Source organism: Capsicum annuum, chromosome 6, assembly GCF_002878395.1.
Source record: "Capsicum annuum cultivar UCD-10X-F1 chromosome 6, UCD10Xv1.1, whole genome shotgun sequence".
NCBI classification, from domain to species: Eukaryota; Viridiplantae; Streptophyta; class Magnoliopsida; order Solanales; family Solanaceae; genus Capsicum; species Capsicum annuum.
In genome coordinates this window covers 70,401,167-70,545,345 of record NC_061116.1, presented here as the reverse complement: position 1 = coordinate 70,545,345, position 144,179 = coordinate 70,401,167, and positions in this window count along the sequence as shown.

Sequence of the window (144,179 nt, the reverse complement as noted above, 5' to 3'; positions counted from 1 at the left end):
TATCTTCAAATAAATAAAAATGGTGTGATGAATTCTCTTTATCCTTAGTGATAGTGACCATTAGAGCGTGATTAACTAGGGTAACATTTACCCTTAGTTGTGCAAGCTCTCTAAATAACTTCCCCAACTCAGGAAGTTGTAGAATTTTCAACTTCTCATTCACCATATCATCAAAACCATTATACATCCATGTAAGTCCTGCATTAATTGATCAAGTGAAGCTCTTAATTTTGTCTTTAAAGCCTCAATAGAGTATGTTACCCATTATTCCAACTACTTTATAAGGTGGTCTAATTGCTTCTCTATGTGAGATGTCTACTACACTGCCAAATTGGAAAATCCTATGAAATGATAATCATAGTAGTGACAATAGAAACACAAAGAGTTATAGAAGTTGTAGATGATATGAGTTCCGAAGAGGGAGCTACCGTAGTATCAAACTAAATAACTAAGGTTTTAATGTTATAGTGACTCTACAATAACTCAATCAATCTACTCAGTTGGAGCAAGGGTATCAACCTACTCACTCTTCTTGAATCTCTTTGAATAAGGTAGATCTTAAATAACTCAAAGGTTGAGCCCCAAATTGTGCAACATAATTTTGTTCATCATAAATAAAACTAATATCTTGAATATGAGTTCATTAAATACTATCTACATTCAAAAAGTTGCAAACTCATGACTCTGCATAAGGCAAATACTAGAAATGGAAAAGGAATGTTGGTGTTGTCCCTCACTGCTTTATCCAAAATATTATTAGTAATATATCAAGGTAGCTTTAGGGCATACCTATATATAATACGAGCAACCAAGACCACTTTGTTGGGAGTGAGTATGTTGTAGATTCTAGTTGGACCCAATCTATGTTGAACAATAGACTGCCATAACTTTGGTGGCAAAATTCATGACGCCTTCATAATCTTATCCCTACTACTCAGCTATTTGATATTTTTCTTTTTTGGACAATGATGGAGGCAATCTACTTGAGCCATCTCACATTCTCCTTAAGGTCCAAATTTTTCATAACCTTTATTTCTTTTATCTGGTAATCATAAGCAAAAGCGTTAATTGGAACTTAAAACTTGGGGCCAAATAGGAAACACTGAATGGTTCACTTGCAGATCAACTTGCCTTTCTTAGTCTTGCACATTATCTTTTGTGGGATACTTCTTCACATTTTTCCACAAAGAGTCTAGCTTATCAATGCAGATTCATATGCAACATAAAACTCATGAACTATCTATAGCCTGTACTTGCCTAAATTATCACCCATCTAACAAAGTTGATACTAGTCAAATAATGATTTATTATTAGGTAGCTCATTAAAACCTATAGTGTAGATCCTTGTCTCCTTAGAGATACTCCACTTGAGATTTTCTTTGTTTGCAAGGGACAAGTCTCTATGATAAATTTCCCTTATTCCAGTAACTTTTTGCTTACATATTCTTATGCACTGATTTTTGCATGTCTCTTCATTTCAGAGAAGGTAGTCTGTGCCGTCAAAACTCAGCCTATTCACCACTGTCAGATTCTGATATCTCAAATTCAAACTCAATATTACTGGTTTTATTAGATGAGTCGTCTCCCTCTATAAACTAGTAGAGGTAATCTATGTTTAAGCCTCAACCATTTCTCTAGTCCATTGCCTCATCCTTAAGTGTAGACAACTGGTTAGCTACTTTATTACCTATGCACGTCCTTTCCTTGATTTCATAATCAAATTTTAGTAACAAAAGTACCCCTAATTGACCTTAGCATTGCAACTTCAATCACCCTAAGGTACCTTAAATCTACATGATCAGTATGCACAATGACTTTAATGTCAAGAAAGTAGGACATAAACTTCTCAAAAGAAAATACTATCGCTAGAAACTTTTAGAAAATAAAAGTGTAATATTTTTTAGATAGATTAAGTGCATTGCTAGCGTAGCAGATGAGCTGAAGAATCTTCTTACCCCTTTGTCCAGGACTGCTCGTAGCTCCAGTCCACTAGCATTATACATAGCCTTAAATGAAACGACCAATGTTGAGCAACAATAATAGGGAGTGAATTCAATTTGTCCCTAAGGAATTTAAATGCCTTCAAACAAGCATTATAAAAACAATTCACCTTATTCTCAAGCAACGTGCACAAAGGGTGTGCAATTTTAAAAAAATCCTTGATAAACCTATGATAGAAACTAGGATTCCCCAAAAAACTATAAATACCCATCATAGAAATCAATGGGGGAAATTTTAACATCACCACAATATTATTCCTATCAACTTCTATCCCTTTCTACAGAGATTTTGTGGCAAAGTACCATATCTTCCTTCACTATAAAATGACACTTTTACTTTATTTGATTCGGGATCCACTTATTCTTATGCCCCGTGATTAGAGTTATCTTAGGATTCTTTATACATGCCTTTACATGTATCTACTCCAGAAAGCTATCAATAGAGGAGCCTCCACAACTTGAACTCCAACCACTCCCTCCTCATCTTGGCTATATATTCTTGGGAGAAGACAATACCTTACATGTTATTGTTGCAAAGGAATTGTTAGTGTGACAAGTCGAGGCATTGAGATAAGCAATAAAGAGATTCATAATAGATCTTGGATAGACTATAGCCAACATTATTGGGATACCTCCCAGTATTTTTACTCATAAACCCACTAGGTATCACTTGCCTATTGAGTTAAATCATGAAACAAATACGATAAGATACAAGACAAAATATGCTAAGTCAAGGAAAAAGTAGAAAACCTAGGAATAAGCTCCGAAACTATTGTACATAAATGAATAAATTCATATGAAATAGTAATAGAAAGATCACCCAAATATAACTAGAATATTGGCCCCTATAAGACAATGAGCACGGAACAGTAAATAACCCAACGCAGCCCCCTATAAGCCTGGAGAGTACAATCAAGTAAACTAAGAAATTGAATAGCCATAGATTTACAAATGATCATGCCCTAACAATGAATCCACCTATACCGTGTTATATCAGACATAATTCCAGATGCCGGACTTGAATCGTAACTCAATACACTCATCCTCATTATCATTATTTGAAAAATTTGAACTGAAACTCATATATCAATATCATTATCAACTTCCAAACTCAAACACATCCTCAAATGTATAAACCATATCAATGAACCGTATAATTAAGACTTTGTGAGTGTCTTTATATCCTTGCGAGTGCGAAGGGGAAGGGTGTGTCCTGCACTAGGTGCTTCTGGAACTGAAAAAAACCCAAGTTCAAACAAACTCCAATTGGGTGCTCAAGATTTAATTAGAACCCGTGCACGTAAATGAACTATGATAACACACTAAATTAAATATTTTAGAGTCAATGGAACCATGGAAATTTCCTTCTAATGTCATTTTACAATTAAGGACTTAAATAGCAAAAATACAGTTATCAAGGTCTAACAAATAGATAGAAAATCAACAACTATCCCATGACTAAGTAATATCGGTACAAAACCTACTATAAATGAACTATAAGTAATGAATAGTCAAATACAATCCATCTTAAAGATGAAAGACTAGACATATATATAAATAGAAGGAAAAGGGGTAACACCGAATCCAAAAGGTCACTCACTCTCTGAAATCAATCATTACTATCGATGAATCAATGATGACAACTTAGATTATTTATGACTTATTGGAATAATTGTTTTACTTATCAGACAGATCATTTGGATTTTAGGCTCAATTCCTTATTTTATAGCTTTCATTGTTAAGGAGTTTGTCTCGAACTAAAGCTCTTAGTAAAGCCGAATGAGCTAAATCATAATATTAATATGATAAGATACAAAATAGAATAAGATATCAAGATAAAAGGAAAAAACCTTGATAATACTCTAACACCGCTATATATAAATACATAAATGCAAACGAGATAATATACAACGATCATGCATTTATAACTACAAGGTTCACCCCCATAAGCAATAAGTACGAAAAAGTAAATAACCTAACGCAGGTACCCCATAAGCCTGGAGGGTACGATCAAGAAAACTATGCAATTGAATTTCCATACATCACCAATTTATGATGCCATAACCAAGAATCCATCCAAACTGTACTATCTCATGCATAATTCCCAATGCCTAACTTCAATCAGAACTCAATACAATCATCATCATTAACACTATTTCCCAGCTTAAACCAAAACTAATATTTTCAAGATCATTATCAATTGTCGGACTTAACCTAAAACTCATATTTATAAACTATATCAACAAACTATATCACCAAGGCATACTGATAAATTAACCCAGTAGACTACTAATTCTGCATCTAATAAGTTATGTAAATAACCATGCCCATAGGCCATATCAATAGTCATGATCACAAGTTCTTTCAATAATCATATCTATAAGCCACAAATCATATCTTTAAGTCATCTATAAGCCAAATCATATCTATAAGCCATATCATATCCATAACCACATCACATCAACAAGCCATTAATCATATCTGCAGGCCAAATTATATCTATAAACCATATCATTAAACACGTCGATATCTGTATCATTAAGCGTGTCAATATACCATATCATTAATCACATCTGGAAGCCATACAAATAATCATATATAGATAAGTCATATTATCATCATATATGAAGAAATAATATCATTAGTCAAGCCCGGAAGCCATCTCAATAATCATATATATATAAGCCGTATCATTAATCAATATCCGTAATTGGTATCAATTTTTATTATACACTAACATACTTAATAAATATATCCAAACTACACAAGTGTTGGACCAACCATTAATAAGAGTATATCATACGTAAATAAGTCTAAAAGGCTATCCCAAGTCTTAGCCTAAGGTAGGCCAAAGGGGCCCACTTCTAAATCCCCAAAATCCATTATAGGCAGATTCTACCCTAGACTAGGCTAAGGTATATAAGTTCATTTATTGATGTCAAGTAAGCCATAACTATCCCTAAGATAGTAATCCTCCACTAACACGAACAAGGAAATCTATCTTAACCTAATTAATTGCAACTAAGGCAATCTCCATTAGCTAAAGTATATAAAATAAATTTTACCCTAAATATGAATGACTAACGTAATTTCACCTAGCTTTAGTAACTAACGAATTTCAATTCAAAACATATGCCACAAAGTCAAATTCATCTAACACGTGAATCACTACACTAATTACTCTAAGTTTACAGTTCAAGATGTCCTAAACGAGTAAACTAATCCAACTATTATCATTCATACTTCCAATACCTAAATCCTCCCCCCTCCGTATATCTAGCATAATATATAACCATACTACGAGTTGGCTCATTCTATGATGAAGGTAGACCTAGCATACCTTGATGCCCAACATAAGCCTAAAGAATCTACTTAATCACCAATTTCCTTTTCCAAGAAACTCTTGCAAGGTTCCCCGCTTACAAAATCACAATCTACTATTAAATACGAGAACAATGATACCCATATTGTACTCTTGTGCTTCAATTCTAAACTTACATAAAAACCCATATGGGGCCTATTTATGTAATCGCACTTTCAAAAAAAACACAACATCCCTCTATGCTTAAGGAATATTTACCCTAAAAAATATGTGAGTTCTGAGCTATAATGGTGCTAAAATTCATTCACCAAGATCTTAGGGATATTAGATAAGAATGGAGAATTTAGTCATAATATTAATGAAAACATACCACACATTCAATGAAGAATTGTGTAAATACACTTTGCCCAAGCTCCAATATCACCCCAGATATATTTCTTCAAAGTTTCCACACTTCTAGGGTTTTTATCTCTTAAGAATGGGAAAAGTAAGGTGAAAATTAGGCTAAATTAGGTAATTATGCCTTTCTCAGGTACGTGAGTACTACTAAAATAGACACTGAGTTGATTAAGCGGTCACTGCTAAAGCAGTAGGTACCTCTAAAGCAGTATCTGATCCCACAAGCTAGGCCGCTATAGCGGCCCAACAGCTAAATAGCCTAGGCGATGTTAAAACGGTACCTATTGGCTGACCAGGGCTGCTAAAGCGCTCGAAGGGTTACTAAAGCGCTCTAAAGCGTTGAAATAACTGCTATATTGGTCGCACCAGATACCAAGCATCAACTTGAGACTTGGAATATTTTTGAGTTTCTGTAAACCCCTCGGGATTCATCCACTCATATGACCAAGAGAACTATGCTACCCTATCAAATTTGACATTTTAGACTCAATGGAGCAGTCAAAATTTTGAATTAAGGTTGTTTCAAGGGTAAATCAGTCCCACACCTAGTTGTAATTTTTCAACTTCCAGCCAAGAGTCAAAAAATAGTTTGGGTTCCTTGGGATCAGAGCCAACGATCCACCAAACCTAAAATCAATGTTTTGGAGCTCCTGGAATAGTTAGAATTTACATATGAGGTTATTTGAATTAATTTTTCTCCTGGTAGCCAATTTGAACCAGCGAAGGATTCAAAATAAAGAATTGGCTCTAAAAAATACATGAACTACCTGTTAACTAAACTGTTAGTTCAAGAAAGTCATAAATGACTTGGGGAAGCTATAGGAAAGCTTTCAATGACAAAATTAGGCTGAAATACTAAAATTGACCTAGAGGGTCATTATAAATATCTATGCACATGATATGGGTCAGTAATGTATTGCCGCAACATAGAAACATAGAAAATCAGATGGATAACAACAAAATCTAGGGTTAAGGTTATCTCATAAGCCACCTCACCAACTATTCAAAAAAAATCAAAGGGTCAATCATATCTGAGGCAGAGCTTGCTTTTCCTCCCGAATCTCATCACACCCATCATAGGCGATAAAGTAGAGGAATACCCGATCACCAACTTTAAAATTCGAGGAATGATCCGTACAAGCCTTCTTCATACTTTGAGCTGCCCTCAACCTATCCTGAATCACCCAGACTCTATCCAATGACTTTTAAATAAAGTCATTACCACAGGATCTAATGTTGAAAGTCTCAAACAATCTAATTGTGGAACAATATTACCAAAAATAAAAATCCTAAAAAGGCACTATCTTAATTCTTAAATGGTAACTATGATCATATAAGAACTCTTCTAAGGTCAAGGGTTTCTCCCACTGACCTCCAATATAAAAAAACTAGCTCAGAGCATGTTCTTGAGAACCTAAATAATCCACTTCGACTGCCCCTCGGTCTGAGAATGGAAGGTTGTACTATGATGCACCTGAGTACCTAACTCCTCCTAAAATGCTCTCCAAAAGCTAGAAGTGAACACTGAACCCTGGTCTGAGATGATAGATATAGGCACATCATGACAAAAGACTATCTCACAAACATAGATATGGGCTAATCTCTTAGCACTCTAGGACATCTAAATATGAATGAAATGTGACAACTTGGTCAATCGATCTGCAATGACAAAAATACCATTAGAACTGCACGATTTACAAGGAAACCCACTAACAAAATCCATAATAATCTATTTCTATTTCCACTCACGATGGCAAATCTCTTAATTAAACCTCCAGGTTGTTGATGCTCGTCCTTCACTACCGGACAACATAGGAATTAAAAAACAAAGCTCACTATATCTCTCCTCATACTACTTTACTAATAGTGGTATCTTAACTCTTTATACATTTTAGTTGTACTCGGATGAATTGAATGCCTAGATCTGTGAGCCTCATGCAAAATCGACTGAATCAAGCCATCATCTTTTGGATAACAAAGGCAACTATAAAATCTCAACACCTACTCAAAATCATTGGTATCTCTTTTGGACTCACCACTTAACAGCTAATCACGGGTGAAGCAAAGTCTCTTACCCTCAAAATAGCAGTCTTGAATCTGCTTAAGTAGCGAGGACCTCATCTCATCATAAGTAAAAATCCTCCTAGGGTTTGAAATATCAAGTTGTACCATTAAGTTAGCTAAGGACTGAATGTCCCGTGCCAACGGCCTTAGAGAAGTTAAAATACAAGCCAAGCTACCCATACTCACCTCTTTGCTACTCAAGGCATCAGTTACCATATTCGCCTTGCCCAGATGATATATGATATAGATATTATAATGCTAAGGCAACTTTATCAATCTACGTTGTCTAGAAATTAACATCTTTCTAGGACATAACATGCTGAAGGCTATGATGATCTTCCTTAATCTCACAATGCACACTATAAAGATAATGCCTCTAAATCTTAAGCACAAAAATATAGTGTGCTCATGCACCTTCAGCTGCCTCAACATATAAGTAATAACATAACAATACTGCATCAATACGTAACCCAAACCAACACAAGAAGTATCAAAATACTTGGTGAATCCCTCACATTTCATAGAATGAGCTAAAATAGAAGTTGATTTAAGAAACAACTTGAGCTTTCCAAAGTTCAACTCATACTCCTTGGATTATCAGAAAGAAACCTCCTTTTGAATCAATTTGTCCTCGATGCTATAATAGTTGCAAAACTCTGAATAAATCATCTGAACTAAATTTCCAAACCAATAAAGGTATGAACCTCAGCCTGAGATGTGGGTTTGGCCTAATCATAAGGCCTCGGTCTTATTTGGGTCTACTATAATCCCATCCTTAGAAACCACATGACCAAGGAATGTCACCAACACATGACAAAACTCACACTTAGAAAACTTGGCAAGAAGAATTTGATCCCTCAAAGTATAGAGCACAATCCTCATATGTTGCATATACTTCTCCCTGCTCTTAAACACATAAGGATGTCATCAATGAACATAATAACAAACGAATCTAAATAAGGCTTGACACATGGTTCATCAAATCAAAAAATATGGTTGGGGCATTAGTAAACCCAAAAGATATCACTAGGAACTTATAATGACTATGACGGGTCTAAAAGCTTTCTTTGGGATATCTTCAGCCCATATACTCAACTAATTATAATCGAATCTCAAATCAATGTTAGAGAACACAACTTATCCCTAAACCTTTTCAAATAAATCATAAATACGTGTCATAGGATAACTGTTATTTATCGTCACCTTATTAAGCTTCCTATAATCAATATATATATGCATGGATCCATCGTCTTCTTCAGAAACAACATAAAAGCACACCAAGGAGACATACTCGAAAAAATAAATCCCTAACCAAGAAGATTTTGAAGCTGATAATTTAGCTCTTAAATCTTGGTAGAAGCCAAATAGTAAGGTGCCATAGAAATAAGTTGAGTGCTCAGCTTAAGATCAATAACAAACTCAATACTATGCTCAGGATGAAGGCCAAGTAGATTGGAAGGGAAAACATAAGAAACTCACAAACTACTGGAATAGGGCCAATTAGTGGACTCTCCACACTAACATCACAAATATAACCCAGATAAGACTCACCAACCCCTCAAAATAAGACTCCTAGCATAGATTAAAAAAATAATCCCTGTCACTCATAGCTAATAACTACTTGCCATTTAATCAGGGGTATAACAAGCATGGCTAAGGTAACGATCTTGGAGAAATAATCCAAGAGCGAATAATAGTAGGATAACTGGTCCAAGCCCAAAGTCATATCAAAATCCACTATGTCTAAAATAATAAGATAGACATTAATATCAAGCTCTCGAATAGTCACAAAACATGATCTAAAAACTCATTCCACTAATAAAGAATCACTTATAAGAGTAGATACATGTAATGGCATAGATAATGAATCCCAACATAACTCTGACTATGGAGCATAATAAGAAGACGCATAAGAATAAGTAGATAATATATCAAACAAAGCAATAATTAACTGAAGGCACACCAAAATTATACATATAATAATAGCATCCAAAGACATAGCCTCGAGTCTAGAAAGTATTGCATACAATTGACCATGCCGACCACCTAGCTAGGTTCCTTAGTGATCTCTTATGGTACCTGCCTGAGAACCTCTACAAGCACCCTAGTGTCCACCCTTATGGCTATGAATACCACCTCTAGATGGGGGATAAGCAACCCTGATGGATGGAACACTCTAAGCTAAAGGTATAATTGCTCCATGACTGGGTCGCTCACTCGATAAATGACGAAAAGATCCACAACCATCACATGCTCCAAGCACTAAACTGAAACCAAATGATCCAGAAAAAACCATAATAACTACCATGCTAGAAAAGCTAGCAAACAAACACCTCAAAGACCAACCACGACACTATCCAGGAAGGTCACTAGAGCCAAAATTCCCTCCATCAATAATATGAAGCATTGCCTGAATGGGTCTACTAGACTTACCCTGATGCTAAAGTGGCTGAGGAGGAGGTTACGTAGCTTAAGAATTATTTCCCCTTAATCAATATCTACTGTGGCTCTTACTGAACTTACCCTAATATGATGACCTCATGTTACAGCCCTATGGGCCCCAAGTTGAATCTCCTACATAAGCTGAGCATGATCAGAAACCTCAGTAATAAACCTACCCATAGCAACCAAATTCTGTGTAGACATGCAAAGAGAAAGTCTCAGTCCTAGAACAAAAAAATAAGCTCTCTCATACTTAGCAGTCAGAATCGAAGTAGTATTCATAACAAACTCATAAAATTATCATGACCCAAACCAGGGCCTAGCCGTAACGGGTATCTAAAGTTCATCGTGGAACAGAGACCACCACTTTTACCTAGTCAACAGAACACAATACACTAATAGTGGCTGAATTTGAACATATAACAAGATAGACAAAGATAAGTTCAAGAAGTCTAAGAAATATCAATAACCAATACCAGTCCACAGTAATCAGTAAAGCCTATAAGAAAATCTAATATACATCCTAGGTCGGGACATGCCCCCAACAAAATCCAAAAGAAACAATAGAATAGTCTAAGACATCATGAAAGAAAAATATAAAATGAGGTCATCCATAGTAAAGAAGCTCACCACTTTAATCTAACTCATGAGATACCCCACAATCACCTAGTCACTATGCCAGAAAAGGAGAAGTATCTATGGTTCATGCATCACATGAGGATATAGCATCTGTTGATGGTTAGCAGGTTGAGTGCTAGGATATAACTCAGGTAAGGAATAAAATAATTCTATGATCAATAATTAAAAAATAAATCATATCCAATGCACATAATCTAATGCATATACACACACACATATATATATCACATACTGAGGGAAAAAGGATTAGCATGAACTAAACCATTAATCTAGATTGTATAGCTTAACTATCATAAAATGGCAACTACAAAATATATGGGTTTAGTTTCCCCAGCTGAAAGAGCCAAGTGTTGTAGCCGAATAGATCGGAGAATAATCATATACACATATGCACTATGAAGGACTCAAACCACCCTGGCATATATTGTACCAAGGGTGACATGAACACCCCAATCACAAGATAGAGGACTCAAACCCCAGGAAATTTAAACCCCTGCGCCAACCTATGTGGGTTCCAATATTGGTCCTTCGAGACCTCCACCTTCATGATCTCAATACACAACCCCTTTAAGCCTGATTAATATATTTACACACATTCCCATCCATTAAGCTTGGAGTCATTAGTTTAGGCTAACCATAGGTATCGTCATCCCTTATGCTTGCAAGTTTGTCATTTCCCAAACTAAACAACTTAGCCATTGGGGACTCTAATCCTTCATCCCAAGGATGACATGACCCAAATCAGGGCCTGGCCATGACAGGTATCTCAAGTCCCATGTAGACCAGAGATTACCCTTGCACCTAACAAACGAAACACACCATACCCCATGATTGGAAAAATTCTAAAGTTATAGAAAAATGGCATATAATAGCCTAAGAAAGTCTTAAATGCATATTCATAATAAACCACTAACGACTGGCCAAACGATTGACTAACATCGCCCAATAGAAAAAGTAGCCAATGTAAAGCTTTCTAAATAATGATCCAAAATAGAATATCAATAAAATATTGGGACATACCCCAGCTAATGGACAAAAATAAGTCTAAGACATAAGAAGAACAAGACATGAAATGTAGACTTCTAATTTATGGAAGATCACCACTTTAATGTCAACTCATGAGCTAATCTCAAATCCTAATCACTTAGTAGTAGGAGTAGAATTATGGCCAATTCCTGCATCATGTGGGGATACAACATCTAAAGATGGTTAGTGGGGTAAACGCTAGCAAGTAACTCAAGGATAAGGATAACATAATGAGATAGTCAATAATTTTATATCATTCTAAAACCAATACACATAATAAAATGCATAAATGTATATATAACATATCGGGATAGGGGAAAAGTCTTAACATGCTCTTCAAAACTTTTTATCCTAGATTGTGTATCTTAACCATCATATAATAGTATCCACGGGCTACATAGGCCTCATTTCTCACCCTCTGGTCAGGCCCCAGTGGGTCTAGCCACACGAAATGAAGAATAATCGCATATATATAGACATAGGGGATTGAAACCTCACAACATATACCAAGTTGACTTAAGAACCCAATCATATAATGATTTACAGGGGACTCAAACCTACCTAGTCACTTTGACCACCGCATCAACAAATATGGTTTCCAGTATCGGTCACTCGGAACTCCACTTTCATGACTCAGCTACACAAGCCTTATTAAAGCCTAATTAAAACTAGTATCACACATTCCCATTTATTTAACCACATTCCACAATAAGGCATACATTGTTGGTATGGTCATACTAACCACACTTGTAAGGTAATAATAACATGCCCCAAAAATTGCCATTAACTTAGAGAAACAACTTTCTTTGTTCATTAATACAACGTGGGAGACACCGACTCCCTTTTGTTTATTAAATCACACCATTGTATTCAAAATACATCTTTATACCATTCAATAGTTCAAGACCATTTTAATTTTAAAAATTCCCATACTTCTCATAATTAAGACCAATTTCCCATTTTATGGTTGGGGACATAATAACTTTAAAAGTCACATGTTTTTGAAAATCACAATTCCATACTTCTTTCACCATACCCATGCACCCACAATTTTAAAATCATAATCAAAGCATAAAAATCATATATAAATCATGGGAAGCATTGCTCAATTCATAAACATTCAAAAAACCCATCTTTTATTTCAAAACCAACATAAACATCATACGGATACATACTTTAAAATGAATGCTTTTATAAAATTAACATTGAGGGAAGAGTAATATGCCTAAAATAGTAAGATGTACGAAGAGAAATAACCCTTTAAAGCTCTAAGTGATCAACCTTTTGAAAACCCTAAGTACTTTTGACGTTAAGGATTTAGAAGTACTACGAAGTAACTTTGATTGTTTCTGAGTAATAATAATACCCTAAATAGGTTATAAGTAATGGTCTTTAAGTTTGGTAAGAGTGTTAGAATGCCCTTAACTTAAAAGTTTAAAAAGGGCCGCCTTTGACTATGAGTCAACCATCGACTCATACCCACTCCTTAGGACTCATTACCATGAGTTGTAACCAAGGCACTACCATTAAGGCACCCTATATAGTTGACCTTAGAACTTAGACACGGGAATTATAATTGAACCCTATGATGCCTAGGGTCCAGTCATAGTCAACAAATAACCCAAATTGGGACTTACACTTGACACCCTACGATTACACCTAATAAGTCATAACTTATCCTTACAACTCTTAGTAAGCCACTCATACTCAGAGTAAAATCAAGCCACAAACTTATTGATTTTGTTATGAATTATCCCAATGACTCATCAAGACACCCTATGATTCATCGAGTCTAGTGATAACCAGTGCAATAAGCTCAAAAATCAAGGAATTTTCAAGGGCCAAAAATTTAGGGTGTTCTGATTCTCCCCCAATTGGATCATTCATCATCGAATGATGAGCCAAGGTGATTGTTAGCACTATTGGACTCCATATAACTCTAGTTTTACCATTAAAAAGTTAGAAAACAAATATCCTAAGAATAACACATACCTTATGCACGATTATCCAAAATTGAAAATAAGAATATACTTAGACTTCATGTCCTTTTTGGATTTCAAAGTAGCCTCTTCAATATTTTGGTTCCTCCATGGAACCTTTACCAGAGCTACTTACTTTGTTAGCAACCGATGAACTTGCCAATCCCAAATTTTAACTAGGACTTTCTTATATGATAAGGAATCTGAAATACCCACCACTCCAAAGGAATGACATTTGAAAGATCACCCCACACACTTCCTCAACATTAAAAGATAAAGCACCAGACAATGAAGGTCAAATTAGAGGGAAACTCCAATTCATAGGCAACATTACCAACCCTCTTAAACATCAAGTACTGACAGATATACTAGGGTTAGATCATCTCCTTCTTCCAAAACTGTATTCCTCCCATCATGGAAGACACTTTTAAGAACATCCAATTACCAACCTTAAACTCTAATTCCCTATGCCTTACATCCGTAGGACCTTTGGAAACTTTGGGTAGCTTTAAGACTATCCTGAATCACCTTCACCTTCTCCATTACTTAGTGAATAAAACTGGGCCAAACATCTCTACATGGCAATCTTAAAACAACCCAGTACAAGATCTACACCTTCTGCCATACAATGCCTCAAACGGAGCCATCCCAATACTATAATAGTAAATACTATTATACGCAAACTCTATAAGAGAAAAATGATCAACCCAACCTCTACCATAGTGAATCACACAAGCTTGAAGAATATCTTCCAATGTATAAAAAATCCTTTCCACCTGCCTATTCGACTACGGGTGGAAAGCAGTACTAAGGCTCACCTTAGTTCCCAAAACTCTCTGAAATAAATGCCAAAAGTGTGATAAGAACTCAGTACAATGATTTTTTATGAAAGAAATAGGCGCCCAATAGAACTTCACAATTTCTTGAAGAAACAACTTAGCATAATCCTCTACTGAATAATTAGTCCTCACTGGCAAGAAGTGAGAAGACTTAGTCATCCTATTAACCATGAGCCAAATTAAATCAAACTAATTCCAAGACTGAGGAAGACCGCTAATAAAATCCATATTAATTATTGACTTAGTCATCCAATCAACCATGACCCCAATCAAATCAAACTAACTCCAAGATCGAGGAAAATTGATAATGGAATCTATGTTGTTTATTTCCTACTTCAATATCAGTAACTCAATGTCTTGAGTAAACCCATAAGGACTTAGGTGCTTAACCATCACTTTTTGACTCACCATGCATTTAGCCACAAAAACTGGCCATATCTTTCTTCATAGTGCTCCACCAATAAATCTCTATAAGTTTATGATATATCTTCATCGAACCGAGATGAATGGCATAACATGACTTATGGCCCTTAAACTAGATGCTCTCCTGGAAATAATCTATATCGGGACCACATAATCTTCCTTGGTACCTCAAGATACCATTGTCACCGATCTCAAAAGCTACAACCTTTTATTTTCCAACATCCCTCTTAATCTTTATTAAGACAGGGTCCAATATTTGCTTCTCCTTTATTTCATCAACAAGGGATGACTTTGCTACCTCTTGCACAAATACACCACCATCCTTAGAGTCTAAGAGACAAACTCTAAGGCTAGCCAAGTGGTGAAAATCTTTCACTAAATCCTAATTATCATCATTAACATGAGCTAGAATCCCTATGGATAACCTGCTAAGAGCATCAGTAACCAAATTGGTTGTACCAATGTTATAATAGAGACTCATGTCGTAGTCTTTCAGCAACTCAAGCCATATCCTTTGCCTAAGATTTAGCTCTTTCTGGATGAACACATATTGCAGGCTATTATGATCAGAAAAGATATCTATATGGACTCAATTAAAATAGTGATGTTAAATCGTTAATGCAAAACCACTACCAAAAACTCCAAGTCATGACTTGGATAATTCCTCTTATGGACATTTAACTGCCTATAAGTATAGGCCACCACCCTACCATGTTGCATCAATACACAACAAAGTCCCATATAGGATGCATCACAATAAACATTAGGTAAAGTCAAAATTAGAGTTGAAGCCAACTTATTTTTTAGCTTCTCAAAACTACCCTCACAAGCATTAGACCATAAAAACATCACCTTATTTTGGGTACACTTAGTCGAAAGGGCATCTATGGTTGAAAAACTCTCCACGAATCTCCTATAGTAGTCGGCTAAACCCAAGAAGCTCTGAATATTGGTAGGAGTTATGGACCTAGGACACTTCTTAACCATTGTAACTTTTTGCAGATCCACCATGATCCTTTCAATAGAAATGGCATGACCTAAAAAAGTAACAACTTTCAACTAGGACTCGAACTTCAAAAACTTAGCATAAAAATATTGATTTTTCATGAATTGCAACTCGATACAGAGGTGGTCAGCATAATCTACATCACTCTTAGATTACACCAGAATGTCATCTATAATCATAATGATGAACAAATCCAAAATCCAATGGAAGAGCCTACTCACAAGGACTATGAATACCATTGGGGCATTAGTATAACCAAAAGATGTGACAAGGAACTCATAATGATCATATTAAGTTCGAAAGGAAGTTTTAAGGATATTCACCTTCCTAATATTTAGGTGATGATTACCTGTCTGAAGATCAATCTTTGAGCAACACCTACCCCCTGAAGCTAGTCAAATAAATTATTAATCCTAAGAAGAGGATACTTATTCTTTACTGTGTCCTTATTCAACTGATGGTAATCTATGCACATCCAAAAGGAACGATCCTTCTTGCGCATGAACAAAATAGGAGCACCCCATAGAGATACACTAGGAAGGATAAAACACTTTTAAAAGAGGTCTTTTAACTGCTCCTTAAGTTACCTCAATTAAGTCTAAGCCATTCTATAAGGATGAATGGAAATAGGATAAGTGTTCAAAATGAGGTCAATCCTAAAATCAATCTCCTTATCGGGAGGGATGCCAGGAAGATCATTAGGAAAAAACTTAGAAAATTCATTAACCACGGGAACAGATAGTAAGAAAGGACCCTCTAAGTTAGAATACTTTACCTGGACCAAATGGTAAAGACATCCCTTGGAAATCAATTTATGGGATCTAATATATGATATGAATCTTCCCTTAGGCACTAGACAAGCCCCTTCCTACCCAATGACCATCTCATTAGGGAATTTAAACATGACCTTACGGGTTTGACTATCTAAGGAGGTGTAGCATGAGTAAAACTAGCCAATCCCCAATATGACATCAAAATCAACCATGTCTAACTCTATCAGATCTACCAAAATTCCTCTGCCACCAATAGATACCACACAACCCCTATGGACTCTTCTATTAACCATAGAGTCACCCATCGAGATGGAAATAAAAAATCGATCAGGGATACACTCGGGGACCAAAACCAAAATGTATAACTATAAATGGGGTCATATAATCAAGAGTACTCCCTGGATCAAGAAAGCAATACACATCATGAGAAAATAGTCGTAACACACTAATGAAGACATTGGGAAATGCCTTAGAGTCCTGGCAGATATAAAGAGCATACATGCAATTTTGGATAGTGTCAATACCCAAAGTAGAAGCAGCACCTTTTGGTGCAGGAGCTGATGAGATGGCAACAAGAATCTTATTAGCCCTAGAAGATACCTTAGAAGGACAATCCCTCTGTAGATGACCAGTTTTTCCACATTTAAAAACTCATTCCTTCCCTCTTCAAAAAACCAATGGGGCACCTACCCACAAAATCTACAAAGAGGATATGATAGAGCAAACTGAGCCTCACCATGATGAGATTTGGCAACCTATTCCTTAAAAAAACTATCACGGTAAGAATGATGTTCACCCAATAACTTCAGATAGGGGACACAAGACATAGAGTAGGAAATAGAACACCCCATTTCCTCTTAGACCACTTTCCACCATCTCTACCACTCTTCTTCTGACCTCTACTTTGAACAAAAAAATCTAAAATTCTTGCTCTGTCTCTCTTCTATCTCTGCCTACTTCTTCTTCTCTTCTTAAACATGTTGTATATACACTACTTATCTAGTGATGTCCATATACTTGTCAACAAGGCAACCTTACTCTCTAGAATCAAATTCTAGTACAACCCAACAGAAGATTTCCTCATTCTAGACCTTATACTAGACACAAACTCATAAGCATATCAGAACAAATGATAAACAAGTATATGTGGTCTCACCAAGTAGTAAACTGTCCCTATAAAATCTAAGTATCAATCCCACAAGGACTAATGATAAACAGCTATTCAATTCCAGTTCACGACTGAGATTAAATTGATGCCAAGTAAAAAAAGAGAGTTTGTGATTTATAAAATTAAGGTACGATAGACAATGAGGAAAAGTAAAGACTTAGGACAATCAATGGATGTTAACTCGGGGTTAGTGTACTGTGAACAATCATACTATGCTATTGAACTTCATTAGTAGGATTACTTATCATGGTTATTTATTCATAGAGTTTATCGAATGATCATGGTCTCCTGACCTCCAATCATCTATCTAACTTGGATATTACAATATATAATTGAGCGGGGATATAATAATCCTATTAGACACATAAAGCTATCATCTTACATGTAAATCAAACAAGGTTTCTAGGTATATCCCTATCTTAGTCGCTAATTTAAATTCCTTATTTCGATAAAGGAATAAGAACCTTGTTCTATTTATCCTATATTCTATCTTCCTATTCACCCTCCCAAGATCACAAGGTGGAAAATATATGTATTTTAAGGGGCCACGAATCCTTTATATAGTTAAAACAAGGATAAACAAACAAACAACAATGATAAACAATCCAAATTAAATCAATCCATATTAATAGTAGACATGTTTTTGACTATAACCTCAGAAAGAGGGTATTTATCCTCTAATGGACATAATCATTATCCAATTAATTTAATTAATGATACAAATCATAATGAAACTAATGTTTAAAGAATATTAACCCCTAAAATATATTTTTAAGCCTCCTAAATTGTTTCAAGACGTCACAAAGTGATTACATAACATGCACAAAGTCCTATTTATAATGAGCTTCTTATAAGTTGCTATCGCTTTGAGGCTTCGATGTAATGCCTCACTGGAATTTGCATATTGAGGTCCAATCTTTGCCTTGTACCTTTCCCTTTCATCCTAGCTTTAGCGGTGTGTTTCCTATGGATTTACAGGCTTTATATCATCAATATATCACCAAAATTAGCTCACAAAATATCCTACATCAGTTTACACAATGGGTTAGAAATCAAAACAACACAATATCAAGAACAGTGGACTCAAAACACAAGCTAAGACTAGGCTTGACCACATTGATTGTTAAGATATAGTTTTGGCTCTTGATTTGATTTAATTGACTATTGAACATTATAAACAAGTTATTACACATATAAATACACTACTAAACTATTTGGAACTCATTTACCACAATAAAATCCATTGAAATAGACTAGACAAGCACTTAGCACAAGCTAGTAACACTAGTGTCCTCGATTAAACTCTAAGTAACCATTAAAGTACAAATTTGTTTGGAATACACTTTGAACATTGTAATCAAATACTTAAACACTTTACTGCTTATTTTAACACTTTAATAACACAATTTATCCTCAAAACAAGGCAAACTAAGCTAAAATAATGACTCCAAAATATATAAAACTACCTCAGATCATCACCCCATACTTGAAGCATTGTTGGTCCTCGAACAACTTTTTACTCTAAGCATCAATATATGAGGTGTGTCTACACTTCTACCACAAGAAAGAAAATCAAGATAGCACTACAATGACTACACAAAATGCAAGTTCTATACTAAGCATGTTATGTACACAATTGACAGTTCAAGAACACTAATTAAAAACATCCTCACCTCAAGAATTGACTCACCAAGTTGGAAAACTCAAGCACAATACTCAATGAAATAAATCATACAAATCACCGACATTCATAAAACTTGTACCCTCATAACAAGAGTGTTACCCTTAGTCACTAATATAAATGCAATTCTTAACACAGTGAGTACAAGAATCAAGTTGTGCTCGCTCTCACAAAGAATTCACAAGTTAGAAATAATGAACCATAAGCTTGCCCTTATTGTAGTACTCAACTAATATCAGAATGATCAAACTTAAATAGTACTTTAATGGTTGTAATGTAGGCTTAGGGATGGATAGGAACTATTTTGATCAGGAAAAGTGACTATCTTCTCTAAGTTCTTTAGTACATCACACTTTTTAATTGAGACCAATCTCCAAAACCCAACTTACACCACCTTTGTTACCCCTATCTTTTGCTTTGCTCCATCCCACTTAAGCTCATTCAAATACACTATTGTGGGGGGTGCTATGTTCAAATCATTTAATTTTACCCTTTTTCATACACACTTTATGCTACACACATCTATGATAGCCACCCTCAACTTAAGAGATTTGACTTCATTAAGGTGCATAATGTCCAAAGAGGACCAGGGCTAAAACAGGTTCATTGTAACACAGCTAAGCTAAAAATGGGAATTTATTTAGAGAAAATTTCTCTAAATCCCACGCAAAACAATTGTACACACAAATAACCATTACTTTGGGGCTTTACTTTCACCATTTTCCTACTTGAATTTCCAACTCCTTACTCAATTAATTATACACTGAATCAATTAGGATCTTTGGATCAAATTAAGGTTAATCAAAGAATGGATAATGCTATATATGAGACTGCCAAAGAAAAAGCTAAGGGCTCAAAGGGGCTTACTAGGATTAAGCATAAAGGGTATGTCAAAATAGGGTATAAACATGGCTATCAAAGAAATGTATATATCATGTCCTAAACTCACACTCTTTATTTTGCTTTCCACACAAACCAGGAAAGTTCTAGAAATCACATGCAACAAGGAATATGCAAACACCTCACACGACATGTGGTATATGCTCAATTAATGTGGGATTATCATAGAATATTATCTAAACAATCATATTAATTCAACATTAAGCCAACAAGTACTAGAGTTAAAATCAAGAACCTAAGAGTCTCAAAAGTAGTAATTCTGACTATCAACATGTTCTTTACAATCAAAAAAATTGCATCATGTAGTAAAATATATCACCAATAAGAACATCTCACTTATTCCTAACACAAAAATGTTTAAAATAACCCTAAAGATGAGAATTTCCCACCCCACAATTAAAAATATACTTTTTCCCCAAAGTATACTTTAAAAGTAGAGATAGAAATACTCCTTGAGGCCTTTAGGCCTAGCTAGTAGGATTCTTATACATCAAGAGGGTCTGGGGATCCCGCACTTAGTCTTTTCCATACTCCTTAGCTTAGGTTTTCTGGTACTCAGACTTCTTATCAACTTGTGACTCAACAAAAACAAAAACTAGTAAAGTAAGTAACTAGATAACTAAAAATAAAACATATCTACTTAACTTAGGTTGCCTCCCAAGCAACACCTGATTTAGTATCGCGGCATGACCTAACTAAACTTAATAAAATTCCTTCACCCTTTTCCTCACACTTAGAGGCCATCTTTTTATTCATTTTTGACCTCTTGAGTATGAACTCTCAAGGTCAACAACTTTTTTACAAATAGCCTTTGTAGGATCATCAATTAGTATCATGTTAGGCATAAGTGGTTGTGGCTTAGGTTGCTCAATGAAATAGTTTGAAGAGGCCTTTTGTGGACTAGACTCCACTATGCTACACTTATCCCCTTCAATCATAATGATCATGCACAAATCCTTATGGTGGTACAGTGTGGTTAGTGGTTTGTACACTTTAAAAACCACTACTTCATCCTCCCACCTTATTATGAATGTGCCCTCTCACACATCTATCAAAGCTCCTCTCATCACGAAGAATGGACGTCACAAAATGACTGGTACTTTTTTATCTGCCTAAAAATCAAAAATAATAAGTCATAAAGGAATAATAAATTTACCAACTTTATGAGAACATCCTTTATGACTCCCTGAGGATGGGCTATGGTCCTGTTTTCCAACTGCTATAGCACAGAGCTCGATCTAGGCTTTCCCAAGCCCAATATGCTGAACAAATAGAGGGCAATCAAGTTGATGCTTTCCTCTAAGTCACTTATTGCATGGACCACATCGTTGTTGACAATTGGAATAAGGAGAGTAAACTTCCCAAGGTCCTTAAGATTTTTAGACATCTTTTGAGTCACCACAAAACTACACTTCTCAGTGAGTGCTCTGTCTCAGCATCCTACAACTTAAATTTATTAGCAATCCCCTCCCTCAAGTACATAGCACACTTGGGCATTTCTTGCAAAAATCTAAAAGAGGTAAATTAATGTAAAGATGTCTGAACATATCAAAAAACTTCTTGAAAAATCTATCCTCCTTCATTTTTCTCAGCACTTGCGAGAACGGTAGTGGTGGACTCTCATTTACCAGTTTTGCAACTTTCTTTTTTGAGTACTCAAACTTTCTCGTATTTTTAATAACTTTATCTAAAACTGGTTGTGGAGCCAAGTTTGCATCTACCTCCTTAGTTTTCTTTGAAGGTTCTTCACCCACCTTCTTCCCACTTCTCAAAGTATTTGGCATGACTTTTTTAGGCTTTTCAGTATTACTTGGAAACCCACCTTGAGGCCTGGTGTTTTGTGCTACTGCTAACTGACCTACCTGTAAGTCCAAGCTCCTCGTAGCCATTTGCTGGCTTTTTATATCTGCTGCCAATTATGCTTAAGCAGCTAATTTTTTTTTTTTTATCATATCTTCCAGATTTCTATTTGTAGCCTGATTTGCTTGAGCTTGTGGTTGCTAAAACTGTTGCTGCTAGACATTCCATTATTGATTTAGTTGCTGAGTCTGGCAATTTATGTTGTAGGCATTCCTATAGTTAGGCCTCTGAACATTGCCTACAAACTTCACAGAATCAGGATTTGCAGAACACATAGGAGCTTTATGCCCATTATTACCACAAACCTCACACCAACCTACATTCTGTTAAATTGCATTCACTGTGGCTGCAGGCGATGTAGCACCTAATTTCATGTTGTTGATATGTGTAGTCAACTGATTTTGTAATGCCAAAATATGATATGATATTATGGTAAAATGATCCACCTCTAAAACATTGTAAACTTTTTAGTAGCACCCCTTAGTCTGAATGACACTATAGATTTCCTTGTGCAATTTGGTTCAATAAAGTATAAAGCTCATACTATGTCATCTTCAGAGCGCTATCACCTGTAGCTAAATCTAGCAAAATCTTTGTGTTATGGTCAAGTTTCTCAACAAAAGTATGATCTAATACCTCACTGGACTGCTGATAGTGTGGACAGTCCCAAAGAAGATCCTTGAAATGCTCCCAAGGATGATATAAATTTTTGTCTGGCTTTTATTTGAAGCATACAATCTTACTGCAAAGTGTCATAGTCTTTCTTGATGGAAAGAATTGAATGAGGAATCTCCGAGCTAATTTGTTCCTGGTAGCTATTGAATTTTCCAGCTCAGCATTCAACCACTTATTAGCTTTCCCAATAGCGAAAAGAGGAATAGTTTTAGCCTCACATAGTAAGTTGACACACCCGTAGGGATGAATGTGTTACTGATCTCCAAAAAGTTTCCAAAGTGAAATTATAGATCTTCATGTGAAAGCCTAGTAAACTGTCCACTGCATATTAGAAGCTTCAACATATTCTACTTAAGCTCAAAATTATCTCCAGCAGCCGGTTTCTTAAAATGGTAGGTCAAATTTATTAGAAGTAGGATTGCCACTTCTTTGACTGTCCTGTGGGTTGCTTGATCTTTAGCCATAAGATCAGGATTGTCTTGATCTTTTACTATTTTCAGAATTCATGGGAGAAAGGTTGCTTCTCTCTTTTGTTGATGGAAGCATTGCTTGGGTTTAGGACTTGGTTTAACTAATTTTCTATCCCTTACCAGCTTACTATCCTGAAAACCTATTTCCTATAAATAAAAAACCAAGACCAAGTGTTATAACAAAAGAAATCTAAAAAGTAAAACCAAAAAAAGTAGTTGCCAAATTACAAGTCCTCGACAATGGAGCCAAAAACTTATTATGCACACACAAGTGTACGTGGTCTCACCAAGTAGTAAAGTGGCACTTTAGAAGCAAAGTATCGATCCCATAATGACTAGTGTTAAACAACTATTCAATTCCAGTTCATAATTGATATTAAATTGATGCCAAGTAACCGAAGAGAGTTTGCGATTTGTAAAATAAAAGTACTATAAACAATGCAGAGAAGTAAAGACTTAAGAACAATCAATGGATCTAAGCCTAGGGTTACAACACTGCAAACAATTATACGACTCTATTGAACTTCAATTAGTTGGATTACTTATCTTGGTTATTGATTTGAAGGGTTTATGGTATGATCATGATCTCCCGACCACTAATTGTCTATCTATCTTGGACATTACAACTACATCATTGAGCGGGGATGTGATAATCCAATTAGACATATGAATCTATCATCCTACATTTCAATCAAATAAGGCTTCTATGTATATCCCTATCCTAGTCACTAATTCAAATTCCTTCTTTCATAAAGGATTAAGAACATCGTTCTATTTATCCCACATTCTATCTTTCTATACCACTTTTGAGATAACAAGGTCAACTATATATGTATTCTATGGGTCGTGAATCATTAACATAGTTAAAAAAAGGATAAAAAAACAACCAACTATGATAAAAAAATCCAAACTAAATCAATCCATAACAATAGTAGACATGTTCTTGGCTTTAACACCGGAAAAGGGGCGTTTAGCCTCTAATAGGACATAACCATCCTCTAATTAATTGAATTAATGAGACAAACCATAAAGAAACTTAATTTAAAAGAATATTAACCCTAAAAATATGTTTTTGAGCCTCCTCAATTGTTCCAAGACGTCACAAAGTGATTACACAACATGGATAAAGTCTTATTTATAATGGGCAGCTTTTGGTTGTGTTTGAAATAGGCATTGCATTGTGTTGGGTAGTAAAGTTGATTTGGAATTGAGGCATGTTAGATAGTTAGACTTATTAGGGGTCATGTAGAATTTCATGTCCAGTCAAGTCGCCATCGCATCGAGGCTCCAATGTGATGTCTCACTGGAATTTGCATATTGACGTCCAATCTTTGCCTTATGTCTTTGCCTTTCTTCCCAGCTTTAGTGGGGTGTTTCCAATGGATTTACAGCCTTTATATCATTAATATCTCACCATAATTAGCTCACAAACTATACTACATCAGTTTACACCACGGTTTAGATATTAAATAACAAAATATAAAGAACAATGAACTTAAAACAGGAGCTAAGACTAGACTTGCAAACGTTGAACTTTAAGATAAAGTTTTGACTATTGGTTTGATTCAATTGACCATTTAACATTATAATTTTTTTCCACTTATAAATACACTAGTAAACCATTTGTAACTCATTTAATATAATAAAATCCATCGAGATAGACAAGACAAGCACTTAGCTCAAGCTAGTAACACTAGTGACCTCGATTAAACTCTAAGTAACCCATTTACAAACTTGTATGGAATACACTTCAATCATTGTAATAACATACTTAAACACTCTAATACTTATTTGTATAATTTTTAACACTTTAAGCACACAAGTTATTCTCAAAATAAGGAAAACTAAGCTAGAATAATGACACTGAAGTGTATAAAACCACCTCAGATCACTCTCTTAGCTCTTGAGGAAAGATGCAGTCTAGAAATTTACTAGAGAAATCATCCTACAGTACGGATTTGTCATCCTATCCCATAGACTATTCTCATTCCTTATACCATTAGTATACCATATCTTTCAGTTAATAGGCAGAGAATTCTACACCCTCTATATTAGTAGTAGGTATAACCTTGAAGATTTTCTCCATCTCATATATAAAACCTTGAGGATGCTCCTCGACCTAAGAATCGGTGAACACAGGATGACTCAACCTCATAAACTAGTCAACCCGTCTGGCCTTAGAAGATGAAGTAACAAAAGCTACCCACTTAGACTGAGAAGTTACCAACTAATCCAACAAATGGATAGATTGATGAAATTCTGCTTTTGACACAGCATCCTGAGGAGCCCGAGGAGGAATAAAGGGGATCGGTGGAACTACAAGAGGGCAATCAGGAATTAGATCCCTAAATAGGGTCTTTACCTTGTAAGGTGCGTGTGTCCCATCTGCATTGTACTTACGTGGGATTAATAAATTTCATGTGCTTCAAATCAACTTGGATGCATAATCTAAAAAGAAAACAAACGAGAATTAAAGGAGATTCAAGACCTTAGACTCTATAGCTTGAAATAAAACAACAAGAAAGGGAAACATTCTTAAATTTCTCATAGCCTCTCCTTTATAAGTGTGGCTTACTACACACTCATATATGAGACTCTAATTGACACTGCTTTGTTAGACACCAAAACCTAGGCTCTGATACTAACTCTGTTATGACTCGAACAAGGGCCTAGCCATGACGGGTATCTTACGTCCTACATAAACTGATGATTACCCCTGCACATAACCAAACATATACACCATACCCCATGGTTAGATGAATTCCAAACATATAAGAAGATATTATATAATAGCCTAAGAAAGTTTTAAATACATATCAATAGCCAACCATGGATGATCGATCAAACGAATGATCAATATATTCAAAAAACCACAGTAGTCCAAACAAAGTATTCTAAATAATTATCCAAAAATAAATATGATAAAGTGTTGGTACATACCCCTGACAACAACCAAAAATAAGTCTAAGACATAAGGGAAATGAAACATTAGATATAAACTTTCAATTTATGGAATCTCCCAAATCCAAATCATTGAGCAGAGGAGTAGAAGTATGGGTAATTCCTACATCATATGGGGATACAACATATGAAGATGGCTAGAGGGGGGTAAACGCTAGCAAGTAACTCAGGGATAAGGATAACATAATTATATGATCAATAGTTTAATATCATTCAAAAACTAATTCACATAATCAAATGCATATACATATATATGACTTACCGAGAAAGGGGACAAGGCTGAACATGCTCTTCTAAACCTTTAGCCTGGATTGTGTAGGTCAACCATTAGATAGTAGCACCCACGTGCTACATGGGCCCCAATTTGCAGCCCTGGTCGGGCCTTAGTGCGTGTTGCCACACAAACTAGAGAATATTATCATACATATGCATAGAGGAGACTTAAACCTCCCAACATATACCAAGTTAACTTAATAACCTGATCATATAATGATTTACAAGGGACTGGAACCTTCCTAATTATAAATTAATAATAAGGGGGACTCAAACCTCCCTAATCATGAATTAATAATAAATTGATGAGGCAAATTTACCACTCATTTACATCAAAAAGTTGTGCACAATAATGTGATTGGAACATGTGAATGAGACAAATTTATAGTTGAATGCACTAATTTTCACATTTTGTAGGCTTATTATAGGTGATAAGAGAGAAAGATATGGATTTGAGCTGAAAAGGATAAAAAAAAGTGAAGTGCAACTAGAAGACCTATAGTAGAATTTGGTCTCAGTTATGGCGATTGTGGTATAAGAACTGTGATCATCGTAATTTAAGCTTGGTCAGAGGACCACAACTGCAATAACCGACTGTGGTTGGGGTAGCCGTGATAACAAAAAAAGTTGCATTGATTGCATGTTAGTGAGATTTTTACCCGAGGGTAATTATTTAAATTGGCATAGCTAAACCCAATTCCCTCTTAAGGCGCAAATATTTTTCTTTTAGAATTATCATTAAACCTTGTAATTGAAAATTGCAGATTTGGTGAACATTAGAAATTAGGGGACACTTTTGTATTAGAATTTCAATTTGAATTTGGTGAAATTGAACTATAAAGTGAATATTTTTCTAGTCTCCCATTACCATAGATGCTATGAATGAACCTTTTGGTATATGTCTTCTCTATAATTTCATGAGTAGCTATATCTTTTTGTCTTGGGATTGTGATAAACTAAGGTATATTTGTGTGTGTTATAGATTCTACTTTTTGGATGATGATTTTCACTATTGCTTGGTTTAATTAGTTGGGATTTGTGGGTGAAATCCCCAAATACTTAAAATGGGTTTGTGGGTCCAAACCCCAAACTCTTGAAAGCTCACATCATTCTTGAAAAAAGGATGTGGGTGAACTTTTGAAACCCATGACATCCTTGAAAGAGGGTTATGGTGGACAAAGTAATAGTGGACAATAATTGATGTAGTTTGCTATATTTTTTCCATCTTAGAAATAAGGGTAACTTGAGAGTTGGCTATGTTTGTGGAATCTTCCTAGAAATAGGGATGCCTAATTAAGGTGTTGGGTAATTTTAATTGACACACTCGTTAGGTACTCAAAAAGGTTAATGAGTGATAGCCTTGAGGCTTTGTTGACAAACTAACCTCCAAGATCTTAAACCTAGCCTACCTTATCTTCAATGACTAGAATTTGTACTAAAACATCATATTTTTTCCTTAGGTAGACATAATCCCAAGATCCTTCTATCCTTGAATTTCAAATTGCAAGTGTTTCTTTAGTTTGTTGACTTGAGAAAACATTGACATAATCTTAGTTCAAAATGGCACAATAATTCAACCTCAACATAAGTTGAGCTATTGACAACAATAATTCTCTACCAATTTATAAGGTATAGGTGAGCGTTATCAAAATGGCACCATTTTCTGGGAGTGAGATTTAACTTTCACTTATTGGTTTTGACTGTAGCTTTGGATATACCAGTGGTGATTTTGATTTACTTTGTTCGTAGTTTTTTGTTCTTTGTAAGTGTTATTATTTCCTCTAAATATCCATGAGTAATGAGGGAATAAATTGGCAATCCATCACTTGAACATGTTGAATCAATGGATTACCTCGGTGAAGAAGAGCCTGCTAGCGCCATTCGTATTCCACCTTTTAGGGGAAACAATGTATTTTATATCACAAGTGTCATACTTTAATTGCTTCACATGAAAGGTCTATTTGGGGTGGTGAGGCAAGCACATGATTACCCCAATTTGCATTTGAAGAACTTGTAGAAGTTTTAACCCCTTTCGACTTTGCCTACTTATCATAAGATTAGTTAATGTTACATCTCTTCCCATTTTCTCTAATGGGTGAGGCAATATTGTGAATTTTGTCTCTTCCGATAGGGTCAATAACCTTGTGGGCCACACTTATGGAGGCATTCTTGAATCACTACTTCCCACCATCCAAGATACTATATTGAGGGACAAAATTATGAATTTTCATTAATTGCATGAGGATCCATGGTATAAAACATGGGGAGATTTAAGGAAAATCTCTTGAAATGACCTAATAATGATATGATAGATAGGACAATTCTCTAAGTTTTGTATAGGTCATTGGACCAAACCAACAAAGCCATAATGGACAATGCATCTAGTGGGTCCCTTTTTAAAACATCATATGGGGTTGTATTAAAGGTGTTAGACCAAGTGGCTAGTTTGGCTAGGGGTTGGCACATGAAGATGTTGTGGTGGTCGTAGGGGCTACCTCCTCCTACTTTATGATCAAGCTAATGTCACACCTTGAAATTCTTACTATACATGTATTGGAGATACCCATTAAAAGAGTCAATGTAATAGTTGGAAAAGATACCATGGATTTTGAAAATAAGGAATAAAAGGAACTTGATGATACAAGAGAATGGTTTCCAAATGATCTTGAAGGTTTCCATATTAACTCTAATGAGAAATATGGGAATCAAGGTCGGAACAACGAAAATTGGGGCATACCTTAATGTTAAAGGGAGGGGTGTATCAGTTAAGATATTTTGATTCAAATCTTAGTTGCAGTTGAAGAGAAAAAAAATATAATGAAAGAATTATAGGATAATTTCTCCAAGATCCATCAAACGGTGGAGTCTCATTGAACTTCCATCTAACAACTTAAAGAAAAATTTAATCAAATATCGATGCACCTTATGGAAAGACAAAATAAAGAAGTACCTAGTGGCATGACAACCAATGCTAATGTCACTCGAGGTTGAAAAGTTCTTGGCAAAGGTTTAGAATTCAATGATGACCCTGATGAAAGAGGAAACAATGAGCAAACAAATGTGAAGAGAAAGAGGTTAAAAAATTATGAGTCCAAAATGAAAGAATGCCAAATTGTCTCAATGTCACCCATAACAATTCAGTCTCCTTTCCCTCAACAGTTCTTAAAAATGGGAGAAAATGCTATGTTTATGAACATTTTTGATAAATTTAGCAACCTCTCCATCAATATCCCTTTGATAGAAGTATTGCAATCTAAGATGGGGTATGATAAATTTATGAAACAGTTGTCTCCAAACAACTGCTAGTGGAGGATGAGATAATAGAAATAACATATCATTGTAGTGTCATTATGTAAAGAACGATGGCAAGAAGGAAGAAAGACCCCAGTTCCTTCACACTCCCGTGTACTATCAGAATGTTCGAGTTTTCTAAAGTCATGTGTGACCTTGAGGCAAGTGTAAATTTAATGCCTTATGCCATATCTCATAATCTTTGATAGGGAAATTGTAACTCACTATAATAAGATTGCTCATGGCTGATGGATCAAACAAGAATCCTATGGGAATCCTTCATGATGTACTAATTAAAATTGATCGGTTCATCTTCCCAGCCGACATTGTGATCCTTGATTTTCCTATTATTCTCGTGCCATTTCAAGCAATCGAGAAAGCATTAGCAGATGTGGAATGTGGCAAGATAAAGTATTTCCTCAATAATAAAGATGTTTCGATCAATATATATAAGCCCCTGAAATAATCAATGGATTTACAAGTAGCATTGGTGATTAATGCAATTGATTGTGGGGTGCCAAACCATTTTAATGCGAGCTTAGGGGATGATCTGTTGGAACTGTTTTGTGGAATTATGAAAGAGAATAAATTGAAGATTTTGATAAAGCGGTTGCATCTTTAATAGGACTTGGATCTTACATGACGAACCCGTTAATGTTTGACCTTGATCTTAAAAACTGTGAAAGCCCACCCGCAAATCCATCCATTCTTGAACCACCCAAACTTTAACTGAATTTATTGCCACCATATCTTAAATATGTATTATTATAGGATGGGGACACTTTACCTATCATCATTACAAGTGATCTCTATCCCTACTAAGTGGAATATTTGAAATTGGTGGTAAAAGAGTTCATTCAATCCATCAGATGGACAATTGCAGATATTATAGAAATATCTCCCAATATTTGTTCCCACTAGATAAGGCTTGAGAAAGATCATTTTCCAAGTGTGGAACATCAGCGGAGGCTAAATCAACCCATTCAAGAAGTCGTGAAGAAAAAAATTATTAAGTGGCTTGATGCGGGAATCAACTACCCAATCTCCAATAGCACTTGGGTGAGCCCAGTGCAAAGTGTTCCCAAAAAATGTAGCATTACAGTAGTTGAAATTGAAAAGAATGACCTTATTCTCATCCGACCGGTAATGGGATAGCAGGTGTGTATGTACTATAAGAAATTGAACTCTTCAACCAAAGAGGACCATTTCTCGATCCCCTTTATGGACCAAATGCTAGTAGGTTGGTTGGTTGAGGGTGGTATTACTTCCTAGATGGTTATTCAAGGTACAATTAAATTTGTATCTCCCCAGTAGACCAATAAAAAACAACTTTTACTTGCCCCAGCGCTATGTTCGTATTCAAATTAATGTCGTTTGGTTTGTGCAATGCACCATTAACTTTTCAATATGTATACGATCAATTTTTGTGGATATGGTTGACGAGTCGATGGAATTTTTCATGGATGATATCTCAATGGTTGGGAACTCCCTTGAATAATTTTTTGAGCATTTGAGCAAGGTGCTTGAGAGATGTATGGAAACCAACCTTGTCCTTAATGGGAGAAATGTCATTTAATGGTCAAAGAAGGTATAGTGTTGGGCCACAAAATATCAGATAAGGGTCTACATGTCGATTAGGCTAAGTGGAGATAATATCTATATTTCCACATTTCCATAAAGGGTGTTTAGAGTTTCCTTGGGCACACTAAGTTCTAACAGCAATTTATCAAGGATTTCACCAAAATAGCTCATCCAATATGCAAGCTTTTAGAAAAGGAGGCCAAATTCTATTTTTATGATGCATGTTTGAACTCCTTCAATTGTCTTAAGGGGTTGTTTATTTTGGCTTCCATTATTATGGCTCTGGATTGGTTATCCACGATCGAAGTGATGTGTAATGCAAACGGGATTGCACTAGTGGTGGTGTTGCGTAAACACAAGGAAAATCTATTTCACCCAATCCATTATATGAGAAAAACATGAAATGATGCTCAACATAACTTCACTGTTATCGAACAAGAATTACTAGAAGTTGTCTTTGTTTTTGAGAAGTTTTATGGAACTTATTAGGAATAAAAATGATAGTGCACACGGATCATTCATCCCTTAAATACCTCATGACGAAAAAGGAAGCCAAGTCACTTTTAATTAGATTGATCTTTCTCTTGAAAGAATTTTATTTCAAGGTAAAGGATAGAAAAGGTTGCGAAAACAAAGTGGCTGACCATCTTTCTCGTCTTGTGAATAATCACAAAAAGTATGGGGAGATTGACATTGATGAAACATTTTATGGTGAGTTAGTTATGTAAATCTTATGGATAGGTGCGCCACGGTATGATGATAAAGCTTAGCTCACTATCATAATTAAGGGTTAGGTGGTCGTTGTCAAGCAACCTAACTTGAATTAGGGTCGAATCTCGAGGAGTGAACTATAGACCTCAAGCCCTTTGGGTGCTCAAATTATTAAGATATTAACCAGAATGTTAATAAAAATGATATGAAAAATAAAATGGGGGGATTTTCTTGGGAACTATTTATAAAATTTTTAGCAAATGATCAATAGACAACAATTTCTTTCTAAACAAAAATGATGGGGGAAATCTTGGGATTATGTCTACCTAAAGGTAAAAGTATGTCGATTAATGATGGTTTGGCATGAAATTTAGTCGTTAAATAAAGGATAGGCTAGGTCTAAGATCATTGCGGTCAATCATTCAACAAAACCCCAACGATTTCACCCATTGGCTCTTTCGAGCACCTAATAAGTGTGGAGTTTATATAATCACCAGTAATCTCAACCAAGCATCCCTATATCTAGGATGATATTCTTGACATAATTCACACTCCCTAAACACTTATGTATAAGATTGCAAAGGGTAGTAAACCATAAGCTTAGTTGTTAACCATTGCTTAGTCCCCTCAATAACCCTCTTTCAAGGATGGTATGGGTGATCGAATATTCACTTAAATCCCTTTTTCGAGGATTAGAAAGGGTTTATAGAGCCTGGATCTTTCACTCATCAAACCCATTTAGAGATTTGGTGTTTTCACCAATCAAATTCAAACAGATAAGCTCAAGCAATAGTGAAATCCATACTCAACAACTAAAATCCAAGCAAACATAATAATACCCACAAAAAATAACACTCTATTTCAACATAATCCCAAGACCAAATTACTTGGCTACTCATGAAGAAAGTAAGGATAAATATACCATATGGGTCATTCAATGCATTTATTCTTTAGCAAGAAACTAAGAAATGGATCCTCCAAAATTAATTACACACTTGCCCAAGATTAGGGTTTTAAATCTTCAGTTTTAAAATATCTTATGAGCTATGCTATCCTAAAGAGAAAGGGGGTTTTGCTTAAATATGGTTTGGGATGCGTCTAAGTGCTTTAACAGATCTACCCTTAGGCCTATTCTCTCTTAACTATAATCACATTTGTCCGTGACCACAACCTTGTAATCGCGGGTTTATGCTGTGATCGTGTTGCTCTTAACGTCTGGAATGTCCATGACTACAGATAGAGGACCGAGGTTGCAGTAAATGAGGCTAATTTAGTCCAGGACTTCAGCTTCACTCTTTCTTGCTCCCTTTTTTTAATCATTTTTTAGCTCTAATCCATATCTTTTGGTTTTCTTAACTTTATGCCTGCAAAGATTAGATATTAGTGCATCTATACATAGATGTCTCATTTATCCATTCCAAACAAAGTAATGTGCATGAAAAATAAGTGCGAATGAGTGGTAAACTCACCACTCATCATATGCCAACTATGCTAATTATGTGGAGAGTGGTATACGCCCCGAGGGGCTTAATTATCATCAAAATAAATGGTTCTTGTTTGATGTAAAAAGATATTTTGGAGATGATCCATTCCTATTCTAGGAGTGTGCAGTTGGTATAGTTATGCTTTATGTCATAGAGATAGAAATGAATTATATCCTTAAAGCATATCACTTCTCACCTTACGGCGGTCACAATGAAGCAATTCAAACTACCTCTAAAATTCTTCAATATAGGTATCATTGGCTCACCTTTCATAGGGATGCCATTAAATGGGTAAAATCATATCATCAATACCAAATGGAAGGAGGAAAATCGAGAAGACATGAAATTCTGTATCACCCAAATCTTGAAGTTGAACTCTTTGATGTGTGGGGAAAAAACTTTATAGGCCCTTTTGTGACCTCCTTTGGAAGCAAATATATATTGGAAATGGTTGAATATGTTTTTAAATAGGTGGAAGAAATATCTCTTTTGAATAATGAGAGCAATATCATCACTTTCTTTTTGAAAAAATACATTTTTAATAGGTCTTGAACACCGTGTATCATCATTAGTAAAGATGGCTAACACTTTCGCAATTAGGTATTTAGGGACCTTCTTGACAAATATGTGGTGAATAATAAGGTTGCTATCCTATATCACCCCAAAACAAGTGGCTAAGTCTAAGTTTATAGTTGGGAAATCAAAGCCATACTCGAGAAAACTGTGAATGTAGACCGAACGAATTAGGCAAAGTAACTTGATGCGGCTCTTTGGGCGTATAGAACTACCTATGAAACCCAAATTGGTATGTCTCTCTACCAATTGGTGTTTGGAAGGTGTGTCACTTTCCCGTAAATCTTGAGCATAAAGCCTTATGGGCTTTGAAGAGGTTAAACATAAATTGAAGAGAGGCAGCCGGGGTCACTAAACTTCACGAGTTCAAAGATTTCCTACTCAAAGTCAATGAAAGTTGCACCTTGTATAATGAGAAAATGAAGAAATGGAATGATGCTAAAATACTAAGTAGAGAATTCCATGTCGGCGAGATTGTTCCCCTTTTCAACTCCCATTTGAAACTTTTTATGGGAAAGCTTTGGTTGAAATGGTCGGGACACTTTGTGATTTCTAATGTTTACCCTAGTTATGCCATTGAATTGGAAGATTAGGATAAAAAAAGTTTGAAGTAAATGGACGAAGAGTGAAGAATTTCAATATAAAAGGCCCCAGAGTGTCCAAGGTAGAGTTTATTCATTTCAAAGACGCTACATGGTGAAAGAGGAAAGTCGTGTCGCAATTCAAACTATGTTCTTGATGGAAGTCAACCCATCCTTAACTAAACTTTATTTACTTTTTGATTTTTTGTAGCTAATTTATAATTAGCTTGCAGTCCAACAAAATAGGGGAAAATAGAGCTGAAAATGGCAGTTGTGAAGGAAAATAGAGCAAAAATAGGGAAAATCAACCTCAATGGTACATGCTAGCATAAAGAGTCTTTATGAGAGAAAGAGTCTTTCACTTAAATTCCCGTTGTTTTATATTAGATAATTTGGTGTGGGGGGGATATCCTTCTTGTTAGGAGGCCTATGCATAACTTGAGGTGGGTGAAATTGTCATCTTACGAATAATGAGGGAAAACGAGTATAGTGAAGTTGAGGTCAATAGGGAGTCAGTTTTAGAGTGTTAGTGATTGTTGCATTGTCAATTTCCTTTAAATCCCTGAGTTTATAATTCATGGTTGAGGAGTGTTGTGGGAATATATTTTCCCATGTTTGAAAAGTTACTTGTGGTAACAATCAAGTTTGAAGTCATTGTGATCATTGAGGTGTAGAAGTGGGCTTAAAGAATATTGTGTCATTGAATAAAGAGGTAGTGTTGCTTGAGGATATGCAAATATTTTAGTTGAGGGTGTTAATGAGTTGCAAATTTACCACTCATTTACATCCAAAATTCACATACACTACTATGATTGGAATGCGTAACTGAGACAAATTTATTATTGAATGCACTAATTTCCACACTTTTCAGGCTTACAGATGATAAAAGAGAAAGATATGGATGTGAGATTAAAAGGATCAAAAAGAGAAAAGAAGTGTAGCTTAAAGACCTGGAGTAGAATTTGGTCTCAATAACCACGATCACAGTCAGAGAATCTCAATTGCAATAACTGACCGTGGTTGTGGTAGCCACGATCGTGGAAAATGCTGCAATGGTCACAGCTTAGCAGGATTTTTACCCAGAGGAAATTCTGTAAATTGTCATAGCTAAACCTAATTCCCTTATATGGATCAGATCTTTTTCCCTTTAGGATTGTCATTGAATCTTGAAATTGAAAATTGGAGGCTTGGTTAACCTTTGAAATTAGGGGAAACTTTAGTATTTGAATTCTAATTTGAATTTAGTGAAATTTAAATGTAAAGTGAAGATTCTTGTTGTCTCCCATTACCATTGATTCTATGAATGAAGCTTTTGGTATATCTGTTCTCTTTAATTTCATGAGTAGCTAAATCTCTTTGTCTTGGGATTATGTTGAACTAACTTGTATTTGTATATGGGTTGTGATGTATTTGTGTAGATTCTAGTTTGTTGATAATGGGTTTCATTGTTTCTTTGTTTAATTGATTGGGATTTATGGGTGAAAGCCCCAAATGCCCAAAATGGGTTTATGGGTGAAAACTCCAAACTCTTGAAAGCTCAAATCATCCTTGAAAAAGGGATGTGGGTGAACTTTTGAAACCCATGACGTCCTTGAAAGAGAGATATCGGGGACAAAGCAATAGTGGAAAATAATGGATGTAGTTTGATATCTTTTTACTATCTTAGAAATATGGGCAATTAGAGAGTTGGCTATATTTTGGGCATCTTCCTAGAAATAGGGATTCCCAATTGAGGTGTTGGACGTCTTTATTTGACAGACTAGTTAGGTAATCAAAAGGGTTAATGAGTGATAGCCTTGATTCTTTGTTGACAATGTAACCTCGAAGATTTTCAACCTAGTCTACCTTATAGTCAATGACTAGAATTTGCACTAAAACATCATGTTCCCATGCATATTTTTCCCTTAGGTAGATATAATCCCAAGATCCTTCTAAGCTTGAATTTCAAATTGCAAGTGTTGATTTAGTGTGTGGACTTGATTAAAGATTGACACAATCTTGGTTCAAAAAACAACCCCCCATTTAAATCATGTATTTTATTTTGCTTTCACTTTGAGTAAATCATTAGATACAATTGACACCCTCAACTGTTGAAATATACTCTCACTATTTGTGGATTCGATCTCAACATAAGTTCAGCTATTGACAATTATCGTCCTTTACCAATTTATAAGGTATAGATGAGTGTTATCCAGGACTCAATCTTCCATGGTCACTTTGAAGCCCGCATCGGCTTATGTGGTTTCCAGTATCAGTCACTTGGACCTCCACTTTCATGAATTATCTACACAACCCTTATTAGATCCTAATTAAAATAAGTATCATACATTCCCATTCATTTAACCATATTCCACAATAAGGCATGCATTATTGGTATTGTCTTACCAACTGTACTTGCAAGGTAACAATAAAATGCCCAAACCAATTCCCATTAACTTGGAGAAATAACTCCCTTTATTCAATAATAAAATGTGGGAGACACCAACTCCGTTTATTTCATTAAATCATACCATTGTATTTTAAATACCTCTTTATATCATGAAATAGTTTAAGACAAGTTCAATTTTACAAATTCCCATAGTTCTCATAATTAAAACAAATTTCACATTGTGGGGTTGAGGACATAACCACTTCAAAGGTTACAAGTTTGAGAAAATAACAATTCCCTAGTTCATTTATCATACCCATGCACCCACAAGTTCTAAACCATAATTAAAGCATGAAAATCTTAGATAAACCTTGAGAAGCATTGTTCAGTTCGTAAACATTCAAAAACCCAACCTTTGTTTCAAAACCAACATAAAAATCATATAGATAATACTTCAAAACACATGCTTCTATAAAATTAACAATGAAGGAAGAGTAACATGCCTGAAATAGTAAGTTGTACATAGAGACAACACCTTTGTAAGCTCTAAGTAATCAACCTTTTGAAAACTCTAAACGTTTTTTACCGTGAGGATTTGGGAGTATTAAGAAGTTACTTTGATTAGTTTTGAGTAATAATGATACCCTAAAGAGTTTACATGTTGTCGGTTTTAAGTTGGGTAAGAGAGAAGATTTCTAGAATTCCCTTAACTTAAAAGCAGAAAAAGGGTAGTCTTTCACTATAAGTCAACCATCGACTTGTAACCACTCCTTAGGACTCTAGTAATAACCTCCTAAGTAACACCATGGCACCCTATACTGTTAACCTTATGACTTAGCCATAGGAATCGTAATGGGACCCTATGACATGTTGGGTCAAGTTGTAGTCAATGCAAAACCCAAATTGGTACTTACACTATACACCCTACGATTAAACTTGATGACTCATAACATATCACTATGGCTCTTAGTGAGATAGTCATACTCAAACTAGAATAAAGCCATAAACTTACTTATTTATTTACGACTCATCCCAATGACTCATTAGGATACCCTATGACCCATAGGGTCCGATCGTAACTAGGGTAGTGAGCTCAAATCTTTGGAAATTTTCAAGGAAGAACAATTTGGGGTGTTTCAATGAGACTCCAACCCAATTAGCCATTTGGGACTCTTACCTAATAGCTAAAACGACTATGACCCATTTAGCCAAATAGGACTCTAACCCATCAGCCAATAAGACTTCAAAATATTTAACCAATTGGGAGTCAAACCCATTTGGTCAATAGGGACTAAAACCCATTTATGTTTCAATAGGCCTATTATGCCATGCAATAGTTCAAGATTAGTTCAATGTGAATAATTTCATGTTCAAAACCAATTTCACAAAATTGGGGTTAGTCTATTACCAATTCAATTGTCAACACTCAAAAAATTAGGGGAATTCACAACCTCCTAGTATATTCACCATGCCCATTCACCCCACAAGTTCAAAACCATCAATAAAGAATGAATATTTGAATATAAATCATAGGAACATAGTTTATGAAAACAATCATTCAAAACCCTAAACCTATGTTCCAAAACCAACATCAAAATCACATGAATGACACTTTAAAAACACATAATTTAAAAAAATAATGCTTGGGGAAGAGTAACATACCTAAGATATCATGATTTTTGGAGAGAAATCAATACTTAGAATCTCTAGATGACAATTCATTAAAACTCTTACTTTTTCTTTCCTTAGGGATTTGAGAGAGCTTGAGAGAGTATATACGATTGATAAGTATTGAAAATAATTCCCCAAAGGTGTTTTATGGATGTGGGTCTTACCAATTCTTAAGTGGGTGAAGAGGGAAATGTCCAAAGTGCCCTTCATTTAAAGATAAAAAATTGACGCCAGTGACTACGGGTCACTATAAAACTTGTAAGGACTCATAAGACCCATCACTATAAGCCATAGTCTGGACAGTAATGAAGAGACCCATCTATTGTGACCCTACAACTCACACCACACAACTCATCAAGTGACCTTATAAATCATTAGGTCCAAGTCTTAACCAAGATAGAAGCATTTGCGTAACACACAGGTCACTCAAAAATTGGTACATTGCGACTCGTATAGAGTCACTATGACTTGTTGAGTATAGTCATGATCAAGGAAACAATTAGGAAACTTTAATGGTCAGGCTATGGTTTGGGACTATACGACTCGTATATATTCTTTACAACTCGTGACCCCTAGTGATAGTCACAATAGAAACTTCAGGTTAGCACAATGGTCTGGCTAAGATTGGGGTCTTTAAGACCCATACAGAGACCTTATGACTTTTATAGTGAGTTGTAGGTTGGTAAGTAAGCTCAATGCTTAGGGATTTTTTATGACCGAAAATCTGAGGTGTCACATTCTCCCCCTAGGATTATTTATCCGTGAATGATGAGACAAGGTATCCATTAGCACTATTTAACATACAACATTACCACACTTTTATTTAATAAAGACAGGGAAAAAATATTAAGAAGTACACATACATTAAGTATGATTATCCAATGCTGAAAATAAGAATGCGTATTTGGACTTCATCTCCTCTTCAACCTTGAAATTCCTCCATAGAACCTTCACCGAAGCTATATCCTTAGTCCATAAAAGATGGATTGCCAGTCAAAGATTTCCACTGAGACTTCTTCATCAGACAGGAGTCCAATACGCTGATACTCTCTAAAAGAACTACCAAGGAAGGATCACTCATGCACTTCTTCAACATCAAAACATGGAAGACCGAATGAATGGAACCAAAACTAGTAGGCAACTCCAACTCATGTGCGACATTGTCCACTCACCTCAAAATCAATTAAGGGCCAACATAACGGGGTTGAATTACCCTTTTCTTCCAAATCTCATCATTCTCTTCATGGGAAACACCTTCAAGAATTCCCAATCACCAACATCAAACTCCGAATCACTTCACCTCACATTCGCATAGGACTTTTGGCGACTTTAGGTGGTCTTCAATCTATCCCTAATTACCTTCACCTTCTTTCTGTCTTAATGAACCAAATCAAGACCAAACAATCAAGCCTCACCAACTTTGAACCACCCAATATGAGAATGACATCTCCTTCTATACAAAGTATCGAATAGATCCATATAAATGCTAAAATGATAGTTGGTATTATAGATAAACTCTATGAGAGGCTAATGATTAACCCAACTACCACCAAAGTCAATCACATAAGCCTTTACTGTATAAAGCGATGCTAAGGTGTACCCTTGTCCCCAAACCTTTTTGAAATGAACACCAAAAGTGAGACAAGAACTGCGTACCTTAATCTGAGATGATAGAAACTGGAGTGCCGTGTAACTTGATGATATCCAGAATGAACAACATCGCATAATTCTCTATAGCATAATTAGTCCTCACAGGCAAGAAGATTAGCAGACTTAGTCATCCTATCTATGATGACCCAAATCAAAAAAAAAAAAATATAAGACCGTAGGAGACCATTAACAAAATCGATATTAATCACTTTCCATTTTTCATACTGGAAACTAAATCTCTTGAGACAACCCACTAATCCTGAAGTGCTCATCCTTCACTTTTTGACAAACTATATATATAGCCACAAAATTTTCCACATCTCTCTTCATGTAGTTCCACCAATACATCTCTTTCAAATTATGATACATCTTAGCCGAGCCAAGATAAACCGTATATTGTGACTTATGAGCCTCAACAAAAATCCTTTCTTGCATTCCATCAATATCAAGAACACCCTATCTACCTTGTTATCTCAAGATAAAATCACCACCAATCTCAAAAGGTATCACTTTCTACTGACCCTCCTCATCCTATTTAATCTGCATGAAGATCGGATCCAAAACTTGTTCTCTTTTACCTTTGCACCAAGAGATGATTTTACCACTTTTTGAGCAATCACAGTTTCTTCCTCAGAATCCAAGAGATAAACTACAAGATTAGCCAACCGGTGAATATTTTTCAGAAAACTTTGCTTCTCTTCATCAAAATGAGATAGACTTCCTATGGAAAACCTGCTAAGAGAATCTTCAACCAAAATAACCTTAATTGGATGATAATGGATAATCATACCATAATCCTTGAGCAACTCAAGATATCTTCTTTGCTTGAGATTCTGCTCCTTTTGGGTAGACAATAAAATTATCAGTTCCCTTGGGTAGGGTTAAAATTAAAGCAGAAGTTAACTTATCATTCAGCTTCTCAAAGCTACCCTCACAAGCATTCGACTATAGAAACTTTAACTTTTTTAAGTCAATTTAGTTAACTGAACAGCAATAGATGAGAATCTCTCCACAAACTTCCTATAATAACTGGCTAAAACCGAGAAGCTCTGAATATTTGTTGGAGTCATGGGTCTAGACCCCTTCTTAACCACCACAACTTTTATAGATGCACCATGATCCCTTTACTAGAAATAACATGACCCACCAAAGTAATAATATTCAACAAGAACTCACACTTAGAAAACATAGCATACGAATGCTCATGCATAAGGGTCTGCAACACTATATGGAGGTGATTGGCATGATCCTCCTCACTCTGAGAATACATAAGGATATCATCAATAAATACAATGATGAACAAATCAAGAAACTGTCAGAATACTCGGTTCATAAGATCCATAAATGTCACTGGGAAATTAGTCAACCCAAAATACATAATGAAAAACTTATAATGGCAATACGTGATACAGAAAGCAATCTTAGGGATATCCACCTCCCAAATTTTCAGCTAATGATATCTGAACTTAAGGTCAATCTTAGAAAAGTTCTTTGTACCCTAAAACTGATCAAATAGGTCATCAATCCTAGGAAGAGGATACTTATTCTTCACAAACACCTTACTTAACTACCAATAATTTATACACATCTAAAGGTACCCATCTTTCTTACACACAAAAAGAATAGAAGCACCGCACAGAGACACACTAAGGCAGACTAGTAGGGTTCTAGCTATAACAAACATAGAAGCATTTGGGTAACACATTGGTCACCCTATGATTGGTACATTGCGACTTTTATAGAGTCACTATGATTCAAACAAATTAGGCAAACTTTACTGGCCAGGCTATGATTTGGGACTATACTACTCATATAGAGTTATTACGACTCATGACCCCTAGTCCTAATCACCATAAGAACATCAAGCTAGCACACTGCTCTAGCTATGATTGGGATTATTATGACATATAAGTGACCTTACAACTCATATAGTAAGTCATAGGTTGGGTAGTGAGCTGAAAGCTTAGGAATTGTATAGGACCAAAAATTTGGGTATCATGAAAATTGAGCCTCATACTCCACAATGTCATGGAGCCCTGCTCTAACCTCAAGAACTTATCTCTCAAGTGATCCCTAAAGATTATGAGGCATGTACTTCTCCAAGAAGATCTCAGAAAATTGGGTTCATGTCAAAGGGAAAGATCCAGTTAGCCTGGAATCAAGATGACCTCTACACTAATGTCGAGCTGCCAAGTCTAACTAAAAAGTAGTGTAATCCACACAACAAGTCCCAACTAGGCCAAAATTATGGAGCCTATCCTCAAAAGCCATCAAGAACTCATACATATATCACCTAGTACACCTGAAAACCTAGGTGGAGCCAATCTCAAGAATCTACCCAATGTCTACTACTTCTTGGAATACATAGCAGGCTGGGTAACTATTGACTAAGCAACTACCATTGCAGGAGGGACCTCAAATTTGGGAGTTGGAACTATAGGTTACACCCCTTCCTCAGTACCACTCTAATTTATAGATGGTGCACCACTAAATAATCCTTGATGTTGAATCAAACCATCCCTATAAAATGAAGATGATAAATCCCATTAGATCCTAGACTTATTCCCAGCCTACCACTAGTTATAGTAGAAAAATCTCCAACTTGGGAGTAGGAATACGGTTTAGAGAAGGACCTATATTATGGCTCCTAGATGGGGACACATCTCAAAACTTTCCATGACCTATAAGCCATCGATGAACAGCAATAAGATCCCTAGGATAGACCTTAGGACCTTCATCTAGTATAGAAATAACATTTTTCCTAGCCATCTTTGAAAGAGTAAAACCAAAGAAATTCATTAGAAATCAACTCACACCTTTTAGCATAAAATAAGAGAAAGAAAGGAAGGACTCCTAAGAATGTCGTATAGCCTCCAAAAGATAAGAAATAGATGTCATCAGTTTGATCCACGGGACTCTACTAGATATTTGATCTTGTACCAACAATATCGATGAAACCTTAGCTTTGATAACAAAATGTCACAATCAAATTTATGAGTCATGATGTCACCTACTCAATCCTATTAGTAGGTAAACCAAATCATAGCCTAGAGCTAGATGCAATGGGCTAACTTTGTGGAAAATGGCCTAAAAGATGGAAATTTATAATTAAAGAATTAATAGAAATAATATAGTCATAAAGGTCTATTAGATAAATAGGAAAGCAACAACCATCCCAAGACTCTGTAATATTGGTACATAAGATACTACAAATAAACGATGAGCACCAAACAATCAAATACAATCACTCAACGTGATCAATGAATCAACGGCGGTAACTAGTACTTAAATCTGCACCAAAAAGGTACAAAAGTGAAGTATGAGTACAAAACCATGGGTACTCATCATGCATCATCGGCCAACTGAGCTAAGTTAGGGTATAAATATGAGAAGATATAATATAGAATAAGATAAGACAAGATAAAGGAGGAAACATGGAAATACTCTCTGATACCTCTGTATATATAAGTAAATAAATGCATACCAGATAAAAACATAAGGATCACGCTATTATAACTACAAGATTGGACCTCATAATCACACAAGTAAGGAAAAGTAAATAACCCAATACCGGACCCCATATGCCTTGAGTGATAATCAAGGAAACTAAGTAACTGAATAGGCATAAATCACTAATTTATCATGCCATAGCAAAGAATACATCAGAACAATATTATCTCAAATATAATTCCTAATGCCAGACTTGAACCAAAATTAGTAGCATCATCATCATTATCACCATTTGTCAAGCTTGAACAGGAACTCATATTATCAAGATCATTATCAATTATCGGACTCAAACTAAAACTCATATTTATAAATTGTATCAATGAACCATATCATGAAGTCATACCAATAAACTAACCAGTATACAATACTGATACCGCATCTAATAATTCATGCCAACAAAAGGTCAATAGGCTATGTCAATAGTCATAATAATTAGTTATTTCAATAATCGTATCTAAAATCCATCAATCATATCTATAAGTCATTAATCATATCTATAAGCCATATCTATCTATAAGTTATATCATATTCATAATCATATAGCATCTATAATCTAGTTAACGTATCCATAGGCCAGATCATATTTGTAAGCCATTTAATATCCTTTAAGCCATACCATTAATCACGTTGATATCTATATTATTAAGCATGTCAATAAACCATGTTGTTGATCACATCTGGAAGCCATATTAATAATCATATGTAGATCAATAATATCACCATTCATGTATATATAAATCATATCATTAGTCATGCATGGAAGCCATCTCAATAATCATATATGTATGTATATATATATATATATATATATAAGCCATATCATTAATCAATACAAAGAATTAGCATCAATCTTTCAATATCAAACTAACATACTCAAAATATATCCAAACTCCTCAATTATCAAATAAATTAATAAGAGTATATCATACGCAAATAAGTCTACCAAGCTATCACAAGGTTTGGCCTAAGATGGGCCAAAGGGGCCTACTTCTAATTCCAAAAATCCATTTTAGGCAGCTTCTACCTTGGACTAGGCTATGGTATCTAAGTTCATTAATAGATTCCAAGTAATCCATAACTAGCCATAATATAGTAATCCTCTCCAAACATGAAAAACTAAGTTAATCCCAACCAGAAATAACAACTAAGGCAATCTCCCATAACTTAAGCATCTAAGACCGGTTTAACCATAAACATGAATGACTAAGGCAATTTCACCTAACTTAAGTAACTAAGGTATTTTCATTCTAAACATTGGCCAAAAAGTCAAATTCACCCAAGACAAGAAACACTATGCCAATTACCCCAAGTTTACAATTTCAAGATAGCCTAAATGGTTCAGCTAATCCAAATGTTCTCACTCATAGTTCTAGCATCTAAATCCCACCATATATCTAGAATAATATCATAATCATACTAAGTGATGGCTCAATATATGAAGAAGGTAAACCTATCCAAGCTGGATGCCAATGAAAAGCTGAAGTATCTATGAAATTATTGATTTCCCTTTTTGAGAAGCTTCTGCAAGGTGACATGCTATAAAAATCAAAATCTACTCATTAAACGAGAAAAATGATACCCATATTAAACTATTGTTCCTTGGATCCAAAATAATGTAAAAATCCTATGTAGGGCCCATTTATGAAATCACTCAAACAAAATCAACACAACGTCCCTCTAAGCTCAAGAAATATTTATCCTAAAAAAGGTGTGGATTCCGAGCTATAATAGGGCTAAAATTTAGTCACCATGCATTTAGGGTTTTTAGTTAGAAATGGAGAATTTAGGCATAAAACTAATGGAAAACTACCACAAATTCAATAATAATCATGTAAAGACACTTTCCTTAAGCTCCAATGACACCCACAAATATTTTTACCAAGTTTCCATAGTATTTAGGGTTTTACTCTCTTGAGAATGGGATATGAATGGTGAAAATGGGCTATGTGGGGTATTTATGTCCTTCCTAGGCATACGGGTGATGCTAAGCGAACACAGGGTTGCTTTATCCATCTCCCCTTAAAGCGTCTAGTACTTCTAAAGAGGTATCAGACCTTATAAGCTAGGAAACAAAAGCGGACATGGGCCGCTTTAGCGCTACCTACTAAAGTGGTACCTTCTGGCTATGAAAAACCGATAAAGAAGCTTCTGCTAAAGCTCCCAAAGGTAGGATTTAACTTTCACACAAGATATCAGGCACCAATTGGAGAGTTTGAATTTCTTGAAGACTCTGCCAACCTCTCAGGATTTATCTAAAATCCCATATGCACAAAAGAACTATGCTACCCTATCAAGTTCAATGATTCTGACACAATGGCATAGTCAAAATTTCCATCTAAGGTTGTTCAACAAAAAGGGGGTCCCAAAACCACTTGCTATTTTTCATAACTTCCAGCCAATAGGCCAAAATGAGTCTAGGTGACTTAAGATTCAAACCGAAGGTCCACCCAGCCTAAAATCAACAATCCAAGGCTATAAGAATAGTCATAATTGGCATAAGAGGTCATTTGACAAAACTTTTTGGCCAGTAGCAAATTTGAACCAATAGAGGCTCCAAAACTAAGAATTAGATCTAAAAATGACATGAACAACTTGTTAAATAGATTGTTAGTCCAACAAGTCATAAATGACTTGGGGTATCTATAAGAAAGGTCTAAAAGTTAAAAATGGGTGGAAATGCCAAAAATGACCAGGAGGGTTATTATAGTAATGTCCTTATAGTGATAAGACAATTTATCGCATTGCACATCAACAGCTAACGAGATATATGAAAATAATTTTAAATGGATTTTCTAATTAAGGATATATATCAATTAAGTTCTTGAAATTTTTAGAATAACATTAGATTCTAGGGGAGATTTTAAATAAATATCCTAGTTGACGAGTTTATTATAAAAAAGTTATTATGTATCTTATTAATAGTCAGAATGGGCATTTATCATAATATATAAAAAGTTAGAGGGTCCTAGACCTACTAAATCAAAGGTATGTGTGGATTATTTACATCAATAATTTGTCAATCCTTTATTGGAGTAAAAAGTTATAACTATTTTATCAAAGACTGTCTGGGCAGAACCAATTAGGTCAAAATCACTACCTAAGTTCATTTTGACTTAAAGTTTTTTCCTAAAATAGAAATCTATACTTTCTTTAAGGATAGGAGGGAGGAATATGGGGCTTCATCCTTCAATTTATGATTTAATCTTATTTTTGTTTTTTTTAGCTATTTTCAAGTTCATAAAATTTTGTTAACATCAAAAACTTGTTATAGTTGCAGTTAGATGAAGTTCTAATGTACTAGTACTAAGGGGTCCTTCTAACAACTTATGTATATTGGGAATTCACATCTTTTTTCAAGGCAATATTCCTTCTAGGATTTGTAATTTGATATTTTAGTGTTTTATATAGATTTTTTTAGCCAAAAAGGTGATATTGAATATTAAAATCTATCTGGTGGTCAATAGAGCATCCCCAGTTGGAATTAACTAGTAACGATAACATAATGACTCCTGAATGGGTAACACTTGTGGCTAGTATAATGTTATATGTTCACTGAACATACCTAGATATATTCTAGAGAAGATATGAGAGCGAGCTGTATATGCTAACACGAACATACCTTTTCCAAATTTTGTATTCACCATATACCGAGAGCACATGATACCAACTTCGCAAACTATGGAAAATCTTACTGGGATGACTCCGACTATAGATAGTGGCTTGATTTAGATGATAAAAAATATATGGGCAAGTCTAAAGTACAACCTTCTAGTTCTTTGGGTAAGGCCATTTTTGAGTGTTGATAGCGTAGGGTGAGTTGGTTGATACCCTAACTCATATTGATATTGATATAAATGTTGCTAAACAAGTTGAGACTATGGTCGTCGAGGCTGATTCATTCCTAGCCACCACTGCATCCCATTCTTTACCACCACTAACCTCATCATACACCCTGACTAATACCCAATACATGCATTTCTCATCCTGTGACCATTGGCTTAGTTATAATAAGTGGTCTAATTATAACCATACATTAGTATCTACAAGATATGTTTATGTGGCAAGTTCAAACTAAGAATCAACTAGTAGTGTTGAATCAAATTAAAACTTAAGTGTAGAAAGATATTATTTAGGCTGTACAGGGTCTGCATGGTTATCTAGGTGGATTTTAGTTGTAGATGAATAAGATGTTAGATGGCCAAAAAGCCCATACATTAAAGATGATGTCGGATAAGCTTATGTTTCTTCGAGTAGAGATTATAGATTTGTCATACTGAAAGGCTTTAATTGTACTGACATCAACTATGCCCATAATCTCAAAGAAGCATAAGAGTGACCTTGACGTGGTTAACTTTTGGAGGAAATAAAACAATTTCCCTAAGGTCCTCAATCATGTAACCACCTTTTAAAAAGGGGTATCTCATCACAATCAAGTCATAAAGAATGTCATCATAAAATTGGAATTCATCTAAAGTTATTTCAAGAGGGAACTCTCTCCTTGATCAAAAAGTAGTGATACCTTAGTAAAGAATTGGAACACTCAATAGTGAACTCTCTTGGTTCCTTTTATTACGCTCCTTCTTTAGTAAACACTTAAAGTTTGTTGGAAATTCCTCCCATGCACAACTTGGGTCTATCAAGTGGATTGACACTCTTTTTTCGTGATTTCTAGATAACAATCCAAAGATTGATTTAGTTGGAATAAAATCAAACCTTGCTCTTGATACCAAATGATACAGATGTAACTAAGAAATAAGAAAATGAGATTAAAACTACACTAAAGAAACCAGACAAAGCCTAGAACATAATAACAAGAATCAAACTCAAATAAATGCAAAAAGTAAAGATAAGTAACATAACATAAGAATCCACAAGAAATAAGAAAATAAGGGTGTATCAAAATCTAAGACCCTTAGACTCAAAGAAACAAGCACCAAGCTCATGAACCTAAGAGGAGAACCACTTCACCTCAAGAAACCCCATTTCTACGCTAAACTTCAATGGAAGTGATTCCACACTTACCCTAGTTACACTCTCACAAGAGAAAAGTCATTCAATGTTCTTTCAATATCCAAAATCAACTTACTAATGAAAGTGAACTTAATAAAAGTCTATATATAGTCTATTACATAATTGAATTGACCAAAAGGCCCTTAATGAGCTCCAACACTCCATAAGCACCTCTCAATGTTCTAATGTAATGACCATAACACCCTTAATGAGGGTCCACCTTGGGGTGTAAGACATAGGAAAGGGTGCGTCTTTAATGCTCCAAAATCGTGAGTTCTTCAAGCTTCAAAACATGAACACTCCAAAGTTGTGGGTTCTCCAAGCTTCAAAATGTGAACACTCCAAAGTCGTGCATCCTCCAAGCTTCAAAATGTAAAATCCTATAGAGTTCACGGTTAAGCATCAAGGAAAGCCCCCAAGCAATATTCCACACATGGAATTGCTCTATTGAGTGCCCAAAATGGTCTCCCCATGCATACTCTCTTCCCCTCAACTTGACCACAACCAGATTCTTCATGTGTTGGCCTCAAATGATATCTTCAAAATCTATGATGGCTATTTGGCTCGTATCATTAGAAGTGTGGTATGAGTATTAAATATGTGGTACTCATAGGCAACAGCTAATTGATCTCTAAAGACAATGCAAATATAGATAACACACTAGAAAAAATTTAAACTACACTCAAATATCTAGGGAAATAACATAGTAAAGCAAAGGTGTAACGCCCCAAGAACCTATCCCGAGACGTCACATGGTGCTCAAGGCCACACGTGGCCTCAAGCGAACCCTCTAAACATATCATCACTTTCAGAACTCATTATAGTGCAAATCATGCAAAGATAAAGAGGAACAACTATGTCATGAACATACTGAAACATGAAATAATACTGTCCTGTACAAAAAAAAATACTGAAATCTCTGTACACGCTGGTACACTAGTCTGATAAAGACTATACTATATAGGACTGAGGAGCCATTGGGACAGATCCCTAACTTACTCATACTGAACTGAAAGTGAACTGTAGAAGTGTAGAGGAAGGTACTCAAAGATCACTATCGCTACTGAAACTGAGCACCTGAACCTATATCACGAGGAAATATAGAATACAAAAGAGTATGGGGGTCAGTACTTGGGAATGTACTGAGTATATGGTGGTGGATGCAGAATTTTAAATAATATCATAAATGTATGAGAAATCATGCATGCTGACAATAATAACTATCTTCGCTTGAATTATCTGAAACATTATTTCCATAAATCATCAGTAATGACACGTGTTTCATAAATCTCATAAATCATTTAACTCAACTCAAACTCTTTAACTCGTGACTCAGAGTGACTCGGTAACTCAAGAGACTTATATCATTATGGACGTGGGAGTTTCTTATAACCGACATAACTACACCATGTGAGCCTCATGGAGTCCAACGTTTTGCCTTCTTAAGGAGAGAACCCCACATTGGCAGGGGTGTTGTACTCTTGCCAGGGAGTACAACCTCAATCTCAATATCACAATCTCATACTCGGCCTTTGACCCACAATTATCAACATCAATCCTACGGTGGCACGTAGTTCCAGGAAAATACCATATTTCCCGCTCGGTGCTAAATACTCATCCCAGACTCAGCTCAAAACGCGTTAGGAAATCCACCTCAATCAATATCAACTCATGGTTCTGTTATAAAGACCAAAACATAAATATATATCTCATTTGAAAATCATAAACATCTTGTGGATTCCTAACTCGACTCATATCAACTCAACACAATCTTTGTCGGCATCAAATATATTTGTTTATCAAGTCATTTCAAATATCAAAAGCTTCATGAAAACATCGCAAGACTCATTCTTGACTCTCAAGTTCATATATCAATATACATTCAATAGTTAAATTTCTTATGGAAAGGTATCATAACACTTGTCTTAAATAATTCAAAAGTCATCAATTCGTAATAAAAATATTCAACTCATAGAGCAAAAATGACCAAGATGCCCTTTTGAAAAATGTTGAAATTTGCTGATCAGGGCCTGTGACGGTCCACCTGATGATCCGTTAGAGGGACTGACGGTCCACCAAGTCGTCCGTCACTCGAACACCAAAACTGGAATGCTCTGCCTCGACGTGACGTTGACCTGATGGTCCATCAGAAAAGTGACGGTCCACCATGTCGTCCATCACTTGAGGGCTAAAAATGAGACATTTATGTCTCGATCTGACGGACACCTTGACGGTCCGTCAACTTTGTGACGGTCCACCACTTTGATCGTCACACGATATCCCAAAAAGGGAGCACAGCCTTAGATTAACGGGATACTTGACGGTTCACCAAGGACCTGACGGTCCACTAGGTCGACCGTCAAACCTGGGCTATCCGGTAGAATTCAGTAAAACGGCCATAACTCACTCATTCGATGTCAGATTTTGATGAAATTGGTATCAATGGAAAGCTTATTCAATCACTTTGAAAGTCTTATATATCCATTCAAAAAGACAGATTTTGGCTTAAGGAATGATCGAGAATTACATAAGGAGGAAATAAGGATAAACTATCCTATTTTGGCCATACTTTAGAACCCAAGAACTATGTCGTATATCGCTTGCACATGTACAAAAGGAGCAGATGGAGGATATACACAATAGTATACAAGGCCAAAGAATGGCTATACAAATTGAACTCATAAAGAAAGAGAGGGATATATTGTAATACCATAACTTCATATATACATGTAGGTTCATAAACAAGGCTAACCTTAAGGTACAACCTAAATTAGTCATACTAGAATCCTAGGAACTAGTACTAACATAATCAGGATCTCCACTAAACATAAGATAATTATCCATAAAAAAGATAACGTAAATAAATGAATCGGAATCATACCTCAAATCTTAGTACAGGTTCAGTAATCAACCTGTCATGAACTAACTATAATAATAACATAATACAATAACCTGCTAGACCGGATAAACAATACCTAAATCGAGCCCCATAACTCTGAAGGTCCAATCAATACACATATCAACACAAATAATACTCATTACCTATAACTATGCAACCCCCTATAAGGCTAATAGAAATAGGCACATACTGGTGATAGGCAACGTGCATGCAAGGATTAATGCAAAGTGAATCCATAATACCATAACCAATCCAAGTGCAAAAAAGTACCCCAATATATTTTCATAACCCAATTTATAAGACATAATGTTACTTTCTTTATCTCATAAGTAGGTAAGCTAAATAGTAGTCCAAATTTATAAGTAATGGGTTTATTTGGTGCAAAATGACCTAAAAATAGGAAATCAACAATTAAAGACTTATAATACCATTAAGAAGCAATGATAGTCAAAAATAAAGCATCAACAACCATCCCGTGACCCAGTAGTGACAATACAAGAGCTACTATAGAAGGAACATAAGTACTAAAATAATCAAATACAATTTGTCTTAGAAAATAAAATATTAGAAACAGATAATAGAAGGATAAAAGGGAAACTCCAATTTTGAGAGCTCACCCTATCTCCAAAATCAAGTCCACATGATCTCACCTCAACTATGGATACTAATACTCGAATTTGTACTACAATGATATAGAAGTGTTGTATGAATACGGAAAGCACAAGAACTTAGTAGGCCTCATCGATCGACTGAGCTAAATCATGATATAAATACGATAAAGATTCGAGATAAATAAGCTAAGTAAAGGTAAAAGGGGAAAACCTAGAAATAATATCCAAGGTTGTACTAAATAATCGAAATATATATAATATGAAAGAAGTCATAATTAATACTATAAGACTAGCCCTATAAGGTAGTAAGCACAATAAAGCAAGTAATCCAATGTGGGCCCCTAAAAAACCAAAGGTTGCAATCAAAGGAAATTAAATAACCAAAGTTCTATAAATTTACTGAATATCAAGCCATAACCATGAATCCATCCATACCGTATCATATCATAAATAAACCTTTCGTGATAGAATTGAATCGAAACTCAATAGCATTATCAGAATATCATCATTTGTCGGACATGAATCAAAACTCATATCATCATCACTTGCCAGACTTAATCAAAACTCAATATAAATGAACCACTGGTTCCACTCAGAATTAGTACCAAATCCCAAATACCAAACTAGCATATATATATCATATATCTAATATCCTTAAAATCTATAATAAGCATTTCAAAGGGTATCACCTGCATAAAGAAGTATACAAAAGCTAACACCAATCTCGGCCTAAGGTAGGTTGGAAGGGCCTATTTTTAATCCCTAAAATCCATTCTAAGAATAATTCTACCAAGGGCAAGGCTAAGGAATCTAAATTTACTTCTAAATGTTACACAAGCCACGCTAAGATAGCAATTCTACCTAAATCATTATAACTAAGCAATTCCGCCTAAATTATGGTTCCTTAATACGCTAAATAGATTCAATAATACTATCAATCATACCTTCATTACCGAAATCACATCCCATATCAAGATTAATAACATAATTATATCATGAGTTAGCTTAATCTATGAAGAAGTTAAACCTAGCCTACCTGGACGCCGAACAAAAATTTGAAGAATTCACTAAATCCATAATTTCCTCTTTCGAGAAGCTTCTACAAGATACAACACTATCAAAATCTCAATCTACTCATCAAATTAAGGACAATGATATGCATATTACACTATTGATCTTTGGGTCCAAAATTACATAAAAATCCCATGCAGGGCTCGCTTGCATAATCGCGCTTCTGAAACCAACAATACATGCTCAAGGATCATTTACCCTCAAGAATGGGTGAATTTTTAGATCTAAGGGTACTAAAATCAATCCATCAACATTCTAAGGAATTTGAAAAAAAATGAATGATTAAATCATGAAATTGGTGAAAGCATACCGAGAATTCAGGGAGGATACACGTAATTTTTGTACATAAATGCTCCAAAATCACCCAAGAATGATTTACCCAAGTTTTCACCCTTTATACAGTTCTATACTCTTGAAAATAAGTGAAGAATTGGAGAAATCAGTCTAAGCAGGGTATTTATAACATTCCCAAGTAGCCAAGTATAGCTTAAGCAGACATTGGTCAGCATAAGAAGTCAGCGCTTAAGCGACCTACTATCGCTTTAGCAACATTTGGTTTCCTGTATAGATTCACTTAAGTGGTCCCATGCCACTTAAGAGGACATCACTTAAGCGTTGGTGGTTTTACTTAAGCAAAGCTATACTATACTAGCCCAATCACTTAAGTGATTAGTATATTGCCTTAGTGCCCCAATCCTTAAGTGGACCAAAAGGGAATTTAAACAGGTGCTCCAACACCAGCTGAGACATGGTATTATTTCGAGTTTCCACAAACTACTCAAGATTCATCTTGAATCCCTTATATAGAAATAAACTATACTAACCTATCAAATTTAATGGCATAGTCAAAATTTCTATTTGAGGTTGTTTCGATGAAAAGTGGGTGCCATACAGATGTGCCATTTTTCTAAACTTTTGTCCAATAGTAGAAAATGATTTCAGGAGCCTAGAGACCAGGACCAAGGGTCCACCTAGCCTAAAATACTTGTTCCAAAGTTGTTGAAATAGTCAAAAATGTCTTATGAGGTTATTTGATTGATGAAAATAGGGAATTGGCTCTAAAAAACAAATAAAGTGCTCGGTAACTTAATGGTCAGCTCCAACAATTCATAATAACTTGGGGAAGATATAGAAAATCTTTAAATAGTGTAAATACATAGAAATACATAAAATGGTTGAAGGGTCAATTCAATATCCACTACTAAAAGAACTTTTGTCCGCAAAAGTAATGGATGAGGATGTACCTGAAGCTTATGTTGTTGAGGATACTCATTCCGTGTCTCACTCCTTGTCTCCCAAGTAGCCTATTCTATAGGGAAGTAACTCTATTAAACCTTAGCTATTGGAATCTCTCTAGTGCGCAACTTCCACACATCACTAGCTAATATGAGCACAATCTCTTTTAGAGGGTCAACCACTTATCCAACTAAACTGAGTCCCATCTATGTACATAATAAGGATAGGTATGTATTGCTTTAATTTAGAAACATGAAAAATCGGATAGACAACATAATCCACCTCACCAATTGTGCAAAAAATCTCAAAGGATCCAATATAACTAGGATTGAGTTTTCCTTTTCTCTCGAACCTAATCAAACCCTTTATGGGCATACTCGAAGGAATACTCGGTCACCAGCTCCAAATCTCAAGGCACAAAGTCTATGATCTCCATAAGCCTTCTTCCCACTTTGAGCTACTCTTAACCTATTCTAAATCACCCTTACTCTATCCAGTGACTCCTGAAGCAGATCAGTACTATGGGGTTAATCTTTGAGGTTTCAAACCACCCAATCGGATAGAGACATCTCTTACCATGCAAAGCCTCAAAAGGTGCCAAATCAATACTTGAATGGTAGCTATTATAATACATAAACTCTACCAAAGCTAAGTGTTTCTCCCACTAACCATAAAAGTCTATAACATAGGCTCAGAGCATATACTCAGAACCTGAATAATTCACTCTGTCTGCCCGTTAGTCTGAGGATAGAAGGTCATACTAAGATACACCTTAGCACCCAACTCTTTCTGAAAAGCTCTTTGAAAAAAGATAGATGTGAACACTAAACCCCAGGCTGAAATAATAGATATAGGTACACCATACAAATGGACTATCTTATAAACATCGATATAAGCTAACCTCTTGGCCCCGAAGGACATCTCAATAGGAATGAAATATGTTGATTTGGTCAATCAATCCATAGTAACCCAAACACCATCAAAACCACTAATACTGTGTGGCAAACCACTAAAAAAGTCCATGGTAATTTGCTCCCAATTCCACTCAGGAATGGGCAATTTTTGAATCTAGCCATCAGGCCTTTGTTGTGGCCTTCAGTGTTAACAAGATAGGGAATGAGCTATAATTTTTGCCACATATATATTCATACCACTCCACCAATAATGTTTCCTCAAATCTATATACATCTTAGTTGTACTTAGGTGAATAGAATATCTTGAGTTGTGAGCCACATACAAAATTGACTAAATCAAGTCACCAATCCTCGGAACACTAATACAACTACATATCTCAAAACATCCTCTAAATCTATGGAAGTCATCTTGGACTCACCAACCAACACTTGATTATAGATGATGTAAAGTATCATATCCATCAACTAACGACTCTGAATCTGCTCAAATAGCAAAGACCTCCCCTCAAATCTAACAATTATCCTCCTAGGGTCTGAATTATCAAGTCACATAATCAAATTGGCTAAAGACTAGATGTCTTATGCAAATGGCCTGTGAGATACTACGATGGGAGATAACTACTCATACTCACTGTCTTCTAACTCAAGGCATCTTTACCGCATTCGCCTTGCTTGGATGATACAAAATAAAGATTACATAATCCTTAAGCAACTTCATCCATCTAAACTACGTAGAGTTAAACTCTCTCTAGGGTATAAAATGCTGAATACTACAATAATCAATGAAAATCTCATAATGAATACCATAAAGATAATGTCTCCAAATCATTAGAACAAAAATTATCGCCTCTAACTCCAAATCATGATTAGGGTAGTTGTACTCATGCAGCTTTAGCTACCTCTATATATAAGCAATAACTCATCCCTGATTCATCAACACATAACCCAAACCAATCCCAAAAGTATCACAATATATGGTGAATCCCTCTGTCATAGTAGGAAGAGCTTAGACTAGAGCTGAAGTGACAACTCCCTTAAGCTTTGCAAAGCTTGACTCACACTCCTTGGAACATCAAAAAGGAACGTCCTTCTGAGTCAATCTAGTCATTGGTACTGGAATAGAAGCAAAACTAACCATATATAGTAACCAACTAAACTAATGTATCTATGAACCTCAGACAAAGATGTAGGACTAGCACAATCCCAAATAGCCTCAATGTTTTCTAAAAGACACCGACTCAAAACAAAACTCATGCTTAGAGAATTTGTAAAGAAGTTAATAATCTCTAAAAGTCTTGAGAATAATCCTGAAATGATGCATATGCTCCTATTTACTCCTCGAATACAAAAGGATGTCATCAATGAACACAATCATAAGGGAATCCAAATTAGGCCTGATCATGCTGTTTATCAAATCCATAACTGTGGTTCGGGTGTTAGTCAACCCAAAAGACATTACTAGAAACTCATAATGACCATATCTGGTGTTAAAGGTTGTCTTTGGGATATCTTTAGCCCAAATCCTAAACTGATGGTAACCTAACCTTAAGTTAATCTTACAGAACACTGCTGCACCCTGAAGTTGGTGAATTAAATCATTGATGTGATTCATAAGATACCGATTCTTCATTAGTACCTTATTATGCTACCTATAATTAATAAACATATGCATGGAACCATTTTTTTCTTCACAAACAAGATAGAAGTTCCTAAGGAGACATACTTGATTTATAAATATCCTTACAAACTAGGTCATAAGGTTGAGAATTTATCTCCTTAAGCTTGGCAAGAGCCATATAACAAGGTTCCATAGAAATAGGTCATATGAACAGCTCAAGATTAATTAAAAACTAAACATCACACTCAAGAGTAAGACCAGGTAGATTGATAGGAAAAACATCAGGAACTCAGGAACTATAAGAACAGAGTTAAGTATTGGTTTCTCCATACTAGCATCATGAATATAAGTAACATAAGACTCGCAACCCCTCAAAATAAGTCTCCTAGTCTGATATATGAGATAATCCCTATCGCCCCACAGCTAATAGCTACCTATCACACAACCGGTGGTATGCTAGGAATGGCTAAGGTAACGGTCTTGGAAAAATAATCTAAGACTGCATAATAGTCGGATAACAATTCTATGCCTAGAATCATATCAAATTACACCATATCTAACATAATAAGATTAGTATGAGTGGCAAACTCTTGAACAGTCTCAACACATAATCCATAAACCTAATCCACTACTGAAGAATCACCCACAAGAATAGGTACACATAATATTATAGATAATGAATCCTAAGGCAACTCTAACCATAGGGAATAATAAGAAAACACATAAGAATAAGAAAATTCCCAATTAAATAAAACAAAAGCCGATTGATGGCACACTATAATTGTACTTGTGATAATAGCATCCAAAGACTCATTCTTTTTTCTATCTAGTACAACATACAACTAACCATGCCTACTACTGGCTGGGCTCCTACCTATAGTTGTGGGCATAACTTCCTTAATTGGTGGAACACTCTAAGCTAAAGGAACTATTTCTCCATGAATGGGCACTCTCTCGATATATGGCTAAAGTCCCCACTATTATAATATTCCCTAAGCGTTGTACTAAAACTAAAAGGATCTGGTAGACCAGAATAACCATCACGACTGGAATAACTAGAAAATGAACCCATGAAAAGTTGACCATTATTTTATCAAGATGATCATTGTAACTAGATTGGTGTCCCTTGGTAATTTTAAATCCTGTATAAATGGGACGACTAGACTTACCTGATTTTAATACGACTGACACAGAGGGTACCTACCCTGACAACCACTGCCCCTCAACCACGATCCACTACAAATCCCACTAAAATTATCCTGATATCATAGCCTCTTATTGATATCACCTTGGGAATAGCAATGTATCTCCTCCATTTCTTGACCATGATCAAAAACCAAAGCAAAAGACCTACCCACAGTAGTTAAACTTTGTATAGACATGCAAAGAAGAAGTCTTAATCCATAAACAAATCAATGAACCCTCTCATAATCAGTAGTTAGAATAGAAGTAACATGCCTATCCAACTCATAAAGTCAAGCTTCATATTCCACTAAAGTCATGGATCCCTGCTCCAACCTCGGGAACTAATTCGTAAGACTTCAAGGCATATGCTTCTCCAAGATGATCTCAGAGAACTAAGTCTATGTCAATAGTGGAGATCCAGTTGACCTTGAATCAAGATAACCTCTCCATGAATATCGATCTGCAAGTTAAACTAAAAAGTAGTGTAATCCATGCAAAAAGTCTTAACAAGGCCCAAATTATGGACCCTATCCTCACAAGAAATCAAGAACTTATAAGTATCTTTACCGCTATACTACAAAACCTAGGCTGAGAAAATCTAAAAAATCTTCCCAATATCTTCTACTCCTTAATAGTCTAGTAGGCTGGATAACTACCGGTTGAGCAACCATCAACATAGGAGAGACCTCAACTATAGAAGCTGCATCTATAGACTACGCCACCACCTCGGTACTACTCTAATCCATAAATTATGTACCATCAGATAATGCACCACCAACAAATCCCAAAAGTTGAATTAATACATCCCTGAGCACTAAAGAAAAAATAAACCCCAATAGATCCTGGGCTGGTCCCTGGCTCGCTGGTGACTGGGGCATAAATATCTCAGGCTCGGTGGTAAGAATACGGTATAGTAAAGGCCCCCTATCCTGTCCCCTAGCTAGGGATAGATATCTAGGTTGTCCAGACCTATAGGCTATCTATGAACAATGACTATATCCCTAGGCTTGAGCTCAAAATCATCCTCTCTTATAGTGGTAGCACCAATTATAGGTATCTCTGAAAGAGTGAAACCAAGTGAATTATTTAGAAACCAACTCAAATTCTTAGCACAAAATTAGTGAAAGAAGTAAAAAAATCCGTAAGAATGTCTTATAGCGTCCTAAAGATAAGAAATAGACATCATTATTCCATTCTATGAGAATCTACTAGATACTTTCTCTTATAACAAAAAGACTAGAGAACCTAGGCTTTGATACCAATTTGCCATGACCTGATCTATGATTCAAGATGGCCTTTACTTTGCCCATCAGTAAGTAAGCCAAATTGTAATGCAAAGCTAAAAGCAATTGCTTTATTTGGTATAAAATGGCCTAAAAGGAAAAAATCACCAAATAAAAATATATTATAACATTAAGAAAGTAATGATAGTCTAAGATATATATTAAGTATTAACAACCATCCAATAACCTAGTAGTGTCAGTACAAAAGCTATTATAGATGGAGCATAAGTACTAAAATAGTCAAATATAATATGACTCAAAAAATAAAAGATTGGACATAGATAATAAAAGGAAAAAGGGCCAACTTTTACTCCGAGTGCTCACCCTATCTCTGTAATTAACATAGCAGGATCATTACCTCAGTGGTGGCTACTAGTACTCAGATCTACACTCAAAACATACATAAGTATATCATGAGTATAAGAACCACAGGTACTCAATAGGAATCATAGATCGATTAATCTAAATCATGAAATAAATATTATAAAGATGCGAGATAGATAAGCTAAGTCAAAGTAAAAGAGGAAACTTGAAAATAACATCCAACATTGTAAATAAATAATCAAAATAGATATAATATGAAAGAAGGCATAATTTATACTACAAGACTCACCCTCATAAACTAGTAAGTGTAGAAAAGTAAGTAACTCAATATAATGCCCTGAGTGTGTACCCCAGACGTTACACGGTGCTTACGACCCCAAAGGACAATAAGATAACCCATGAATGGTACCTGCTGTAAGCACTAAATAATAATACTAAAATAATGTGAAAGTTATGCTGAAATTCCATAAGGTTCATAATCTAAATATTTATAAATAGAGCAACTGATAATAATATCTAAAAACTGAACATTATCTAAACTAGTCTAGTCTGGAAAGCCTCTACTGAACTGTCCAAATATGGAGTAGATGGGACAAGCCCCCAACTAACTATGACTAATAAAATATTAAATATACTATTGTACCAAAATAAATAATATCCTCAATGTATGAGGACTCACTATTGAATCTGTTGCTGCTAACTGAATCTGGCTAAGAGTGGTCAGGAACCTGAGCATCCGAACCTATGATATGAGATATCATAGAGCAAAAAAAGAGTATGTGGAATAAACCTGTATGATAGATGAGGTAAGGCTAAAATTCATGGGTTAATATGTATGAACTATAACTAATTGAGTGATATGAATATAACTTAATGAGATTTCATGGATACCTAAAGCTATTGTAAACACTGATTATGCAATACCATGTATATACATATATACTGTGTCTGAGATTTATACTGAAACTGAGTACTGAGTTCTTGTAACTAAGTACTGATATCTGTAATTACTGATATTTGATTTACTGATAACAGGTTGACTATTTCTAACAACCCTGATTCTATAGAACTGAATTGAGTTCTATGTTGAGACAAAAATTGAAACTGTAGGAGGTAATCATCTAACCGACATGCCCCTCTCTAAGCTAACTGGGGTCTAAACTATAACCCCAATAGGAAAGGTGTTGTTACCATGCCATGGGTATAAACACTAACAATGTGGATCCACTAAAGTGTCATCCTGAAGGACTAAGGTCACTCTCTACTAGAAGTTTTCGTGATGGGAATGGTATTACCCTCAACTGGCAGGTAAACACCTTTTCAACCCTTAACTGGCAGGTTGATATCTCAACCTACACTTGCTACGTAGTCCTAGGATGTAAGGACTGCTACTAAGTATCACACCCTCTACTGATAGATGATCTACTCTCCTTGTGTTCGCTCGGTGCTAAATCCTACCCCCAACTGAATGTCACTGATTATTAAATTTAACTGAACTAGACTAAGTTTTGCTAAGTTCTGTTACTGACTGAGTACTACAATTCATGATGTTACTGAGACTATTCTATAGCTATTGTGATCTAAGAAAATAGCTAGATTTTTTGTGTATTGAATAGCCCCAAGACTTGATAGCATCAATAGTAAAACATGGCACAATCTTGAAAGCATACTAGCTGGTCACTTAGTCATGATGCATTTATTAAGACATTTTTTCAAACACTTGCAAGGCATGAACTTGTACATGAATTGTAACACATGGTAAAATGTCATGATTTCACTATTCAATTCACAGAGGCATTCTAACAAACGCTTGAGGAGCATGATTATTTCACCTTATAATAAACATATATAAATATCATGGCTACAACATTCAACTTGTAAATTAAAGGATTTAACATAATAATCACATAATTCATCACACATGCAATCTTAATTTCATGAAACTTGTAATTTATCATAGATTGAAACACAAATAACATAATAATCATGAATATAATCTAATTTAGACATCGAAATCACAAATCTGAAAACTTGTATTCTTGAATAGGGATCTTAGACTCTATGGGTGGTAAGGGCCCATGAATGAACACCTAGCATACCTAGAAAGATGAGTTCTTGAATTTTCTTGGTGGAATTATTGATTCTTAAAGGCTAGAGTTTTGCTAATTAGTAGAAAGAATATTCTTGATTTGTAGAAAATTAAGTAAATGATGATCTAGTTAGGCTATAAGGGTATAATTAACGTTTTTATACTGAATAGGGCCATGGAAAAAGATAAAATTTCCCCTGAAAAAATTAAAATCCAAGTCACTGGATTCCTGTTTTGGCCTTCACCGTGATGCGGTGGCATCGCGGTGAGCCACTAGAAGTTGGCTTAACTATTTTAAAAATGGACATTTGCAAGAAAATAGATTTTGGCAAGACATGGTGGAATTGCGTCGGGCTACTGGAAATTTACAATGATGAAATGGGATGTTGGCGCGATGTGGGCCAATTGTGGTACCTTACTGTAAATTGACAAATGCTATTTTACACTACAGCGCCATGCGGATTAATTGCAGTGCTTTACTAGAAATGTCAATTGGGAAAATAAGCTTCACCATGATGCATTGGAATCATGGTGCCTCGCTAGACACTGAAAAATGCCATTTTTACCCTCACCATGATGCGGTGCTTTTAAATTTGACATACTATTTCACTAAAATTGCCATAACTTCTTACCTGAATATTAGATTTGGACAAAATTTGTATCGTTGGAAAGCTGAATAAATTCCTACACAATGATGGGTCTTAAGCTAGAAAATTCTGAGTATTTTTGAAAGTATATATAGGAATTCTTGTGTACTGAGAGCTTAACTAAGCTAGAAAAATATGGGGTATTACAATATCTCCTTCTTGGGAAAATTCATCCTCAAATGAGATAGATTAAGTTGAGAAATACTGATAGACTGAGTCTACATACCGAACATTCATAACTCAAGCATAAAATACATGAGTAATACTGATTCGTGAATGCATGATTGTCATGAAGATGATATGCAATGGTAACCGATATCAAGTTTGTAACTGACTAAACATGGTACTGAGTAAATCTTAGAAAGACTATTACCTTAAGCTGAGTCTGAGTTTGTGTAGAATAGGTGAGGATACTTGGTCTGTATATCTTCTTCTTCCCAAGCAGCTCCCTTAACGGACTGGTTCCGCCTAAGAACTTCATCCAGGGAAACTTTTTTGTTCCTTTGTCAGCGAATACAATGATCAAGGATTTGGACTAGAACCTCTTTGAAAGAGAGAACATTCTAAATTTTTACATCCTCTAAGGGGACTACAACTGCTGGGTTACCAATGCATTTGTTTTGCAAAGAGACATGGAATACTAGGTACACTAAAGCTTAGTCAGAAGGCAACTCAAGCTCATAATCTATCTTTTATAAATGGATGAGAATTCTATATGGAGCGACATATCGAGGAGTGAACTTCCCCTTCTTACCGAACCTTTTTACTCCTTTCATGTGAGAGATTTTTAGGTACACAAAGTCACCAATCTCAAACTAAAGATCTTTTCTCCTCATATCTGCATATGATTTACGTCAGCTCTGGGATGCCCTAAGCCTTTCTCTGATTGACTAAACCCTTTCTATGGCATCAAATACCAAATTGAGCCCTAATATTGTGGCCTCACCTACCTAAACTCACTATTTAGAGATCTACATCTCCTACCATAGAGAGCCTCAAACAAAGCCATTTAAGTACTAGATTTATAGTTGTTATTATGTACGTATTTGATCAAAGGCAAGTGGTCATCCCAACTACCCTTAAAATCAACAATGCATGCCCTTAACATATATTGAAGAGTCTAAATGGTCCTTTCTACTTGACCATCTGTCTGAGGGTTGAAGATTGTACTTAGGTGAAATTGGTTACCAAGGCCCTTCTGAAAAGCTTCCAAAAGTGATAAGCAAACTAAGTACCTCTATCTGTGATGATAGATAATAGAATACTGTGAAATATGACCAACTCTCTATGATAGAGTTTGGCATAGTCCTCAGCTGAATAGGAAGTACGAACTAGCAAGAAATGAGTGGATTTGGTCATCCTATCTATGATAATCCAAATTGAATCATGCAGATGATGAGTACAAGTTAAACCCATCACAATGATAATATCGTATCTTGTGCTCAATCTTAACATGTTGACATGTAGAGTACTTAGCTACTAACTCTGTGATATCCCTCTTTATCCTTCTCCACCAATAGATGTCTCACAAGTTATGGTACATCCTAGTAGCCCCTGGATGAATTGATTAATGTGTACCAGGAGCTTCTACAAGAATTCATTGCCTATAATCATCAACACATGACTTACACAGTTTACCCTGGCTACACAATACACCATCTCCCCATTTGGAGAAAATCTCTACTTTCTAATCTTTGATTGACTCTTTCAACTTAACTATACTGGGATCTCTTTGTTGCTTTTCCTTTACTTTAGAAACCAAAGATGTTTCTGAACTATTCTACACCCATACATTATCCTCTACTGAATCAACTAAGCGAATATCTAGTCGAGCAGGCTAACGAATTTCCTGAACTAACTTCTTCTTAGAATACTCAACATGAGCAACACTACCCATAGACAACCTACTAACAATATCTGCCACTATTTAGCCTTGCCTGGATGATATAGAACACTTATATCATAACCTTTCAACAACTCTAACCAGCTTCTCTGATGCAAATTCAAATCTTTCCGAGAGAACACATACTGCAAGCTTTTGGGATTTATGAACACATCTACATGCACCCCATACAAATAGTGCCTCAAAATCTTTAAGGCAAACACCACTACTGCTAACTAAAGGTTGTGGGTGGGGTAACTCCTTTTATGAGGCTTAAGCTTTCTAGAGGCATAGCTATGACCTTACCTCTCTTAATTAGGACACAACCCAAACAAACTCTGGATGCATCACAGTATACAACAAACCCATCTAAACCATCTGGTAACATCAAAACTAAGGTTGTAATAAGTCGAGTCTTCAACTCTTGAAAACTATTCTCATAAGAATCTGACCACTAAAACTTAACTTTTTTCTGAGTCAGTCGAGACATGGAGGACATAATAGATAAAACCCCTGAAATAAAAGGATGGTAATAGCCAACTAAACTTAAGAAACTCCTGATATCTGATGAAGAAATGGGTCTAGGCCAATTTCTCACTTCTTTGGTCTTTTGATGATAAACTCTAATGCCATCACCGCAAATAATATGACCAAGAAATGTTGCTGACCATAGGCAAAATTCACACTTACTAAATTTGGAGAACAACTGATAGGCTCTGAGAGTCTGAAGTATGATTCTGAGGTGATCTGCATGATCATTCTCTCTACGAGAATAGACAAGAATGTCATAAGTGAAGACTATAAGAAACATGTCCAAGTACTACTTGAACACGCGATTCATTTAGTCCATGAAGGCTACTGGGCATTTGTGAGACCGAAGGACATTACTAGGAACTCAAAGTAACCATACCGGGTTCTAAAATCTATTTTTGGAATGTCACATTCTTTGACTCCAAGCTGATGATCGCCTGATCTGAGGTCTATCTTAGAAAAGTAACTGGTGCCCTGAAGTTAGTCAAACAATTTATTGATTCTAGGAAGTAGGTTTTATTCTTGACTGTGACATTGTTCAACTGATGATAGTCTATAAATATTTTGATTAAACCGTATTTCTTACACACGAATAAGACTAGTTCACCCTACGGGGAAATACAGGGTTTAATGAACCCCTTTTCTAAAAGGTCCTTTAAATATTCTTTTGATTCTCTAAGTTCAACTAAAGCTATTCTATATGGCGGAATAGATATAGGCTGAATGTTCGAAAGAATATCTATTCTGAAGTTGATTTCTCTTTCGGGAGGAACTCCAAGAAGAACCTCAAGAAACACATCTGAGATTTGACTTACTATTGAAACTAACTTAACACTAGGAGCCTCTAAATAAGAGTATTTGATTTGCACAATATGATAGACACATCCCTTGGATATCATTTTCCTTGATCTAAGGTATAAAATCAATTAACCCTTAGCGTTGCAGTACTACCCCTCCATTCAAGGATTGGTTCATTTGAAAATTGAAAATGAACAAATCTGCTTCTATAGTCAACTGAGGCATAGCATGAATGGAGCCAATCCATGGTGAGAATGACATTGAAATCCATCATCTCTAACTCTATTAAGTCTACTGAAGTGACTTTCTGAGATGTCTTAACCAAAAAATTATTGTATACTCATCGAGCTATGATAGCACTAACCCACTGGGGTAGAGACTAAGAAGTTTTCTATTAAAATTTTTGGTCTGACTTTAAAGTTGACTACTCTATAAGGAGTTACAAAAGACATGGAAGCTCCTAGTTCTAATAAGGTATAAATATGTAAATGAAAGATCTATAACATTCAAATGACCACATTAGGAGAACTTTGCTGATCTTGTCTAGATTGAAGTGCATAAAGTCTGTTTGGGCGTTGCCCACTAGTGGCACTAGAAGTGGAACCCTGCTGATTCGGATGACCGAAATGTGTTGGGGGATGATTGTACTGACCTTATAAACCTGACTAACGACAATATTTGACTTTATGGCCTAGCTTTCCATACAAAAATATACATCACTGCTAGCTCTGCAAACACCCTAATGGTTTCTGCCACCTTTTTTGAAAAAGAGGATTTGTCCGAGAACTGCTGACACCACCCTGAGATATAGAGCCTGGCTCCCTATCTTTGTTACAATTTTTGAACTTAGGTACTGGAGCACTAGCCGAGGACAAAAATGGAATGATTTTGTATGAAAATAGGAACGATTATTACCCTCTAACTTAATCTGAGTGAAATTGAAGCTATCTATTCTAGCTCTCTTATTTTCCCTCTCTTTCTCAATATTCTTAGCCTCTTATATTTATTGAGCATGGACCATTAGCTTGAATATGTCCATCTCCTTAATTAACATCAAGTCCTACACTCCTTCACCATACTCTTTGACACCCCAGATATGAACTTGCTCATTCTGGACCTATTGTCTACTACTATATGGGGAGCAAACCTAGCTAACTGACTAAACTTGAGGGAATACTCTTTCACATTCATGTTGCCTTTCCTAAGATTGATAAACTCTAACACCTTGGCTTCCCTCAACTCTAAAGGATAGAATCTTTCTAGAAAAGTAGTAGCAAACTCTTCCCATTCTATGGGCTCTACATCTGTGGCCCTATCTACCTTTCACTACTTAAACCATCTCTAAGCTACATCTTTCAGCTGATAGGTAGCTAAATCAACACTCGCACAGGAAGTCACTACCATAATATTTATAACTTTCTGCACCAAATCAAAGAACTCCTGAGAATCCTCTTCACACTTATATCCTAAAAATATAGGAGGATTCATTCTGTTAAAGTCCCAAATACTTTCTACAGTAGTATTGTCCACTGGGTAGGCCTGAATAGCAGTTACCCATTCAATTTGGGATGCTATATAATAGGCTAGAGTAGTGAACGCAGCTCTGAATTGAGCATAGGAGACATAGTTATCCAGGGGATCTATTTGAATGGGTGGAGGTGTTGGATGGTTCGTAGTTCTTCTGTTGGGATTTTTCAAAGGCATGTTCTATAAATTGAAGGAAGAAATAAATTAGACTGATAGTTTAACTTGAGATCAAGCTCACTCGCAGACATAAATAGTGAAAGAAAGAAAATAATCCAAAAAAAAATCTCGTAGCCTCTTGCCCATAATGTGGTATGCTACACACCCATGCATAAGACTCTACTTGAGGTGGCTTTCAGACTCCATAGGACTCTGTTGAACGTGTCTTTGATACTAAGTTTGTAATGCATCGAGTCTGCACCCTGGATGTTACACGGTGCTTACGACCCCAAAGGATCACAAGCTAATCCATGATTGTTCTTGTGAGAACTGAATAATAATACTAAAATAATATAGAAGGTAGGCTTAAATTACATAAGGTTCATAATATGAATACTGATAAATATAGAAACTTATAATAACATCTAAAAACTAAACACTGTCTAAACTAGTCTAGTCTAAAATGACTCTACTGAACTATCTGAACGTGGAGTAGATGGGACAAGCCCCCACTAACTCCCACTAATAAAATACTAAATCTACTGTAATATTGATATAAATAATATCTTCAATAGATGAGGACTCACTACTGAATCTGTTATTTCTAATCGAATCTGGCTAAGCATGGTCAGGAACCTAGGCATCCGAACCTATGATATGAGATATCATAACATAAGAAAAGAGTATGCAATCAGTACATGGAATATACTGGTACGCTAGATGAGGTAAGGCTGAAATTCATAGGTTCATATGGATGAACTGTAACTGACTGAGTGATATGAATATACCTGAATGAGAGTACAAGGATAACTAAAGCTACTATAAACATTGATTATGCAATACTGTGCATATACATATATATTGTGTCTGAGATATATACTAAAACTGAGTACCAAGTTCTTATAATCGAGTAACTGATATCTAAGATTACTGATAACTAATTAACTGATAATTAGGTGACTATTTATGATAGTCTTAATTTTGTAGAACTGAACTGAGTTCTATGCTGAGACTGAAACTAAAATTGTGTGAGGTAATCATCTTACCAATATACCCCTTTCTAAACTTATTGGGATCCAACTTTTCACCCCAGTTAGAAGGGTATCAGTAAAGTGCCACAGGTACAGACAGTGGCTATATGGATCTACTACAATGTCATCTCAAAGGACTAAGGGTCACCCTCTTCTAGAAGGCTTATTGATGAGAATGGTGTTACCCTAAACTGGTAAGTAAACACCTTATAAACCCTCAACTTGTAGGTTGATATCTTAACCTATGATGGCTATGTAGTATTGGAATTCAAAGACTGCTAATAAGGATCACACCCTCTACTAACAGGTGAGCCCCCATCCTTAGGTTCGCTCAGTGTTAAATCCTACCCCCAATTGAATAATAACGATTATTAAACTGAACTGAACAAGACTAATTTTTGCTGAGTTCTGTAACTAATCGAGTATTACTATTTATGATGTTATGGGAACTATTTCGTAGCTACTATAATCTAAGTAAATAGCTAGATTTTTTGGGGTATTGAATACCCCAGGACTCGATAGCATCAATAGTAAAACATGGCATAATCTTGAAATAATACTAGATAGTCACTTAGTCATGATTCATTCGTTGAGACATTTTGTCAAACACTTGTAAGGAATGAACTTGTACATGAATGGAAACATATGCTAACATGTCATAATTTCACTACTCAATTCACATAGCCATTTTAACAAACACTTGAGGAGCATGATTATTTCACATAATAATAAACATATATAAATATTATGGAAACAACATTCAACTTTTAATTTTAAGGATTTAACATAAGAATCACATAATTCATCACACTTGCTATCTTAATTTCATGGAACATGTAATTTATCATGGATTGAAACCCAAATAACATCATAATCATGAATACAATCTAATTTAGGCATAGAAATAAAAAATCTAGAAACTTGTATTTTTAAATAGGGTTCTTAGACTCCATGGATGGTAAGAGCCCATGAATGAACATCTATCATACCTAGAAAGATGAGTTCTTAAAGTTTCTTGGTGGAATTCTCAAATTCTTGAGCACTAGAGTTTTGCTAATTAGAAGAGAGAATAATCTTGATTTAAGGGAAATTGAGTAAATGATGATCTAATTATGTTATTAGGGGTTAATTAACGTGTTTAGACTGATTAGGGCCATGGAAAAAAAATACTAAATTACCCTTGAAGGAAATTAAAATTCACTTCACTAGATTCCTGATTTTTGCCTTCACCGTGATGCGGTGGCATCGCGGTAAGCCTCTGGAAGTTGGCTGAAACTATTTTAAAAATGGACAATCACGAAAATGAGTTTTGGCGTGACATGGTAGAATGGTGTCGAGCTACTGAAAATTGACAATTCTAAAATGGTACCTTGGCATGATGCAAGCCAATCACAGTACATTAGTGGAAACTGACAAATGTCATTTTTTCCCTCACCGCGATTTCGTGCTTCTCAATTTGACATACTATTTCACTAAAAGTACCATAACTTTTCACCCAGATATCAGATTTGTGCAAAATTTATATCGTTAAAAAGTTGACTGAATTTTGTACACAATGATGGGTCTAAAACTAGAAAATTATGAGTATTTTTGAAAGTATATATCGGTTAGTTGAAAGCATTTCATAAGTAAAAAATACAATGTGTTAGTGTTGACTCTTGCCCAATGTACGCAACTTGTTTGAAAATTCTTTGGATAAGTTATGACCCTAATGCAAGATCTGTAGAACATCTCACATATGAAGACATAACGTTGTAATGTCAACTCTTCTCCGTGGGGCAATTTTTGTTATTTGAAAGTCCTTGACCTAAGTCTTACTTGCAAGTCAAGAATTACAGACCATTTCATAAATAAAAACATAACATGGTAGTATCAACTCTCTCGTGGGGCATAATTTTTTTTTTGAAAGTCCTTGAGTTAAGTCTTACCTCTACGGCAAGAGTTGTAGAACATCACATAAATGAAAACATGATGTAGTAGAGTAACTCTTTCCCATGGGGCATAATTTGTTGATTGAAAGTCCTTGAGCTAAGTCTTGCCTCTAAGGCAAAAGTTGTAGAAAATCTCATAACTGAAAACATGACGTAGTAGAGTAACGCTTTTCCATGGGGCATAATTTGTTGTTTGAAAGTTCTTGAGCTAAGTGTTGCCTCTAAGGTAAGATCATAGAACATCTCATAAATGAAAACACAATGTGATAGTCCTAACTCTTACCCACGAAATGTAACTTCTTGTTTGAAAGTCATAAGTTTTGCCTCTACAATGTGGTAGTGTCAACTCTTGCTCATGGGCATAACATGATTGAAAGAAATTGAAGAAAAGAAAACAATAATAAAAATTGGAAAAAGAAAAAAAAAATGAATAAAATTACTAAAAAGGAAAAAATAAAAATCAATGAAAACAAATATAAAGACAAAAACATAAACAAAGATTCAGCAAAATTATAAAAAAAATAAAGAGAAAAAATAAAAATTAAAAAACTAAAAATAAAAAGGTGAAAAAATTACAAAAATAAATAGAGGTTGAGAGGAGTAAGGAAAAAAGTAAGAGTTGAGAAAAATTAAATTAAATAAAAAGAGAGATTTTTTTTTTTAAATAGGAGTTGAGAGGAGAAAAGGGAAAAGAGTAAGGATTGAGAAAAACTAAAGAGAGAAAGAGAGAGAAGAAAATACAAAAATTAAAGTCAATAAAAAATAGAAAAAAAAAGTTGAAAGATAAATAACTACGAAGTTGTTTAGGAAAATTTGAGATATTGAGGGGCAAATTGGTCATTTAAGTAGTTTAGCCCTTAGTTCAGGTCTCGAGGCTTTCAGACTCATTTTAAGCTATTGGGTGGATTTTGGTTAAAACAACCCTTTGAGTGTGGACCCATAATTTATTAGAACAACCTCAGATTGAAATTTTTATTGCTCCGTTGAATTTAGTGTGGTAGCAAAGATAGTTCGGGTCTCGAGCCTTTATATTTCGCTTCGAGTATTTTGATGAAAATTTGTTAAAATTACTTAAGACTTGAGAGTATGGTTTCCTTGATGAATAAGGATATAGATATCTCCAAGTTAGTTGTGTACATGCAGTAGGTTGAGAAAGAGAAGGAGAAGTGGCTGATATAGGGGAGATAAGAGCAAGAATTTTAGATTTTCTAAGTAGGTTAGAGGTCAACAGTAGAGTAGCAGGGATGGTGGAAAGTATCCTAAGAGGAAGTGGGACAAATCTCAGTGCTACTCGAAGGCTAGTGCTCCTTACCCAAAGTCATCTAGTGACGGGCATTTTTAGGGTGACAATAATTCTAGGGCACAGGGTGCCCAATCTTAGGCTGGTGTGGCCCAATCAGCTCTATCATATCCTCCACGCAAATTTTCTGGTCGACTGCATTGGGGTTTTTGTTATGAAGGAAGGGATAAGTAAAACAATGGTCATCCAGACATATGATTAGAAATGGTCCAATTGGTAAGGTTTTTTATGTGGCAAGAAAGGTTTTGATTGTCTCTTAATCAGCTCCTACATAAAAGGGTGCACCATTTAGTTCCGACACTGGTCGAAACCGACTCTATGCTATTACCCATCAAAAGTCTTTCACATTTCCTGATGTCGTTACTGGTATGTTGAAACTCTTTTCTCATGATATGTATAATTAAATTGATCCAGGGTTCACTCGTATTATGTGACCCAATTTGTAGCTATGCATTTTAGTTTTGATCCTGAGTGTATTTTGGACCCTTTTCCTATTTCTACCCGATTGGTGACTCTGTGGTAAGTAGAAGAGTCTATTGAAGTTGTGTGGTATCTGTGGGTGATTACTAGACTTAGGTGGATCTGTTTAAATTAGACATGGTTAATTTCAACATCATATTGGTAATGGATTAGTTGCATTTATGCTATTCTTTGTACACTATCAGACCCATAAGGTCATTTTTAAATTTCCTAATGAGTCGATTACCAAGTGGGAGGATAGTTCTCTAGCACCCAAGGAAAGTTTCATATAGTATCTTAGAGCCTGGATATTAATCTCCAAGGGGTGTTTCTACCATTTTCTCTGGGTTAAAGATTCTATTTTGGAGAGTCCATCCTAATGGTGAATGAATTTCTTGGGGTTTTTCATGATGACCTTCCTGGTGTCCCTCCGAATAGGGAGATCGATTTTGGGATTGATCTTGTTTTGGAGACTTGTCCTATCTTTATTCCCCCGTAAAGAATGGCTCCAGCTGAGTTAAAAAAATAGTTAAAGACTTTTTAGACAAGGGTTTCATCTTTCCTATTATATCCTCATGGGGTTCACCGGATAGTTCATGCATAAGAATGGTTCCTGTTATATATATATTGATTATAATAATTAAGGTACCGGTAAAAAATAATTACCCTCTTATAAGGATAGATAATTTGTTTGATCACCTCTAGGGTGCTAAGTTCTTCCCAAAGATTGATATTTAGTCTGAGTATCATCAGTTAAAGATTAGGGACATGGATATCCCTAAGACTGCTTTTCGTACCCAATATGGACATTTTGAGTTCCTGGTTATGTCTTTTGGGTTGACTAATGCCCCAGCGGTACTCATAGACATGATGAACAGGGTCTTTTGCTAGTTTTTAGATTTTTTTTATGGTATACTCCTAGAGCAAGGTGGATCATGCCGATTACCTCTGTATCATGCTGTAGAACCTAAAAGATCAACAATTGTATTCAAAAATTTTAAAATTTTAATTCTGGTTAAATATTATCACTTTTTTGGGTCATGTCATGTATAGTGAAGGGATCATGGTGGATCCGAAAAAAGTAGTAGTGGTTAAAAAGTATTCTAGACCCATGAATCCAATCGATATTTGGAGCTTCCTAGGTTTAGCTGGCTATAACAGGAAGTTTGTGAAAAGTTTTTTTACTATAGCTGCCACATTAATTAAGTTAACTTAGAAAAAGGTGAAGTTCTTGTGGTTTCATGCTTGTGAGGGTAGTTTTAAGAAGCTGAAGGATAAACTGACTTTGGTCCCGATCTTGACTTTGCCTGAAGGCACTGATGGATTTGTGGTCTTCCAGTGTACGGCTTGGTTGCATTTTGATATAGAATGGCAAGGTGATAGCTTAGGCTTCTATGTAGTTGAAAGTGTATGAAAAGAATTATCTGACTCATGATTTGGCTGTATTAGCTGTGGTGTTCGTATTGAAGATCTAGTGTCTTTATTTTTATGTAGTGCATGTGTATATCTTTTCTGCTAATAGGATCCTACAATATGTATTCACTCAGAAAGATCTAAATCTCAAGCAAAGGAAGTGTCTTGAGCTACTCAAAGATTATGACATGACACTCACTACCATCCAGGTAAAGCTAATGTGGTTGTTGATGCCCTTAGAAGGTTATCTATGGAGAGTCTAGCTCTTGTGGATAAAGAAAAGAGAGAATTAGTGAAGGATGTTCACCATTTGGCTAATTTTGGAGTTCACCTCTTAGACTTATAGGATGGTGGTGGGTTTGTTAAAACTATGGCAAAGTCACCTATTGGTGCTAAGGTGAAAATAAAGTAGGTGTGATATCATATCTTGATGCAAATCAAGGCAGATGAGGTGGGCAGAAAATGATGGCCTTTGAGATTAGTGGTAATGGTACCTTGCGGTACTAAAGAAGATTGTGCATCCCTGATATAGATGGGTTCCAAAAGAGGATTTTGGTTGAGGCTCATGACTCGTGTTACGCTATCCATCATGGTTCAAAAAAATGTATTATGACCTTAAGAAGATTTATTGGTGGAACAATATGAAGAGAGATATAACAAGTTTTGTGGATAAATGCATGATGTGTCAACAAGTGACATTAAGCACTAAAGGCTCGGGGTATTGTATCAGGAAATTAAGTTTCCTGTGTGGAAGTAGGAAGTGATCAATATGGATTTTGGTACTGGTCTTCCTCGATCTCAGAATCAGTTTGATTCAATTTGGGTCATTATGTGGATGACTATGTTTGCTCACTTTTGGCCAATGAGGACAAATATCTAGGCAGAGAATTATGGCAAATTATTTATTGAGAAAATTGTGAAGTTGCATGGGGTGCATGTTTTTATAATGTACGACTGTGGTGCTTAGTTCTCATCATAATTTTGGCAGTTATTTCAATAAGGTTTAGAGACTGAAGTGAGCCTTAGTACCACTTTCGACCCGCAGTTGGATGGGCAAACAGAGAGGACTATTTAGACATCGAAGGATATGCTTCGAGCTTGCATGATTGACTATAGTGGTAGTTGTGTTGAAAATTTTCCTATTACAGAGTTTGCGTATAATAATAGCTACCACTCTAGCATTATTATAGCTCCTGTTGAGGCGTTGTATGGCTGGAGGTGTCATTCTCTTTTAGGGTGGTTCAAGGTTGGTCCAAGATGTTTGGCTCGGATTTGGTTCACTAGGTGATGGAGAAGGCGATTCATTTTAGACTTAAAACTGCCTATAGTCATGAAAGGTCGTATGCATATGCGAGGCATAGGGAGTTAGAGTTTAAGATTGGTGATTGGGTATTTTTAAAGCAATCTCCCATGACAGGGGTAAAACAGTTTAGGAAGAAAGGGAAATTCATTCCTCAATATGTCAGCTCGTACTTGGTCTAGAAGAGGGCTAGCAATGTTGTGTAGGAGTTGGAGTTGGCCCCAAGTTTGAGATCTATTCACCTATTGTTTCATGTGTCAATGTTGAAAAAGTGTGTGGTTGATCCACATAGATAGTGCCTATCAAGGATATTGGTATTTTGATTTTCTTGTCTTATAAGGAAGTCCCTATTTAAATTTTGGATCAGCTAATTCATCGATTGAGGAAGAATGACGTAGCTTCGACAAAGGTTCTATGGAGGAACCACAAGGTTTAAGAGGCTACTTGGGAAGCCAAAGAGGAAATAAAGTCCAAGTATCCATTATTTTTTCGCTCAAAAAATTGTGGGTAAGGTATGTGTTATTCTTAACATCTTTGTTTTGTGACTTTGTTAGAGAAAATATTGATTTCCTTGGCGTATTTGTTTCCTAACTTGGTTATAGATAAGAGTAGAGGTATATGGATTCAAATCATTTTGTGTTGCCTTGTCCCATTATTCTAGGACAAATGATCAAAGTGAAAGAGAATTAAAACATCCTAAATTTTAGCCCTTGGAAATTTTATAAGCTTTGAGATCACTGCCTTGATTAGGACTTGATATACAACTCATAAGGTGCCTTGATGGGTTAGGTGAACCTAGTCATAGGGTATCTAATGGATGGCATTTGGGATTCTGCCTTCGTTATGACTTGGGGGATATGAGTCATAATGACTGGTAACAGGTCATTAGGATGAGCCATAACCAAATCAGTAAGTTTGTGGCTTGACTCTGCTCTGAGTACGAGTGGCTCACTAAGAGCCGTGAGGATAGATTACAAGTCATGAGTTTAAATCATAGGTTGTCTAATGTCTAACCCATTTGATGTTTTTGTTGCCTGTGACTGGACAGTATGAGTTATGGTGTCTATTTACAAGTTGGGTGGTTGAGTCTTAAGGTTTACTGTGTAAGAGGGTCTATGTAATTTTCTTGGTTACGACTCATGGTCACGAGTCGTAAAGAGTGGTTACAAGTCAATGTTTGATTCATAGTCAAAGGTGACATATTTTCAAATTTTAAGTTGAGGGCACTTTTTCCACTTTAACCCCTTGGACCCCAAGACTTAAAACCTCCCTTAGGAATTCATTATCACATCATTCCCAATAAATCACTCCCAAAATTCTCTCTTTAAACTCTTAGATCAAGCTAAATCTAGGGTTTCAAAGAAGGTGATCATCTAGGGTTCTACAGGTTCTATCTCTTCTAAATTTCTTAGTATTTCAGGCATGTTACTCGCCCATCATTTTTATTTTATTATAATAACATATTTTAATGTATGGCTTTGACGGTATAGTTATGGGTTTGAAATAAAGGTTGGGTTTTCTTAATGATTTTGAATAATTTTTCCCGTGGTTTAATTATTGTTTTCCATGTTTTAAATATGGTGTTGAACATGTGGGTGCATGGGTATGGTGGTTGAAATTTATAATGTTAATTTTATGTAAAAAAATTTCTTTTAAAGTTGTTATAACACCGGCATTGTATTGAAAAAATTGTTTGTAGTTATGAGAAATGTGGGAAATTGAATTAGGGATACAATGGAATCCCCAAAGTGCTTGGTTCAACTTATTTCTTGAAACTAATGCATGGCATAAATGGTTAAATGGTTAAGGATGATTTTGAAAACCTTGTGGGGTACACTGGAATCCCACAAATAAATGATTTATGAAAACCATATGTGGTACACGGAAATCCCAAGTGATTTTAATAATGGAGTTTGCGGGGTACATAGAAATCCCCTAAGTATTGGCTTAATGACATTGCTTGCAAGCTATGTCGGTATGATGATACCACTTAGTAATTACATAATGATTAACTTCTAAAATTGGTGGTTTGGTTATGTGTTAAATATTTTGATTGGGAAATAATGGGGTTCTGATAGCTAGCCATGTAGGGTGACTTCGAAAGATGGACACTGAATACTAATGTTTACCGACATGAGGGTTGGTCTTTATGACCATGAGATTTTGGGGTACAAGGGAATCCTCCAAGACTATACACGTATATATGTATCATATAGGGTAAATGGTACAAGGGAATCCCCGTCTATCTATGATATCTCCGGTTTGTATGGCTACACGTGCTGCGCCCGTTCAAGGGGTAACACTAGATCCGTATAGCTCATGGGTGGATTTATGATTGTAATGCTACCCAACCCAATATAATTTTTTAAAATTCATGCTAAACCTTGCTACCTGTCCCGACACGATATATATGTATATATGTATATATGTATTTGCATATGGTTATTCGCATTAGTTTGGTTTGGTCTTGAATTAATGACATTACTGTTTCTTCATCCCTGAGTTACATGCTAGTGTTCATCCCGCTAGCCATCTTTAAGCATTGTATCCCTATGCAATGCACGAACCGGTCATACTTCCACGTCTCTTACTTAGTGACTTGGTGATTCAGGGATAGCTTTTGAGTTAGACTAAAGTGGTGAGCTTTCATACTCCAGAAGGCCATATTTCATGCTATGGATTTCTTTATGACATTATTATTTCTTTGGATTTTTCTTTGGCTATGTTTGGGGACATGTCCCGAATGGATAGTCTTTGAATTTGATTAAAGTCTTTATTTGACTACTATAGGCATGGGCAGTGTCGGTATTTGTATTAGTATTGATATTGGTAAGGCATTGGGATTGTTATTGGATGGTTAATTTGATGTTATCTTATCTTGTTATATATTTGAAGTTCATCCCAATATCTGGTGAAGGGTGGTGAACGGATTAGGTATTGGGGGTGATCTCCGGTCCTAGTTGGACTTGAGATACACAATACTACCAGGCCTTGGTTCTGGTCATGTCATAAGTCTTGGGTCAAAAAAGATGTCAAGGACATAAATAGGAGGTTTGCACCATAGACAGGGACTTCAGCTTTGGACCTCGCATCACACAACACCTTTAAGTTTGTCACTTGAAAGGTCATGCAATAAGACATCTGAGGGACATTTGATTATCTTATGGTAGACCATACGAGGCACGGTTGGGTGTCGTGCAATGGGCTCTATGATGCACATACCCCTCCAAGGCATAAAACTTCCATTTTTCCTTTAAAAATTAAGAGCAATTAAATTTTTATACCTACATGTAATTTCCCTAAATATATTTATCTCTAATGTCGTCCATAATAATTAGAAAATATTTTGGAAGAACTTATTCTTCTTTCAACTCTCAATAAAACAAAAGCAAGGGTTTCTATTAGAAATTCAACCTCCAATGTTCCAAATGCAAACTTTCCTCTAGGAAATATTAAAGACCGAGTATGTGGGGTTTTAACAAGGGCTTACTTTAATACTTGTGCCCAAAATTTTCATCTTCTTTAATGAATTTCACAATTATCAAATAAGGGTTCAAACCCAATTTTTGAGATGTTGAATTTTATACTTCCTTGTGATATTATGTATGTAAACTCGTATTGAATTACATGAACTTCATTATTAATTGTCTTCCTATTCATATGATTTGAATCCATGATTTATAATAGTCAAAAGATATTAGAAATATTACGGTTCTATATGAAATGCATGATTTTAGCAAAATTTTACATTTATGGACATGATTAGACCTTATGGTCTCAATTTTTGCAAGAATGTTAGAACATCCATTATGATTTTATCAAGATTGCAATACAGTCATGGCTAGTTTATAGTAAGTTGGGACTATGCTCATCAACTTAATTTAAAACTAGTATAAATAGTATCATTTTTGGAGTAGTATCCAGCACTGAGATGACAAGGGTTTACTATATCCAAGTCCCCAAAACTACATGCCGTCATAGGTATTTAGCTTGCCAATACGGTCTTAGATAGTTAATCCCATAGATAAGCCTATATACCCTAGCAAGGTATATTGGGTCCTTTTGATGAGGCATATACATCATACTCTTTGATTTCTCACCTGGTTTGTGTTGGTTAAAAGAAACTCGTACATTAATTTTAGAAATCTAAGTGTAATGACTCAGTTGTTTTATTAAATTATGTTTTCCCTACTTATGCTTCTGAAAACTTAGTATTCATAAGAATGGTGAGTCGTTTTACACTTAATTTACATGCTTCACTTTATTATTTATGACATTTTGTTTTACTTGTTGCGTGCACCCTATATAATCAATACCAGCCACATACTTTTTATGCTCTATTTTTTTATGTAGGTTCTGGTTTTCATCCTAAAAAATACGATTAGCCACGATCACCTTTTCTTACTCCTATTAGTTGGTGAGTTCTCGTGTTTTGAGGACCTGGATTATGATTTTTTTAGTAGTTCTACTTATGTTCAGTTCAGACTTTAAGGTTTTTGGGTTATATAGGGAATTTCCTAGTAACTCTTCAGTATATTTAAAGGTTTATCTTGACTTGGTAATTGTTTTTTATTTTCATCACATTTTAGATGAGTTTTTAGTTATTCATGGAATTTTTAGGATTGTTGATCTAATTAATTTTTTAGCTTATGAATTTACAACTTTAGATTATAGTTTGAAATGTTTATCATATCCATTCAATAGTATGATAGATACAATAAGTTAGCTCAGCCACTTTAGGCTTGAGCACCATGTGACGTCCAAGGATAATCTTGTGTGGTAACAATTTCTCTCAAAATAAGTGTTATAAATTTTAGGTTAGGCTAATATTGAACAAACCCAATTATGGTATGGTCTAGGATAATTTGGGAGTAGATTAGTTAGTGGTTAAGTATCTAGTGTTATTTTATGATAATAAAGGCCACAAGTACTCTGTAGAAACTTTAGAAGTATTTAGGTTAGTAGAACACTAGATATCACATTTTATATAAAGGGGATAGTTTGAAATGTCAATATCTAGAAGTATATCGTTAAATGTTCAAGTTTAGGGGGTTGAAAAACTTTTTGCATCTACCTAGGCTGTTATAGCGGGTGCTAAGTCACTACTACTAGCCTGAGATAGCAGGAGTCAGAGTCGATCAATCCCACCATATATGAAAAATCCTTCTATAGAGATGCCACTATAGTGGAAATCGTCTTGATATTGTGGTATAAGTGTTGTTTAATGCAGAAAATAGCCTAAAACATATTTTTTATTCCAGATATATTTAACGGCAGAAGAGGGCGATTTTTATAAATTTTAAACCAAATCCCTTTGTTGGTATGATACTACTCGTTTAACTAGTTTTTGATAATTAATCCTTATAATCACTACGTTTTGACCATGAGGCAGGATTTGTCTTAACCTAGGTTAGTTTTTGGCATACTTTAGTGAAATAGGGTGTAATCTTTGGGTTTGGTCAATGTTATTCTCACTGTGATTGCAATTATTGTTATACTAGTTGTTATTATAAGAAATGGTAAAGGTGTTCATCACAGGCTTAGTGAAACCTACAGAGTATAAAGGTGGGATATTGTAATAAGGGTGGAATCACATTTGTTTAGGATAAAGGTGGCATAAACTGATCTGTCTAGGATGTTTGGAACAAGGAAATGAACTCATCCCTTGTAGGTCAAGGCTAGAGGGAAACCATAAGACTCTTAGCATCTACGCACAAGTACTGGTGAGTTTGATGATACCTTGAATGGGCCAGGTTTGTTACAAATTGAATTATATTCTATTCCTTAAGTGGACCGATAGATATTATTATTGTTATATTGGATCCTTATATGGTTTTGGTTATTTTCATGGTTGAAATGTGTAATTTTTATTGATGTCTAATTACAAATGTTATTATTATTATTACTCTTCGTTGTTTACTTATTATAGCATGGTTAGTCATGGTTGTTAAGTTGTTATATTGTTAATGTTATGGTCTTGACTTGGCACGTGTTAATATTAACTTACATTTATTTGTAACTAATTTGTATTATTGAAAAAGGTTAAGTGGGAACACACTTAATGTAGGTATTTGTTAAGTGTTCATCTTTGTACTTGTTTAGAAAGTTATAGTTATTTATTCACATTCGTTATTTGGTTGGGCAATGATCCTACCAGTGAATAGTAGTTTTGTACTAATTCTGCATGTACTCTCGTTTTTTTTAGGGTAAAGCATCTTCCAAAAACTACATCAAGACCTCAACTTTAGACAGTGACGCATATCAACTCAAGGGTGAGCTACATCTTTCGGGCAGCCATGAGTCACCCCGTCGTTGGTTCTTGTCCACTTATTTTGGATATGGATACTTTTTTCTTTGGTTGAACCCATAATTGACATTTTTTTAGTGTTTTGGGTATAATGACTTTTAGTTAGTAAGGGTATTTTGGACTTTCATATGTTGTCTGCATTGACATTATTGTTAGAATATTTTGACAATGTTTGTTTTATTAACGGTATTGCTAGTTTCTTTTAAATTTTGTTAAGTGGAATAGATGGGTATTTGGGTTATTTGGTTCTCCTACTTGAGGGATAGTGTGGGTGCCACTCACAATATGTTTAGGTCATGACAAAGTTGGTATTAAATCCTTAGGTTTATTTAACTCGTTGTACAAAAATGGGTCTGGTATAGTCTTATGGTAAGGTATGGAGATGTTTGCACTTTTCATCAAGAGGCTATAGGACATAAGGAATTCATTGCTTCTTTCTTCTTTTATTCTATAACTTGATTCTTGGAAATCCAAATTTATATAACACCTCTTCACCCTTTTGTCTGCAGATAGTTAATACAAGAGCCACTGGAGCATGAGCAGTAGCTCATGCATCAGAAACTCCAGTTATGGAATGAGATGATTGAGGTAGAGGAAGAGGTAGGGACAGATAAAGATGGAGAGAGAGATAAACACTCATCAGGGGTGGAGCTCAAGCTGCAACTAACCTGGCTTAACAGAGATTTGAGATACCTCTCTCACCCTAAGATCAGCATGATGCGATTGCAAATAAGGAAGTTTTAAATCATGATGAGGCAAAATCGGTTCTGGTAGATGTATCTCCTCCACCAATTTTATTTGAGGTGATTCATAAGGTTATCGTTTTTTTGATTGGGCTAAAAGGTACTAGATCCACACCTGCAACACATTCTTATCAGTTTCCACGTGTTCAGTCTGTTGCCACTTTTGATCCTAAGATGGATAAGAACTTAGGGACTAATATTCTCCCTCGTTTGGTGTTAGGTCCTTTCAAATCCCTTGTTTTGTGTTAGGTCTTATCATTGTTAGGACAAAACATGATAGTTTAACTAATTTTTTAAAGATAAAAACTCCTACTTTTGTTGGTTTTAAAATAGAAACTATGTTCAAAGTCATAGTTAATTATTATGAAAGGCTACATAGATACGGTATTGTAGAGTAGTATGGTGTTGAGGTTGTAACGTTACAACTATAAAGAGATGATAAGTAGTAGTTGAGGGCTTATGTGGAATGTCGGTCTTTAACTTTACCTCCATTGACATGGACTTAGTTCCATAATCTAGTTTTGTAAAAGTATGTACCCTGCAACCTTCATGATAGCAAGAAGGATGAGTTTCTACACCTTGAAAAAGAGAGTATATTTGTTGTATACTATGATGCTAAGTTTTATACATTATTACGTTATACTAATCAGTTGCTTCGTATTGAAGAGGAGAGATCTGGTATTGAAGAGGAGAGATCTGGCTTGGTATTGGTAGCTCTTTTGAATGAAAGAGCTTTAATGATGTTTATAATTATGTAAATAAGGTTGAAGGTGTCAAACGAGTTAGCCAGGCAAAGGTTATAGCAAAGAAATCTTGAAATATGGGTTACATCAGTGGTTCATACTCCACAAGTTATGATTATCAAGCTTATCTAGCTCTTCCTATTCAGTCATCTTTTCTAGCATTTTCAATAAGTTTCTCCAGGACCACCCTATAGTCTTCAAATATGATAAACCAAGGGGGCTTCATATTCGTCTGCTAGCATCTTTCTCTAGATCAAGGTTTTTATACCTATGGTGTTTTAGGGAACTTCAACAGAGTGTGTCCTCAGAGATAGGCTAGCTTTTAGGGGCAGCAACAAACAAGAGCTATGGTTACCACTATAAGAGGTAGTATATATAATGGTAGAGGTCATCCATACTGTGTGGGGTAATAATTAAGGTGGTCGTGATGGTAATGTTGAGAGGCATTGCACAGCCTACTAGAGAGATTTCTATATTACCGATAGAGCTCATTTTTATGCCTTCCTAGGAAAATCCAAGGTATAGGTTTCAAATATTGTTTGTCATTACAAGTACTAATATGGTATGTTATTGAATGTCTACAATTTGTCTGATCTCAGTTTCACTTATTTTTATGTATCTATTAAATTCACCTTGAGATAACATATAATGTATAATATGCTTGACTTACCTGTGTATGTATCTACTCCAATTGGAGACTCTGTCATAGCGACTCAAGTGCATTATAAATGTTCTATATGTTTATAGGTTTCCAGACTTGGGTAGATTTGGTAATTTAGATATTCTTGATTTTCATATCATCCTGGGTATGACATGGCTATCTCTGTAGAATGTTGTTTTGTCTTGACCCCATGTACGAGTCATTATAACACCTACTAAATCCCGTTAGTAGGTAAGCCAAACCATAACCCTAAGCTAACACAATGGGTTAACGCGATAGGAAATGCCCAACATAGTCATAAATGAACAACACACTTGTAAATATGTAAAGTGTTCTAAATATCAAACAGTCAGTACAAGATACCATCTCATGACTTGGTAGAGCCAGTACAAAATCATCTAATAGTGTAATAACTTAAAGACTTCAAATAGTCAACAACATCTATCTCAAGAACAAAAGACTAAATATGTAAAGATAAAATGAAATAGGTGAATCTGACTACAAGAGCTCACTCTATCTTTGAAAAATCAACACAGCATAGTCAATGATCAACGGTGATAGCTAGTACTCAAATCAACACCAAAAAGGTACAAAAGTATAGTATGAGTACCCATGAGTACCAAAACAATGGATACTCAGTAGGCATCATCGATCAACTTAGCTAAATGATGATATAAATATGATAAAGTGTGAGATAACATAACTAAGTCAAGGTATAGAAACAAACCTAAATCTCCTCCAATATTATTGTACAAAATAAGTAATTTAACTTGGATAGAAATTTAACATAAGGTATCAACACATGAAAGATTGTTATCAAATATAAGTAAATTAATTAAAATAACCACGCATCACAATGTATCACATGACCCATCACAGCTACAAATTGGTTCCCATATGCCAATTGCTGTGGAAAGTAAATAACTCATCACAGACTCCCATACGCTTGGAGTGTACACACAAAGATAGAATAATTCAATCATCTATTGGTTATAACTGAACAACTCATTATTTAACCATCATTCAACAATTTATCACTAATTAGTCATTTACCAACATTCGATAATGTAACCACATTCTATAATATTACCATCATTTAACACCATTGTCATTGTTACTCACTAGTCATCATTCATTGGCTAACCATTTCTTATTAACTAATTTATTTAACAACTATTCACCACATATCCGCTAATCACTATTCATTAGATAACCATCATTTATTATTTAATCATCCTTTACCAACTAATCCTCGTTTATTAACTAGTCATGATTAATCACTTAAACAGTATCACCAACCAATCCTTACTTATCACTAATCATCAGCAATACTATTTTATAATCATTTATCACAAATTAAGAATTATCACCAGTCTTCACAAGTCATCTAATTATCATTTTTACCACTTTTGGTATATAACCATCATCCCTAATATCAATATCATACCCAACTACACATAATATATATATATATATATATATATATATATATATATATATATATAAGATAGAAATACATAGGGCGTAGATAGACTAAAACCAATTGATGTACACATAGGCACATCAAGATAATCATCCTCTGGCCTTATCGGGTATCAATGCATCATCATAACATCCTTTGGCCTTGTCGGGTATCAATATATCATCATAATGATTCTCTAGCCTTGTCGTGTATCAATATATTATCATAATCACCCTCTGATCTGGCTGGGAATCAATATAGTTTCATAATCATCCTCCACCCTTGTCGGGTATCAATATATCATCATAATCATCCTCCAGCATTACCGAATATCAATAAAAATATAATCATAATATTTAGACTTAATAGGCAGCCATATCATCATAGTCGGTAGAAAAATCAATAGAATAACTGATCATATAATCTAGTATCATGATTTCAAGTATAGTAGCACAACCTCTCATATAATTAATAAGCATGACATCTAACATAATTTATGAGAGAATTGCTACTATCATCAATAGGAATGTTTTCGAGCATGATTACTAGCCTAATTTCTTAGCAAGATCATAATCAAAAGTAATATCAGCAATGACTTACCAATAGTATATTCAATGGATTAGCATAAAATATAGTTTATCATTTAAATCATCAATAATTATCTAAAGTATGATCTATATCACATTCATAGAGAAATCTATAGTATTTTCCCTAACTTACCATGACAAGATCCATAGCTTTTCATAGGATAGCCCATGAATAATTACTTATAACGTTATTATCACCATAATAAATTACCATGGTTCCTCAATATTGCCTGAAAAGTACATTCTCTAGGTATTCAAATAACGTATAAGGATTTCAAGAGAAATAATCATCAATCTTAGCTTATGGTGGGTCAAAAATCCAACTTCTAAATCCCTGGAATCCATTCTTAGTCAAGTTCTACCCCGAACTAGGAGAAGGTATCTAAATAGACTCTTAGATGTATAGCAAACCACAATTAACCCTAAGGTAGATATTCTTCTTAAGAACTTTAACTAAGTCAAAGTAAACTTAGGAAACCTTTATTAGTGTAAGCAACTAAGGCCAACTTACCCTAAGCATGAGTAATTAGAGAATTTTTACATAACTTGAGTAATCTAAGTAATTCTCATGCTAAACATGAGTAATGAGTCCAATCCACCTAAGGCATAAGAAAATAACTCAAGTGTTTCAACACTATGATTTAAAGATAGCCTAAATTACCCAACTAACCCAAGTCTTGTAATTTATTAATCCAACACCTAAATCCCATCCCAAACTATGAAATAGCTAAATCTAACATTGGATAAACCTAGTCTACCTCAGCGCCAAAGAAATCACATTGAATCGCTAAAGCACCGTTTTTCCCATTCGAGAAGCCTACACGAGATGCCAAGCTATCATTAAAACATTCTATACATCAATGCAATAATAACAATACCCCTACTGCACTATTGTGCATTAGGTCCAAAAATACATAAAAATAGCATATTGGTCCCACTTGCAAAAATTGTATTTTTGAAAGCAACCTAAAATTCTTACAATCTCAAGGAATAATTACCCAAAAAATGGGTGAAAATTAAGCTAATTTGGGGATAAAATCAAGACCTAAAGGCTTTTGGGGTTTTGAGCAAGAAATCAATAAAATCAACCAAGAAAAGGATAAATTCTTACCTCAAATAAGAAGATAATTGTCAAAATAAATGTTAATCAAGCTTTCCAAGTCATGTATAATTATCAATTTAAGATATCACCCTATTTACAATTTATTCTCTTAATAAAAAGTTTAAGAAATGGCTGAATTCATGATATTTGGGGTCTATTTATACCCATACCAAGACTCGGATCCCGCTAATGCGGACCCAGACCTGTGATTACAGCTTCTTGAGGCTACAAGTGTGAATTGCGGTCGAACACATACTTCACAATAGAACTATATTATCCTACCAAGGGTACCACAATCGCTACCCTTGGGTTGCGATTGCAGCTGCACCGACAGTTGAAACTTGGAAAATCTTTCAAGTTTTCATCAAGCCCTTGGGATTTATCCAGAATACCATATATGCAAAAAAAATATGTAGCCATACAAAATGTGATGATCTAGATATGATGTCCTACTCGTAACTTCTATCTAAGGTTATTTCGACCAAATATGGATCCCATACCCATATTTCTAATTTTTAAACTTTTTGACCAATAGGTCAAAATAAGCTTGGGTGCCTTGGGACCCAAACCAAAGGTCTACCTAGCCTAAAATCAACATTTTGGAGCTTTTCATCCTGTCAAAAGTTGCATACGAGATCATTTAATTGATGTTTTTTCCCAGTGGCTATTTGGAACCAATGAAGACTTCAAAATAAGAAATTGGCTTTAACAAAAATGAGCGGCCCAATAATTGAACTGATAAGTCCATTATGTCATAAATGATTTAGGGCAGCTATAAAAAAGTGTAACAACAAAAATAAGCAAAAAATAGGAAATGACCTAAAGGTTCATTACATATTTTGAACTGTAATACTACGCTTATGACCTTAGAGATGCTTGAGATGGATAAGTTAGAATGGGAAGGTTTGTATAGGTCTAGAACTATGAAAATATTAATCATTTATTATAGCTAAAAAGTTAGTTGGGATGGAGTGTTTGTCCTTTTTGACAAATCTTTGAGATATTAGAGCAGAGGTCTCTTCTATTGATTCAATTTTTGTAGTGTCAAAGATTCAAGAGGTATCTCCCACAAACTTACCTGATATTCCTCCAGATTAAGGCATTGGCTTTTGCATTGGTTTGGAGCGAAGAACCTGCCTAATTTTTGTTCCTCACTATCGAATACCTTTGGTTGAGTTGAGAGAATTCAAGACTTAGTTCAAGGGTTTTACTTGATAAGGAATTAATTGTCTTGTTGCTTCTCCTTGGGGTGCTCCAGTGTTGTTCATTAATAAAAAAGATGGTGGCATGAGAATATGTATTAACTACAAGCATTTGAATCATGTTACCATTAGGAATAAGTATCATTTGCCATGAATAGATGATCTTTTTGACTAGTTGTAGGGTTCTTACATTTTCTCCATGAATGACTTGAGGTCAAAGTATCACCAGTTAAATATTTGTCTTGAGAATGTACACCTAAATAGCTTTTAGGACTCGATATGGGCATTACGAGTTCTTAGTTATGTTCTTTGTATTAATCAACATGCCAATAGGATTCGTTAGTTTGATGAATGATATTTTTAAATATTTCTTAGATTCGTTAGTGATTGTTTTTTGTGACATTTTGGCTTACTTCTAGAGCAAGGAGGAACATACAGGACATCTTTGTATTATTTTAAAGACTCTGAAAGAGGAACAACTCTATGCTAAATTTAGTTAATCTGAGCTTTAGATGTCTTCTCTAACCTTTTAGGGGCATGTGGTTTTAAAGAAAGGAGTGAGGGTATATCTCTAGAATATTGAGGTTATCAAGAGTTTCTTGGCGTAGCTCTGTGATTGAGGTTTAATGTTTTATGGGTCCTGCTAATTGCAATTGCATATTTGTCAAGAACTTTGTGTTTATTGCTACTTATTTGAAAAGACACTCAAAAGAATGCCCCATTTGTATGGAGTGACAAGTGTGAAGAGATCTTTTGAAATCTCAAGTTTTTTTTTGACCAAAGCTCTTATTTTTTTCTTTTCCGGACGAAGGTAAGGACTTTATTATATTTTGTGATACTTCACGGTTTGGTTTGGGTATTTGTCTTGATGTAGGATAGGAATATGATTTTCTATACTTCAAAGTAATTGAATCCTTATGGGAAAAATTATCTGACCCATGACTTGGAGTGGGAAATGGTGGTTTTTACTCTTAAGATATGGAGACGTTACTTGTATGGTGTCTAGTGTGAGATGTTACAAACTATTGGATTTTGCAACATATTTTCACTCAAAAACATTTGAACTTAAGGCAGGGGTGGTGGATAGAATTATTGAAAGATTATGATATGACAATCCAGTATATCGGGGTAAGGTCAATACGGTGGCAAACACATTGAGCCAAAAATCAGTAAGTATAGGAAGTTTTTCCTATTTGAGAATGTCAAGGTGGACTTTGGTTAGAGAGATTCAAACCTAGAGATATAGTTTGAGTAGTTGGGTTTGTTTGAAAGTGGTAGAGTATTGGCTAGTATGGAGGTAAGATCAATATTCCTTTAGAAAATTAAGGTTAAACAATTTAAGGATGCAAAATTGAATAAAATTTTAAATTAGGGGGTGTATGGTGAGGCTTCTAATGACACAACCGATGCATGTGGAGTATTAAGGATGAGAGGACACAGGTGCAGTCGAATTTTACTTCCAGAATCTCATGGTTCTTGATACTCTATTCATTAAGATGCAAACAATATGTACTATGACTTGAGATAGCATTACTGGTGGCCCCAAATAAAAAAATATATTGGGAATTATATTGCCAATTTCTACAATTGTAAGAAGGTGAAATATGAACATCAATGGCTTGTGGATTTTCTTTAGAGGATGCTCCTTCCTGAATAAAAGTGAAATACGATAGATATTGATTTTGTGGTAGCTCTTCTAAAGATATTGGGGCAGCATGACTCAATTTTGGTCATAGTAAAAAGGGCAACTAATTCTACTCATTTCATTACAATTAAGGTAAACTAAAATTTGAAATAGTTAGCTAATATTTAAATCAATGAGATTCTAAAATTGTGTGGGGTTCTAATTCCCATTATATCTAATTGAGGTATATTGTTCACCTATAAATTTTATAATAATTTGCATAAAGGGTTGGGCACCAAGCTTGACCTTAACACTATATTTCATCCTCAGACTGATGGGCAGCCTGAGAAGACTACTCAGGTTCTTGAGGATATGTTATGGTCTTGTGTGGCTAATTTTAGTGGTTAATAAGGTAAGTTCTTTCCGTTGTGTAAATTTTCATACAACAATAGTTATTGTTCTAGCATCAACATGGCTCAATTCAAAGTATTCTATCGTAGAAGGTGTACATTGCCCATAGGCTAGTTCGAGGTTGGTGATATAAAGCCTCTGGGAATGGACTTAATGAAGAAAACTCAAAAAAGGTGAGGTTCACTTCAGAAAAGTTTTTGACAACCCAAAGTAGATAAAAGAAATATGTGGATTATAAGGTAAGAGATATGTTCTTCACACCATGTAAGAATATTCTATTGAAGGTGTCTCTTACAAAGGGAGTTATGCAATCTATCAAGAAGGGTAGCTTAGTCATTGGTACATTAGTCTATTTGAGGTACTTGATGATGTTGGTCCTGTATCTTACAGGCAGCGCATTTCCACCAGGCCTGTCAAAAGTCCACCAAGTATTTCATATTACTATGCTCAAGAAATACCCTGGGTATAGTGATAATATTATCAAATGGGACTCGAATTTAATTGACAAAACTTTTTTGTATGAAGAAAAGTTGGTTGAAATTCTTGATAGGGATGTTCAAAAGTTGATAACTAAAGAGATCCAGTCTATGAAGGTTTGGTAAAAGCACTGTCTTATTGAGGATTCTACTTTAGAAATCAAGATGGACATGCAAGAAAAGTACCCTCATATGTTTGTGGATTTGGGTACTTTTTTATATTCTTCTTATCTCATTTTTGGTGTTTGATCATTTAGGGATGAATAATGGGTAAATTCTTATTTGTCATAACAACCTTTCTCTCGTTACTAACAAAGTGTAGCACGCCAAAATTTGGGTCAACTTTCTTCCCAAATACTGAGTTAGAAATTTTAGGATAGGATAATCTTAGTTCCAAATATGGTATGGTCTAGGATAATATGAAAAATTATTAGTTAATATTTAAGTGATTTGATTTTAATTTGTAATAACTGAGGCCATAGGGAATATATGGAAACTTTCATAAGTGAATTTGGATTAGTAAAAGTTTGGATATTTTATTTGATGTCAAGTGGAGAGTTTGAAATGACGATATCTGAAAGTGTATTATGAAATCAAAATGTTTTTAGGGTTGACGAAATTTCTTCCTCTACCTAGGTAGATATAATAGGAGGCAGGCCACTACCACTAACTCGCTATACTCGAATATTTCCACTATAGCAAAAATATTTTTGCAATAGCAGAGTCATAGTTGATCAATCCCCTCGTAGAAGGCAAATGCTGCTATAGTGTGAATTATCCTACTTTAACAAGATAACCAATGTTAAATACAGAAAATAACTCAAAAACATATTTTTTATTCTAAATACATTCAAGGGTCGGAAAGGTTGATTTAGGGAAATTTTCATCACTTTATCAAATTTCTTCATTGAGTTAAGTAATCCTACCCATTTAAGTAACTTTTTGATGATTAATTCTTGCAGTCACTAAGTTTTGATCATAAAAGGTGATTTAACTTGGCCTAAGTTAATTTTCTAGGTTAATTTAGCGAAAACATGGTGTGATCCTTGGGTTTCGGTCAAGGTGGATAATTTATGATTGCATGCTTAGAATTTATTATTATAAATATGCATTTGGTCTAATTAAGGTGGAATGATAGTAGAAAAACTCTATGATGAGGGGATGATCTTGAATTTAACCTTGGAGTTATGGGAGTTAGTTGTAATCCTTAATATTTTTTTAGAACACAACCAAGCTGATATTGCAAGAAAAGGAAAAACTCAAGTTTACTAAAGTGGTGCAAGGCTTGGATTGAGGTAGGTGCTGGTTAAATGTAGTTAACAATAAAATTTGGTTTATGTGTGCATATTAATTGTCTCTTTTTGTACTTATTACAATGCATGTTTAAGAGGTGTAAATATTAATGATATCTTAAGTTTCTAATCATATCTAATGAGGTTGTCTTAATGGCTTATTAGTTGTACAAGTGTAATTGTGTTAATCTTATTGTAATTGTTCTTATTTTGAAATCAATTGTTATTATGAGATGAACTGGTAATGGTCATTGTCATTGGATTAGTGAAACTCAGTAGTTATACGGGTGGACATATAGTAATAAGGGTGGCATCATATTTGTTTGGGATAAGAGTGGTAGACATTTGATGTTTTGGATGTTTAAAAAATTAAAATGAGCCCCTCCCATGTAGGTCATGGATAGTGGGCGACCATAAGACTCTTAGCATGTGAGTACAAGGATAAGTGAGTTTTACGATTCCTTGAGAGGATCGAGTTTGTTGTTGATTGATCTATATTTGGTTTCTTGAGTGAACCGATGGATATTATTATTATTATTTTTATTAATATAATTATTATATTTGATCCTTGTGTGGTTTGAATTATTGACATGGTTGGAATGTGTAATTTCTATTGATTTCTAATTAATGAAGTAATTGACAAAAGGTGTAACTTATTACTATTAGTCAAGGTTATTGACTTGCTATATTATGGTTAGTCATGGCTGTTGACTTGGTATACTATTAATGGAATATTCTTAACTTGGTACATAGTTATATTGACTACACTCGTTTATATCTAATTGGTCTTGTTGTAAAAGGTTAAGTGGGAACACACTTAAGTTAAAGGTATTTGTTAAGTATTCATGATTGTACTTGTTTTGAAAGTTATGGTTATTTTCTTACATTCACTATTTTGGGTTGGCCAATGACCCTATCAATACGTATTGGTTATGTAATAATACTACCTATACTCTTCTTTTTGTTGAGTACATAGCATCTTTCAGTGATTACATCACGACCTTAACTTTAGACCGCGATGCATATCGACTCAAATGTTAGCTATATATTTTGAGAAGCCATGAGCCATCCCTCCTTGGTTCTTTCCCACTTCCTTTGGACATTGATATTTTTTACTTTGTTTTGGTTGAACCTATTGTCGACATTTATTAGTGTTTTTTGTAAACTGACTTTCAAAACTTGGGGGTATTTTTTACATTCTTATGTGTAATGACCCTCTAGGTCATTTTCTATATTTCCACTGATTTTTTTCTATTTAGAACTTTCCTATCACTTTCCCAAGTAATTTATTACTTGTTGGAACTGACAGTTCAGATACGAGGCAGTTCATTTGGTTTTTAAAGACAATTCCCTATTTTGAAACCTTCGCTTGTTCAAATTGGCAATTGGTTGTAAATTTCAGCCAAATGACATTGTATGCAAATTCTAACAGTTCCCATAGCTCCAAAACATCAATTTTAGATTAGGTGGACTATTTGTTAGGGTCCCCAGGCTTATAAACAAATTTTAGGCAATTGGTCAAAAGTTAAGAAAAATGGAAAGTGGATGTGGGAACCACTTTTCATCAAAATAACCTTGGATGGAAAATTTGGTTCTGCCATTGAGTTTGAAAGGTTGAATTTTATAAGGTAGCATATTTCATTTTCATACATAGGATTTTGGATGAATCCCTAGTGGTTGGTGGAGACTTGGAAAAATTCTAAGTCTCGGCTTGTGCTGGTGCATCATTTAGCACTCATGAGGCCGCTTAAGAAAATATTGCTAAAGCGTCTTGGCAGTAGCTCAAGTAGTATGGCATACCAAACAGGTATCACTTAATTAACATTTTAGGCTCTTAAGAAATGTCGCTTACATTGGCAAAGGTCACTTAAGCGGTATCTTAGCGAACACCAGTGTCACTTTAGCGGTGACTACCAGTGTCTGCTTAAGCGATACTTGTGGACTTGGAAAGAGTATAAATACCCTCAGTTAGCCCCATTTTCACCATTTTTCATCTATTCCCATGAATATGGAACCCTAAAAAGTGGGTGAACTTGGGAGAATCATTTGTAGTTTATTTTAGATCTTGGATGAAGTTAATTTACGCGTTTCTTATTTGATTTTATAGTAGGCTTCCATTAATTTCTTGATAGAATCCTTTATCTTTTTCTAAATTCCCTAAAATCTTGTTGACTTGATTTTAGCACTATAAGAGCTTAAAATTTACCCATTTTTAGGGTAAATATTCCTTGAACATAGAGGATATTATTTTGTTTTCAAAAGTGTGATTCCATAAACGAGCCCACATATGATTTTTGCATAATTTTGTATCCAAAGCATAATTGTACAATATGGGTATTATATTCTCTTTTTAATGAGTAGATTGTAATTTCGATAGCATAGAACCTTGCAAAAGCTACTCAACAAAAGAAATCGATGGTTTAGTAGATTCTATAGGCTTTTCCTCAGTGTCCAGGTAGGCTAGGCTAAAATTATTCATAGATTATGCTATTTCGTAGTATGCTTATGATATTATGCTAGATATAGGGTGGGATTTAGGTGTTGGGTACAATGATTGAAAATATTTAGGTTAGTTGGACTACTTAGGTTATCTTAAAATCATAATTTAGGCTTAATTGACTTAGTTGTTCATGTTTCAAGGAGAATTTCTATATTTGGTTAGATACCTTAGCCTAGTTAAGGGTAGAATTTGCCTAAACATTTTGGGGATTAAAAGTAGGCCCTTTTGACCCATCTTAGACTAAGACTTAAGTTGGATTTTGTAGACTTATTTATGCATGATATACCCTTATTAATCACTCTTTAGGCTTTTGAGGAGATTAAATTCTTATTGGTTTTGCAAATTTGGTAGGTGACTGTTAGTGCTAATTCTGGTAAGATCCAGTGGATAATCAATATGATTTAGTGATATGGCTTGTGATTATGATTTATTTATATGGTCTATTGATATGGTCTAATGATATAGAAGTTCCAATTTAAGTCCAACAATTGATGATGTCATTGATATATAGGAGCTTTAATTTAAGTCTAATATTTAATGATGATGTTGATAATATGAGTCTCGATTGAAGTCTTATAAATGATGATAATGATGATGATGCTATTGAGTTCCAATTCAAGTCCGGATTTAGGAGTTATTTATGATATGATATGGTTTAGAATGATTCTTTGTAATGGTATGATAATTGGTAATTCATGGTTATTCAGTTATTTACTTTCCTTGAGTATACCCTTTAGGCTTATGGGGGCCTATATTTGTTTATTTACTTTTATGTACTTATTGTCTTATGGGGCCCATATAGTCGTTATAATTGTATGATTTTTACATTACTTTTCTATATTAATTCCTTTACTTAGCATAGTGGTTTTAGAGCTTATTTCCAAGTTTGTCCTTTTACCTTGACTTAGCTTACTTTATCTTCTATCTTATCATATTTATATCATAATTTAGCTCATTTAGCCGATCATGCCTATCGAGTGCCCATGGTTTTGATACTCGTACTACACATATGTACCTTTTTGGTGCAAATCCAAGAACAAGTTATAATTATTGATGTGACACTTGTGCAGGGTTGATTTTGGATATTAGGTGAGTTCTTGAAATTGAAGTTCCCCTTGTTGCATCTATTTATCTATGACTTGTCTTTAATTTTCAAGATAGATTGTATTTTTCTATTTAGTACTTATAGTTTATTTATAGTAGCTCTTGTACTAACATTACTGAGTCTTGAGATGATTGTTGACCTTTTATCTATCTATTAGAACATTAAGACAGTGTTATTACAATTGAAGTCTTTAGTTGTTGATTTTTTGCTTCTAGGCTATTTTCCACCAAGTTATCCCATTTCTTATAGATCCGGAAAATCATTTGGGTTATCTACTAGCGAGATAAAGTAGGTGTCATCATGACTAATAAATCGGGCCATGAAAAATTTGTATTAGCACTTAGGTTTTACTGGTATTATTAGTACAAGAGTTAACATCTGGTAGAGTCCCACAAATAGACATTTGTTATCTTTTGGAGGTTATAGGACATTTTTAAGAGTTATTCCCTTCTTTTGCTTATTTCATTCTAAGATTCTAAGTTTGTTTGTAAAGTGTTCCTTTGGTTTCACTTTTTCATATATGGCTAGCTCGCACATTACTGATATATGAGAGGGGTATTGAGACCATTCCTAGGGATTTTATGGCTATTTGTGGATGACCTATAGGTCTTGAAAGCCTAGGGATATGTCTCTAGCTAGGGTCCAGGATAGGGGGCCTTCACCAGAACCTCTTCCTGCTCCCGAGTTACAGATTTTTTTGCCCTAACCAATGGTAGGTCAGGCACCAGAATAGGCTCCATCAGGTTTTATTTCTTATTTAGTATTTAGGGATGCTTAGTTTCATCTTTTGATATTGGTTGGTGGTGCACTATCAATGGTGCATAGTTTGCAGATTAGAGTAGTGCTAAGGCAGTGGAACAATATGTAGCTGCGGGTCCTAGAGTTAAGGTCCTTTTTATGCCGATGGCTAACCAGTTGATAGTTTCTCAGCCGATAGTTTCCCAACCTACTATGTCTATTGAGGAGAAGAACACATTGATTATATTCTTGAGATTTGATCCACCTAGGTTTTCTAGTGTATTGAGTGAGGATTTGTATGAGTTCTTGATCGCTTGGGAGGATAGCTTCATAATTTAGGACTAGTCGAGACTCGTGGTTTTGGTTACACTAATTTTTAGTTGGACTTGGAAGCTCTACATTGGTGGAGAGGTCATCTTAATTTCAGGTCAACTATATCTTTTCTATTGACATGGACTCAATTCTTTGAGATCTTTTAAGGGAAGTATGTACCTTATAGTCTTAGCAATCATTTGAGAGATCAGTTCTTGAGGTTGAAGCAGGGCTCCATAAACTATTAAGGAGTAATAGGCATAATTTCATGAGTTGTCTAGGCATGCTACCATATTCTAACTATTGAGTATGGGAGGGTTCATTACTTTATTCTTAGATTGGTACTTTCTCTTCGTATGTTACAATTAGTTTGGTTGTCGTGGGTAGGTCTTTTGGTAAGGTTTTTGATCATACTCAGGATATGCAGTAGATATATTATCAGGCCTAAGAAGGAAACGATAAGAGTTTCTTTTATCATGGCAGTTTCAATGGCAGTCGTAGTGGCTCATGATTCAGATGTAGTGGTTCTCAGGGTAGGTACCTTCTATGTAGGTCGTATCACCATCAGGGTCAGTCTAATAAGCCAATTCATGCCATACTTTAGATTACTGTAGAGGCTAGTCTAGTTTTTATGATTAACCCAGCCAGGGTAGTGTTTTGTTTTTGGTAGGTTTATCTTCTAGTTATTCTAGCTGTGATGGTTATTCTAGTTAAGTTGAATCTTTTAGTATTAGTTCAGCTCTTGGGTCATGTTACGATTGAGGAGCTTTTGGTCATTTCTCAAGAGAGTGCCCCAGTTGTGGAGTGATTGTTCCATTAGTTCAGAGTGTTCCACCAATTTAAGCAGTATTGCCCCCAGCTAAAGGAGGTATACATGGTCATAGAGGTGGTCCCCAAGGTGCTCATAGAGGTTCTCAAGCAAGTAGGGTAGAAGATTATTTAGGTTCCTAGCCAGTTGACGGGCTTGGTGAGTTGTATCCAGTACCTATTAGAGTTGAGGCTAAGTTTTTGGATGTTGTTATCATAGGTATGATCTTGGTATGCCATTAGTTGGTTTTTTCTTTAATTGATTTAGAGTTACCTCATTTTTATGTGTCTGTTTATTGTGCCCCACGATTAGAGTTATCTTGGGATTCATGATCTATGAAACTATGTGTTTCTACTCCTATGGGAAATCCTTTTGTAGTGGATTGGGTTTATAGATCATGTCTTGTGATTGTTTTAGGGTTTAATACTTGTGTTGATCTATTGTGTGAGATATGGTTGATTTTGACCTGATTTTGTGCATAGACTGGATATCCCACTATCATGCAGTCCTAGATCTTTTTTCCAAGATCGTTAACTTAGCCAAGCATGGTGTACCATCAGTCATGTGGTCGAGAGCAGTTATCCACGATATGATGCTAATTATTTCTTATATTTATGTAGCGGGCTTCTTTTAAGGGGTTGCATGTCTCATCTTGCTTATATTTCTAATCTTAGTATGGAGAGTCCGTCACATGACTCTATTCCTATAGTTTATGAGTTTTTTGTTGTTTTCCCTATCAATCTTCCTCGTCTTCCTCTTGAGCATGATATTAAGGTTTTTAATGATCTTAAGCTAGGAACCCGACCTATTTCTATGGCACCTTATTATATGGTTCCTGCCGAGCTTAAGAAGTTGAATTCTCATTTTTGGTATCTCTTGGTAAGGGTTTTATTAGACCAATGTATCTCCTTGGGGAGCTCCTGTGTTGTTTGTCAATAAGAAGGATGGTTCCATGCATATGTGTACTTATTATAGGTAGCTTAATAAGGTGATGGTGAAGAACTGATATCCTATGCCTCATGTTGATGATTTATTTTACCAGCTTCAGGGAGTATTAGTGTTCTCTAAGATTGATTTGAGGTCCAGTTACCATCAGTTAAGGATTCAGGTTGAGGATATCCCAAAAATAACCTTTAGGACCCATTATAGTCATTAACAGTTTCTAGTGATGTCTTTTGGGTTGACTAATGCCCTATCTGTGTTTATGGATTAGATGAACATGTATTCAGAGCTTATTTGGATTCTTTCATAATTGTGTTTGTCGATAACATCCTTGTGTATTCAAGGAGTAAAGAGAAGCACATCCAGCATTTGATAATTGTTTCTTAGACTTTCAGATATCATATGTTTTTTGCCAAATTCTCTAAGTGAGACTTTTTGCTTTAATCAGTGACATTCCTTGGGCATGTGGTTTCTAAGGATGGGATTATGACCTGGCAAAAATTGAGGCTATTTGTTATTGGTCGGGCCTACTTCTCCGACTGAGGTTCGTAGCTTCATTAGTTTCACCGATTACTATTGGCGGTTCATTAAGTGATATGCTACCATTATCGCTTTAATGACCAAATTGACTCAAAAAGTGGTTCCTTTCTGATGGTTTGAAGAGTGTGAGTTAAGCTTTGGAAAGCTTTAGAGATTCCTCACTTCAGCTCCTATTTTGGTTCTTTTATTGAGGGTGAGAGATTCACCGTCTACTGTGATAATTTGGGTGTTAGCATGGACTATGTCTTGATGCAGTAGGGTCAAGTTATTGCTTATGCATTAAGACAACTGAAGGTGCATGAGTGCAACTATCCCACTTATAATTTAGTGTTGGAGGCGGTAGTTTTTGCACTTAGATTTGGAGGAATTATCTTTATAGGGTGCATTGTGAGATTTTCATAGATCATCATTGTCTTCATCATCTTATAACCCATAGAAACCTTAATCGTAGGCAGCATCGATTGATTGGGTTGCTTAAGGATTATGACATCTCTATCTTGTTTCATTCGGGCAAGGCTAATATGGTAGTGGAAGCCTTGAGTTGGAAGGCAGTGAGTATTGGTTGTTTGGCTTGTATTTTGGTTTCTTAGAGGTTGTTGGCATGGGAAATTAAGTCCTTAGCCAACTTGATGGTGTGACTTGATAATTTATACCCTAGGAGGATTCTTGCTAATGTGGAGGTGAGGACTTTAATATTTGAGCAGATTGGAGTCTTTAGTTTAAGGATAAGAAGCGTTGCATCTTCCATGATCTGGTGTTAAGTGATGAGTACAAGAGGGATACAATAGATTCTTAGGGTGTCTTGAGATTTGATAGCCATATTTCTATTCCAAAGGTTGATGACTTGATTTAATCGATTTTGCATGAGGCTCACACTTCTAGATATATATTCACCTAGGTACAACTAAAATATATAGAGATTTAAGGCAGCATTATTGGTAGAGTCGATTGCTGAGAGATGTGGTAGACATTGTAACTCAAAGGCTACATGGCGAACATGGTGCATCGCTTTACAACCCATGAGGATACTTAAGAGAATGCCGATAGGGCAGCTAGGCGGTTGCTTAAGCAGTGATGCATTGCGAAACAAGTATCGCTTAAGCAATACCTTTGGTGCTTAAGCTATAAGTGGCCAAAGGTTGCTTAAGAGGTATCTAAGCTGACACTCGATGTTGCTAAGTGACAGTTTTTCTTAAGAAATGACTGCTTGCGGCCCTGTGTCCACTTAAGAGACACTTGTAAACCTGGGAATGGCATAAATACCTCATATAGCATGATTTCACCTTTTTTCATCCATTCCTTCGATTATTGAACCCTAAAAAGTGGGAAAACTTGGGAGAATCATTTGTGTGTGATTTTAAAGCTTAAGTGAAGTTAATTTACGCATTTTTTCTTTGAAATTATGGTAAGCTTCTAATAATTTCTTGATAGAATACTTGATATTTTTCTAAAAATCCTTAGAATCTTGAAGGCTTGATTATAGCATCATTAGTGCTCGGAATTCATCAATTTTTGGAGGCATACCCAGTATGTCGGAAGGAAACAAATCCTGGAATTCAGAAACTACTAAAATTGACACTATAAGAAGGGACCCCACATTCACATCTCAAATATGAGTTAAAAATACTGAACATCCCTTCCCCACTAACCTTCTAGCCTGAACAAATTATATAATTTCCACTAGCTTGGCCATATACACTCTCTCCCGTTAATTACCCATTCCCGACAAAGATAGAGTCACTGTATTAGCATTTTAGTTTAAAACAGCGTGATATAGAGAAATACCAGGTCATGCCAACAACAGATAAAGAATAATAAAGACTTCCCAAGTCCAAAAATCAATAAATAAAATAGGGAAAGAACAATAAACGTGGTTTATTAACAAAGGCTCACTAACTGGAGTAAGAATAAATAGGATAATCAGGTACATCACAAACCAGATTCATACCCACGTCAAACTAAATAGATACAAAAGAATAAGTCGACCCGATCAAATAAAATAGAAGTTATCTAGTCACAAATAGAAATAGTACATACGATCAATACATCAGAAGTCTCAACATCAGTTTTTCTCATAAATGCATAACAATAAGCTTGGTCATCAATTTGAGCTAACTCCTTCCCCAACTGCACCCCTTCCTCAGTGACTCTGTTTTTACGACCACTATGACAACCTATCAGATTTTCTCTTCCACCCTGTGGATGACCCTTGTCGACACATTCTACTTTTATTCCTACTAGAATTATAGCCCAAGTTTGCTACCGTGCTTGTGCATTCACTTGCCTCACAGGACACTCCCTTTTAAAGTGTCCAACCATACCACAGTAAAAATACCTTCACTCGAGAGAGGGTCAACTGGAAAAGAGTAGGAAGCCTCGATCCCCTAATACTCTACTATTGAGAAGTAACCTTACCTAAAACCTCAGTAGAAGCTGGCAAGGCTAATTGAATAGGAAAGGTTGAATAGACCTACTGATTGTGGCCCTAAGAGTATTACACACTAAAATTCCCAACATTTTGCGACTTCTTGGCTAACATTTTAACTTCACATGCTTGGGTAACCCCTTTAACTTCTTCACATAGTTCAAAACTTCATTGAATCCCTTTTATGCAAAATTCATATGTACAAACAATACTTAAAAATCATAGTTCAAACCATAAACAAAGAGGCAAATCGTCTAATCTTAAAAGGTCAACACTGCATGGCATAGAAAGATAAGCTTGGAACTTAGCCTTAAAGGCTACAACTGATATTTATCCCTGCTCAAATTGCAAAAACTTATCTTCTTTGCGGTCACTAAGGACAAGTGGCATATAAATTTCTAAGAACAAAGCATGAAACTGCTCCTAAGTCAATGGAGGCAAAGTTAGTGGTCGAAATTTAACATACGCCCTCCAATAAAAAGGTTACAAACTCTACTCTATGATGATTCATAATACCCATCTTGTTTAACCTATCATAGCAATCAATAATGAATTCAAAAGTTGGGACCTCTAACTCAGTACCCTGGAATATTAGAGTTTCCTCTTCAAAACTTCTGTCAATAGTTCAGGTTTTATACCTGTCTTCGCCTTTCAAAAAATCAAAAATGAAAAAGCATTATTCCTGAAGCTTCACCTAATTAAGGAGCCATAGTGACATTAGTATGAACAACTAAAGCATAATAAGCCAATACCATAGGCGTGGCTCCTATTCCAGCCAAGTAACTCAAAAAATCCAGCACCTGCTACACAACCTAAGTGGACAAAGGGGCTAATCCTGCAACCCCAGTTTGAGCAAATACCATAAACTCCACACCTTGTTCCTCTATTACTTTTTCCTTTTACAAATGACTCTGAGGTGTGGGAGCTGATACTAACCTTTCAAGTATCTAGCCAACTTCCACTTGAGATCCACCCCAAGCGAATGTGGCTCCCCCTTTCCTTACCCTACCTCTCTTTCTCAATCATCCTCTTCCCTTCTTAGCTAGACTCGTAGCTAGAGCAGTCAGTAAGGGTGTTACTGGTTGGGTTCACAGGACCTAGTATTCACCATCTATGAAAATAAGAATGAAGGACATTGGATACTAATTTGGATCACTAGATACAAATTGGAATAAAGATATAGGATGAAAGAAACATGAATAAAAGATTTTCTAAAGTTCTATAGCATCCTAAAGAAAGTACAGATGCATCCATACCATTCCACGAGACACCATTGGACCCATGTTTGTATCATGAAATCAACGAACCTAAGCTCTAATACAAACTTTACATAACCCAAAACCCATCATCAATGGAACCCACACTAATCACTCTATAGGAGAACCATCGATCCCAATACACCATCTCACAAGCAATACTTAGAAAATCAGCAACGAAGCCATTAATAAATAAAATCAAGGCTAACTAAAAATTTAAATCAAAGGCAGATCATTACACTTAAGAAATAAACTATCTCTAGGAGCCAAAAGTCATCTGTACTAAAACTACTAAAGAATGTCAACAAGGGGATACAATTCTAAAAAAATACAGTGGAAACATAAGTTCAGAAATAAGGAACTATGTCAATAAGGAGAGATTCCATGGTAGCTCGATGATGTGTGAGCAGATGCTATCATATTTGAGGCTTTTAACTGAGAATAATTGCAAAGTCTTAAGAAACTTTTGCCATTTTTTATTGTTTTATCTTATGCAATGAAAGTTAAGATGTAAGAGAACCAATAATGATAGAAATAAAAGAGATGAAATCTGAAGCAAATAGAAAAGAAGTGTGGTTGACAATATTCCTGATAAGTCATCAGCACTCTGAGAAGTTATCAGCTTCATCCTCATCCTTAAACAGAGAATGACATTTAGCTGAAAAAAGTGATGACGACATGTTATAAGCCATCGAGTTGTGATAAGCCATCAAGATCATCGTTAGCCTAAGGAAAAACATGAGAGCCAAAATCAATCATCAACGACATCTGTGATAAGTCGTCAAAGTTATGATAAGCCATCATGCTTCATTGTCAAACAAAGGTAGCGAATGTCAAAAGTGAAGAGGAGCGGATGACATTTGTGATAATTCGTGTCAGACTCCTGATAAGACGTCACAAAATATTGTCACCTTTCTGAGAAATTATTGAACTCTATGATTTCGTTTTAATAATTAGAGTGAACTATTTAAAGTATTGTTTAGGATTTTCTTGGGGGGGGGGGGGGGTACTCGACATTCTAGACTTGAACTTCACGTGTTTGCTCTCTAGTTTCTTGGCATGAACAAAATAATTAACTTTAAAAAGATTATGGTTAGTATTTTTGGATTTCTACTTTGATATAATCTGAGAAACACTCATTGCTATTCATCTTTTTGTAAGTTCATCTTTCAAATTATGAATTCAACTTGTTGTATCGATTATTACAGTATGAGTAGCTAAATCCCTATAACTCGTATAATGGGATATATGGGTTAGGTCTTAGCAAGTTGCTAAGTGTTCAAGATTCTAAAGGTCATAGGAGTCCTTGATAATTTTGAGGTTTTAATTATTGTCTATTTGTTGCAAAAGATAGGTAGCACCTGCTTTGATTTGCTTGAGATAAGAAATCAACTATAGTAGGAAGTGGATTATTGATAGGGACTTGGAAACTACCAAACTTCCGTTTAATAATCAACGTTGTAACAATGTTAATTAACCTGAGGTAAAGTCTGGTCAGTGAATATAAATTCCCTAAGTCCAAGAGAATTAGGTAAGTAAATGCTTAAGTAGGTCGAATAACATTTAGGCATAACTTTAATAAACGCAATCTGTTGTTCCTACCTATCATGAGAATCTTGAATCACTTCTAGCATCTGTCAAGTACCAAAACCCATAGTGAACATAATTCTGGTTTTCCACAAATTCTTGATACACTGAAACTAAAGTGACCAACAATTATTTGTTGATCATCAAAAACACCCATTTTATGTTTTCATATCATTTGTTTGAATTCAAATTATAGATTTAGTTTTAAACTAATTTAATTGCCACTCACATTATTCCCTGTGGATTCGACCCTAAATCAAAGTTAGGTAAATAAATTGACGATGATCGCTTACATTCTCAAATGAGAGGTGTAGTTTAAGCGTTATAAAAAATGGCGCTGTTCTCGGGGAACAATTTAGCGTATTGAGTTGGTTTGGAATTTTAGCCTACTTGCTTGAATTCAAATTTATAAATATTTATTTTTAGTTTTTTTGATTTTTTATGTTTGGTAGATTTTTATTTTTGTTTACTTATTACTATGGCATCGTGGAATGAACATGAGCTTGGTGGTTGGAAATCTTATCTTGATGTTCCATGTCCATATTATGATAGACCTTAGTTTTGGCAAGATTGTAGATATGCTCCCCAGAGAGAGATGCGTGCACCATCTCCATCCTATTGGGAGTATTAATGCTCTTTATGTGGTGCTTAAGATGGAAATTGAAGTGATTGCCCAAATTCCCCCTCCCCCTATTATGCTAACCCAAATTCTGGTCCTTTTTATGTGTTTGATAGGTCTTATCATCAAGAAAAAGGAGAACGAAGCACCGAAAAGAGTGGCATTGAAGTTATATTTCAACGAATGTTGGATCTCTAAAAAGAAACGTATGATATCGTATGTGATATACCAATACATGAAACCAATAATTCATGAGGAGATAGATATAGAGGTCAATCATTCAAAGAATTCTTCTATATTATGTTTAGATGATATCTTGCCTATATAATCATTTAAAATAATGGAAGAGTTTGAAGATGAGGAGCAAGAACCCTATATTGATGTTGAGCTTGATAATGAGCAACCCTCGATTCTTTCCCAACCAAACAAACCAACCATGAGTGATGATGCCAAGATTGAGAAAATGGTGCTAGAGGCAAAAAAAAGAAACCAATCAAATCTCTTATAAAGACTCTAGCCCAATTTGGGTTGACAAGGTCTAGATGAATACAACTTCGAAATTAGGGAGAAAACCTCACTCGAATCATTTTTCAACATTATGATTGGTGGATGTGATGAAAGTCGAATAAAACAAGCAAATGTTGAATTTTGGAAAAGAGGAGAAAAATTCCTATATTTTGGAGTTTGTCTTTCCGAAAGGGTATAATACAGCCCCAATCTTAAAGTCCAAGAAGATTAAAGATCGATGTTTATTTAGTATTTTTTCAATATTTTCACCATTTCCAAATGAGCCCATACGAAAGTTCGATGCAAAATTGGGCAAGTGGTTTAAGTCTTTGAAGTGGCATGATAGAACTTCCCTTATCATGCTCTCACATTGGCCCAACATACCTAAAATATGTAAAGATCAAAATATGGGCCGATGATTCAAATAATCTGAGTGGAGTTATAAAATAAGAAATAATTTTAAGGTATCTTGATGAATTCTGAGTAGTCAAGATAACCTAGTCATGCTGCGACATTAAATCAGGCGCTTCTTGGGAGGCAACCCAAGGTATTTTATTGTTTGTATTCATATTATATGATTGACATCAGATCTTTGCACCCATGGTGCCACATGTATGTTTTTAGCACTCTTGTTTTCGTTTGATGCATTGGGGAGATTGCATGATTTAAGTTGAGGGTGGGGCTATTTGTGAGTATTGATGTCCTCTTGGGATTTTTGTTGCCGTGCCTCTTTTCCCCGGAGTTTTGTTCCTAGTGGAGCCCATTTTTAGGGGTATTGTGATTTGTTGTAAAATGTTGTAGTTGACTAGGAGAAATACACGTACCTTAGGCAATTAACATATTCATGTTGAATTTTGAACACCTCTCCTAAGGTCTGTTTTATAACTATGTGATATGCATTTATGTGTGACCACTGTGCATCTTGTTATTGTATTAGTTCTAGTAACTTGATAACTATTTCTAAACATTTGCATGAATTGGATAAGTAGTAACTTGTGATATACTTGTGTGCCATGTGCGTGTGAGATTTTACGTAGTTCCCATAGTATGTTGGATTCAGAACTTACCCAGTTAGTCTTACCTAGGTTGAAGGATAGGGGTTAGGAAAGAATCATAGGCCATTTTGATATTAGTCCACTTTAGCCTAAATGACCTTTCCTGTGTCCATAATATCCCTTGATCCTGATTGTGAGCCTAAATGCCTATTTTTTTTATTATACCTATCACCTTCCTATTTATATCATAATGAACCTGTTTTGGCCCTGGTCCTCCTTGGACACTGTGCACCTTGACTTAGGTAAATGGACTAAGTTGAGGGTGGCTATCATAGATGTGCGTAATGTAAAATAAGCATGAAGAAAGGTAGAGTAATAGAAATGAATAAAAAGCTGGGTGCGGTGGAAAAGGGCAAGAAAAGAAAAGTTATGAAAAAATAAAGTGATTGTAGAAAAGAATCGCACCCATCCTGAATAAGTGTGTTCAAGAAAAGAGAATAGTAGAAAAGGTGAATGAGTGAAACCCCAAAAGCTAGTGTAGTGTTAAGGAGACGTAGTAACTTTAAATATCATCGAGTATCATACCAGCCACTAGCCTACATTACAAGCCAATGAGAACACCTATAGTGATCCTAGCTAACCTGTCTGAAAATCTTGGTAATAAAAATAAGGGCAAGCCTATGGTATTTGGCATACATTGATTGAAACTTCATTCTAAGAGTGAGAGTCTTGTGATTGTCCCCATTGTTACATATGTGATGTTTGATATAAGAGAAATGGGACTTCTTTGTAGTGAGGGCACACTGGTTACATTGCTAGTTACTAACTTGTTTGGATAGTGTAATTTTGGTACATGCATGGTTGTTGTTGTAGAATTGATTCCATATCTTGATTCTTGTGTGTCACATTATTTTTCTTCAATAATATGCGTAGTTGTTTTTAAAATTAATTGACCCTGGAGATGGTGAAGATGTTTTGAGCTAAAATGGGTGATTGACTGTCGAATGTTCTTTGTATCCTCTTAGTTATGTTTTAGTTGATTGAGGACAAACAATTGTTTTAAGTTGAGGGTGTTAATGTGTGAGCAAATGCTAACACATTTGAGGCTTTTAACTGAGAATAATTGGAAAGTCTTAAGCAACTTTTGTCATTTTTGATTGTTTTATCTTTGATTTTACAGTGGATGTCAAGATGCAAGAGAACCAACAATGATAGAAGTAAAAGAGCTGAAATCTGAAGCAAATAGAAGAGAAGTGTGGTTGACAACATTCCTGATAAGTCATCAGCACTCTGATAAGTTATCAGCTTCATCGTCATCCTTAAACAGAGAATAGGATTCAGTAGGAAGAAGTGATGACGACAAGTGATAATCCATCAGAGTTCTGATAAGCCATCAAGATCGTCGTTAGCCTAAGGAAGAACATAAGAGTTGAAGTAAATCATCGATGACATTTTTGATAAATCTTCAAAGATCTGATAAGCAGCCGGCATGCTTCATCATCTACCTAAGGCAACGAATGTCAAAAACGAAGAGGAGCTGGCGACATCTGTGATAAGTCGTCAGACTCCTGCTAAGGCATCATAAAATATCGTCACTTGTCCGAGAAATTATTGAACTCTGTGGTTTTGTTTCCATAATTAGGGTGAACTATTTAAAGTATTGTGTAGGGTTTTCTTGGGGGGGGGGGGGGGGTACTTGGCATTTTTGGACTTGAACTTCACGTGTTTGCTCTCTAGTTTCTTGGCTTGAACAAAATAATTAACTTTGAAGAGATTATTATTAATATTTTGGGATTTCTACTTTGATCTAATCTGAGAAACACTTGTTTCTATTCAACTTGTTGTAAGTTCTTCTTTCAAATTACGAATTCAACTTGTTGTATCGATTATTACATTATGAGTGGCTAAATCTCTTTAACTCGAATTATGGGATCTATGGGTTACGTCTTGGTAAGTTGCTAAGTGTTAAAGATTCTATAGGTAATAGGACTCCTTAATAATTCTGAGGATTTAATTATTGTCTATTGGTTTCAAATGATAGATAGCACCTGTTTTGGATTTGCTTGAGATAAGAAATCAATTATAGTAGGAAGTGAATTATTGACAGGGACTTGGAAGCTAGCAACCTTCCGTTTAATAATTGACGTTATAACAAGGTTAATTAACCTGAGGTGGAGTCTGGTTAGTGAATATAAATTCCCTAAGTCCGAGAGGATTAGGTAAGTAAATGCTTAAGTAGGTCGAAAGACGTTTAGGCATAACTTCGATAAAGACAATATGTTGTTCCTACCTATCGTGAGAATCTTGAATCACTATTAGCATCTATCAAGTACCAAAACCCATAGTGAACATAATTCTTATTTTCCATAAACTCTTGATTACAAACACTGAAACTAAAGTGAGCAACAATTAATTGTTAATCATCGAAAAACCCCATTTTATCTTTTCATATCATTTGTTTGAATTCAACTTATAGTTTTACTTTCAAACTAGTTTAATCGCCACTCACATTGTTTCCTGTGGATTCGACCCGACTCTAAAGTTGGGTAAAATATATTGATGATGATCGCTTACATTCTCGCATGAGAGGTGTAGTTTGAGCGTTATCTCTTGGATATGTTGCTCACTCTAAAATTTGAAGTCAACTGCTAGGATCACAAGTGAGGTTTCATAAGAGACTAAAATATGTATTGAACTGACAAAAGTAAGAGTAGGTGTAATACCAAAACACAACAAAGCACCATTATACAGGTAGGTTCATTTGGCCAACCTAAGATGAAAGTATGAATACATAACCAAATTATAATATATAAAGTTAATCCTTATTAAATAATTATGGATAGAATAACAAGCAATTAGGGATCAAAATAGAAAAATCAACATATTACCACCAGTCAAATTCAGTCAAGTCAAGTCAAGAAAAGTCAAGAAAATTTATTTAGTATATAAACATATTTCCCTGGTTTACTCATGGAACCGTCAAACTTGATCCTCGTACATACATACTAGGGGTAATACAAATACTTTCTAGCCATGGCCGATAGGGGATGATTTTCGTCCATGTACTAAACCCTAGACATAAGTGTATGTCAACCTTTTTTCAACAAAAGCTTGTGAGAACATTCTAAATATCAAGTTCCATATTTAAACAAATAAGGTATGTCAAAAATCATATAGCAACGGTAAAATCATCTACATTGACCACACCAAACAAAAATGCACTAACAAGCAAGACTACAAAGTAGTTAACATGCACATATACCACAAATTGAATTAAAATACAATACTACCTACCTCAAATGAAGTTTGCGCAACTCCTCTAAGTTGTAGCTATGCCATCCCATGCAATTTTTCACTTTCCTATGGTCTAAAAGAGGCATATAAAGACATTAATAGCATGACCTACCATGTTGGGAAATATAATTGAACCCCAACCCCTAAGGTCAAGTTCGCGATCATTATTCCCATTCTAAGGCTTTTCTACCATGATTCACCTAAAACTACCAATTCTATGGTTAAATTAGTGAATTAACAAAATGCAAGGAAAAATTCATTGTTAATAAACAAATCCTTAACTTATTACTAAATTTCCTCCCTTGTACCAGAAAACAACTAAATTATATCCTAAAATATCCTCGAACTCCGTAAATTATAAACTATAAGGGTTAATCATCAATTAAAAGTTAACGAGGATACATTCCTTACATTTTTTTTAATCCTAACAAAGAATTTCTAGTGCCAATTACCCCAGATCGCCCTTATTTTTCCCTAAAATGAGTTTTAGAATAATAAACTTTTTTGGTGGAACTATTTCATTAAACTGTTATTTTCACCGCTATAGTAGCACCTGTGGCTATAGCAACATTAACCATCCTTTGACTACCGCTATAGAGTCAATTAGTATAGGAGCATCAAATGGGACAGATTGTCCAATTTCAACCTTAAATCCCACTTTTTACAATTCATCTTAAACGCGAGACCTTCCAAATAATGTCATTTATGCTAAGATCAATTCTGGGATTTCTTCAACAAAATTTGATTCTGTAAATTGCTATGGTTTCATTATCATCTTAGATATCTAGAATTAAATTCAAATTCAACTAAATCTATGTAAAACATTCCCAGATTTCCCTAGACCAACCCTCGCTCCAATTTTATTTAAATCTTACCGAGCTTTAAATTTATAGCTTCAAAATCGAAAAGAATTTTAACATGGGACTTTTAATAGGAGGTTAATATATAACAACAAAAATAATTGTTACAATAGATACCAATTTACCCATCATTCATCCTTGAATTATCAAACATGAGAGTAGGCTAAAATAAGAAGAGAAAAGAGACCTAAATTTCAAATAATTAAGGGTACTTGTCCTTCTCAATTTTTCAAGTAGCTTATTATCTGTACGATGCTTTCATTGAACCTTAATTGAAAAAACCTCCTCTGTCCTCAGTGTTTAAATATATCGATCTATAATTTCTACTAGTTCCTTCTCATACGCCTAATCCTTATCTTGAAGCACTGAATCCTGCTTAATGATGTACTCTCTCTCGCTATGGCACCTTTTCAAATAAGTGACATAAAATACAAGATAGACTCCCAACAACCCTAATTGTAGAGCTAATATGTATGTAGCTGGACCAACCTCTTCAAGAACCTTAAAGTGACCAATATACCATGGTTTGAGTTTTTATCTCTTACCAAACCTCATGAATCCCTTAATTAGAGATACCCTAACAAAACTTGGACACTAAATTTGAAGTTCATGTCTCTTACCTTATGGTTTGCATGCTCCTTTTGCCTACTTTAAGAAACCAACAACTTGTTTGAACAAACCTTACTTTCTTTTGAGACTCTTTTACTAAGTTTATTCCCAATAGTTTGACATCACCGGACTCAAACTACCTTATAGTTGACCTATACTTTCTTTCATAGAGTAGATCGAACAGGGCTATATCAATGCTCAAAATGATAGTTATTATTGCATGAAAACACACACAAAAAAAATGGTCCCAATGACCATTAAACTCAATCACGGAGACCCTCAATATGTCCACTAGCTCCTAAATCATCCTCTTCAACTGTCCATCAGTTTAAGGATGAACGGTCGTGCTAACTGTGAGCTTGCCTATCCTATCCTAAAATTTAGAAGCGTGCTTGGTGTCCCTAAGCAAAATGATGGTAAGGGGCACCCCATAAAGTCTAAAAATCCCCTGACATAGATTTTAGCTAAGTATTGAGAGTTATAGTCTACCCAAATTGGTAAAAATTAAACTGATTTCATCAATCGATCTACTATCGCCCAAATGGAGTCATACTTCTCCAAGGCCTTAGGAAACCCACCACAAAATTCAAAGAAACATACCCACACTTCCACATTAGTATAGGCATCCTTTAAAGGAATGCCATAGGAATTTTGTGTTCATATTTTACCTGCTGATGGTTCTAACACCAAGATATATAATCCACAGTGTACTCTTTATCATAGGTCACCAATAAAGCTACCTCAAGTCATGATACATCTTGGTCATACTTGGATGAATAAAATAGCGCAAACCATAGACCTCTAAAACCAAATCATGAATTAAATCACCAACTCGAGGAACACATAATCTTTTCATAAACCACAATAACCTACCCATGTCAAGAGTGGCATCTACCACCTATCCATATACCATTTTGTTCTGAAATGCATTTAACTTCTCATCCTCAAATTGCTTAGCCTTAATATGTTCCATGAAAATTGACTTTACGTCGACACAAGCATACAAAACCACCCCTATTTAGGACCCCAAATTGCATACTACGATATACTAGAGTTTGAAACACTCTAGCTATAGGGGTCTCCTAGACACCCTCAAGAATGATAAAACTACCTATACTTATTGTTTATTGGATTTAGGACCCCAAATTGCATACTACGATATACTAGAGTTTGAAACACTCTAGCTATAGGGGTCTCCTAGACACCCTCAAGAATGATAAAACTACCTATACTTATTGTTTATTGGCTCAATACATCTACCACCACATTAACCTTTGTCGGATAATATTGAATAGTTAGATCATAGTCCTTCAATAATTCCATGTACCTCCACTGCCTAGATTTAGATCCCTTTGAATGAATACCTACAACAGACTACTATGATCTATGAAGACCTCACATTTGACACCATAATGATAGTGTCTCCAATTCTTTAATTCAAACACCATTATTGCCAACTCTAAGTCATGTGTTGGGTACTTCCTTCATGAGGCTTCAACTACCTCCAAGTATAAGAAATGAAATTTTATACTACATCAATACAACACCCAAACCCTAAAGTGAACATCGCAAAATGCTATAAAGCCTTTAGATGCAACTAGTAGTGAAAGGATATGTGTTGTAGTTAAGAGTGTCTTGAGCTTTTGGATAATTTCTTCACATCAATTTGACCAAACAAATGGCACTTCCTTCTATGTCACCCAAGTCAAGTGTATTGTAATGGATGCTAAGTTCTTGATAAATCTTCAGTAATAACTAGCAAGACCCATAAATCTCTTTACATCAGTCACTGAGCTAGGCCTGATCTAAGAAGGCATGAGAAGATGTCACAATCCTATTTCTCGAGTCAAGATAGAATCTATTTTACCCCATTAATAGTTAAGCCAGATCATATCCTGGAACTATAAATGATGGGATAATTGTTGGAAAATAGCATAAATGCCAAAAATATACAAGTAAATAAATTAAAAGATATAATCATAAAGACAATAGAGTAAATAAAGAGGGATAAGAGAGAAATAATATCATCCAATGACCTAGTAAAGTCGGTACAAGAACCTCTAATCCAAAATAATACAAGTACTATAAAGTCAATATATAATAGTCTCGAAAATAGAAAGACTATCAAAAATAGAAGATACTGAAAAGGTCTACTCTGGCTCCAAGAGCTCACCCAATCCTTGAACTCTGACCAGGATAATCACAGTATAAATGGTGGTATCTACTACTTAGATCTGCACCAAAAAGGTATAGAAGTATAGTATAAGTACCAAAACCATAGGTACTCAGTAGGCATTATAGGCCAACTTAGCTAAATAATAATATAAATATAATTAAATGCAAGATAAGTAAGCTAAGGAAAGAAGGAATCCTAGAATAGCTCTCCAAATACAAAAAGTGAATAACTAAGATAATACTATTAAACAAAACATAGCTATCACTACATAACTGATCCTCCATAAGCCCAAAAATGCAATAAATTAATAACCCTACTCGAACCGCCATAAGCATAAAAGATGTAATCAAGGAGAAGTAGTAATAGTAATTATACGAATTAATGGAATCCCAAAATCATAACTGTGGATCCTTTCATATCGTAAACATTGGACTCAAACCGATTCAATAACTGTTTTAAATACTTTCTCAATGTCGTACTTGAACCAAAACTAGTATCCCATATGCCAGACTTGAGCATGAACTAATAGCATTAAAAATGACAGAATCAAATTGGTCATATCATAATAAATTATCGGACTTAAACTGAAGTTAAAGCCATCAATAATGCAAAAATTGAACAGATCTTATCATCTCCCAAGCATCAATCTAGAATGAAAAATCATATGTCTAAGAACTTCTCAGTATCAATAATGTAATCAGAATAGTACATAAGGCTTATGAGTCTACTGGAATTAATAATAATAGTGGCCTAATTGACTGAAGGGGCCTACCTCTAACCCTCGATAATCCATTCTAAGTCAAATTCTATCCAAACTAGACTTGGGTGTAAAATTTCACTACAAGATACTAAATAAGCCTCATTGGGTCCCAAAATAACAATTCTACCTAAAGAACAAGTAGTCATGTCAACTACACCTAATTATGATTCCTTAATCGACTAAATAGTTCAATTTACACAAGTATCTCTAAGACATAATTCCCAACCCAAAACTAGAATATCATTATATCAATACTACAAGCAAGCTCAATCTAAGAGAAAAATAAATATAGCCTACCTGGATCCCAAAGAAAGCCTAGTAAAGTCTATAAATAGAAAATTTCCCCATCGAGAAACTTACGCACGATGCCATACTATCAAAATGGTATTCTACATATCATTAGAAGGATAATGATATCTATATTTCATTATTATTCTTTGGGTTCAAAATCAAGTTAAAATCCCATGTGGGGCCTGCTTGCGGAATCACACTTTCAAAACCGTCATGGCGTCCTTATGCTCAAGGATTATTTACACTCAAGAATTGGAAAATTTTGAGCTCAAATGATATTAAAATAAAACCAACAATAATTAATGGATTTGGGTCTAAATAGAAGAATTAAACCAAGGTGAAAACTTACAAGGATTTTGATGAAGAAATAGTTATTCTGAGTTAGCAAACACCCCATGATCTGCAATGATCACTCACCTAATCTTTCACACTCTTTAGGGTTTGGCTCTTGATGCTTATGTAAAATAAGGAGAAAATCAGGCAAAGAAGGAATTTAGTGACCTCCCAGGTGCTGCACAAGCTACAACTTGACCACTTAAGTGGTACCTGATAAGTCAAGCCTTTCCACTTTAGCGGAAGGGCTGGAAGGGCTACCGCTTTAGTAGGAATTTCTCTAATGGACAGACCACCACTTACGCAACCCTGTTGATCAAGCTTTGGTCAATAAAGTGACCGGCTATCCACTTAAGAAGCCTCCACTTAACCAAACTTTGTCTACTTAAGCAAATGTAGCAGCTGAGTAGTGTAAGAGCTGAAACTTGGAAAATTTCATATTCCCACCGATCCCTTTAGATTTATTTCAAATTCTTTGAATGCAAAAGATCTATGCTACCCTATCAAATTTGATATTTCAAACTCAGTAAAACTATTAAAATTTCCATTTGGGGTCTTATCGACAAAAAGAGGGCCCCACACCCACGGGACATTTTTATCAAATTCTAACTAATATAGCCCAAAGTGAGTCCAAAAGCCTTGGGACTCGAACCAAATGGCCCCTAGCCTAAAATCAATATTTCACAGTTGATGGAACTATCAAAATAGACATACGAGGTTGTAAAGATAATGTTTACTCCCAATAGCCAATCCTAACAAGAGAAGACTTCAAAATAGGGAATTGGCTCTTAAAACCAAACAAACTTCCCGATAACTGAATTACTAGCTCAAGTAAGTCACAAATGACTTGGGGAAGCTATAAAAAGCTCTAAACGATGAAAATATGTTTTAAAGTAGAAAATAACCTGGAGGATCATTATAATGTCCATTACTAAAAGAATTTTTATCTGTAAAATTAATGGGTTAAGATGTACTTGAAGGCTCAAACAGGTGAGGATACTGGGCTTGCATCTTGCTCTTGATCTCCTAAGTAGCCTCTGACACTGGGTGGTGTCTCGATTGAACCTTAACTACTGGAGTATCCCTGGAGAGAAACCTCCTGACATCCCTAGCTAATATGAGCATTAGCTTCTCCAAGAAGGTCAACTTCTCATCTAACTGAACAGAGTCCTACCGAAGCATATGCAATACATTAGGAATATAATGCCTTGACATAGAAACATAGAAACTGGATGAACATCAGTAGAATCTAGGGATGAGGCTAACTCATAAGCCACCTCTCCAACTGTGCGAAGGATCTCAAAAGGTCTAATATATCTAGGGTTGATTTTATCTTTCCTACAAAACCTTATAATGCTCTTTATGGGCGATACTCTAAGAAATATTAGGTCTCTAACTAAAAACCTTAAGAATAAAGTACATGATCAGCATAAGCTTTCTTCCTACTTTAAGCTACCCTTAGCCTATCCCGAATCATCTTGAATTTATCCAGTGACTCCTGAAGCAAGTCTGTACCACGGGGCCTAACATCGAAGGTCTTGAACCATCCAATCAAAGATGGATAATAACTAACATATAGTACCTCAAATAGCTCCATCTCAATACTTTAATGGTAGCTATTCTTATATGTAAACTCCATCAAAGCTAAGTGCTGCCCCAGTTACCACAAAAATCAATAACACAAGCTCAAAGCATATCCTCAAGAACCTGAATAGTTTACTTTAATTTCCCATTGATCTGAGAGTGGAAAATGGTGCTAAGATCTACCGGAGTACCCAACTCCTCCTGAAAAGATCTCCAAATGGTAGAAGTAAACACTGATCCTTGATCTAAAATGATAGATATGGACACTCCATGCCAACAAACTATCTCAGGAACATAGATATGGGCTAACCTCTCAACACTGAAAGATGTCAGAATAGGAATAATGTTGTCGAATTATATGATGAAGATTTGGGAGAGGGTGAATGAGAGCAGTTTGATAAGGATCGTGCCTATTTCTAAAATTTAATTTAGATTTATGCCTGGTCACTCAATGATAGAGGAAATCACCTTATGCAAAGACTAGTAGACTTAAAGGAGAAAGAGGTCTCGGTGGTGTACATTAGATATATTGAGGACATGTATGATGGAGTGAAGACTTAGGTAAGGATTGTGGGAGGAGATTCATAGAATTTCCCTATCTTGATAGCGTTGCACCAGGTATTAACTCTTAGCCCATTTTTATTTGCCTTGGTGATAGATGTGTTGATGCGATGCATCCAAGAAGAGGTGCCTTTGTGTATATTTTTTACGGATGATGTAGCTTTGATTGATGAGACATGGGAGGGGTGATTAATTATAAATTAGAGGTTTGGAGACAAACCCTAGAGTTTAAAAGTTTCAAGTTGATTACTACTAAGATGGAGTACTGTCACAAGCCGAACTAGGGCCTAGTCGAGACAGGTATCTCAAGTCCCACGTGGACCGAAGGTCACCCCGTTTACCTAACCTAACCAACATATCAACTACAAGTGTCAGATGAATTCTTAACATACAACAAGACACATAAAGTAATTCTAGCAATAGTTTATGAAGTGTCTAAATGATTCATCACCATAACACACTAAACCAACACACCCAAGTCCAAAGTAATCCACAAACACTCTACCATTCGAGTTAAATAAAATGTCGGTATAGGCCACTAATAATAGCCAAAACCATTTCAAAACAAAGTATAAGACATAGAATATAAGGACTATGAAATAAATGCCTGCTGAAGATGAAAGCTCACCACTTTAATGTCAACTCATGAACCGATCAAACACCTGGTCACTATGTAGAAAAAAAAGAAGTCCTGGTCTTTGTATGTTATAAGGATGTAGTATTTGAGGACGGTTAACAGTTGAAGTGCTACCATGTAAATCAGGGTTAGAGGAGTAAAATAATGCCATCATTAAAGACAAGTTAAATTATCATATGCAATCACATGTACACATATATAGATATATCATTTCGGGATAGGGATCAAGGTTTTTCTTGTATTTTTTAAATCTTAGACTGGGTCATGTAGCTTAGTTGTCATGTTAATAATACCCACAAACTATATTAGCTCTATCTCTCACTTCTTAGTCAGGCCCCAGTCTGCATAGGCACATAAATCGAAGAATAATCTTACATATACACTTGGGAGACTTGAACTTCCCACTCATACACTAAGGTAACCTAAGCACCCTATAATATGATATGGGGGACTCAAACCTCCCACATCATGTAGTATAGAGATTCAAACTTCTCGGTCAATTTAAATAAGAGGAATCGAACCTCTGGCCATTTTGACCATTCAACCTTTCCAGTCAGATTAAGAAAGAGGACTCGAACCTTAACCTATTTTGACCCCCACACTGACAAATGCTGTTTCAAGTGTTGATTCCTTAGGATCTACATCTTTATAACTTGGCTACACAACCCTCTTCAAGCCTAATTAAAACATTCATCACACATACATAAATATTTATCCAATTACTTTCCATAGGCATCCCATTGTTAATATCATACCAACCTCACTTGCAAGTGTATAACATGCCATAACCATCATTAATTAACTCTTGGGACTCAAAACCGTCGTCTAAAGAAAGATATCACTTTAATTTAACTTTTAGGGACTTGAACCCATTTAGCCATTTAAACAGATAAAGTTATATTCAATTCAATTTATGGTCATTAAGACCCTTACAAAATCATTCACCCTCATTAACATTATTATACCAAGCATTAGTCCAAACCTAATTTATCATTTGACAAGATTCTTCACACAGACATTTTCATAAACAAGTTAAGGGCATACCATTATCAAACCATTATTCAAATAAAAATCATCAGGTTGGGGTTAACCATGACCCATTCATTAAGACAAAGTTTCCATACACCAATATGTGAAAAACCATTACCAAAAACATGTATAAAACAAGTGAAGTCATGAGAGAACAATACTCAATACTAGACAATCAAAAACCCCAACCATGGACTTCAAAACCAATATTTATGATTCAAGAAAAATATTTAAAACATATGATTTTTACAAACTAACAATGAAGGAAGAGTCACATGCCTAAATTACAAAGATTTAGAGAGACATTTTGATCTATAAACCTCTAGATGGTCACCTTGATGAAACCCTAGCCCAATTTCCTTGAGAGGTTTATAGAGACTTTTTTACAGTGTTTTGATCTTCCAAAGTGAGGAATGAGGGATCGAATATTATTATAGGATATGGGATCTTAAGGGCTTGGGGTGGGAAATGACAAAAATGTCGTTATCTTAAAACCTACCAATGACTCGCAAAGGGTATGACTTGGACTCTCCACTCGTACCCAATCATACTAATGGTACCTTTCACTCGTACCTTGATTAGAATGTTTTACACCATAATCTGCCCAGCATATAATTCCTTAGCATGAATTTTACCCTACCATACAATTAGTACCCATTCAAATCATACCCTAAGTAGAATTTCATGGATAGACACTAAACAACAACTAGTTTAGCATTATACTACTCGTATTATGATCATACGAGTCATATGATTCCTTCTTGTATCAACAATAGAACTAGGCCAATGTGACATTGATGATTATATGACTAGGGTCCTTTACCCGTGCCCTCACCATATGAGTTGTATGGTGATTTATATGATGCACAAAATGTCCAAAACTCAGGAAATTTTGCAAGGGCCAAAGTTGGTGTGTACCAGTCTCCCCCTCTTAGGATCCTTCATCGTCGAATGATGGGACAAGGCACTACAAGCACGATTAAAACCCAAACATCTCTACTCTTACCTTTAAAACCTAAAACAAACACTAAAAGATTTATAATCTATCATCAAAAGGATATGAAACAAAGGTGTTAAGAACAACACATACCTCAAGCATGTTTTTTCGGAATTGAGAATAGGAATGGATACTTGGACTTTATGTCCTCATCGAATTCCCAAGTAGCTCCTTCTAACTTATGTTTCTCCCAAGGGGCCTCTACTAAGACTCCATCTTTATTCCTCACCTTACGAAATCATCACGAAATACCACACCTCACCAAATTCGATCTTATAATTTCCCAAAGACATATCACTACAAGAGACTGAGTCTATCAATATATATTGCTCCCATTTGGTTGACTTAAGCCACGGGGCTTTATTTTTTGATTTACTTCCAAAAATACTACTCAGCCCTATCACAGCAATTAACTATCTTATCCCGTTAGGATTTCTAACTTTCTATAACAATGTTCAATCCTACCTTTATTATATCCATCGTAAGGTCTACCCCATTGAAGATTCGGTAACCTCTAAAATTATAGACTCGCAACTAATAATTAGGGGTTTGGACGTCTATGCTTCTAAAAACTCAACACTCCTCTTTAAACTCCTTAGAATACCAGCATTACTTCTCCAATATCATATCCTAAAATCTCGATAGAATCTAAATCTATACCAAGAGTTCACATAGGCTATCTACTCCTTCCCTAATTTGGCTCCACATAACACCATATAACAATACCCTAGACTTTTTTATGCTCAGAAACTTTAGGAACATAATCCAGGCATGTAGGGTACCCCTAACTCAAAATCGATTATACTTTACTCTTGTAACCCAAAACTTTTATCCATCTAATGATTTATCGACTTATTATACTTCAACACATAGGCCCCATACCTATACCACCATTACATATTCCATTATATCATAAGGCATCAACCCAAGATCTTTCACATATAACATTACCCTACTAATTCACCCCCACGAATCTTGCATCGTTATTCTTCAGATAACATCCTTATAACCACCCTTAGCATCAAAAGCTTAAACTTAGTGTCTAACAATGATCATGTATCACCCACAAAATATCTCATAAGTTATACTAATCTACCCAACAGGTAGATTACTCTAAAACCTTTCTCATCACCAATATCCTATACACATTTGAAGTTATCCATATTCCTTACGCATGAATAATAATAGTGCACCCCATGGGGACAAACTAGGATGGATGAAAATTTTTTCTAAGAGGTCCTTTAGTTGCTCATTAAGCTCCTCTAAATCAGACAAGGACATTTTACTTTGGGGAATAGATATAGGATAAGTATCCAAAACAAGATTAATGCCAAAATCAATCTCTCTATTGGGAGGGATACCAAAAAGGTTATCAAGGAAGACCATAGGAAGCTCATTTACCATATGAACCGAATACATAGAAGGACCTTCCTAGTTAGTATCTTTAACCCAAGCTAGATAATAAATACACCCCTTGGAGATTAATCTTCGAGCTCTAATATATGATATAAACCTTACCTTAGGAGCTAGAGAGCCACCCTCCCACTTACAATTGGCTCATTAAGGAATTTAAACATGATATTATGGGTCTAATAGTCTAAGAAAGTATAGAACGAGTACAACCAGTCCATTCCCTAAATAATATTAAATTCAACCATGTCCTGCTCTATCAGGTCTACCAGAGTTTCTCTACAACTAATAAATACCACATACCCTCTATAGACTCTTCTAATAGTCATAAAGTCTCCTACCAAGGTTGAAATAGAAAAGGGGTCCGACAGACACTCAAACTAAAACTAAAATGTACAGCCACAAATAGGGTCATATAAAATTGAGAGAAATAGATCCATGAATTGAGTAAATAGTACAAATCACGAGAAAAGACTTTTGGCATACCAAGGACAACATCAGGAAATGTTTCAGACTCTTTGCAACCAAAAAGAGCATCAAAACCATTTCGCGTGCTGGCATTAGAGGTAGCACCCTTTGGTGCTGGACCTAAAGAAGTGGCATTAAGGACCTTGTTGGACCTAAAGTCAATCATATAAGGACAATTCCATTGCATATGACTAATCTGACCATAATTGAAGCATTATTTTTTCCCTTCATGATAGAGCCCGCAATGGCCCCGTCCACATAACTAAGAATGAGGATAGGGTAGAACTAAATAGGCTTTATTAGACTGGTATTAGGAACACTATGCCTTAGGAATAATACAATTCTAAAATTGATGCCCACCGAATGGCCTATGGTAAGGGACTCCAGCCGATGGGTAAGAACCAGATTTTCTGCAACTCCCTTCCTTAGTCCATTGCCTCCCACGACTATCGATATTACATTGACCCTCACCCTGCTTTGAATATATAAAAGAATTAATTTTTCCTTCCCCCCATCTTTGTCTGATTTCTCCTACCAATAAGACTATACTAGTGTGATAGAGAGACCACAACCTAGGTTAACAGCTGAATAGAATGGCGAAACTCTGCATTAGAAATGTCTCCTTGAGGTGACTGATCAGGGGTGTCACTGCCTAGATAAAGATCACTAGTGACCAGTGGGACTCCATGAGAGCAGTCATGTAATGCCCCGATTTTTTGAACTAAAATGCTACACGGTGCTAATGACCCCGAAGGACCACAAGCTAACCCATAATTGATATCTGTACCTGTAAACTGCATAATATCTCATAAAATATGCGGAAACATGAACTGTAAGTCCATAAGGTTCAATACTAATACACATTTGAAAAATATGGTATAACAATACCAAAATGAAATATAAATACTAAAGTATGAACATCTAATTTGATATCTAGTCTGAAAGCCTCTAACTGAACTGAATAGGGAGTTGATGGGACATGTCCCCAACCAACTCCAACTACTAAAATAAAGTGAAAACTAAAATAGAAATGAAATCATCATGTCCTCGAAGGATGAGGACTCACGTCTAACTCTGACTGCTGATCCTTGAATCTACTGCTAGTTTAGAGCTCATGCCTCTGAACCTATGGTGTAACATAAGAGAAAGCACCATAGCGCAACTGCGTTAGTACGCCTGAATGCACTGAGTATACGAGTGAGGTAGGCTAAATGCAAAGGGTTATATGCATGAAAATTAGTGACTGATATGAATGTAAAAGTACATACATTCATATAACTGCAACTGAACTCATGGAGATACTGACTATTGAGTCTGAATACTGACAACATGAGTGTACTGATAATGAGATTCTAAAAGACTGATTTTACTGATATTGATATGTAAATCACTAATAAGTGATGGATCTGATACTGTATTACTGAATACTAGGAGACTGATACTATATCACTAATAAAGGAATAATTGTTTCTAACAGTTCGAATTATGAAGAACTGGTCTGATTGACTGTATCTGACAGTCCTGAAGCAGAGTACTGATAGCATAAGTTCTGATAAATTTTGTGATTGATAGAATAAGTGACTGTATCTGACAATCCAAAAATCTGAAGGAAACTATCTGAGTTTAATTTTATTTCTGAGTTAACTGTATCTGACAGTCCAGATATACTAATATCTGAAGAGCTATCTGAGTTTTTTATTGAGATTGGGTAGCTATAGCTGACAGTCCTAAAATCTATAATTGAAACTGTGGGAAGTAGTTATCTAATCGACATACCCCAAATACGCTATAATAACTAAGCTGGGGTCCAATCTCTGCCCCGATTAGAGGGGTGTCAATACCGCACCACTGGTAAGGACAGCTATGAGAACCCTATACTGGCAGGTACTTAATGAGAACGGTGGAAACCCTAAACTAATGGGTTAAGCCACCTCATTAACCCTAATCTGACGGGTTAAGATATCTCAACCTACGCTGGCTACGTAGTTCTGGAATAAGGATAACTACTAAGAATCATACCCTGAACTGGTGGGTGAGTTCCCATCCTTGGGTTCACTCGGTGCTAACTTCTACTCCCATATGAAGGACACTGAACTGAATAACAAAGCTGAACTGAATAACTGAACTGAACTGATTAGCTGAATGATATGATTAACTAGACTGATACTAGTGGTACTGTTTAGCAGAGCTAAACTAAGTTTACTGGATTCCATTGACTGACAGAATGTACTGAGTTTTAAGGACTGGTTGAGAGTACTGAAGTTACTGAGATTGACTGTGAATACTGAGGTTGCTGAGGTTACTGAGCACTGAGATTACTGAGATTACTGGACTACTGAGATTACTGAGATTTCTGAGTTTTCTTGAGTCACATGATTGACTGAATTCTATAGAGCATGGCTTGACTGAGAATATCGTGAAAACATGACATGGCACTAGGCACACAATTATATTTTTTGGGTACAAGTACCCCCAGGACTCGATGGAAGGAAACTGACACAACTTGAATTTCTTAATTATACGACCATAAATAAAAATTCATAATACATAAGTGGGGGATTTCATGATGTACATGGTCTTCATAATATCTATCATGAATAGGAATGCTTATAATCAAGTCATAAATCTCATATTCTAATATCATGGGCATTCCGACAACATATACTATTCATAGCAATCGCATGGAAACCATTCAAGCGTAAGGGAACGGAGACATGTAACATTTAGATCATATTGTAATGATTTGCGAATATTATACTTCATGTATTTATTCAACATCTCAAACATGGTAGGGAAAACATGGATATATTTTATGTACATAATTTATATCTCCATTATCATAGATGCTTTATACCATAACAATAACAACACATAATTTGCATGGAAATTCATATTGGAGTATATGACTAACATGAACTTGTTATTTAGATATCATGAAATCATGTAAATATGAAGTTCTAACATACTAGGCATTTTATCGAACACCTTGCATGCATTCTTTAAGGTATAGGTGGATTTCATACTTACATTCTATCAATCCATCTAAAGATCATGTTTTTCAACTAACAAAATAACTTTAATGAGATATACAGTCACGATACTATTATATAGCAAAACAAATAAGCATCAACATGGATATGATCATATCACGATAATCAACAAAGCTTTTGTATTTTAAAGATTGATTCTTGAACTCCACAGATGAAAGAAATCTATAGATAAACAGTACGCATACCTTGGAAGGGAGGTTCTTGCTGATTGACGGAGGAATTTCCTTGAAATTTTATCTTCAAGCTTGATTGTTCAACCCTAGTTGTTTTTCTCCTATGGTGCTCTTAGATGATGAGCTTTGAGATGTTAATAGGGTTGTAATGTGTTTAGAAGCTATATATTTCATTGGGTTAAGTTTAGGGACGTGTAAGGAGTGTTAAAAGACTTAATTACCCTCAAAATAACTCAAAACGGAGTGTTTTTTGCATTGGAACTGACTTAGGCAGTGCCTAACCAATCACCTATCCTTACTGTCTCTCACGAAAATGGGTATAACTTTTCACTCGGGAATTGGATTAGGGCGAAATTAGTATAGTTGGAAAGATAATTCAATTATCTACAATTTGGTGGGTAGAAATATGCAGAAATACCATATTAACATCAAGTTTTATTCGTTCAAAAATGACCCTTGCAAAATCAAACACTAAAACTTGATGGATTCAAAAACTCTTAGCTTGTATTACCTTAAGTGACTCATATTAACATGCTTAATGTATAATAAGCTATTTTATCAATAGGATACTCATTGTAGGTCATGAACTAAAATGCTACTCACAGGATAGGAGGTTTCATACATAGGAAAAATGGTTCGTCTCTTAGCTTAGAAATATATGGGGTATAACAATATCCCCCCCTTGGGAACATTCATCATCGAATGAAAATTAACTAAAGTAGGAGAGATGATAAGATGAAGTACGTACAAGACATACACTACTGAAACATGGGTTCATGACTAGCATGACTGAAAGCTGAGCACAGCATACTGAACATGCATATCTGATGCATGGGAAGCTGATTCATGAATATAAGACTGAGGATTCTAATAAAGTAAGTTTTCTCAAAATGAGAATGCATATCTGATGCACAATTAAAAGGATGAATCCATGCATATCTGATGCATGATTATATGACTGACATGATACGTGAATGCATGATTGAAAGTACTGATGAGCTGATCACGCATATCTGATGCGTGAATTCATGACTAAACTTACTCATGAACAGGCAATGATAAAGGTATCAAGTTTGAATTGAAAACTAAGCATGGAACTGAATACCAAGTTTGGCACTGAAATATCTACATGAGAACGAGTAAGTTTAAGGAAAACTGTTACCTTGAACTGATAATACCGATAAGTTTGTGATTAATTACTCCATATGCATGATCAGTAACATGAGAACATAACTAAGTCTGGAATGTGGTAGATATACTAAATATCATGATCTGAACAAAATCTTGAAAACATGGCATACGACTAAAGTTGGAGTTTGAGGGTTAACTTATGAGTACCTCTTCTCCAAACTGGATTCATCAAAAGAAAAAAGAGCGGCATGGTTATGTCATGAAAGTTTGGGGGTATGATGTATCTCCCCCTTGGGACACTATGTCCCTTAAAGAATACTGACTTGGATGAGCTACTGAGGGAAATTGAGGCGTTGTTCAAAACACCTAGGAATTGAGTCATGACTGAATAAACTAGGATCTGAAACTGAGACATGATACGTGAATTGAGCTGAACACGAGTGCATAAATACACTAACTTATCTGATTAACTGAATAACTGATAGCTGAATACTAGATCTGCAAAGCTAAACTATACTTAGTCTGAATAGTTGGGCTGAGATTTTTGAGTTTTATGCATAGGAGATAAGGACTAACTGAGTACAATGAGGTATCTGAGCATGGATTCATGAATGTATTATTTTCGAATGCAAAACCAAGCATATAACATGGCTCTGAGGTATTCTATAAATTGGGGTACTGAAACACTTATAACTAAGTACTGACAACCTGAATGCTATGGTCAAGCATGTATGGAACTGAACTGAGTTTCAAATCTGGTTACTGAACTAAAGATGACATTATAACTAAGCCGATAGGTAGTACAGAAGTACTGAATTCAAGGATTGAACACTGATCACTGAGTGCTGGATACTGAAACTATAATTGAGTTGGCAACTGAGTTTTTGATGGCTACATGCTAGGGACTGACATAAGTCAAGGATCTAAATGTACACTTACACTTTGTACTTTCCCAAACTCTAAATACGACCCCTTTCTAGATGTTTACTTGCATATTTATTATGACATTCAAGCCTATCTTCACAACTACACCCTCATGCAAAGTAAGCATGCAACAATCTTCTCTTATCTAAACAACTGCTCATCACTACACTGTTCCATAAGGAGAGCTAACTGGAAAAGTAAATCAGGAGGACCTGAAATATGAATAGATACAAATTAAACTTGAGACATGACTGAAACTTAAGGAATAAAATATCAATAGTTTGGATTTACCAATAAGGTCTGAATTGAGGATATACATGACATAGTCTAAATGTATCTGATCTGTGGGAGCATAGCATGAGTAATGGAAGCTAAGTATATTGGAAAGCATGATATGCATACATGAGTCATGAGCTGCATCACCTAAGTCTAGAGTTTTCTATATTCGTGGGACATGATTCGAATAATGAGGGAGCTGGAACTGAACCCCTTATACTGGGAACTGAAGGTGCACATAATCCCATGGAAAGTGTGTGAAAGTAGATTGTTCTCATGGAACATGACTCGTACTGCGAAGTAAAAGGGACTCCTTATGCTAGAAATTAAATTCATACGTGAGTATAGTTCATGACCATAGAGTTGTTATGTAATGCCTGAGTTGGTTTCGTGATAGCTGAAGAAAAAACTCTGCACTAAGATGAGAATGGGTCTGGAATTGTCTTCCCTTACTACTTTCTATACATACTAGCTCTGCTACTGAAATCTGAGGGCCTAGCGTAGGTACTTGATCTACCATCATATACCTACATTATGTTTTACACTTGTCTGTCTTACTAAACACATCATCTGATTCTATTCCTCATATACTACTAATATCACATTTATACCTTCATGCTTAATTTTGAGTCAATAAACTTAAGTGTTTAGCTCGTACTGTTCAAACCTACTGATCTAATCCCCATGAATACATAATCTAATCAAATAGAATAATACTATCCCAACTCTACTACTGCTAAACTTATGGGTTCAAGAATGAGTTCTCCTAATCATGAATAAAATCTGTACGACCTTGGAACAATAATGAACTGATGGGATACTGTTTGAGTCTATTGCTAATCTCATAACTGACCGTAGGACTGTCTGAGAAAGCCCTATCTTTAGGACTTTGAACTTCACTATTTCTATTACCTTGAAAGTAAGGTAAAGTAAACATAAGGGGTGCATGAAATGAATCTACATGGTTTTCTTAAAGAAACTTGCTATAGAACGATCTTGAGACATGAAAGAAGGGAAACTGTTCCAAAAACATCTCATAGCCTCTTACACATAAGTGTGGTGCACAACACGCCCATGTACTAGACTCTACTTGATGCAACTTTCAAACTTCCTAGGACACTATTGAACCTTAGGCTCTGATACCAAGTTTATAACGCCTCAATTTTGTGAACCGAAATGCTACACGGTGCTCATGACCCCGAAGGACCACAAGCTAACCCATAACTAATATCTGTACCTGTAAACTGTATAATATCTCATAAAATATGCAAAAACATGAACTGTAAGGCCATAAGGTTCAATACTAATACACATTTGAAAAATATGGTATAACAATACCAAAAAGGAACATAAATACTGAAGTCTGAACATCTAATCTGACATCTAGTCTGAAATCCTCTAACTAAACTGAAGGAGTTGATGGGACATGTCCCCAACTAACTCTAACTATTGAAATAAAATGAAAACTAAAATAGAAATGAAATCATCATGTCCTCAAAGGATGAGGACTCACTTCTAACTCTGACTGCTGATCCTGAAATCTACTACTGATTTGGAGCTCATACCTCTGAACCTATGGTGTAAAATAAGAGAAATCACCATAGCGCAAATGCATCAGTACGTCTGAATGTACTGAGTATTCCAGTGAGGTAGGCTAAATGTAAAGGGTTATATGCATGAAAAATACTGATTGATATGAACGTGAGAGTAGATACATACATACTTAACTATAACTATACTCGTGGAGATACTGACTATTGAGTCTGAATACTGACAACATGAGTGTACTGATAATGAGATTCTAATAGACTGAGTTTACTAATATTGATATGTAAATCACTAATAAGTGATGGATCTAATACTATATTACTGAATAATGGGAGACTGATACTATATTACTGATAAAGGAATGATTGTTTCTAACAAATCGAATTATAAAGAACTGGTCTGATTGACTGGATCTGACAGTCCTGAAGCTGAGTACTGATAGCATGAGTTCTGATAATTTTTTTAATTGATAGGATAAGTGACTGTATCTGAAAGTCCATAAATCTAAAGAAAACTATCTGAGTTCAATTCTATTTCTGAGTTGACTGTATCTGACAGTCCTGATATACTAAAATCTGAAGAGCTATCTGAGTTCATTACTGAGACTGGGTAGCTATAGTTGACTGTCCTGAAATCAGTAACTGAAACTGTGAGAAGTAGTTATCTAACCAACATTCCCCAAATACGCTGTAATAGCTAAGCTGGGGTCTAATCTCTGCCCCGATTGGAGGGGTGTCAATACTGTGCCACTAGTAAGGACAGCTGCGAGAACCCTATACTAGCAGGTACTCAATGAGAATGGTGGGAACCCTAAACTGACAGGTTAAGCCACCTCATCAACCCTAATCTGACGGGTTAAGATGTCTCAACCTATGTAGGCTATGTAGTTCTGGAACACAAGGATGACTACTAAGAATCACACCCTAAACTGGCGGGTGAGTTCCCATCCTTGGGTTCACTCGGTGCTAACTTCTAATCTCATCTGAAGGACACTGAAATGAATAACTAAGATGAACTAAATAACTAAACTGAACTAATTAGCTGAACTGATACTGATTAACTTGAAAGATACTAGTGGTATTGTTTAGCAGAGCTAAACTAAGTTTACTCGATTCCAATAACTGATGGAATGTACTGAGTTCTGAGGACTGGTTGAGAGTACTGAAGTTACTGAGATTGACTGTGAATACTAAGGTTCCTGAGGTTACTGAGCACTGAGATTACTGAGATTACTGGACTGCTGAGATTACTGAGATTTCTGAGTTTTCCTGAGTCAGATGACTGACTGAATTCTATAGATCATGTCTTGACTGAGAGTATCGTGAAAACATGACATAGATCTAAGCACACATCTATATTTTTTGGGTACAAGTACCCTCAGGACTCGATGGAAGGAAACTGATACAACTTGAATTTCTTGAGTACACGACCATAAACAAAAATCCATAATACATGAGTGGGGGATTTCATGAAGTACATGGTCATCATAATATCTATCATGAATAGGAATGCTTATAATCAAGTCATAAATCTCATATTCTAATATCATGGGCATTTCGACAATATATACTATTCATAGCAATAGTATGGAAACCATTCAAGCATAATGGAACGGCAACATGTAATGTTTAGATCATATTATAATGATTTGGGGATATTATACTTCATGTATTTATTCAACATCTCAAACATGGTAAGGAAAAGATAGATATATTTTATGTACATAATTTATATCTCCATTATCATACATGCTTTATACCACAACAATAACAACACATAATTTGCATGGAAATTCATATTGGAGATTATGACTAACATGAACTTGTTATTTAGATATCATGAAATCATGTAAATATGAAGTTCAAACATACTAGGATTTTTTTCGAACACCTTTCATGCATTCTTTAAAGCATAGGTGGATTTCATACTTGCATTCTATCAATACATCTAAAGATCATGTTTTTCAACTAACAACATAACTTTCATGAGATATATAGTCATGATACTATTATATAGCAAAATAAAAAAGCATCAACATGGGTATTATCATATCACCACAATAAACCAAGCTTTTGTATTTTAAATATTGATTCTTGAACTCCACGGACGAAAGGAATCTGTGGATGAACACTACGCATACCTTGGAAGGGAGGTTATTGATGATTGATGGAGAAATTTCCTTGAAATTTGATCTTCAAGCTTGTTGTGCAACCCTAGTTGTTTTTCTCCTATGGTGCTCTTAGATGATGAGCTTTGAGATGTTAATAGGGTTGTAATGTGTTTAGAAGCTATATATTTCGTAGGGTTAAGTTTAGGGACGTGTAAGGAGTGTTAAAAGACTTAATTACTCTCAAAATAAGTCAAAACGGAGTTTTTTTGCCATTGGAACTGACTTAGGTGGCGCCTAACCAATCGCCTAAGTATGGTTAGGCGGTGCCTAACCAATTGCCTATCCTTACTGTCTCTCACGAAAATAGGTATAACTTTTTGCTCGGGTATTGGATTAAGGAAAAATTGGTATCATTGGAAAGCTAATTCAATTATCTAAAAATTTTTGCATGGAAATATGCAGAAATACCACATTAACATTGAGTTATGCTCATTCAAAGATGGCACTTGCAAAATCAAACACTAAAACTTGATGGATTTAAAAAAACTTAGCTTGTATTAACTTAAGTGACTCATATGAACATGCTTAATGTATCATAAGCTGTCTTATCACTAGGATACTCATTGTAAGTCATGCACTAAAATGCTACTCGCAGGATAGGAGGTTTCATACATAGGAAAAATGGTTCGTCTCCTAGCTTAGAAACATACGAGGTATTACAAATCAGAAGCTATAACCCTATATTAGGTTTGCATCTCATGGGTTGGACGAGCTCTGTCCACCTTGTCCTCTGGTGGGACAGAATATTTTCCATGTATTTCTAATCTCTTAAGGGGCATGATCTTAATAGAGAACAAACGGATATTATGGAGATTCGAAACCTTAGACTCAATAGCTTCAAATAAAAAAACAAGAAAGGGAAATATTCCTAAATGTCTCATATCCTCGCCCTTATAAGTGTGATGCGCTACGCAGCTATAAAAGAGACTCTACTTGACACGGATTTATAGATATGGAATTGTTCATAAACCTAGGCTCTGATACCAACATTATCATGACCAAAACCAGGGCTTGGCCGTGACATGTATCTCAAGTCCCATGTGGACCATTGATCACCACCTTTACCTAACCTAACTAATATATCAACCTCAAGTGTCGGATGAATTTCAAATATCTAGCAAGATAGGTTAAATGAGACTAGCAATAGCTTATGAAACATCTAAACCATTCATCACCATAACAGAAAAAACCAACACACCTAAGTTCACAGTAATCTATAAAGCCTCTACTATTCAAAATGAATAAAATATTATGACATGTCCCTGCCAATAGCCGAAACTAAATCGAAGCAAAGTGTAAGACATAGAATATAAAGACTATGAAATGAATGCCTTCCAAAGTATAGAATTTCACCACTTCAATGTCAACTAACGAAAAGCTTGAAGACCTGGTCACTGTACCAAAAAAAGAAGAAGAAGTTCTGGTCACTGTATCGTGCGGTGATATAATATCCGAGGACATTTAGCAGTTGGAGTGCTAGTATGTAACTCAGGGATAGAGGAATAAAAGAATTCTATCATTAAAGATAAGTCAAGTCATCATAAGCAATAATATCTATACATATATAGATATATCATGTCGGGATAGGGATCTAGGTTTAGCATGCATTTTTGAAATCTTAGCATGGGTCGTGTAGCTTAGCTATCATGTTAATAACACTCGTGGGCTATATGGTCTCCACCTCTTAACCCGTGGTCGGGCCCTAGTCCATATAGCTGCACAAACCAAAGAATGATGTTACATATACGCTTGGAAGAACATCTCACTCTTAATATAGGTAACTTAAGCATCTGGTCATATAATATGATATGGGGGACTCAAACCTCCCACATCATGTTGTATGGAGATTCGAACCTCTCGATCATATTAAGTACAAGGACTCAAACCATAGACCATTTTGACCATCCGAACCTCCCAGTCATATTAAAAAAGAGGACTTAAACCTTATGTCATTTTGAACCCCACGCCAGCAAACATGGTTTCCAGTGTTGATCCCTCGGGATTTCCACCTTCACAACTCAGCTATACAACCCTCTTTAAATCCCAATAAAAATATTCATCACACAAACACAAATATTTATATAGTTACTTACCAAAGGCATCCCATTGGTATTTTCAGAACAACTCCTCTTGTAAATGTACAATGTGCCATAACCATTATTAATCAAGTCTTCAGACTCGAACCTATTCTCTATACAAAGACATCACTTTAATTTACCTTTTAGGGACTCGAACACATTTAAACATTTAAACCACCAAGGTTACAATTCAATTCAATTTATTAGTCATCAAACCTTTACAAAATCATTCACCCTCATTAACATTCTTATACCAAGCATAAGTTCAAACCTAATTCATCATGTGACAAGATTCTTCTCATAGGCATTTTCTCAAACAAGTTGAGGGCACACCATTATCAAACCATTATTCAAATAAAAAATCATCAAGTTAGGGTGAACCATGACCTATTTATTAAACCATAATTTCCATACATCTATATGTGCAAAACCATTACCGAAAACACATATAAATATAAGTTAGTCATGATAGAACAATACTTAACATTTGACATTACAAACCCCTAACTATGGATTACAAAACCACCATTTATGATTCAAGAACAATGTTTAAAACACATAATTTTAATGAACTAATAATGAAGGAAAAGTCATATACCTAAATTATGAAGATTTACAAAGTGATTTTTATCTTTAAACCTCTAGATGGTCACCTTGATGAAACCCTAGCCTAATATCCTTATGAGGTTTCTAGATACTTTTGAGAGTATTTTGATCTTCCAAAGTGAGGAATGCAGGACCAAATAGTGTCATAGGACATGGGTTCTTATGGTCTTAGGGTGGGAAATATCTAAACTATCCTCATCTTAAAAGATCCTGAAGACTCACAGGAGGGTACGATTTGGCCTCTCCACTGATTACCTATCATATGAGTGGTACCTTTCACTCATACCTTGTAAGAATGGTGGACACCATAATTTATCCAACATACAACTCCATAGCATGAGTTGTACCCTACCATACGACTAGTACGCATTCAAATTATACCTTAAGCAAAATGTTAAGGCTAGACTAAACAATATCTAATTTGTCACTATACTTCTTGTATCATGATCATACGAGTAGTATGATGCCTTATTATACCAAGAATAGAACTTGGCTAATGTGACGCTGACCATCATACGACTAGGGTCCTTGACCCGTACCCTGACCATACGAGTAGTATAATGAGTCATATGATGCACAGAATGTCCAAGACTCACAAAATTTTACAAGGGCCAAAGTTTAGGGTTTTTAAAGTACTTTGAATGCAAGTGTAATGACTAGATGCAAGAAGATGGAGTGGTAGTGAAGATGAATTCCTATGTTGTTTGTAAGAGGGGTAGTCTTAAGTATCTTGGGTCTAAAATTCAAAGAAATTGAGAGATTGATGAGGATTTCTCTCACTATATTAGGGCAGTATTTATATAATAGAGTATCACCTCAGGAGTTTTATGTAATAAAAAGGTGACTTCCAAGCTTAAAGGCAAATTTTATAAAGTTGTTGTCTGTCCGTTATATGGAGCGGAGTATTAGCCAGTCAAGAACTCTCACATCCAAAAGTTGAAGGTGGAAAAAATAAGGATATTATGTTGGATATTTTGCCTTACAATGGGTGATAGGGTTAGGAATGATACTATTTGGCAGAAGGTGGGAGTGGCATCAGTGGAGAACAATATGTGGAAAGTGAGGTTGAGATGGTTTGAACATGTGATGAGAAGAGGAATTAATGCCCTAGTTAATAGATGTAAAATGTTGGCATTGAATGGTTTTAGGTGGGTTAGAGGTAGGCTAAAGAAATATTAGAGAGAGGTGATTAGACGTGATATAAAGCAGTTATAGTTTATAAAGTATATGACCTTTGATATGAAGGTATGGATGAAGACAATTAGGATAAAGGGCTAGTGCGTGTAGTTGATCCATAGTTAGTAGTTAAGAGTATTGTGGTATTTCTTGATTAGTAGTCTTAGGGCTTTGTACATAGGTTGGAGCTTCTAGTTAGGAGGGTTGGGGAGAGGTGTGTGCCTTTTGTTTGTTAGTGTATAGTATTACTTTGGGGGTGACATATCTTTATTATTTCATCTTGTTCATGTTAGATTACGACTTTGTTTACTATAATTTTGTACTTATCCGTGGGTCTATCAAAAATAACCTATCTACTTCTTCAGAGGTAGTATATGGATTACATATATTTTACCTACCCAAGACCCCTCTATGTGGGAATATACTGGGTTAGTTGTTGTTGTTGTTGATGGTGATATTTAATAACACAAATGTCATCAAAACTACGAGAGGTGTGAGGCAAACCACTAACAAAATCCTTAGTGATTTGTTCCCACTTATATGCAGGAATGGGCAAGCTCTGAATCAAGCCGTCAGCCTCTAGTGCATGGCCGTCACTTGCTAATAACATAGGAAACAATCCACAAAGCTCACCACATCTCTTTTCACGCAAGTTCACAATTAGTGTTGCCTCAAATATCTAAATATCTTAACTGATCTAGGGTGAATAGACTATCAATAGCTATAACACTCATGCAATATCAACTAAATCAAATCACCAACCCTCAAAACACAAATATGACCATCAAATCTTAGAATACCCTCAGAAGCTATGGTAGACTTCCTGGACTAACCACTTAGCACATGATCACGGATGACACAAAGTCCCCTATCCTCAAACTAGCGACTCCAAATCTGCATAAATAAGGTAGACCTCACCTCAACCCTTGCAAGGATCCACCTAGAATATGTATTTTAAGTTACACCATTAAGTTTTCTACGGATTGGACGTCCAAATCCAACGGCCTCTTAGAGACTTAAATAGATGTCAAACTACTCATGCTCACTGCCTTCCAGCTCACTGCATCTTCCGCCATATTTTCCTTACCCTGATGGTATAAAATACCAATGTGATAATTCTTCAGCAACTGTATCAATATATATTGTGTAGAATTAAGCTCTTTCTGAGTCATAAAATATTAAGGACTATGATGATCTATTTAGGTATCACAATGCATGACATATAAATAATACCTCCAAATCTTAAGCAAGAAAACAATCACTGCCAACTCTAAATTATGAGTGGAGTAGTTGTGCTTGTACACTTCAGCTGCCTCGAAGCATAAGCAATAACTCAACCTTGTTGCATCAACATACATCCCAAACCAACTCGATAAGCATCAAAATTTATGCTGAACCACTTACCCTCAATAGGAAGAGCCAACATAGATGCTGAAGTGATAAAACTCTTAAGCTTCTAAAAGCTTGACTCACACTCCTCAGACAACTACAAAGGAACCTCATTTTGGATCAATTTGGTCATCAACATTGCAATAGTATCAAAACCTTAAGTGAACCACCTGTAGTAACCGCCAAACTAATAAAGTTAAAAGATGCAAACGGTGATATAGGCCTAGTCCAATCACGAAAAACCTCAACCTGCACTAGGGCCACTATAATCCCATCCTTAGATACCACATGTCTAGGAACGTCAACCGACTGAAGAAAAAACTCATACTTTGAGAACTTGGCAAAAAACCTATAATGTCTCAAAGTCTATAGAAAAATTCTCAAATATTGCATATGCTCATCCCTACTCCTCGAGTACACTAGGATGTCATCGATCAACACAATCTCAAGGAAATGCAAATAAGGTCTGAACATGTAGTTTATCAAATCCATGAATATGGCTGAGGCATTGGTCAACATAAAAGACATCACCAAGAACTTATAGTGGCCAATGTAAGTACTGAAAGTTGTCTTTGGGATGTCCTCAGCCCAAATCCTCAACTAATGGTAATCGAACCTTAAGTCAATCTTAGAGGAACACCTCTACTCCATGAAGCTGGTCAAATAAATAGTCAAAGCAAGAATAAGATGCCTATTCTTCACCAATACTTTTTTAAGTTGCCTGTAGTCAATACTCATACGTAAGAAACCATTCTTCTTCTTCTTCAAAAATATGATAAGAGAATCCCCAAGGAAAAATAATCGATCTAGTAAAACCTTTACCTCAAAGATCTTGAAGTTGTGAATTCAATTCCTTAAGTTCGACAAGAGCCATATGGTAAAGTGACATAGAAGTTGGTCTAGGTGTTTGTCTTAAGATCAATAATAAGCTCAATATTGCACTCAAGAGAAGACCAGGTAGATCGGTAGGATAAACATCAGGAAAATCATGGACTACAAAAATAGAGTCAAGTGAGGGACTATTTATGATAACATAATGAATATAAGAGAGAGAAGACTCAAAATCCCTCAATATAAGTCTCTTATCCCAAACATAAGAAATAATCTCCATTGGCTTTTAGCTAAAATATCCCTGCCAAACTATTAGAGGTATATAAGGCAAGGATAAGGTAACGGTCAGATAAAAACAATCTAAATCTGCATGACAACTAGTCCATGCCTAGATAACTAGTTCATTCCTAGAATCACGTTGAAATCCACCATATCTAATATAATAAGATCAGTATCAAACTCTCAAACCATCATAATGCATGATTTATAAACTCAATACACTATTAAATAATCACCTACATAAGTAGATATATATAACAACATAGATAAAAAATCTCAAGTTAACTCTAATCATGGTGAATAGTAAACAGATACATAAGAATAATTTTATCCTAAATCAAACAAAGTAAATTTTTACTGATGGCACACTAAGGTCTCCTATAATAACAATATTTAAATACTCCGACTTTGGTCTACATAGTACAACATAATGAAATTACCTGCCAGCTGGTTGCGCCCCTGAACAATCACCTTTCCTACCTGCTTAAGGACCTTTACCAGCAACTTAGGGATGACTCTGCATACCACCTCTAGTTAGGGGCGTTACATCCCTAATTAGTGGAACACTCTGAGATACAGGTACAACTACCCCACACATGGGACACACTCTAGAGAAATAGTGAAAGGCCCAACAATTATAACATACCCCGGGCAATATGTTGTACCTAAAAAAACGACTAAACATTGCTAAAAAAACCTTGAAAATAAACCTCTCAATGACTAACCACTACTCTGGCCAAGAGGATTATTATAGCTAGGCTGACCTCTATCAATAGTCTAAAGTGAGGCATAAAGGGGCCAACTATACTGACCCTAATGTTGATAAAAATTGTGTGGAGGGAACATACACTGAGAACTACTCTCTATAAAATATGAGGCACTCCAGCTCCCACTAAAACTACCCTGGTAACGCAGCCTCTTAAATATACCTCTTGGTCCTCACAATGAATCTCTACCATAATCTAGGCATAATCAGAAACCTCAATAAATGAGCTGTTAGTAGCAATAAGACTATATGTAGCCATGAAATGAGGATGTATTAATCCCCAATAAAATACTAAATTTGCTCATACTCAATTAGCAAAACAGATATGGCATGCCTGGACAACTCATAAAATAGAGCCTCATACTCTAAGACAGTCATAAAACCTACACCAATCTTAAGAAATTATCTCTTAGAAGATCTATAAGGCTAAGGAGAAAATACTTCTCCAAGAAGACCTCAAAGAACTTAGTCTATGTCAATTGAGGAGATTCTTATAGCCTAGAATCGAGATAGCCTATCCACCAATGATAAGATGCCAAATCCAACTGAAAAGTAGTGTATTCAATACCACAAGCCTTAACTAGGCCTAAGTTATAGAGCCTATCCTCATAAGCAAATAAGAACTCATAAGCATCCTCGCTCGGTGCCCTAGTAAACCTAGGTGATTTAAACTTAAGAACCTACCAAACATCTTTTTCTCCTTAACAGACATAGCAGGCAGGGCAACCACTGACTGAGCAACTATTGGTGCTAGAGTTTCCTCAACTCTAGGGCTGCAGCTATAGGTTAAGACCTTCCTATTTACTACTTTGATATGAATATTGAGCACCATTAAGCTATGCACCACAAACTAAACCCTAGTGCATAGAGACTGGGCTAGCCCTTGGCCAACTACTGGCTATGGTGGAGGAATCTCTATTGCGAGAGTAGGAATAGTGTTTGGTAAAGGCTCCCTATCTTAATATCTTATTAGGTTTATATTTCTAATTTGTCCCCAACCTCAGGATTATAGACATACTCCGGTAGGATCACTAGTCGCAAACTCGAGGTCCTAAACTTGTATAGCAGTAGTATGCGTCCTAGCCATATGCAAAAAAAGAGTGAAACCAATCAAATCTTAGAAACCAACTCAGACTCTTAGCATGAAATGAATTCAGAAAGTGAAGACTCCTGAACATACCCTATAGACTCCCGAAGATAAGAAATGGATGTCATTGTTTCGACCTGTGGGACTTTACTAGACACTTTCTCTTGTACCAAAATATTGGTGAACTTGGAGCTCTACTATCAATTTGTCATGATTTGATTTTCGGAGTCATAATATCCCCTACTTTAACCAACCAATAGATAAGAAAAACTGTATCCCAAAACTATAAGTGATAGGCTAATTGGTGGAAAATGGCATATATTCTAAGAATATGCATGTAAATAAATTACAAGTCATCATCATAAATACAATATGATAAGTGAAGTGGCATAAGAGAAAATTAATGTCACGACCTGAATTCTAGGTCATGATGGAACCTACTATATTCCACAAGTAGGTAAGCCAAACTATAGACCTATGCTATGAGCAATGAGCTAATTAGCCTAAATGCGGAGAATTTGCAAGAGAAGACTTAAAAATAAAATAAATAATAATTATAATAGTACTAATACGTTGGATAAATAAGATAAACATAACATCCCATGACCCATTAGTGTCGGTAAAAAAGCTACTAAAAGGGGAATAATAGTATTGTAATAATCAAATACAAATTAGTCTCAAATAGGGGTGGCAAATGGGCAGATCGGATCGGATTTGGATAGATTGAATTTGGATTGAGGTTAAATGGATTGGATGAAATCCACCCATATAATATATGGGTAAATATGGATTTGGTCAAATATGGATTAGGTAAAAATGGTTGCTACCCACTTTAACGAACTTATACATGCATATCAACTAGATTTTTTTATCTACTACCCCGCCCTCCCACCCTTTGCACCCCTCCTCTCCATACCCATTTTTATTTTTTTTCTCTCTTCTATCTCTAGCCTCTACTTTTCTTTTATTTTCTCTATTTTTTCCTTTTTAGTTTCCTTTTTTTTTTTGCATTTTTTAATTATTTTTGTTTTTACTTTTTTACTTTCTCATTTTTTTATTTTTTATATTTTCAATGAACATGGCTAAGTTGAGTATAAATCATGCATGATGATGAAAATATCTAACTTTCAAAATTATAATTCATATGTTCTCTTTATCTTTTTTCTCCTTTTTTTCCTTTTTAGATTCTTTTTTCTCTCTCTTCTATCTATAGCCTCAATTTCTCTTTTTTCATATTTTCTCCCTCTTCTATCTGTAGCCTCTACATTTCTTACTTTTTTCCTTTTTATTTTTCTTCTTTTTTGCATTTTTTCATTTATTTTTGTTTTTACTTTTTTCTTTCTCATTTTTTTGGTTGTATTTTATATTTTATATTTCTTATATTTTCGAAGAACATGACTAAATCAAGTACAAATCATTGATGATGACGGAAATATCATAATCGCTCATTGTATTTGTATTCACCATCATTTTTTTCTTCTTTTTTTTCTCATTTTTCATTCTTTTTTATTTTTTTGAATTTTTTTTGAATTTTTTTCTTTATGCTTTTTTGCTCTCTTCTATATCTAACTTATAGTTTTTTTTTTCATTTTTTTTCTATTTTTATTCTTCTTATTTTTTATTTTAAATTTTTTATGATAATGAAAATACCAAAATCGCATATGATTTATATTCGCCCTTATATTTTTGTATTCATCATTGCAATTGTATTTGTATTTGTTTTTTATACTTTAAACTTATATTTGTATTTTATAGTTTGCAACATCATATATATTTTATATAATTTGCACTTTTATTTTAAAGAATTGTTTTGTGTTTGTAATTTATCGTTGACTATACATTATATTATGAGAGCGGGGGGAGGGACGTAGATAGTATGTGGGATAAGGTGGATAGGTGCATCAAAGAGAATGCTAGTGAGATGTTGGGTATTTCTAGGGGCCGGGCATCATCGGGGGGGGGGGGGGTTGGGGGGGGAATGAAGAGGTTAAGAAGAAAGTGGAGACCAAGAAAGAGGCATATGCTAAGTTGGTTGAGAGTAAGGACGAAGAAGAGAAGCGGATAAATAGGAAAGAGTACAAGTTAGCTAGGAAGGAGGCTAAGTTAGCAGTTACGGTGGCTAAGACGGCAGCTTTTGAGAGCTTACATGCGGGGTTACAGGAGAAAGGATGGGAAAAAAGTTGTTTAGACTCACTAAGGCTAGGGAAAGAAAGGGGCGTGACTTCAACCAGGTGAAGTGCATTAAGGGAGAGGACGGTACAGTGTTGGTGGAGGACGGCCATATTAAGAATAGATGGTAGTCATATTTTCATAGGCTCTTGAATGATAAAGGGGATAGAGCTATTGTGTTAGGGGAGATGGAGCACTCAGAGGAGTGTCGGGATTTTAGTTATTGTAGATGTTTTAAGGTAGAGGAGGTTAGAGAGGCTATTCACAGGATGCAAAGAGGTAGGGCGACAGGGCCTGATGAGATACCGATGGATTTTTGGAAGTTTTCTGGCGAGGCTGGTTTAAGGTAGTTGACTGGATTATTTAATAAAATTTTCAAGACGGTGAAAATGCCCGAGGCTTGGAGGTGGAGTACTATGATCCTACAAAGGTGAAATTCAAAGTTTCAATAACTATAGGGGTATTAAGTTATTGAGTCACTCTATGAAGATTTAGGAGAGAGTGGTTTAGGTGAGGCTAAGACGGATAGTGTCTATTTCGGAAAACCAATTTGGATTTATGCCTGGCCGCTCAACAACGAAGGTAATTCACCTAGTACGGAGGCTGGTGGAATAGTATAGGGAAAGGAAGAAGGACCTACACATGGTGTTTATCGACTTGGAGAAGGCATACGACAAAGTCCCTAGGGAGGTACTTTGGAGATGCTTGAAGGTGAGTGGAGTCCCGGTGGCATATATCAGAGCAATTAAGGACATGTATGATGGAGCTGAAACTTAGGTGAGGACGGCGGGAGAAAACTCAGAGCATTTTACTGTCTTGACTGGATTGCATCAGGGATCTACTCTTAGTCCCTTTTTGTTTGCTTTGGTGATGGATGTGTTGACGCGGCGTATTCAAGGAGAGGTACTTTGGTGTATGCTTTTTACAGATGATGTAGTTTTGATTAATGAGACTCGGGAGGGTGTGAATGATAAATTAGAGATGTAGAGACAAACTCTTGAGTCTAAAGGGTTCAGGTTCAGTAGGAGCAAGATAGAGTATTTGGAATACAAGTTTAATGACGTGAGGCTGGAGAATGATGTGGTAGTAAAGTTGGAATCACAAGTGGTATTTAAGAGGGATAGTTTTAAGTATCTCAGGTCCGTGATTCAGGGTAATGGTGAGATTGACGAGGATGTCTCACACCGTATTAGGGCGGGAAGGATGAAGTATTGTGTGATAAGAAGGTGTCCCCCAAGCTTAAAGGCAAATTCTATAGGGTGGTAGTCCGTCCGGCCATGTTGTATGGAGTGGAGTGTTGGCCAGTTAAGAACTCTCACATTTAAAAAATGAAGGTGGCAGAAATGCGGATGTTGCATTGGATGTGTAGGCTGACTAGGGGGGATAGAGTTTAAATAAGACTATCAAGGAGAAGGTTGGTATGACTCCAGTGGAGAATAAGATGCGGGAAGTCTGATTGACATTGTTCATACACGTGATGGGGACGGGCATGGATGCCCTGGTTCGTAGGTGTGAAAGGCTAGCTTTGGATGGTTTTAGGCAAAGTAGAGGTAGGTCGAAGAGGTACAGGGGAGAGGTGATTAGAAGGGACATGGAGCAGTTACAACTCACTAAGGACATGACCCTAGATAGGAAGATCTGGAGGATGCGAATTAGGGCAAAAGGCTAGGGTCAGTTTGGGTCGCTAGTGTAGGGAATTACTTGGTGGGGGTATTATTCTTGTTATGATACCTTGTTTCATGCTTTATTACGAATCTGTTTACTTTTCTCTATTTTCTATTACTTGTGGGTGTCGTATTTATGTTATGCCATCTTGTTCCATGCTTTACTATGTATTTGTGTAGTATACCGTGTCTCGAGCCGGCGGTCTATCGAAAATAGCCTTTCTACTTATTTAGAGGTCTCTATGGACTGCGTACATCTTACCCTCCCCAGACCCTACTATGTGGGAATACACTGGGTTTGTTGTTGTTGTTGGTGGTGGTGGTTTCATTTTGCTTGTATTTGTATTTATATTCGTATTCTATTTTCATTGATGAACTTGTATTTTTAAAGAACTATTTTATATTTGTTTTCATAAGTTGAGCGTATATTGTCTTTGTATTTATAATTGCATTTGTTTCATTTGTTTGTATTTGCATTCATAGTTGACAATATTATTTATATTTTTGAACAATTAAAAAAGAATAGTTATTTTTTTTATACGGACACTTGTATTTATATACATTGATGCAAACTATATTTTATTGATATGTATTGAAGAATACAAATAAATATGGTAAATTATGCAAATCCAATTGCTAAATTATACAAATACAAATGTTACATTTGTATCAAATGTTACATATTTATAGAACTTTTAACCATACTCTTACAATTTATACTTGTTTATATATAAATATAAATTCTAAATTTGATATACAAATGCTAACGATACATTTGTATTGAATAATACATTGTATATTTAAATATTTTAGTCTCAAGCAAATACAATTAATCCATATACTTGTTTATATATGAATACAAATGATAAATTATACATATTCATAACTAAACTATTCAAATATATATAATAGATTTATTTGAAATATATAGCATGATACAAATACATATAAATTATAAAAAATATATAAAATATAAAATGCAATGACAACAAAAAAGCTGAAAAAATACAGAAAGAAAAAAAATAACGAAAAGGATACAAAACGAAAAAGGGGAAAACGAAAATACAAAAGAAAGAGTGCAAAGAAAAAACAAATAAAAACGAAAAAAGAAAAAATATAGATGAAACAAAAGAGAAAAACAAAAAAAAAATAGAAAACATAAGAAATGAGTAAAAAAATAAAAAGGAAAAAAATGAAAAAAATGAAAAAGAAAAAAAGTAAATTAAAGGAAAAAAAAAAGAAAAAGAAAAAAATGGGAAAAGAAAAAAAAAAGAGAAATAAAAGATAGAAAAAGAGATAAAATAAAGGAGAGAGAGACTATAAATTGTTTTTAATTGGTTAGAGATACTATGAATTGTAATTAATTAAAACTTA